Below are 105675 nucleotides of genomic sequence, written 5' to 3'. Positions count from 1 at the left end.
TCTGTCGGCCCCTGGGCCAGGACATCACCTGGGTGAGCTTAACGGGCAACTGCTGCACAATGACAGCATGGGAGAGGAGCACGGAGAAGTTTCTGAAAGGCACGGGATGGTGCACAAGCACAGCACGGCACGCAGCCGGTCCCCGCACAGCCAAGCAGCGGCGCTCTGGAAGGTGCTGCAAGGTGCCGCTGCGGCAGCACTGAGCGCTGACGGGCACAGCACAGCGCTGCCACGGCTGCAGGCACCCAAACTATCCAACATTCTGATGACAAGAAAGCATTGCTGGAGCAGCGTGAGCCCCCCGTGGAAGCGTCGGTGCGCAGTGAGCCATGCGGAGCGAAGCGGTGAAAATACGACGTCAAGTTGAGAACGGACAGAGTGAAGAAGTTCATCACAGCACAAACTTACGGCTCCCAGGAACTCACCCAGCCGGGCCACGGCTTCCTGGCTATTGGAGCACATCAGAGCACAGCCAGGCTCGGAGCAGCTCCTGCCCTGAGGAAGGCTCTGCTGGGCAGACCCACACAGGACGGCAGCCATCAGAAACATCTCTTGCTGCTCCTGAAGCACGGTGCTCGCCTTGCCCTCGGCGAGGGACTCCAAAGTGTTTCATTTCCAAGGGCACAGCCATGCTCAGTGGGACGTAGCCCAGCTGAAGTTCTTCGGGCCATAACTGCCACACTGCCATGCAGCCGCTCTGCTGCCAGCTGCACTCCTGTCCTGCCAGCACTGCACTGCCTGCCCTCACAGCTCTGACACCTCCAGAACTCCTCCAGCAGCTGCTAGGTCAGAAAACAGAGCCCTCCTTAGAGAAGCCGGAGCTTCAGCTTAACAGCTGAGGGGAATCCTACGCCCTAGCTGCTGCGAGGCTCCCATCTCCAGCCCGCTCTCCCTGCTGTCTCTAAGCAGCACACGGCAGCCCCGCGAGGGGAACTGGGATGGCCCCGGCCCCGTAGGAGAGCGGGACGCTGCCGATCCCGCTAGGAGAGCAGCGACGGCCCCGGGGCAGCCGCCTCGTGCCCCCTGCTCGCTCCTCACGGGGCCGCAGGAGCATCAGCCCCAGGTAAGGCCAGGCTCAGGAAAGGGACGAGACGACAGCCGACGCCCCGTGCCGGCAGGCTCTTAGGGCGCTGCGCCGCAGCCGCGGGCACCAGCCGCTTTCCGGGCGGAGCGGAGGCCCCGCGGCTCAGCGCTTCGCCCGGGCGCGGCTCACAGCCGCCCGCCGCCGCTGCCATCGCTCCCCTCGCCCGCAGCTCCGGCCGCCCTTCGGCGGCTCTCGGCGCAGCAGGAGGCGCGCACGAAGCTCGGCGCCGCCCGCGGGGCTCCGAGGCGCACGGCTCGCGGCGCCGGCTGCGGGAGCGCGCACGAGGACACCGAGAGACGAGACGAGCAGCAGAGGCTTAGACCAAAGGCAGTGGACATTTATTCCTCGTTTGTGCGAGAGTGTAAAGATGCGCTCGAGAACGGCTGGGACGCGCTCCTGTGGCGGCAGAGCTGGAGGCCGCAGCCTCTCCTGGATAGTCGATGGCTTCGTTTACAATTATACTAAGAGGAGAAACTTGCAGACTCACCTATTCACACGAATGATGCTGGCAAATACACTTGTATACAAAGAAAAGTTCCAAACTACATTTTTCACTAGATTCAAGTGAAGACTTTGTTCAAAAAAGACACATACAAGTACAATTTAAAAGTGTATGAACATTTGCAAATGTTTAGTGCAAAGTAATTATGTAAAAGCTACATTTTATGAAAGTTTGTGCTGATGTGTTTGGTAGTTTGTTGTTTTTCTTTTTTAATACCCTTTTACATCCATTATTTTAATTACATAAGGTTCTGTTTACCTACAGTACATATGCGTCGTGTTAGGTCCCATGCAAGTGGGAGTAAAACGGCCAGGCTCTGCAGTGTCACCGATCCTTTCAGTAAGCTGCTTTTTGGCTGTAACAGTCGGGCTCCTGGCACAGCTCACGTCCTGCCCTGCTGCCAGGGCTGCAGCTCCCGGCGGGGCACAGCCTGCTGTGCTGCACACCAAACTGCTGCACCACCTCCAAACGCCGCCCCGGGTGAACGCGGGGCTTCTAGAGATCCGTCGTTAGCTTCAGCCTGTAACAAACTGCTCTTAATAATTAAAAGCCTATTCACACAGAGTTATACGTAATGACTGTAGTAATCAGTTTATTACACAGATTAATCATTCTCGAACGTACAAGCTCCAGGGGAGCAGCTGGGATTTTAAATATACACAAGTTTTCCGTCGAATGGATTTTTACCCTTACATCCAGAAAGACCTAAGCGGTTAAAAAACTTAAGAAAAATAAGAGCTATTAGCTATGTATTAACTGAGAAACCACGTACAAACCAAAGAGAGCATGGAGGAGGGGAGAGAGTTGAAACGAATCAACATCACTTGATGCACTAATAGCTCCGGTCCGTCGTGCAGCGAGGCTCAGCCCCTCAGCAGGGCTGCGGGCACTGCATCGCTCGGCACATTCACTAAGGAGGAGGTCCTTCAGAGCGAAACGGCTTCGAGTTCTTCGCCTCGCCTTTCATAACTGTTATGAGTGTAAAAGGATTCCGCTTCCCATCCTTCACGGGCCGACAGCTCTGCCCCCACAAACGCCACCTCCACCCCAACTCTCCCATCCACCTTTTCTTACCCAATTTAAACGGACAAGGAATGCTTTTAGGCTCACAAAGTTATGACTGAAGAACCAGCTTTTCACACACACACTTCTCTGCTAGGAGTCAATGTTGGTACGGGGAAATACAGTATTTCTATTTTGTTGTTCCAAGTATGTACAACACGCAGCACTGCTGTATCAGGTAAACATGTGCACAGGGGAAGATGAGGCGTGGGCTCATAGAAAGCAGTCAAATGGAAATCAAAAGGACTTTCTCTTTCAGAGTTCCCCTATCTTTATTTGTAGAGGTTATCCAATAATTTCTTTAATTACATCGCATACTTCTGAGTCCATTCCCGAGCTATTCTGTTGTACCTGCATGTACAAAAAGAGCATTCACTTAGCACAGCATCCCAGCTCAGTAACGCCACACGAACTCGAGACCCTGCAGCAGCACGGCCGTTTTGCACGAGCAAAAGAGCAAAGGGCAGCACGGTGCCAGCAGGGGAGCAGGCCGAGCCCCCTGCACTCCGTGAGCAGAGCAGACGCGCCCTGCTGGAGCGGAGAGCCGCAAACAGAGCAGCAGCAAGGAGCGTTTCCAGCAAGGTTTCGCCTGCTCCTCTCCCAGCTGCAGGGCTTTAATCTGGCCATTCTGGAGAGCCGCAGATCAGTGCCTCCCTCCCAGCCCTCTGCACCCCCCCAGGTTCAGCCCAGTGGTGCCAAGCCCTCCCAGGCTCCCGCTGCATCCAGCCTCGTGTCCGCGGCTACCGGCACACACAGCCTTGCCCACGACAAGCTCTTACTCTGAAGGCACGCTCTGCTCCTTTCTCCCAGCCACCTGGAGCTTCTGCTCCCCTTAACAGCCAGAATCACATCCAGAGGGAGCTCAGGATGAGCACGGGAAACAAAGCGGCGGCTGTGACTGACAGCACTGATAAAGGTGGTGTTTCTGACTACAGAATTCGAGTTGTTCTACAGAGTTTGCAGAAAAAGCATCACAAGGCAGGAAGTTTCCTAGTTATTTACACCAACCAAGTTTCTGTGTTGCAATTTAGTCTGTAGACAAAGTTCTTCAGCTTAAGAAAATCAAGAAACCACAGCAAAGCAACTGTCACTTGCTTTGAGGCTACTGAAAACCAAGTCCAGATACGTGTGAGCACAGAAGTTGCTGACTCTGGAGGAAGGGGAAAAAACTCCTACATAAAGTGAATAGGAAAGAGCAATTGTATGCTTAGCTGAGACTCGACACACACCCTGCAAACCTCGCAGCTCTGACTAAAAGCAAGACGCACAGAGTTCCCTATTTCTCAAACACCGAAGTTTGAGAATCACCTTCCTTCCTTGCTCTCATGACACAACTCTGTAACTTCAGGAATTAATACCAGCGATCAGAGCTGGATGAGAACAAGGGGGTAAAAAAGCCTCATGATCACAACTGCAACTGCAGACGAGGCAGCACCACTCAGCGAGTTCCCCTGCCTTGCCCTCTGCTGCAGTCAGGCTTCCCACATCCCTGAGCTCCAGGCAGGGGTTGGCGGAGCAGAACCCTTCCCACTGCTGGGAGCACAGCAAGCCTGAGAGCACCTCACGAAGCTGAATGCCTGTGGGAGCACACCATGTGCATCCCAGGGTCCTGAGAGAAGCAGCTGATGTGGCTGCCCAGCTGCTCTCCATCGCATTTGAGCGGTCCTGGCTGTCAGGTGAGGATCCCAGAGACTGCAGAAAGGGAAGCATTGCTCCTAACCTTCAAGAAAGGAAGACCCAGGAAACCACCTGTGATCCTCAGCATCCGTGCCTGGAAAGATGGAAGAGATCTTCTTGGAAAGCACGAGAGATGAGGAGATGAACAGAGACAGCCAGCATGGCTTCACCCAGGGCAGAGTGCCTGACCCAGCTGGTGGCCTCCATGATAGAGCCATGGCACTGGTGAAGAAAGGAAGGTAAACTGCTGTCATGCACCTGGGCTGCTGCAAGGCCTTCGCCGTGGCCTCACACCACATCTAAACTGAAAAGAAATTCATTTGAAGGGTGGGCTGATCAGCGGGTCAGGAAATGGTTGGTCAGCCAGAGGGTTGCAGTCAATAGCTCCATACAAGGGGGAGGCTGCTCACAAGCCCAGGGGTCCATCTTGGTGCTCTTCAATGTCTTTATGAATGACAGATAGCAGAATCAAGTGCACCCTCAGCAAGTTTGACCAAGATGGGCAGTGCAGCTGACACAACAGAAGGAAGAGGTGCCTTCCAGAGGGACCTGGACAGGCTGAGAAGCGGGCACACGTGAATCAAACAAGGCTCAACAAGGCCAAGAGCAAGGTGCTTCACCTGGGTCAGGGCAATCCCTGATATGCACACAGACTGGTAGAAGGCCTCACTGAGAGCAGCCCTGAAGACAAAGACTCTGCGGTTCTGGTGCTCAAAGCCTAGAAGGACAACAGGACCCTGAGCTGCACCAACAGAGGGACGCGGGCAGGGTGGTGAGGAAGGGGACTGCCCCCCTCTGCTCTGCCCTCGTGAGGCCCCACCTGGGGTACTGCATCCGGGCCTCCAGCACAGGACAGCTGAGGCTGGTGGAGCAGAGGAGGCCAAGACAACATTCAGAATGCAGCAGTACCTTCCTGACAAGGAAAGCCCGAGGCTTCTCCAGTGTAGAGAAGAAAAGGCTCTGGGGAGACCTTCCAAGTACCTGAAGAGAGATTATTTATAAGGAGGAGACAGACTTCTTACGTCATCTGACAGAAGGATAAGGGGGAACAGTTTGCAACTAAGAAGGGGAGACTTTGGTTACACAGCGAGAAGAAAATCTTTATTCGGATGGCGGTTGTGGCATCGGCTGCCTGGAAAAGCTGTGGTGCCCTATGCTGGAGAGGCCCAAGGCCACAGATGGGGGGGACAATCAGCCCAAAGCAAGGGGGTTGGAACTGGATGGGCTTCAAGGTCCCTTCCAACCCAAACCATTCTATGCTTTATGTTTAAACTGGTGCTTTTAAACAAAACAATCGAAACCTTCTCAGTAGCAGACTTCTCTTCAGTTTGCAGTTCACCTCAGAGGCAGCTTGTGTCCTCTCCCCCTCTCTCTACACCACTTGTTCTTTCCTTGGCTTGTCAAATTAAGATGAAAATAGTATTTTGTTGTTTCTTTGCTTGCCTGACTCCATCACCAACAGCTAGCATGGAAACATCCTCCCACCAAAGCAACTTGTTCTCCCTCTGCTGGCTATGTAGGATTAAAGCACACAGTGAAACTGGTGAGATTTTAGAAGCCTGAACTTAGCATCATATGCAACAGATTTGCACTGATCACTTTACATTAAGCAAACCTGCAATTAACAGCTACCACACTACTGAAAAACTATTGTGTAGAATGAAAATGCAGTAAGAAACTCAAAGAAGAAGAACATCTCTGCTTGCTTTACTTCTACCAGAAAAGGTGTCTTTTTCCTACAGCAGTGAAAAGTGTCAAAATAGCTGTATTACACCACCCATGAAAACCCAAACCCACCACATCCACAGTGTTAGGAAGGAACAAATCAAAGTTCACACTTCTCCCCACGAAGTGTGGTTGTTTTTTTTCCAGTTCCCTTTTACTATTAAAGCATCAACTCTGTTTACGTTCCACCTTTGGCTTCCATACTCACTTTTCTCTATCTGTTTTGTAGATCCGTGCAATCTCAGGCACTAAAGGATCATCTGGATTGGGATCACACAACAGAGAACAGATGGACAAAAGTACTAGGGAGAGAGAAAAAACACTGCATTAGTTTAAACACAGCTGAAGGCACCTGCAGAAGTCAGGCAGCCTGCCTGCTTCCCCCAGGCAGAAGTATTAGCAGCAGCTCTTAAAACCACGTGCAGCAATCCCACCTCCTTCAGCCAAGCCATTTTGAACACAAGCTCTTAACTGATCAACTGTGTGTGACTACAAGTTTCTCCCATCTCAGCTCCACCACTGGGAATCCTCTGGACAGGAATATCCCACTAGAACCTTCAAATCCTAAGGGAGAAGTGTGCTGCTTGAAAACCTTCTTAGAAGCATACCTGCTATTAGACCTGAAATTCAGCTTCTTCATTCACAGCTGACACAAAGCAGCAGTACAAACAGGTACTGTATATATCCCATGTCCCACCTGCGTGATGCTGCCTAGCACAGCATCAACCTTCGTCCCTATAAGGAGCCAGAAGACTACAGACAGATGTGTGCATTCCTACGCTCACAGCAAAGCAGGAGAGATGAAGAGGTGTAAGTTATAAGCAAGGCACTTTGGGGCACTGCATGAAGCATGTCCAGGGCCTCGTGCCCTCTAAGGGCTGCCAAACGCTCCTGTGATCAGAACTGGCTGAATGCAGTACAAACAGTGCCACTCCTTGTGTCCCCTCCATCAACAGCACTGACAGAGGCGTCACGAGGCCTCTCCCAAGCACGTTGGAGATGGCAGCAACCATGAGTTTGAAGGCACTGATCTGCCACAGCTTCCATCAGTTGCTACTCTGACCTGGAGCACAGGAGGCAGAGCTGGTACACTGAAACACATCAGCTACAAATAGGAAGAGAGCAGCATGCATTCCACAATTCACTTTAAAAAAGAAGTGAGCTTATAAGAAAGATCACAAAATAAAGGCTGCCGAGGTACAGCTGAAGAGGAGGAGAACAGGCCAGAAGATTTTAAATAGGACAGAAGTGAAAGCTTCAGGAGATGCTCAGTGATGAACACAAGAACCCAGGTCAGTTTTCCTGCACGTTTCTGTAGACTCATCCATGCATGGTAGGCATTTCAAGTCAAAAGCTTCCAGAACACGTTCACTAGTAAGCTCTGTTCCTGATCTAAGTGAACATACTTCCTGCTCTCAAATGAAGACCAATCTCCTCCCCCAGCATCCTCTTCCTCTTTGGATCAGAACAGCACCACTGCCTCAGAAGAGCTGCCCATCTCCAACCACAGAGCTCATTCTTCAGCACACGTGGTTCTCAGAACTGAGACTGCAAGAGCAGCTCTGCCCCACTGCTGTCAGCCTCATCCGTAGGAGCTCAGCAACGTGGAAATCACCCCACCCACCCCTGTGACATCTGCGCTACGCATCCCAGTGAAGTGTCTACAGAAAGCAACCTTTGGAAAGGAGAACATCTTTTACACTTCGTAAATGTTAAACAGCACAAAGGCTTACCATCAGAAGTGCACCTACAAACAGCTTTTAATTTTACGTTCTTTCTGGTCTCAAGGACTTCACTGCCAGCCACCTCGTGCACCAGTTCAGTTCCGCAAACCTACAGTTTAAGGAACAACTGGGATTTAAGTTTTAAATCCACTATTGCCAATTTCACTCTGTACTCCTGGCTTTCTACTGCTCACTCGTAATTAGAGAGCATTCTGCACAATCAATCACCCCTTGAACCATTCAGACCTGTCTGAACACGGCTTCAGAGCTTAATGATTTTACCTGTGTGCTAGAGGCACATCGGAACCACTGGACCTGAACTGCTGTCCCTTACCAAGGCTGAAAGACAGGGCTGGCAAGGCTCTAACAGACACAGCAGCTCATCACCTTTAGCTCTTTCCACCAGTTCCAGCTTTGGTTTCTCTGCCACCTCAGACACACCTGCAGCCAGCAGCACAGCCTGAACACGGCAGGTTTCTGCAGCTCCCTTCCTGTGGCCTTTGTCTTCGTATTTCCAGCCTCCACAGACAGACACCGAGGTCTCCTCAGGCGACAGGATGAGTAAGAAAAGCTAACATCCATTCCTTCCTTTACACAGAAGGAAGAAATCGAGCCAAGGAGCACTGATCAGGCACTGAAGGGCCATGGCCCCAAACTGCTGGAGGTCAAGGAGCACTGGGGCACAGCTCTCAGTCAGAGGGTTTGAAATCTGGATGGTACTGCACAGTGCAGGGGTCGGATCAGCGATCCTCGTGAGCCTTTTCCAGACGGGAACGTTCCATTTCTGTGATCCCAGCCGGATTTATTTTACCACAGTCCTTAGTGACCATGGCTGACTTCGCACAGGACGGCTCGCCCCAAAGCACCAGCACCCACCTGCAAGGCTCTGTTCAGCCCCACCTGCTCCCTTTCCCCAGCCACTGACAGCACCCTGCACACCTGCCAGCAGCCCCTTCCAGCACAGGCAGCAGGGCAGAGTGCTGCTCCATCCCTGGTGATGCTGCCCTGCCCATGGCAGAGCACTGCCACGTTCTCCAGGCTGGAAGAGGCTGTGCTTCACTGGAACCCCACCACCAGCTGCGCTTTCAGCAATGACTTCTGGCATGCTAATAACTTCAAAAACAATCTCCAGATCTTGTTTTGCAGCAGATCACTTCTATTGTAGTATCTCTCCAGCGTTCTAGAAACTGGACTCAACGCAATTTCAAGCTGCACTGACATTCAGTTGTGGTTTTTTTTTAAATCATTAATCAGAACTATTCTCCACTACTTGCTCTGACTTATAACTTCAGATCTTTCAGTTTTATCTGTACAGCTTCAGCAAGCAAAGCAGTTTTAACTGAAATTTATTTCAAGTGGTTTAATTTTGATAGGCTGCTGAAAGCAGCCAGCTGTCCAAAATAAATTCAGCAGCTCTGTGTTGAGCACACAGGTTTGAGACCAACCAAAACGGCAGCCTACAGACCACCATTACAGCCTCTGGAAAGAAAGAAATACACCCTGGCATAAAGTGTAAAAACCCAAATGGAAGAGGAGAGAGCAAATAATTGGCAGATTTTTAGGAGTCAGTTATCTCTATGAGCTCTTTCACACAGTAATTAAATAAGCCAGCGCTGCAGAAAGGAGCAGACCAGCTTTGCAGGGCAATGAGTATTACTGGAGTGAATCTCACAGCAGAGCCCTGATGTTCACTGTCAAGTGCCAGTACCAGCAGAACAGGTACAGAGTACAGCAGTAAAGAAGTTCAGAACAGCAAGTCTTGTGAGCACAGTACTGGGCGGAATGTGGCAGCACAGCTTGAAGCAAGAGGCTGAGAGCACTTCTCAGCATTTTGGAGTGGTGCTTCCTACAGCAGATGAACTACTGCAGATTAGGCTGAACCACACAAGCATGCAGTGGCACTGCTCTATGCCACGTCTGTTCGTCCTGCTTGGTAACAGGCAGGGCTGCTGCAGTGCTGGTGGAGCACCAGTTTGACTGCATTTCTCAAGTCTCTCACTGAGAGAGACATTAATGGTGTGGGGGTGTGTGTGCTCCAGAATCTAGGTTTGGATTTGTCAGCAATAGTAGAACAGATCAAATTTAACTTCCCACTGACTCAGATGGTTCAAGCACTGAGTTATTTCTCATCTATTCACTCTTAACAGTCCAGCCTGTAGCAAAACATCAAGCAAATCAAAGCAGACTGTTAAAGCCTCCTTTCATTCAAAAATTGGTTTTCCTCCAGCTTTGTTTTACTTCCCTGAGTGCACAGCCTGCTTAACTCCAACACTTCAACTGTGAACTCCATCCATCTCCCACAGACAACGACAACAGCTTGTCCTTCAGAGGACTCCTCCCTTCTATGAACTAGCAGAGCCTTTAAGTAAGGAATCAGGAGAACAGAACTAATCAAGGAGGAGACTGTTAACAAAGTGCCTCTAAAGAAGCAGTGGGCTCAGCTCCCCCCAGCTGCTGATAAGGCACTCTCAAGCAGTCTGATCACTTAACACTTGCTATCAGCTAAGGATGCTCAGCAGTGTGCTGACACCAGCTGAGGCCTAACAGTGCACATCCCTGGTCTAAGCCTACTTGCAAGACTTCCCTTCACACCATAGAATGCTCCAAAATTCAAGGGCAGCCTGCCTCGAGGCAGCTCCAATGTGCAGAGAATCATGCAGCTTATCGACAAACTTCACAGGTCGCTGCTGTAGGATTCACCTCATCTTCCCAGCAGGCTTTTCTATCCTCCTCACTCTGCCAAACCTCGGATCAAACTGCAGGTAGATGCAAGTTCAATATGTAAGCTCCATGGCTGCACTTCTGCCACAACCAGCTCAGTCACTGCTCAGGACAGGATTCACAGAGCAGGCTGTGTGCAGATCCCTCCAGTGCAACATGGAGAACAACTAAACCCAATAAAACTGCCTACTGGAACTTGCTATTGGCCCACAGAACTCCAAGAGATGCATCAAGATCCCAGAATACAGCAGTAAACAGACACCTTTACAAACCACAGGCCCCCACAGAGCCCACTGGGGAGAGTAAGCTCCACATCCAGAAGCTTTCCCGAGCGTTCCAGCAGGACAAGGAAGTCAAGAGGAGCCGTGGCAACCAAGTTCTGTTGGTGGCAGGGATGATTATCAAGTGCATCACACAGCTCTGACACCTCTGCATTCCTGGAGCATGCAGTTGCAGCTGACAGCAGATTTAAGAGCAGCAGAAGCTGTGTACCAGCCTCATGCATGACTCCTCCACACAAATGTGCAGGCAATTAGACCAAGCCTAGTCCTGGTCTGCTGTAGGAAAGGTTACCACTGAAAGCCTCTATTTAAGCCTCATTAGGAGCACTAAAGCTACACCTCTAGTTTCTCTAGATACCAGCACTACAAAAGGCCAATACCAGCCCTGCACTACCACAGCATATGAGACTGTGGTCCCAGCTGATTAAGAAACAAAGATGCTATCGATGTAGAAGCCTGATTTGTGACCCTAAGGCACAGATTCCACAAGATTATTAGGAAGAACTGATGAGCATTGCTGGTTTCTCAGAGCAGAAATCATCTTCCAAGTACAGAAGTCAAATGCTGTATTTGTTAAGAAAGCCAGAGTGGGTCTCATGTCAGTGACTTCCAGCTAGAATCTAACTGGAATTCCAAACAAAACTTGGCTCAGCAGCCATTCATCCATAGATCAATTCAGGATGAGAAGCAACTGAGGAGCAATGGAATTTCTGGATGAACCAAAGAAGAAATTAAACAGCAAGCACCAATTCCAAGCTAGTGAGGTACCTGAAAGCAGCTCCTTAGCTGGTGCTCTGGCTCAACTGCTGCTCAGCACTATTACTACTCTCTAATTACAACCAATCCAGGAGTAAAACGTTTCCCTGGGTTCCAAGGAGCTCAGGTCAGAACAGCTAAGGCACCCACCAACATTCTGCCTCCACAAAGACCCTGCTGATCTAAACTTCTACGTTAAGGGCAACGAGCACTCGAGTACATCAGTGGAATGAGGAGAATAGAGCAGCTGTGTCTTAAAGTTACCCCTCTAGAGTCAATTCCTATAAGGGGCAAAAGGCCTCACCACATCAGGCCAGTCGTCTCTGAAGATCCATCCAACAGAAGTTCCATTTCTAAGGAGAGGGCAAACAAAGACTGCACCAAGGAAGTTCCTTTTACACTACTGACAAAGCCATGAGAGTTCCTTTCAGTGCCAGGTTGTCAGGACAGCAGGATATGTACTCAGCTACCAGCCCTGGCTCAAGTCACAGTCAGCTCAAGATCACTATGTAATCAAAATGCTTGTGTGCTGACACAGGGCAGGAATTCAAAGCGGGGCAGTGCCAGCTGTTGTGCTCCACGCCAATATCAGAGCCCACCCTCCCCTGCTCTGCTCCGCTCCAGGCAAATTACAAACACTGTGCACTAAGTTCTTCCTTTAGGAAGGGATTAGTTTTCCTTTTGGAAAACAGGCTACCAGCTCTGACAGCAATTTGCTTTTTGATCTTGCTTGTACACAGATGCATGCTTTTCAACATCAAAGTAACGAAGCTCAGGTTTAGCTTAGCCTGATACTCTGGGGACTACAAAACCTCAGCGTGCATTTGAGCTTTGCACACATCACTGCTCAGGAACTCAGCTCCATTCCAAGGGCCTTACCCAGCTCTCCCACTCCCCAGGACAGCTAAGGCTCCTCCGTTCCTAACCCTCAGCCTGGCAGCTAAGACCCTCCACATCCAGGTCCAGTGCTACTGGGGCCACTTGCTGCTGTTAAGGTGCACACCTGAAGGACTTCCACAGTGAGGGCTCAGAGGCTTTCTGCTGAGGACTGACTCACACAGCACGCCCAGATGGTTTCACACAGCTTCACTTAGCAGCTTTTCGCTCTGCACGTGGAGCTGACAGTGCATCAGGACCCCTGTGAACACCAAGGAGCTGAACCACCATCCCTGCGAGCAGCACAGGCACAGTCCCTCAGCACGCAGTGCAGCAATGCTCAGCAGTGTATTTTGGGAGATGCTGAACGCAAAGTTCTTGACTGCTGAAGGCGTTTCTAACGTCCTAAAGCCTCTGACAACCAGCACTGTAAACCATACCGTGCAGATTTAGCTTTATGTTGATTTTCTTTTTTTAAACTTCAGTATCATTACAGCTGATATATTTTGCAATTTGATAAACTGACTTTGAATAAGTTCTCATATACAGAAAGTGAAGTGAACATGAAATCTGCTAAGGTTCTACCCTCTCAGTAATACAGAATAAAAAAGAAATCTCACAATTGACTGCTGGAAAAAGTATTTGCCTGTACAATCACTACCTTTGAGCATCAGACAGCCATCTGTCATCACCCTCAGAAGCATCTGGGGTCTGAAAGTTCCAGAGTTTCCCCCAGAGGCAGCTAACTGCCCACGACCACGTTCAGATGACTTACAGCCATCTCCAAGGACAGAGAGTCCACAGCTTCCTGCCAACCCGCACTGGTGCTCATGCATTCCATGTAGGGGAGCTTCCCAAAGCTCAAAGGGAACCTCTGGTCAGATGTGGGCCTCCTCCATGAGCAAACTGGAAAGCTGGTCATGAGGGATATGGAGAAGGTTGAGGCGAGGCTAAAAATGACTTCTTTGCTTCAGTCTTCACTGGCAACAGCTCCAACCACACTGTCCAAATGGCAGAAAGTAAAGGTAAGAACTGGGAGAAGGAAGATCTGCCCACTGGAAGTGAAGATCAGGTTTGAGACCACCTAACAAAGGTGCACAAATCGGGTGAGATCTATCCCTGGGTTCTGGGAACTGGCAGATGAAGGTGTCAAGCTGCTATCCAGCATATCTGAAAGGTAACCACAGTCTGGTGAAGTTCCCACTGGCTGAAAAAGGGGACACAAAGCCCCCGCTGTCAAGAAGGGGAAAAAGATCCAGGGAACTACAGACCGTTCAGTCTCATCTCTGTGCCTGGCAAGATCACAGGGCAGATCCCCTTAAGGTCCTACTGAGGGGCATGGAAAACAAAGAGGAGGTGATCGGTGGTAAACAGCACAGCTTTATCAAGGGCAAGTCACACCTGACAAACTTGGTGGCCTTTTATGATGCAGTTACAGCATCAGGGGATAAATGAAGAGAAACTGATGTCATCTGCTGGACCTGTGCAATGGGTTTGACACCATCCTCCATGACACCAAATTGGAAGAAAGTGGATCTGATAGATGGACCACTCACTGCATAAGAAATGGGCTCAGTGGTCACACTCAGAATTGTGTCAACAGCCTGATGTCCAAGCAGGGACCAGTCATGAGTGGTGCTCCTCAGGGACCGCTGCTGGGACCAGCGCTATTTAACACGTAAGCAACACGAATAGCAAGTTTGGAGATGACTCCAAGCTGAGCAGTGCAGTTGACATGCTAGAGGGAAGGGATGCTGCAAGAGGAACCTGCACAGGCTGCAGAGGTGGACTCATAACAGCCTCATGAAGTTCAACGAGGATAAGTGCAAGGTTCTGCACGTGGGTCAGGGCAATGCCAAGCGCAGATACAGGATGGGCAGAGAATGGCTTGAGAGCAGCCCTGGGGAGAAGGATTTGGGAGTACCAACTGATGCAAGATTAAACATGAGCTGGCAACATGCTTGCAGCCAGAAGGCTGCATCAAGAGAGATGTGACCTGCAGGTCCAGGGAATGATTCTGCACCTCTAGTCTGTCCTTCTGAGACCCCACCTGGAGTGCTGCTGCCAGGTCTGGGGCCCCCAGCACAAGGACAGGGAGCTGCTGAGCAAGTCCAGAGGATGGCCACAAAACAGAGGGCTGGAGCACCTCCCCTACAAGGACAGGGGGAGAGAGAGCTGGGACTCTTCAATTTGGATAAGGCTCCATGGGACCCTTATAGTGGCCTTCCAGTACCTGAAGGGGGCCTACAAGAAAGCTGGGAAGGGACTTTTATAAGGGCAGGTAGAGACAGGATGAGGGGAAATGGCTTTAAACTGGAACAGGTTAGATTTAGACTAGATATTAGGGAGAAATTCTTTACTGTGAGGGTGGTGAGACACTGAAACAGGTTGTCCAGTGAGGCTGTGGATGCCCCCACCATGGAAGCATTCAAGGCCAGGCTGGATGGGGCTGTGAGCAACCTGGGCTAGAGGGAGGTGACCCTGCCTACGGCAGCAGGGTGAAACTAGGTGATCTGAAAGGTCCGTTTCAGCCCAGAAGGTTCTATGATTTAAGCTGAATTCTTTAAGTTAGTGAGGCTGAAGTTACTCACTAGGTTGGGTCTTCAATGCACCAAATGTGAACTCCATGGCTCCTCTGCTGAACACACAGAAACACAAAGAGAGCAAGTTGCCCAATTTTTACTGAAGAAATACTTCAGTTTACCACTCAACTCGCACACTAGAAGCTCAAGATAAAGTAGGGTTCTCCCAAATATGCCTACAAACAATTAAAAGCGGGTGAAGACACTTTATTCTCCTGCTACAGATTACAGATTCTTGTTTATCGAGGTAGTGATAGCACTTCTAGGTTTATGCATTCTGCTTAAGCTTTGGAATCAAGGTAACCACCAAGGTGTGTTTACAATTAGATCTAGAGACTATTCATTTGACCATATGTACTCTTCAACCAATACCTACTTCGGAATTACTAACAGAGTTATTCGTACTCCTATCTCAGAAGGTCAGTGCTGTTCTCCCCTGCTCTCCAAAATCCATTCTGAAGAAGTGATAAACATTAGGAAAGAAAGCAAACATGGATGCTAGTCACCTCCACCGCCATAGTCACAATCACTCCAAGTTACTTACAGGGGCAGAGAAACTTCCTTGGTCATTTAGCAGCCTGAAATCAAGGTTCTGGCAGCCCCGAGCTCAGTCACTAGCTATCTCACCCTGCAAGGAGGGCAGAGGCAGGTTCCCAATTCAGATACACTGGACTGCCCTTTGGAGCAGCCTGCATCTCCTGAGCAAGTGAAGCCCCAGTCCCCACCTTTATCACTTAATTAATTAGCACTGTCATGATTTCCCTCAGTATTCCCACCACAAACATGCTATAAGCAGTAAGTCACTGCACACCACTTCAACTTCCCCCTCGCAGGGAAGAGCAAAAAGCAGCACCACCAAGAAATCCAGACATGGCAACATAGCACCTCCTCTGTGCGAGCTGCTGGAACATCATCTTCCAGGTGCCTCAGAAAGAAGCTGCAAATGAAGCTGTTAAATGGAAGAACTGTTTCTAGTCTTTCTCAATTTCTGGATCAGTAGAGAAAGCACGCCTTCCCCCAGACCCACGGTGCTGCTTCTGACGGGACGCAAGGCATTCATTACTCAGCATAAAGCTGAGGCCCTGTTATTCACAGGAGTTACCTAACCCAGCAGCTTCTCCTATTAGCAACACATTTGCTCCTCAGTAAGGCTAACCAGGAAGTCAGGGAGCTGACAGCCCTGAAGTCTGTAACAATACAGCTGCAGCCTCACTGAAAACAAGATTTCCACCCTAGCAGGTTGACACTGCCTTCGTAGAATTCATCTGTACTTGATGGAGACAGGAATGCCTCTTCCAACTCCTGCCCATGGGTAATTTGGTCTACCTTCTTACAGAAAGCATCTCTTATTCCTGACACCCACCAGCATTTCTTTTGCTGCCTTCATGAATTATCACCAAGTGACCCTGCCAAGACTTCCCCCTGGTTAGATCTGCATGCATTCTGTGCTACACACACGAGAGTTTGCAGAGAGTTCATATGAAAGCACAACAGAGACAACTGGTCAGTAATACATATGCACCTGATCTCAGGAAGCATGCTTTAGAATGGCCTCGCTGGTCCCACAGCTTAGTCTAACTACACCAGGAGGATGCAGTTTGAAGAGGATCAGAAACAGGAGTTGCAGGCAGAGGAAGAAAGGAGCTGGAAAAGCATACTGCAACTGGATTTGGTCCCTAAATTAAGTCAAGGTATATTTTGTGATTAAAGCTCTCTGACAGCCATTAATAGTAAGTCTGCTGATGCTCTCAGCTAGCCTCTTAACTTCTCAGCCTACTTCTGTCACGATCCCAGCACACATTCCAGTGTTTACATGCTATTTATCATCCCACAGGATGTATGCTAACTTCAGAATCCCCAAGACAAGTGAAAATAACGCATCATGCCACACTACGTGCTCTGCAGCTGTAGAATTCTAGCCATTACATAGTGATTGAATGCTGTATGTTTAGTACTACCTTAGCACCTCTAACAGCAGCTAGTGCTCTACTGAAAGCATTCATAAAGAAAGCTACAACGAGCACACAGTCATTTGGCTTTTACTGGCACTATTCCTTCAGCTTTCCAGTTACAGTGAGGACCTTCAGCTCTGCACAGCAGCAGACTCACTGCCGTCACAGACAAGATGTGCTGCTGTCTTTCCACCTCTTCTTCTCAAATGCTACATCTCAGCTAACAGAGGGTATGGAATTGTGAGCTCAGTAGAAGGGAAACAGTTAAGATAAGCAAGGAGTCATCAGCTAGAACTAAAGGGTGTGTGAGGGCATGACAAGTGGTGGAGAAGAACTGCATGTTTTTGTCAGCCTTTTTTAAAAGGCTGCTGCTGTTTCCTTACGTTTTACTTCGTGTACAGTATCAACACTGGAGCCTTCTTTTGTCATATACACGTTTTCAAGCTCAAATGTCTGTCCTAAAGCAGAGCTTCCTGCACAGAACTGCCACGACTCAGTACTCGATTCAGTCAGACTTAATGGATCCTTGAGCAAAACTACGCTAAAATCCCTTCTCCCTATGGCTGAAGGAATTGGATGATCCAGGGCTTGTGAAGAACAGGTTACAAACTACACGCTGCGCCACAAGACTGAAGCTGTGATCACAGAAGCAGTTAACACTGAGAATGCAGTATTATTTGTTTTACATTCTAAACCTAGATGAGTAATTACAGCAGAGTAAAATTAAGTGAGCGTTGGAGGTACCTTTTGAAATAGTTAGTGCTGGGGACCACTGTGATCGTAGAATATCAAGACAAATGCTGCCATTACTGTTAATATTTGGATGATAGATTCTTGTTGTAAATGCAACCTGCAGAAGAAGGAAAATTTCAGTGTAGGCTCACAAATGTACATTATAGCACACGGTAAGCTACTGCACAGGACACTCACCTTAGGTGGTTTGAAGGGATAATCTGTTGGGAAGTGAATTGTCAAGAAAAATACTCCACCTTGATAGGGACTGTCGTTCTGTTAAGGAAAAGGAAATGTTGCAGTTCAGTTTTTACAAGAAGACTGGTCATAGAAACTATGAACATCCATTCTCTCATACTTACTGGTCCCATTATTGTAGCTTGCCAATGGAACACTGAAAAAGAAAGAGATTTACTTCGGTTTGGAGAAGCTCAAGTAATGAATACTTAACGCCACAAGAAAGCAGTACAGAAGAGTCCATTTTAAAAACAAAACCTTCTGAGAAACTGCGAGGACAGCAGCCAAAAAGCTGAACAGAGACAGGGAGATGCACTCTGTGTTTCCTGCACATTCGGTCCACGCTTTCAGAAACTGCTGTGGTAGATACCTGTGCTGCACCCTGAAAGAAACCCCAGCACAACAAAAACACAGAGTTCACTCACTGCTTTGGACCCAACAAGTTTGAGCATTCAATCAGGTAGTTCCCAATGAAAGTCTACCATTACCTGAATCAAGCCCACTTTCCAACAGCTGCACTGCCCTTTCAGAGCGAGTTACAGCAGAGGCACAGAGGAAGTTCATCCCTTTCCTCAACAGGATCTCCTCTGCGTGGCTCCTTCACTGAACAAAGGGTAAACCTGAGCCGTGTGCAGCCCACAGGTAAGGAGCTCACCTACAGCCAGCAGCGTCCTGACCCAGCATCTACCTTCAGCCTCCACAGAAGCACGAGAATTCCATTAAAGCACAGAAAGTAACACAAGTCACAAAAGAACCTCAGAGTGAGTCTGCTAAACACTTGAGACCAGTGTGCCAGAATGCTTTAGGTTAAATGGGAAAAAAAGTCGTCTCACTCATGTGCATCTGTCCAAGAGAACATCTTAATCTGGTAATACAGAAGGCTTGTGAAGAACGTCTTTATGCTGCAGGACAGAAGGAAAATAATCAGTGCTGTTAGTCTGCAGTAATGTTCCCCCATATGTACTTAAGGGCTCTTGCTTTCTCCTAACACCCCGAGTTCACAGCACACTAGTTTAACGAGTTATTTCTCAGGTATTTTGGGAATTTTCCTCTGCCAGGATGTTGGCTGCACCTCACCTTTAGAAGTGGGGAGCAGAACACAAGCTGACCCAGCTGTAGGAGCCAAGTCTTTAAGGCACAGAAGTTGAAGCCATCTGCAGCTGCGCACTTCAGGTGCAACCAGTGCCCTCAGCTTCCACCCCGGCCCAAAGGTGGCTGTGACACAGTAACACTGTGTGCCTACTCTGAGTTGCTTTCAGTCACAGCTGTACAGGCACTACAAGCGAGTGTGAGCTCAGAAAGAATGGAAAAACGAGAGTAGAGACAGCCCTGCCAAGACTGAGTAGAAAAGCAGCTGGTTCAAGCAGCAGCTTTGTAACAAAGGGTGCTACAGCTGCTGACTGCAGCCAGCAAGGGAAAAGGACATTCAGCCAGGCTCAGGAAATGAAGACAATGCCTCGCTTCCAAACGCGACGTGCGCCCGTTTTAAAAGGTTCAGGCAGCTCCAGAGCAAGTCCACTGCTGGCAGCTGGAGGGGGGAAGGCTGGAACAAGAGGACAAAGAGGCGGCAAAAAGACAGTGAGGAGTGCAGCACTACAGAACACTGAGATTCTCACATGCATCAGTGGATGCTGGTTAAGGCTGACCCCAGCTGTGCTGAATATATAAAAATACTGGATGTTAACTTGAACACCTCTGCATGCTAGGAAGATCAACTGTGACACCTCATCACAGCCTTAAACCAGGAGAAATCAGAGTTACGCTACAATCTGGTAATGTAACCCCAACCCTGTTTCCCAAACAGAGAATGGAGCCAAGTGGAGGATGACAAAACCACCTTATCCAGAGAGAAAACGTATCCAGTCCCTGCAGCTGACTAAGCAGAAGCAGCTTTTCCCATTCCAGAGTTAATGTAACACTGGGATGAGCTGCTGACACCAGGAGACAGTTTGCATCAGCTGGACGAGGAAGATATCACTCTGAAAGCACAGCATGTTCTGAACCCTGAGAAACATTGTGACAAGGCAAGCAGGCAGGCCTCGAGCACAGCCAGCACTGTGAGAACAGCACCTTCCACTGCTGCCCCTGCTGTTCAGTTACACACCAGAGGGTGAGCTCTCAACAGAGCAAGATTTTCAAGGACCCACCAGCAAGGTGACAAAGACCTGGGTATTACTGCCAAATCGAGAAAGCTTTGAAGCCGCCCTCAACCACTGCTCAGCTCACGTTACCACCTCTTCCAGCATCCTGACTGGCCGCGACACGCTTCTGAAACAATAAAGCAGATCATTATGGCACCAGAAAATCCTCACTGGCTCTGCACCTTACTGAGTGCCTTCCCACACACCTGCAAGCTCCTTAGAAATACCATTCCTAAAGCAGGAAAGTGGCAGGATGCATACAAGTACTGCTAAAAGCCCTCAAACCAGGTACAGCTTCCACTTGCCTGAAGGCACTGCTAAACACTAATGCCTCCACAAAAAGAGAAATAATCAGTCTCTTCATTCTTCAAAGTGCTCTTTTTAACCTAGTCTAAGACTCACGAATTTATGTTTCTATGCACTGCAGAACTTGCCAATAGTTCTAAAGAGATTAACTGCCACAACTGATCAGAATCACTCTCGTAAGAAGAACCCCCAAGCCTATGAGCTCTCAGCACAGATGGAAGCCTCCCTTCTCAACACTCCTTGCTCCTACAAGCTTGGATGCCAGGCTGAGCAGCTGCCTTGTCAGGGATGCTGCTGCACAGCTGGATGCACCCCTGCAACAGCTGAACTGCTCTTATGCAGCCTCTCTGACATGGCACAGAGCCTCTACAGAAGCATCAACACATTGCCTTATCTCAGGCATTTTATGCTTTAAATACTCATGCATTTCATACACACTCATCTGGATTTTCCCCAGGGCAGGCTGTAAAGCTACAAAGCAAGAGGTGACCGTACAAGTGGTCCTGCCATTGCAGGCACCTTACTGACCTGGACCATCTAAACTGGGACCAAATGCTTAATGCTGATACAAAAAAGAAATTGCACTTTACCAAGAAGTGAGAAATTTTGATGTTAGAAGGCCTGAGCAACTTGTGAAATGACTTTGGTTCAGTTTAAAAGCCAAGGCCTCTCACAATAAAAAAAACCCACAACCCAACACCAATGGCTGCAGTAGGGGCCAACAATTAAGCTCTGTTACTCACAGGTGGTCCAGCAGCCTGGGGACCACAATCCAGAACTACAATAAGAAAGATCTATGTGAAGCCCATTAAATCATGCAGTGCATCTTGCCCCGTTCTAGGAGAAAACACACGAGCAAGGTAACAGGAGACCTTAGCACAAAGGAAAGAAATGCAGAGGAAGGCTCTGAGCAATAACAGCCTCCTTCCACACGGCTCTCTGAGCTTCAGAAGGAGCAGAGAAAGATGCCCAGGTCTCCCTACCAGGAGAACTCGGAGCAGCTGGTGCCTGGGCCAACAAGGCAGCCCAGCTGTTCCTTCCCAGCACGCTGCTCCCTTCAGGGACCTGGCAGAGCCAACTGCTTAGAGAGGATTTAAGCACACCAGTACCTTGCAATTGAAGGATCCTCTGCCTGCACTTCATCTCGTAGCTAAGCACCCACATACAAATCCAGTGACAAAGCTGTCACCACAGCAAGACCTGCACATTCAGATTTTGCATACTCAGAAGTCCTGAAGGAGCAGCAGATTGAGTTAAACCCTGCCTGAAGGTCTCAACTCGTTCTTCAGTCCTTACGCTGGCATACCCTATAGAGCAACAGCACAAACCAACTGAAAGCAAACAGCTTTTTCAAGTGTTCCTGTAACTTAAAAACCAAAAAATACTTGATAATTCAAGCTTCAATTCACTAATTAGTTTTCCTTCCATTCACATTTTACCTTGCTACCCTCAAAGACTGTGCATTACCTCTTTAGGAAATGCAGTGGTTGCTTTAAGTCCTGTGTAAAATATAGTTAACTGTGACCTTGATGTACCACCACCCAGCATTGGAGCAGACTGCTTTACTTCCACAGGACCACGTGAGCACACTATACATAATTTAGGTACCAAACAAGTTTTGTCAGCTGTAGGAGACTGCACACTGGTTGGGCCAGGGTTGGACTGCAGTTCAGCGCGCGCTGACTGCACGTGTTGATACCAGAATGCCAGAGCACTGGGGGAGGAAACAGAGCTCCCCATGAAATGGGCACAGATCTCAGGTGATCCACAGGGATGGCATCACAGGTACAAGTGTCAGGCTGGTGTGGGGAACAGTCTCCAGTACAAGTTCTCCTCATGGAGGAACCAGGTGCCCTGGTTTAGAAGGAAAACAGTCCACACGTGCACACTGACAGTGCCATACTTACTGTCATCACCAACAGGCCCTGCTGAACACTGTGCTGGAGGATCACGTGCCAGATCATTCAACTCCTAGGAAAACAAAAAAACAGGAACAGCTGTTTCATTTAATTTCAACACCACTCACATTATTACTGTTACAAAAGCTGCTGGTGGCACTCGGGCCATTATTAGTCCTGCTCTCTGTGGGAGCGCTGCTCATCAGCTGCACGCATCAGTGAGGTGAGAGCACAGGGATGGACCACCACCAAGCCAACACCCCAGGACACAAAGTCACTCCCAAAATCAATGCCACATATTTGGTGCACACTCAGTTACCCCTCCTGGGTTTCCTGACACTCCGCTCACACAACCCTCACGAGGTCACAGGGTCTATCAGCTCAACTTCACCTTCGCTGAGAATAAAGCTCAGAACCTGGACTGCACCCCAGATTTCTCATGCATGGAACCACAGAGCCAGAGCAGCTCCAAGCCAACGACCCACTGCCAGCCCTCCCCCTCCCTGCCCCACAGCAGCTCCCAGGCACTTTCACTCACTGCAGAACTTTGCTCACCCTGTTGTTTCATCAGGCTACAGGTGGCTGGACAACAAAACACAAGGCTCTGGTAACCAGCTCAAGTGCACAGGTACAACACCAAGCTTCTGAAGCAGCTGTAACAGCCAAGCAATCCTCTGACAAGTTCCAAAGCACAGCTGTGTGACGTGAACCAAACCACCCCAACCTCCAGCTCGGAGCTGGCCTTCGGCTGGGCTCAGGGCCCACAGCCACCCACTGCTCACACCTGCAGGCCGCTCAGGAAGCGGGCACTGAACGACACACAAATGGAATAAGACCCCAAAACCCAACCATTCGTGTCGTGCCAGGCTCAGACACTGAGCCCAGTCCCTTGTGGACTTGGGCTGAAACAGACACTGAGCGTGCAGCGCCTGCCGAGCAGCTATGGCACACCTGAAGGTGGGCAGCACCTCCACACGTCTCCATTAAACAAGAGGGAAGCCCTTCACAGTTGCAAGTAGGTTCAGAGCAGCCAATTTTAGCCCTGTGAGGATTCCCTTCTTCCTCCCTGACTGAAACATGAGCCAGCAAAGAGCTCCTTAAAGCACTCGCTCCCCATCATCACACTTTACACCACCCACTGCACACCTGTTTCAGCCCAGAACATTACATACACCAAGCTCCAACCCGAGCTGCAGAACTCTGCTTCATCTCGCAGCAGTGTGTACTGCGACAGCATTCACAGAGAGGCGGCCTCAGAAACACAGCACCCCTCAGAGCAGTGCCCTGAGCTCTGCTCCAGCCCCAGCAAGCCCAGCAGAGGCTGTGCAGCCAGCTCTGTGCCTTCCTGCTCAGCTGACAGGCACGTGTCCCTCACACAGAGGGCAGCAGCTCTCTATCTATACACACACACACAGTAAGTACCGACATAAGAACTTAAAAGTACAAATAAAAATTCAGGAGCTTACCTCACTTTTCTAAGAGCCTGTAATAACTGCGTGAAGCACAGTAACTTCCGAATGCTATTGACCCTGATCTCCTGGAGAAGGCAATTTAATGCTACAGTACTCAGAATTCTAAACACATCCATTAGCAAAAAACACCTAAGCCTCTCCTCTGTATCAGCTGCTAACCTCTTCTCCCCCTCTGTGCACACCTACAACGCAGCAAGGCCCCCCTGGGGAGGAATACCACTGCAAGAGCACACCTGTGTCATGTTAGACCACAAGCTACCACTGCCTAGGTTTCAGAGCCCAGCACACATCCCCTCCACCACAGCCGGGAAACCAAAGGTGCAGCTGGCAGAGCTGCCCCGCAGCAGCACCTCCCCAGCACCCCATGTGGCCCCGCTGCAGGCAGGGCTCACAGCAGCGACGCAGCAGAGCTCAGTCAGCAGCAGCACCCCTTCTCATCAGGGCACTATGTCCTTCTCTTCAATGTGGGGCCCCAGGCAGAAGGGATACTTCAGCTTTTGTATGTGTGCACAGTACCTCACTGCAGAGGTGACTGGGTCACACCACGGGGGTCACTGTGCAGCACTCCCTGCAGGGAGCATTTCAGGCTCTGCTTTACAAACTCACAAGTTGCAGCACCACTGACTGAAAGGCCTGTGTAAGTGATGCACAGACTCCTTACACTTAACAGAAGTTTTGAAACAACTTCTAAATTAAGCTCCTGCAACGCAAAGCCCTGCAGCTGCTGTAGGGCAGCCAAAATAACAGCAGAAAAGCTGGACCTCCACAGGACACCTCTGGAGCACGAGCTGCACATGGCACTACCCCTGCAGCCTCAACACTGCAAGGGCCAACTGCAGAACGGTGGGGTTGGGAGGGCCCTAACAGCACCCTATCCTCACCCCTGCCACGGGCTCAGTGCCCCCAACAGCTCAGGCTGCCCGGGGCCCATCCACAGCCTGGGGCACCTCAGCCCTGGGCAGCAGTGCCAGGGTTTGAAACTTCCTCCTCACACCTGAGCTAAGCTCCCCTCTCTCCTAACTGAGAGCCATCACCACACTTCCTGATACAGATGAGAGGCGCTCTGGCTCCCCAAGCACCCTGGTGGCATCTCCCAAACTCACTCTCTCCCGTGCTGAGGAATGATGGTCCTCACAAAAGGGGACGGCCCCCTCCTTCACCCCGCTGCAGCCCAGGACACAGCTGCCTTCTGGGCTGCCAGCACACAGCCAGCTCACTGCTCTCCACCCACCAGCCCTCTCCACAGGCTGCTCAGGCCATCGGCACTCAGTCTGGGATGGGGAGCAGCCCCCATCCAGGAGCAGCACCCTGCACTTGGCCCAGATCATCTTCAAGATGGTCACATGAGGCCACCTCCCCAGCCTGCCTGGTTCCCTGGGTGTCACCCACCCCCTCCCTCCAGCACGTCAGCTGCACCACACAGCTTGCTGAGCCTGCACTCGCTCTGCCATCCACACCACTGCTGCATTAACACAGCACAGGGCCTCCTAGCAGGGCACGGATACCACACTTAACATAGCTTTCTCTTCAAGCTGCCCATGTACTACCCAGACCTCTACCAGTCACTCATCAGACTTGTAGGGCCAAGTTTAAAAACAGGAATGATAGTTACATGCAGCTACACCAGACCACGCACAAACAAAGCATGGCGTCCAGAAGGTTACCTTGCCTTTTAGAAGCTGTTGGTGCAGTTCACAAGGCAGAGCACCCCAGCCTACCCAACACTTGGTTTCCAGATGTTACTGAGGGACAGAAGAAACACCATCTTAAATCTGAGCTAATTACCCAGGTGCTCATACGAAACTAACTTCTCATACACAGAAGCTTCCACTGCAGTTTGGTGTCACCTACAAAGCTGACGTTGCCACCTACCAGGCCCCAACCTGCCCTATTCTCCCTCTGTGCTCACTGACCAGGTCTTGACAGCACTGCCATCAAACCAGCACCTGGAGGAAGTTGCAGCTGGCTATCAGTTGAGTTTCTGGTGCAGAAGGCTTTGCTGGAAGAATGTAAAAGCCAACGATCAGGCAGCCTTCAGGCAAGTTCCAGCTGAGGTTTTTGGCTCCTAGGAGCCTGCCCCCAAGCGCAGCGGGACAGCAAGCTGCAGGGCTGCTCTCTCCTCCACGGCGCCAGGCCCACTGCTGAGGATCGTACCATCACTCAGGCCTACCTTAAAAGTTTTAATTACCCCTCAGCAAAAGTAAGGAACCGAAGACCCGATGCAAAGCACAGTTCAAGTACCTTGCCCAAAGAGCAAGTCGTACGAAACTACATCTGGGAAGTGGGCATTCCAGTAAAGCTACAAGTCTTGCACAAGAAACAGCCCTGCTGGTGCTCGAGTTCCCCACAGAAAGCACAGCCCCACGCGGCGCTCCAGGAAAGCGTTTCAGAAGAGATGCAGCGTGTGACACAGAGCGCCTCACTGCGCCAAGGCCAAGCCGAGCAGCGAGGAGGGGCGCAGGGTGAGCCTGCAGCCCTGCTCAGAGCCACCACCTGCCGCCCTGCCCCCACCGTGCCACAACCCAACGGCATTAGGAGCTGAACCGGGATCTCCATGACAGCGCAAGAAGTTCTCACAAACAGGAGCGCTCCAAGTTCCAGCTTCAAGCTTCACCCTGCGCACGTTCCAAGCTTTAACTCGTTTATTTGTAAACTCCAGAGGCATTCGTCACAGATGTGCGAGTTCACTTCCGCACACAACGAGCCCCACGCTGCCCATCTGCTGCGTGGCAGGGCGGCCCTGGCCAGCAGACAAGGCTGCTTTAAGGATTCTGTCCTGACTGCGGCACAACAAGCAGCACCAAGCGGCCAGCAGGGCGAGAGGACGGCAGCTGTCCTGGGGCAGCTCCTCAAACACACTCCAACGCCTCACACAGGACTCCAGTCAAAGATTACGCAAAGCCGTGGTCCCTCCTCCTCACTCCAGTTTGAGCTGCTTTCAGAAGCTCTAATTGACTCAGAGACCACATCATTAGCTTGATTGTAAGCCTTATTTTCACTTACAGCAGCAGCAACCTGACAGCAAAATAAGCTTTTAATCTGTCTTCGGCAAGAATCTTTGCCTGAAGCCCCCAAATCCCTCAGTGACAGGCAGCCTAGGACCGTGTCATAAAACTGTGATTTAACTCACCAAAAAGGAACTTGGAGCCATTCAACCACCATTTCCTGGCAGCTTTAAATAGATTATTGCCAAGCAATACATAACAGAGCCAATGACCAATAGCACTGCCTGCCAGCAACCTGCACAGGTCCACACGTGTGGAAGGGGCAGCAAGGCCCCCCAGCCTGCCCCACAGCACAGCTCCTGCACCTACCTGACACAGAAGCCAGCACACAGGGCAGGCTGTGAAGCAACACAGCTCTGGTTCCGTTTGTCAAGGCAGCGCTCACAGAAGCTCCAGCATCCAACTGTGGGTTCCAAAGGCACTTTTGGTCTACAAGACTCTGCAACTCCAAAACAGCTCCCATTCTAAGGCTGCTTCTTCCGAACAACAGAAACATTTTGATCTTCAGAAGGATTTGAATCCTTCTCCTTTCACAGAATCTGCCTTTCTGGGGCATGGAATGGCTTAGATCCACTGGCCTTCTTGACAACACTTGCACATGAAAAGGCAGCAAAAGAAAAGCCAAGCTTAATGAAACACAGAGCCTGCCAGGGTACGCGCTACAACGAGCTCTGATGTAAGCATCAGTCACCTTTCATCTTCTTTCAAAGCCTGAACAGCAAGAACACCAAGGCAGCACCTAACTTCCTCTGGGTGCAGGGACCGAGCGCTGCACAGCCCAGGCACCAGGTGGGAGCCGAGCTCAGCAGGAAGCACTGAGCTGCTCCCACGAGCTGCTGTGAGGCCAAACTACAGCACAGACAGAACAGTCCAGAGGCAGGGAGCACACGGATCGCTTGGCGCTGCTCAGTTGCCCAGTAACCTCAACACAAGGCAGCCAGCAGCCCAACAGCAGCATCACTACAGAGCTGTGCGCTTTACAGCAGAGGCCCGCAGACGAGCGCTAAGGCAGCATCCCCAGCACAACTCCTCATTCCCTTGCTCCCTCACTGCAGGGCCCACCACAGGAGAGCACAGAGGACCAAGTTCACCTTCCCCTTGCTCTCCCACTCCAAGCAGGGCCCTGCTTGCTCTGTTACAAGGGTAGGGATAAGGCTGAAGTCCTGAAACAAGCACCATCTGTTACGGTCCTTCAGCCTTGCCCCTTCCCTAGCCCTGTATGTCGTCACATGGCATTTCTTCTAAGATATTGGTGATGATCAAATCTATGAGTTATAGTAAAATGCTACTCCCACACTTCACGGCTACTTCGGCCACCATGACGGCACGCATCCCAGTTTGCCCAGAACTGAACACTTCTAAAACCTGGAGCTCCTTCCTCATGAAATCCGAGTGCCAGTGGAGAACCTTGGGAGAATTAAGAGCACTGCAGGAACACCACAAGCAGCAACTTGAGAGCAGCTCCTCCGTGTGTGATCCCCCCGGCAGCATCTGCTCTGAGAACAGCTGCAGAGCTGGCACAGCAGCTCCAGGCCTGGACAGCCCCTCAGCCCCACAGCTGGCAGCACCTCCACGCTGACAGCAAGACTTCTGGTCAGATGGCAGGCAGCTTTGGGCTCTGCCCCACTTCCAGCCCAGAGGGGCTCGGTGTGCCAGACACCGCTTCGTGCAACAGCAGCTCCAGGGCATCAGAGGTTTGTTCACTCCTGGGGTTTGCTGCTCGTTCCTGAAGTTCTCATCCCTGCGTTGTCCAAGAACTCTGCAGAAAGCCTCATGCATGGTCTGTGGTAGGGAATAAAATCCAAGCACCAGGCATAAACACCAGTGGCAAGATGCAGACACGTACACTGGTGCCATCGAGACTGATGCATCCTCCAAAAAAATGCCTGAACACCAGCTTTCCTCTCCATTGCTTCTTTGTACACAAGCCTGCTGGGGTTACTTCCACTTAATCCACACTCCACAGCCTTTTGTTCCTGTCACCAGGTGCAACAGCAGAGGCTGGAGCCACTGATCAGGACAGGGCCAACACTGCTGCAGCTCCTGCAGACAGGGCAACACAGGCAAGATGGGCATCCCACAGAGCTCAGCACAGCCCAGGTGAGAGCAGACACTGGTAGGCAGCTGAGCGAGGCACCACAGCACTCCTCCACCTGCAGCCCGACTCCAGCTAACTCTCAGAGCACCCAGACTAGCAGCTGAGCATCACATCACAGCCCTGACCAAAGCTTTTTGCTTGCAGCACCATTTCCACTGCACTGCTCAGCACTTTGCCAAGCTCTGTGCACCACTTACGCAGCCCATCCTGCCTCAGGTTCTTCACCTCCGAGGAGCAACACAAACAGCCCACCCATGAGCAACCCATGCTCACCAAGGGACGGCACGCTCCATTTCTCCTCCTGAAGCATGAATAGCAAGCAAAGCAAGCGCTGTTTCAAGGAAGGAACTCTGCTGATCTGCCGGTGGCCCCGAGGCAGGCACATCACCTCGCACTGCCAGCTGCCCTGTGCTCACAGCTCTGTCCAGGCAATCCCGACGCTGTCCCAGACCAACGCTCCCCTTCCAGCTCCGGCATCAGAGGCTTCCAGAACGACCAGGGAGCCGCAGGGGAAGCAGCCTCGATCATCTACCATGTCGCGTTGAGTATCGCCACGTTAGGTGACCGAAAGCCTCGGATCGGACCGATACTGAACTGGAACGCCGCTCCCTTACGTAACCGGTTACCGCGCGAGTTCCAGTAACTAAAATTACAGCGGAACGGCCGGCCCGCCGCTGGGTGCACACAGCGCGCCGCTCTCCTCAGCTCCGAGCGGCTCGAACCGCAGCCCAGCTCCGGCCGCGGTAAACACGCCCAAACGCGGCCCTCGTCCGGCGCCGCAGAGCGTGGCGCGCCCGGGGCGCGGCGAGGAGCCCAGCGGGCCCGCGGACGCCGTGCCCGGCCGGGCCGCCACCGGCCACAAGCCGGCCCCGGTGCGGGCCGCGGCTTCCCGGCTGAGAACCGCCCGCGCCGCGTCGGCCTCCGCAGCGCCGGGCCTCCTCCGCCCCGCTCCGCTCCCCGCCGGCGGCCCCGCGCCCCCTGGCGGCCCCCGGAGTTCCCCGGGGCCACGTCGCGGCAGCGGCGGGGAGGGGGGGGTAACGCGGGGCAGCGCCTCCCGGTGCGGCGGAAGGCCGCGAGGCCGGGCCGTCCTCCCGCGCCCTGCCCCCGGGCCTCGCCCCGCCGCCCGGCCGGCGCCCCGCGGTCCGGCTCGGTTACGGCGGCGAGCCCGGCGTCGGTGCGGGCCGCGGGGCTCGGCCTTACCTTGTGGATTCTCTTCAGCGCCATTGTGTGCGCGGTGCGAGGAGGGGCGCGGGGAGGGGGCGGCCGCGGGGAACTACTTTCCGCGGGGGAGGGGAGGAGGAGGAGTGCGGAGGTGGCGGCGCGGGGGGAGGAGAAGGGGGGGGAGGAGACGAGGGGGAGGGGAGGGGGCCCGGAAGGCGGCGGTACGGCGAGGGGCCCGGCGCGGCCTCGCGCTGCTCCGTGGGCCGGCCGCGCTGCGCTCGCTAATGCCGCGCCGCGCCGCTCGCTCCGCCGCCGCTTTATGCGCTGCGCCGCGCCGCTCTGGGATGACCCCTTCCGCGTATCGCTCCGCCGTGCCCTGCCCGCCGCCGCACCGCCGCCGCCCGGAGCGAAGCGGGAGGAGCCCGGGAGAGAACGCCGCGGGGGGAGGGCCGGAGCCGGGCCGGGGGCGCGGAGCCGGGCGGGGCGGGGGCGGGCGGGAGGCGCGGGGACTATTTGCCGTGCGGCGCGCGCACAGAACTCTCCAGAAGGGGGAGGGGGAGAGCGCGGAGGGATACGACGGTGCCGCCGCGCGTGACGCAACGATCTCGCGTGAAGCAAACGCCTCGCGTGACGCAAAACACCTCGCGAGACGTAAAGGTCTCGCGAGTAGTTGGGGCGGGAAGAAGTCTCGGCCGCGCCGCCGATGTGAGGGGCGGCGCCGCGGGAGCGCGCGGGAGTTTCGGGCAGCCTGCGCCGTGCCGAGCGCGTGGCGCGAAGACGGGCGGGGGCCCGGGCTGTGGCGCTGTGGGAGCTGGGCGGCCGTGCTGGCGGCAGGTCTCCAGCTCCTGCTCCTTTTCAGCCATCGGAGGACAGCCTGGTTCCCGGTGTGTTCGTTTACAGTGAATTACAGCGGGGTTTTTAACCTCACCCGTCCGCTTGCCTTCAGATGCTGCAGCAGGGCCGCTCCCTGCCCTTCGCATTCTCACGTGAAGGGCTCGAAGGAGAGGCGGGGCGCTGAAACCCTCAGCTCCGCGCCGCAGCTGCGTGCATCCACCCGCTGTGCTGCGCTCGTCCTGCAGCTCCGCGAGGCCCTGGGGAGGCACAGGCTGTCTCTGCTCCCGCTGGCTTTGCTGCTGCTGCCCTTTGTACGACAACTTCAGGTGTTTCCTCCAGCAGCTTTAGCTCACAGGGCGTCTCCCAGCACACAGAGCTCTTTCGCCGTGGCTGGGCAGAGACGTGCTTCAGGCAGCGGCTTCACATCCCCCTCTCATGCTGAAAACAGCCCGTGGCTCTCAGAGCGATCGCAGGAAGGGCAGCCTCCTGCTTGGCTCTTCTGCTTTACTTTGCACTGCGGCTTGGGCAGTTCTTGGGACGCCTTCAGGTCACAAATCCTGAGGACTGGGCCCTCCTTTTTCAGAGCTCTGTGGATTTTGTCACCAAATTGGAAAACTCAGTTGAGCTCACAGTGGCAACAGAAGCAGCCTGGGTTGCTGTTTGTTCCTTGTTGAGCTCTGAAAAGCCCCCTTTGAACAACAGTTCAGGTTGGATATTAGGAGGAAGTTTTTTCCCCCAGAGGGTGGTGAGGCACTGGCACAGGTTGCCCAAGGAGGCTGTGGATGCCCCATCCCTGCAGGCATTCAAGGCCAGGCTGGATGTGGCTCTGGGCAGCCTGGGCTGCTGGTTGGCGACCTGCACACAGCAGGGGGTTGGGACTGGATGAGCACTGTGCTCCTTTGCAACCCAGGGCATTCTGTGATTCTGTGATTGTAGAACTCAATCCGGATAATCAACATCTGTGAAAGTAACAGTTTAAAAACACTTTCGTTTTCATTTTTCTGCCAGGGACGTTTTTCTATTTCCTACCACATGGATGTGAGCTTCTCTAAGGAATGTAGAAAATTCATTTTCATAGTTGTTATTGCAGAATCACAAAATGGTTTGAGTTGATGGACCTCTAAAGGCCATCCGGTCCAACTCCCCTGCAATGAACAGGGCTGGGGTGCAGCTGGATGGCAGCTGGACATGGGGCAGCACTGACCCCCACCGCACCCCCCATGTCACTGATTCGTGCACAGGAGACGTGGCTGCACAGGGCCAGGTGAGCTGAGAGGCTCTCAAACAGCCCCACGCTGCCACGTGCCCCACCTCGATTTCCCTTTGCCACACCACAGCTCAAACCCAGAACTGACACAGCTTTGAAGCCTGATGGAAGTGAGTTCTGCAGTGATTTGCTCTCGGTCTCAGTTAAATGTGCTTAAAAACACAGAGTTGAGAACCCCAATGGATGTGTGAGGAAATTCCAAGGAGGCTGTGAGCAGCATGCGGCCAGCAAGGCGTTAGGGCAACAGGAGCACAAAAAAAAACTGTCCAGGAGATGGAGGTTTTTCTTCATGCATCAAAGCAATGCTGGGGGCTTCGTTTGCTCTTCTATTGGTTTTGCTTTTAAGCCATGGGTTTTTCTACAAGAAGAAAAAGGCTTTGGGGGAATTGCAGCGCACGACGATCCAAACAAACGCACTGTCCACTAGGCAGACACAGAAATTGTTGCTGTTTTGTTGATGTGGTTTCCATTTCTGGCAATTGCTACCCCATCCTCCCATGGTTGCTTTGTTTGTTCTTTCACAAGCTTGTTCTGGTTTTGGTGCAAACCAAACTAAAGCTCATTTTCATGGCACGGCGGATGTGTGCCCCAGGACCGACTCCTGCCCAGTGTCTCCTCCACGAACCTCCCTCAGATGCAAGTCCTGGCCAAGAAGGCAGCAGTTGTTTCCTGTAAGTGGGTGGGAGAGGAGGAACAAGGAAAGAACACGGCCACACCCCCATGTAATTACAGCTGCGCAATGGGAGAAGGAAGCCAGGCGTGCACAAGGTGGCACCTGGAGGACGGTGGCCAGCGGTCAATGGCTGCATGTGTGGATGGAGATCAGGGACAAGCGGTAGCCCTCCGGGGTCCGTGCTGGGACTGACGCTCTTTAACATCTTCATCAGTGACACTGAGAGTGGGATTGAGTGCCCTGTCCGTGCAGGCAGCCAAGGTCTGGCTGGATGGGCTGTGAGCACTGCTGGGCTGCGAGTGTCCCTGTGCTCTGCAGGGGATGGACTGCACGGCCTTCGGGGGTCCCTTCCAACACGGTTCTGTGATTCTATGATTCTCTGACCTGTTACAAATGAGAAGTGGCTGGAAGGCGTGTGCACCTGCAGCATCACGCTGCTGTGATCTCACTGCACTCGGGCCCATGCTGTGCCCACTGCCCACACGGCGGGACGTGAGGAAATATGCGGATACCTGCTTCCCTGTGCCAGGAGCTGGGTGAGAGGCAGCTCACGGCAGGAGGGCAAAGGCTCCTGGGACCTGGGGGCATTGCAGGTGTCCCGACACAAGAGCGGGAACACCTCAAAGAGCAGCAGACTGGAACAGCCCCAAAAGCAGAAGGGCTCCTCCACTTGACACGTGCACAAGAACCCACTGCCATGGGCACTGCAGGTGCTGGCAGCTTAAAGGACATCAAAAGAAGGCTGATAAATCACAGATTTATCTATTATCAAAGGGAGAAAATCTCTCAGGGAAGAAGCTCTGGTGTCACAAAAGAGTTGAGAACCCCAATGGATGTGTGAGGAAATTCCAAGGAGAGGGCAGGAGCTCCAGAGCATCCAATGTGTGCAGAGAGGAGGCAGGCACAGGGCAGAGCCTGGAAGCAAAAGCGAGATGGGCATAGAATCATAGAATCATAGAATCACAAGGTTGGAAACGACCTATAAGATCATCCAGTCCGACCGTGTCCTCATCACCATTGCCACCACCAGCACTAAACCACATCACACAGCACGTCATCCAGGCGCCTCTTGAACACTACCAGGGACGGCAACTCCACCACCTCCCTGGGCAGCCATTGCAGTGCCTGACCACTCTGAGAGAAGAAGTTCTTCCTTATGTCCAACCTAAACCTCCTCTGATACAACTTGCAGCCATTGCCCCGTGTCCTGCTCGTTGCCTGGGAGAAGAGGCCAAATCCCTCTTCACCACAACCTCCCTTCAGGAAGTTGTACAATGCAATGAGGTCTCCCCCGAGCCTCCTCCAGAAGAAACAGGGCAGAATAGAGTGGGGGGATTGAAAAAGCAGGAGAGTGGCACAGCCATGGGCAGGAGCTGGGAGTGGGGAACGGGCCCGTGGTACAGGGGTAAAAGCAGGCACCTGCCTGTTTTGGCCAGCCTTGGCACTAGGGAGGCGCACGGCCCTCTGCCTGCATCAGGAGCCCGGGCTGTGGCAGCGCCCAGGTGGGTAAGCAAGGTGGGCAGGAGCTCCAGCCGTACCCTTGGTGCCCATGAGCAGAGCCCCAGGCTGCCCTGGGGCTGTGCTGGGAATGCTGTGTCAGCCTCACTGGAGGAATCCATTGCTGCTGAAGTTCTGCTTACTTTGGAAACCCACTCGAAGCGAAAACAAGCTTGCTTTCATTTCCTTCCTCATTCTATCCTTTGCGAGTTGGCAGGGATGCTGGGGTTTTCCAGAGCCATAAACTCCTGCATGTTGTAACCTGCAGCATTCCCCCTAGCTGCCCAGGGCCCAAAGCCACAGACACCCCCCAGGTGCCCAGCATGGGAGGCTCCACGCCTTCCCTTGCCACTTACAGCTGCCAGAGCAGCTTTCATTTTCGTTTTGTTTTCCATTAGGTTTGCAGCAGCCGTGCAGCTCTGCCCTCTCCGTGCGGCAGGAGCGGGTGCCGGCCCTGCATAGCGGTCGCATCCAGAGGAAGCGGAGGCTGTGGCTGTGCGTGCTTGAGCGCTGCTACGCCCGCTGCCCTCGGCGCAGACATCGCGGTGCCGAACATCACGGCCGCACCTCGGTGAGTGCCCACGGGTGCGGAGCAGGGTGGCGTTAGCAGCAGGGGCGGCAGAGCGGTCGGCGAGGCGCCGGTTTGGGCTGTGCTTGCGAGCTTTGGAGTGCTGACTGAGCTCTGGGCGTGCACGTCCCCGCTCCGCCGCGCTGATGTGGATCTCGGGGGTCCCGGCGGCTGCCCCCCACCCCCCCTTCCTGCTCGCAGATGCCCCAGGATCCGTCGACAAGGAGCAGCCCTGCTGCCCTGCTCGTCCCCGAGCCCCGCGCGGGGCGGGCACAGCATGCGGCATGCGTGCTGCTGGCTGTGTGCTTCGTGGTGCTGCTCCTGACTGGGGAGCCCCTGATGTCCATCACCCACCGTGCCTGCACCCAGCTGGCGGCCATGCAGCTCGGGGTGCTGCTCAAGGGCTGCTGCTGCCTGGCAGAGGAGATTTTCCACCTGCACTCCAGGTGAGCACCACTGGGGGATCCGCTCCCTGTCTCTGGCTCCCACCTGGCCCCTCCAGCCCAGGCGTCAGCCCCTCTTGTCCCTCGCCCATCCAGGCACCACGGCAGCCTCTGGCAGATGCTGTGTGCCTGCTTTCCTCCACGCTGGCACCTGGCCCTGCTCCTTGTCAGCGGCTCAGCCTACCTGGACCCTCAAGAGGACGACGGGCACAGCCCCCGCCTCACCCTCGCCTGCCTGTGCCAGCTGCTGGTCCTCACCCTCGGGCTGCAGGTAAGGGGATGCTCAGCAGTGGTGTTCAGCCACCTGGCTCCGTATGTGCAGAGTGCTGCTGGGAAGGGGCTGGGCACACCCTGCCCTGCCCTCCCATCTGCACGGCCACCACCGCTCTGGGTGCTGGCACAGCCATCGCCCTTTGTCCCCTCTGAGCCCCGCCGCTGGTTTTTTCCTCCTTTTCCCTCTGCAGAAGCTCTCAGCGGTGGAGGTGTCAGAGCTGACTGAGAGCTCCAAGAAGAACGTTGCTCACGGCCTCGCCTGGTCCTACTACGTCGGCTACCTGAAAATAGTTCTGCCACGTATGGAGCTGTTCCCCTGCACTGTCACGGCTATGGATGGAAATGGCTCCCACAGCCCTGCCACTTCCACAGTGAGGAGCAGACCCCAGTGCCGCTCTCCCCTCAAACCTCGCTCTTCCTCCAGGCCTGAAGGAGTGCATGGAAGAGATCAGCAGGGCCAACCCCATGCTGCAGGCACACCGCGACGCCTGGAAGCTCCACATCCTGGTCCCACTGAACTGTGACATCTGGGATGACCTGGAGAAAGCTGACAGCAACATCCAATACCTGGCAGACCTTCCTGAGACCACCCTGACCCGGGCAGGCATCAAAAGAAGAGTCTACAGACAGAGCCTGTATGTGATCAGGGATAAGGACGACAAGGTATGCTGGGGCAGCCCTGCATCCCCAGGTGGGTGAGGCGTCCCCAGGTGCAGGCTGGGGATGGAGGCAAGGCAGAGCTGCCCCGCTCAACCCATAGAACCACAGAACGGTTGGGTTGGAAGGGCCCTACGGCCCCCCAGCCCGCCCCTGCCGGCTGCCCCTCGCCAACTCAGGCTGCCCGGGGCTCCTCGCGGCACGGGGCACCTCCAGGGATGGGCGCTGGGCGCAGCACCAAGCCCTCAGCGGCGCTGCCCTCCCCACGCCGTCTCCCCGCAGCCCAGGCCCTGCGTGCTGGAGTTTGCGTCCCCGCTGCAGACGCTGTTCGCCATGGCGCAGGATGAGTGCGCAGCCTTCGGGAGGGAGCAGCGGCTGGAGCAGGCGCGGCTGTTCTACAGGACGCTGCGGGACATCCTGAGCAGCTCCAGGGAGTGCGCGGGGACGTACCGCCTCATCGCCTATGAAGGTGAGCACGGCCGCTCTGCCGAGATCCCCGCCCAGAGCCCCGCCTCTGCACGGACACGAGCGCGGCTTTGCCTTTCCTCTTTCCAGAACCGGCAGAGGCCGAGAGCCACTTCTTGTCCGGGCTGATCCTCCGGCACCTGCAGCAGCAGCAGCGCGAGGAGTACGTGGTGCACGAGGAGCAACCCCTGGGCACCGGCTCGGTGGAGCTCAGCCTGCAGGTCAGCTCCTCTGACCTGCCCCAGCCTCTGCGCAGTGACCGCCCCTGAGCCCGGCGCTCCCTGGCACCCGGGAGCCTGCAGCCCCGTGGCCGTTCGCGTTGTGCATTTCTCGTGTACGCACAAGAATGTGTGGTGTGTGCTAATCGGGTTTTGCCTTGTGTCATATTGAGAGAGTTGAGGATGTTCAGCGTGGAGAAGGCGCAGGGGAGACCTCACTGCAGCCTTCCAGGAGCGGTGGGAGCATGTGAACAGGAGTGATGACTTTTTACATGGGCAGACAGTGACAGGAATATGGGGAACACTTTTAAACTAAAAGAGGGGATTTAGGTTAGAAATCCTTCAGATTCAGAAATCCTCTGCTGCTCAGAGCTGTGGTGCCCCATCTCTGGAGGCGTCCCGTGCTGTGGATGGGCCCTGGGCAGCCTGAGCTGGGGGGCAGGCGACCCATGGCAGAGTGGGGCTGGGGGGCTGTGAGGTCTCTTTCAACCCAATTGTTCTGTGATTCTATGGTTCCATGACCTAATGATCACAGTCCTCAAAGGACCCTTCCAACCCAAACCCAACCCACTTTACGGTTCTATGATCTTGAAAGACCCTCCTGACCCTACATCCTGTGATCATGGAAGTGTTTTCCTTTTGGGGGTAAGTTCATGATCCCAAATCTTGGGCTCATTGGCAGTGCCCCAGTCCCGGCCACACGTGTGTGTGTGCCAGGTCCCTGAGCTGACCCATCCCAGCAGTAATTACGCACACAGATATCCTCATCAGGCCTGGGCACCTCTACCCTCGGGCATCCTACAGCATGAGGAACCTCCCTGCATCTGCTCCATGCAGTCACTTTATGCTGGCAGCCTTCTGCAGCACCCAGTGTTTCTCCAGCCTCAGGTGATGTGCCAGGCCCCTGGCTGTGCGCTCTGCCTCACTCCAGCTGCAGCCCTGGCTGATTTAGGGCAAATGCTTAGACTGAAGAGAGGGCTGCGCCTGGACTCAGCCCACGGGGACATGCCTGGACCTCTCTGCAGTGAGAACACCCCCCTGAGCGTTCCCTGAGCTGCCCAGCACCCAGCAGCACCCACACCGTTTGCCCACACGACGCATGTCCCCCGCCGCCTGATGCCAAAACCCCTTTGTCAGCAGCGTGGGGAGGCCACAGAGCTGTATGCTGCTGCTCTGTGCCTCGGTTTCCCCTTTTGCTAAAAGCAGACAGGCAGTTCAGTTGGATTGTTACCTTCTGGTGCTGCAGCACCCCTGTATGGATTCCATCCCTTTGGTCCCTCCCAGCTTTCAAGACTTTAGCAAAAGGATGAGGCCACCTGAGAGCTCCCAGGTGCTCAGCCTGCACTTCCAGCCTCAGGGAGGAGCTCAGCCGCTGCAGGGCTGAGCACAGCTGCCCGCAGGCCATGGCTGGCTCCATCCTCTGGGCAGCCCCAGCTCCTGCCTCTCTCCAGCCTTCCTTCCCAGGACAAAGCCTGGCAGCTGCCACAGTCTATGCAATTACTGGGGCTGCATCTCCCATGCACAGAGCAGCACAGGGTGGGAAATGTCTCTCCAGGCCCCAGCGAGCTTACAGGGAGATGTGGCTGCACGTTGGTCCTGCTGGGATTGGAGCTGGAACCTACGGCAGGATTCAGTAAAGCCTTAATCTGCAGCCTAATCCCTGGGCACCGCATCTGCGCAAGAGACGAAAGCGACAGATGAAAGGGTGGGGACCTCCTGCAGGGGGGAACGCGCTGGTGCTGCCCTGAGGGCTCTGCCCACCCTGCGCGGGTGGGGGCAGCGGCGCTGGCCCGAATCCACCGTCCGCCCCTTGTTGTGGAGAGCGGGAGCATCTGCTGGGCTGGAAGCGTGCGGTGCCAGGGCTGAGCTCAGCAGTGGGGCGCAGCCAGCGGCAGCTGCAGGGCAGCGAAGCCAGCAGCACCACGGCCCCCAGCTGCGCGCTTCTCTCTGCAGGGATGGTGGTGCAGCAGCAGCGCGCAGCTCCCTCCTGGTCTGGGCACTGCTCCCCACCGCCGCCCTCAGCAAGGCCAGGTTGGGCTCAGCACTGGGGACAGGCGTGGGCGCAGAGGGACGGCGCGGCTTGTTCCAGCGGGTCGTGCTGACGTCTGACAGCACAGCTCACGCTGCTGCTCAAGGACAAAGGCAGGGCCAAGCAATGGCAACGGGACAGCCGTGGCTGGCCGAGCGCGGTGGGCAGGGCTGGCGCAGAGGCAGCAACAGCGAGGCTGAGCAGCGGAAGCTCCACCAGACCTGAGCTGTTAGGGCAGCCGATGGTGCCCGCTGCTGGCTGGCGCTCGCAGGGCGGTGCTGTCTGCAGCAGCCATTGTCACCACCTCGGGCAGGGGGTACAAAACACCCCGACAACCCTGCACACCACCTGGATCTGGGTACGCTTGGGTACCGGGCTGCCAACAGGAGCAGAGCTGTGTGTGAGGCGCTGTCTTAAACCTGAGCACCTGAGTGTGAGTGCTGCAGGACAGGAGCACGGCCCCAAGCCAAACATCCACAGCCAAACACTTCAAGAGGTGCCCAGCACGCGCTGCAGCCCGGCTTGGTGCTCTTTGCTGCAGCAGCACACTGCTGCTGGGGGGCTTCTGCTGCTGCTCCCTGCAGTGAGCACACTGAGCTTCCCAGCCAGCCCTGCGGTGTGACTGTAGGGTCCTGCGCACCAGGGCTCAAAGAGCTGATGACCAAATTGGCACAGGGGACACACGTGGTGTTAGAGGCCTTGAATTGCTCTGCATACAACCTCTCCTTGCTGCAGCCTGTGTTTCATGCCGGAGATGTGTGGAGCACAGCCTCATCTGCAGGACCTCATCTGCAGGTCACCCATGCAGCTCTGCCAGGCTCAGACTGGAGCATGGACACCGCTGCCCTGTGCCCCTGGCCTCGTTCCGTGGGGACCATGCTGGCCCAGAGATGCCTGGCACAGCCACCCACAGCCCAGGTCACCTTCAGTAGCAGGGCTGAGCTGGCAGCACCTCACAGGGTGGCACGATCCCGGCATGCTGCATCAGAGAGCAGCAGATCTGCTACCCTGCAAGGGCAGGCAACCCAGAAACCACCTCTGTGGCGTCTACCATCAGCCGGCGATGATGGGAGAGGCCCAGCATGGAGCAGGGAATTGATTTCATGGTCAGGATTGAGTGAGCAAGGCAGAGCCAGATGTACCCTGGCTGCACAAGGACTGGGGCCAGGGCCGACTTTGGACACAGCTGCCAAGCAAGGCCGAGGCTTCCCGCAGCTCCTCCTACCCCAGCAGGTTCTGTTGTGTCTTTAAGCCCTGCTCTTGCACGTCCTCTTTGCCATGGATGAAAAGCCGGCACTGCAGCCTGCCCTGCAACCTGCACTAATGCAGCAACTGTCGGGGACAGAGGGCTGGGAAGGGGGAGGCAAAGTGCTCCCTAATTCTTGCCTTTCTGTTTGGATACAGTGAATTTCAGATCTCTTTTCATGGAGGAATTCATATATTAAAGATCACTACACTGGAAGCCCCAGGAATGTTAAGGCTGACTCCAGCTATACGAGCCAATATTTAAAGGAGGGGATGGAGCTAAGAGTTGCTTTAGGATTAGGATGAGAAGTGTTTTTGGCTGAGAAGCCAGTTCCAGCCCACATGGCCCCACTGGGTGAGCAGCCTGCCAGCACTCTTGGAGCTGCCCTCTCCAGGTGTGCCTGGGGATTTTTTAACTCCTACCTGTTCTGCTCAGAACTCCCAGCTGATGCTGACATCTGTGACTGTGGGTTTGAGGAGAGAGAATTCCTCTCCTGTTTTACTGCTGGGTTTAGGGGTTGAGAGGCCAGCATCAGTATGACCGTCTGAAGCATGTTCCTGTAAAGGACACTTGGAGAGCTGAAAACATCATCCAGCACTCTGAGAAGCCTTGTTTCTCTGCTTGCTGCCCTGTGATGGATGGGGCATCTCGGACAGGTTGGGCTGCGCCTGCTGCATTGCTGAGCAGCAAGAAAGCTTTAAAAAAAGGCAACTGGTGTTGCTCACCAACAGAATCTGTCCTTTACTGCAAGATGGTTCCTTCAACCTGGTTGACATCTTCAAAGACTGACATTTCAAGTCCTCTCAAACATGTCTGGGTGTCAATCCCAAGCATCGTTTAAAGGCTTTGGGATCGTTGCTGCTTGCCATGGGGAAATGACCTTTTTTTCTCTTTAAGCCTCTGCACGGTTTCTCTGGCCCACAGACCGTGCAAAAATCAGTTTTGCTCAAAGTCAGAAGAAGCTGAGCTATTTAAATTCATCCAGTTTGCAGTGACAAAGATGATAAAGAACGCTTGTGTGTTCACATGCCAACATGAGCAGCATAAGGACAGACGTGGCTTAAAGGAAGAACTAACTTACTTGTGAAGCTGAGCAGCTGATGCGGATGTTGGCTTTCTCCCTCCTGCTCTTGCTGGTGGTTAGTGACTGGATCATGGAAAATGTGTTGAGGTTTCCTGTTTTTGCTTACATTCCCAGGAACAACTGTCTGCTGCATCCTGAGAGCTCGTGCCAAGCATATACCTTGGCTGTCGCGTTTCTGTCGAGTGAAAAAGACAGAATGAAGTTTGAAGCTTTAGTAGTTTCGTAGCTTCGTCCTTGGATGTAAATGGTGGCATGGATGAAACATCTAGAGAACCCCCAAGCCTGACTTCTGGTGGCAAGAGGTAGCAAGGGTTCTCAGCTTTGCTGGTGCTCTCACACACCCAACAAACTCGTTCTGACACTTTTGGAGCAGTTGGTAAGAAATCGTAGAACAGCTGAGGCCTTAAAGATCACCCACTTCTAAGCCCTGCCACGGCAGGGTTGCCACCCACCACATCAGCCTGGCCTTGAACGCCTCCAGACATGGAGCAACCTGTTCCTCTGAATAAAAAAATCCTTCCCGTTACCTAATGTAAATCTGCTGTCTTTTAGCTTAAAGCCATTCCGCCCCGTCCTATCGCTACACACCGAGCAAAAAGTCAGTCTAAGGATAGCTAAAAAGATTCATCAGGACTTGTTCTTGTTTGTATCCTTAGATCTCACAGCAATTAACCTCCCAAGAGCAAATCGGTCTGGCTGATAACTGTGCAGGCCCTGGGTTTTTACAGTCAGCTTCGCAGTGGTGCTCATGAGGCTGAAACACAGTGAGCAAATACGAGTGCAGCCACAGAGGGCTGTGCTGCAGCGGAGCAAAGCGTGCTGGTGTTCCTGCACGGAAAAGCGCCTGCAAGGCTGCTAAGTGAGGAGGTCCCACGAGGAGACCCAAGCCGGAGGTGGGCAGCAGGGACTGCGATGATGCTGTGCTGCCCTCCAGTGTTGCACGTTAGTCGCTCTCAAGTTCTCAAAGCCAACATGAAGTTCGCCCTTTCAAAGCTTGGTTCCCCAGGAAAAGCCCTTGTGCTCACACTACTTTGCTTTTTTTTTTACATCTGAAAAAGCCTGTTTGAGAAGCGGGCTTATTTGAGGTGGTAGAGAAAAGCTGCAGGTTGCCCAAGGTCACTTCTCTCAGTGCTCAGAGCTTGGCATCCCCGCCATAAGGTGAGCGTGTATAAATCAAATTTGAGAGCCGCCAGCACAACTGACCTGATGCTCCTGCATGCTGCAACTGCAACTCGCACTTGGGCTTTTAAACTGTGGCAGAGCACACACGGAGTTAACACACACATCGATCCCAACATCCCCGTTTTGCACCAAACTGCTAGCCAAGAGTCTGAAACGCATCCTTCTCTCAATTGCTCAGACTTGCACCTGCAGTGCCTATTTCCCCAGCTGTAAGTGCTGTGGTTTAAGTTCAGCTGGCACCATCAGTGCCTGTGTTGGTCTGACAGCAGCTCTCAGCAAGACTGAGATCTCAAAGAAAGGCGCATTTCTTTTCTTACAGGAGGACAGCTTCCACCTCTGTCCCAAATGCCAGCTCTCCAGCTTAGGGCTCCCAGAGAGCACAAATGGAAGGTTGAAGTGATCTCTCCATTACTTTCCAATGCCAAAACCACCATTTGGTTAGGAGCAAAGCATGGCTCTCTGAGGTGCTGCTCCATGCTGTGGATAAGAACATTTGTATTTTCTAAAGGCAGGTTGAAAAAACAGTTCTATGGCATAGGCATTTAGTGGGCTTGCTTCCTCCCCCAGGAGCATGGTGTGGTGTAGCTGCTGAACATTGGTGCTGGCACAGCGGGTCCTGCAAGAGCCTTTCTTGGGGCAGCTCTGTAAGAAAAGCTGTGCCAGGGGCTACAGCAGGGCCAGCCACACACAGAGCCAGCCTGGCCTGCAGAGCAAGCTGCTGATTGATGGCAAGGAGTTTTTTGGTGCTAAAAGAAGCAGCAAAACGTAAGAGGTGCAGCCCCCCCAGAGTGACCAGCAATGCTACAAGCCGAGCTGGCTGCCAGGCTGCCCAGCCCCAGGGGCATCACAGAAGCCAGGTGGCACCTGAGGGGCTCGCAGTGATACCACAGGGACTTGCTATAGGTCCACCTATGGGCACTGCCATCTTAAAGGGGTCAGGTCCCACTCCATCCATTCTCCCCCCTCGGTGCACCCCTATGACACCAGTCCCTTCTCATCTCCAGACCATACCCACACAGAAAACAAGCAGGTGCCAGGTTTGAAGCCTCCTCACAGCCAGCACAGCACAGGTTGAAAGACAATGTCACCTTCATGGTGCCCTAGCCTGAGTGCCAAGGGACAGCAGGATGCTGAGCCACGCACGGCCAAGTCAGGCACTGACAAATCAGCGTTTGAGTGCGTAGGGGATGAGGCACCTTGACTGCCCTTCACTGGAAAGGAAGCCTTTCTCTCCAGACCACGGCTACCTTTTAACCATGGCAAAACAGGCAGCCCTCAGGGTGATCTTGTGTCCTGCAGCGTCCCGGGCGCAGACTCGGATGTGACTGATCCGTATTGTTTATTACAGGTTCTAACATGCCTTATATGCATTCACCACTTTTCCCTTTTAACTTTCCCACCGGCTTTTACACGTTAACAAACCATTCCACAAAGACTCCTGGACATGCAGGCAGGCACTCATGCATCCACAGCCGTGGGTCGTCCCTGGACACACTCTCCCTCCAACCAGGGCCATCATTGCACAGCCATCACACAGCTCACTTCACTTCGTTTTCCCTCTTATAGAGGTGTCCCTGTTCTCAGCCTTGCTTTCTCATTTATCTTGCTCCACAGCTTCTGCTCTGAATTCCCACAATCATCCCCATACATCAAAACTGCCCTCACATCAAAACTGCTCTTGTCTGGCCATGCCCAGATCAACCAAAAGCAGCACTGAGAACTCTGCTGTGGGGGCTCATCCGAGGCTTCTTCAGGTCCCTCGCACTAAGCAACGTGAACTCACTGCACCAGGCCTCTCCCTGCATAAAGAAAACCACTTTGTAGATACTGTGAACGGACTGAAAGTTCCTCTAACTGTAAACCCTCCTGTTTTTCTGTGCAAAACTGGGCAAACCAGTACGAGGCCTGCCAGGCAGGGCAGAGCAACCACGCACTTCCCTTCTGTCTGTTCTCAGAGTCTGCAGTGCTCAGGGAACACTTCGTCCTGCCGGGCATTTGTTGTTGTTGGACAGCTGATACCTCGCCCAGCCCGCCAGCAGCTGTTTGAGGCCATCCATCACACCTCGGGCACAAAGGGGAACTGCACTTGTTTTTCCAGACAGCCCCGCAGAAGGAGCCGTAACTGGTTTTCACCGTCATTAATCCACGGACCAAACGCTGCGGGGGGAAAGCACGGCAATCGCAGGCAAGTGCATTTGTGCCCACCGGCTCGCTCTGCTCCCAGCGCCCAGCACAGGAAAAGCTGAGCAAGCGGCCCACGTGCGGCTACTGCGGCCTCAAGGACTCCACGTCCAGCAGCCCGAACCACAGCCCTGCTGACCGTCCCTACAGTCACACACTGAGCAGCACCGCTCACAGCCCCACGACCTCCGGGAAGGAGAACGTCGGCCCCGCCCCCAACGCGGCGCCCCGCCCCCAACGCGGCGCCCCGCCCCCAACGCGGCGCCCCGCCCCCAACGCGGCGCCCCGCCCCCAACGCGGCGCCCCGCCCCCAACGCGGCGCCCCGCCCCCAACGCGGCGCCCCGCCCCCAACGCGGCGCCCCGCCCCCAACGCGGCGGCGCTCAGAGCCGGGCCGCCCCGCCTCAAAATGGCGGCGCGCAGGGCGGAGCTCCCGCCGGGAGGGCGGGGCGGCGGCAGAATGGCGGACGATAAGGTGAGTAGGGCGGCGAGGCGCGCTCCGCGGGCTTGGCTTGCGGCTTCGCCTGCAGCTGTGCGTCCCCGCAGGACTCGCTGCCCAAGCTGAAGGACCTGGCTCTGCTGAAGGGGCAGCTGGAGAGCCTGCAGCGGCGCGTGGAGGACGAGGTGCACGCCGGCGTGGGGCAGGTGAGGACGGCCGGGCCCGGCTTCGCCCCGCTCGGCTCCGCCGGCCCCGCGCCCTGACGCGCTGTGCCCCGCAGGGCGGCTCGCTGCTGGCCTCCCCGTTCCTGAAGGGCTTCCTGGCCGGGTACCTGGTGGCCAAGCTGCGTTTCTCGGCGGTGCTGGGCTTCGCCGTGGGGACGTGCACCGGCATCTACGCCGCGCAGAACTACGCCGTGCCCGACGTGGAGAAGACGTTGCGGGACTACCTCAGCTCGCTGCGGAAAGGAGGGGAGTAGCGGGGCCGCCCGGCTCCCGGGGCGCTCGCAGACTGACCCTGCCCGGTGTTCGGTTCTCCCCCCGTGCGGTGCGTCCCGGGGAGGCAGATCTGCCGCTCTGTCGGCAGGAGCGAAGCTGCTCCTTTCCGCCGCACGGGGAGCGTGGCAGGTAGCGTCCTCTTGTAGTCGGGCTCATTAAACTCGTGGCGTTTGGTCTCTTCTGAGTATCCCGAGGTGGGAGTCTGTACGGCCTCCCCCCTCCGTGCCGGCCCTCGCCCTTCGTGCTGCAGCCCGGGGATGGCTGTGTTTGGGAAAGCCGCCGGCGCCCCGCTCAGCCCTTCTCAGCGCGGGCTGTGGGGGCTGATGCTGCTCTCCTCTGTGGCCATATACGGCTCCCACGCTCCGCTCCTCGCCCTGTGCAAGGTGGACGGCGCGATCCCCTTCAGCTCCTCGGCCGTGGTGGTTCTCATCGAGCTGACAAAGCTGCTGCTCTCCCTGCTCTTCCTGCTCACCTGGGACCGGCGGCTGCTCGGGGCTGCGGTGTCCTGGCACCACGTCGCTCCCTTCGCCCTTTCAGCCCTGCTCTACGCTGCGAACAACAACCTCGTGGTTCACATGCAGCTCTTCATGGATCCCAGCACCTACCAGATCCTGAGCAACTTGAAGATCGTCAGCACCGCGCTCCTCTACAGCCTCTTCCTGCGCCAGAGGCTCCGTGTGCGCCAGTGGCTGGCGCTCTGCCTGCTGATGGCTGCCGGGGTGAGCTACAGCTGTGGGGGTTTGCGGGACCCACGGGGCTCTGGCAGCCCCTCTGCCATGCAGCTGCACATCACGCTGGTGGGCTTGTTGCTGATCTCGGTGTACTGCCTGATATCAGGCTTGTCTGCTGTCTACACAGAAGCTATCCTGAAAACCCAAGCTCTGCCCCTCAACCTTCAGAACCTCTTCCTTTATTTCTTTGGGGTCCTGGTCAATTTGGTCGGCCACTTCTGGAGCAGCACAGAGAAAGGTTTCCTGGAGGGTTTTTCATCCTGGGTGCTGGTGATTGTGGTCAGCCAGGCCTTGAACGGCTTGATTATGTCCGTGGTCATGAAGCACAGCAGTAACATCACCAGGCTCTTTGTGATCTCTTGCTCCATCCTGGTCAATGCTTTGCTGTCTGTTGCCCTCTTCAACCTGCAGCTCACCCTTCTCTTCTTCACTGCAGTCTCGTGCATTGGCCTCGCTGTTCATTTGTACTATGGGGTGACGTAGCTGCGGCCTCCCTGCCCTGCGTGCACCAGGGCAGCCCTTAGCTGTCACTCAGGGGTGTTCCTTGTCTGTGCTGGGCCTGGTGTGGGGCACAGTGATGCCTCCCTGCCTTTTTGTTCACAGGAGGAGGCAGGGTGGCCCAGCATGAGTTTCTGCTGCCCTAAAGCAAATGCCCTTTGGGAGGGCTTTGCTCAGCATACCCCTGCTCAGGAAGAGGAGAGATTGCCCTGCCGGCCCCATGCTTCTTTATCCCACACCTTTATCCGGTAGGCCCAGGCTTTAGAGTGAATCCTGAGCCCCTTCTCGTATGGTACGCCACACTTCTGCTGTTTTCCACATCTTCTGCACACTGAAGCACACATCTGTCCCCTGTGCCAGTAAAAGCTGCTGCAGGGTTAGCCCTGGTTTGCTGCTCGTGAGCATGCGGCCAGCCCTGCTGCCAGAGCAGTGTGCTGCTGCCAGGAGAGCCCTGCACCGCACCTGGGGGTTTCTCCCACCCTTCCTCTGCAGTATTCCACCCCAATCCTCAGCGCAGCCCCTGCCTGGAGGTCTGGTATCCTTGGGCCCTATTTGCCTGTCCTGGGCACTGCATTGCTGTCTACCTTTGTGGACAGGGATTATAAAGGGAGTCTTATGTGCTCTCCGAAGAGGAAACAGCACCTGAATTTGTACAAGTGTGAGTGGCTAGTGAATTCCTGGTGGGCAGAAGTCACTGCTGGCTCCGGTACGGTTATTAAAGCTGTGGTTTAATGATGTGCATGTGTTTGTTCTCCCTGCAGGAAGATGACAGTTTCACTTGGCAGAGCCCTGTACTGCCCTGTTCAGTAACACATCTGAGCCTGACACTCTTGGTGTGGGGGCACTTGCTTTATTGCACTCGGCAGCATCCCTGGGGCCACGAGCCCTTCCATGGCACCAGCTGTAGCCTCGTGCCTGTGTCAGCCTGGTGCCACAGAGAGCCATACCTGTGCTGCTCAGAAGGCAATGTAGATTGGACTGGAGATGTTGTGCTGGCAGCAGCAGGAGGAACCAGCACCCGCTCTGTCCTTGCTGTCAGGGTGGCTGTTCCCACTGCTCAGGGACCCTGTCTCAGGGTGTCTGCGTGGTGGCATCAGCTGAGCTGTGTCTTCTGGCCTCCCGCAGCTGCTGGTTGTGCATGGAGAGCTCCACAGCGTCCCGCAGCACCTCCTGCAGCAGTGCCTGGTACCGCTGCTTCAGTGCTTCTGCTCGCTCCTCTCCCCGGTGCTGCTGGTCCTGGAGCACCTGCAGTGACACGCAGGGGCCCTGGCACCAACCTGGCCTCTGTGTGCAGAGCCGTGCCAGCAGCTGTGGTTTGGTCCTCACCTGCTGCAGGTGCTGCCTCCAGGCCTGCATCTCCTGCCCACGGCCCTGCAGAAGGGCATCCAGGTGCTGCTTGGCTGCCTCTCGCTCCCTGTGTGCTGCCTCCAGGCTCAGATGCAGAATAGCCACCTCCTGTTGCAAGCGAGCTGCATCCTGCTGCAGGGACAGGGATAAGGACAGGGCGGCACTGAGATATCTGTGGGAACCTGGGGCCCCTCAGGTCTGCCTCTTCTACCCTGTCCTGTCAGGCTCTCCTCCCATGCTCACCTCCTGGTCTCGTACTGCCCTGTCCTGCAGCTCCTGCTGGAGGAGCTGAGTCTGCAGCTGCTGCCTCTGGGCCTCTGCCAGGGAGTCTTCAACTTCCTCAGACTGGCGTGGCTCTTGCTGGTTTCCTGCCTGACAGAGGCAGGTCCATGGGTGCCCGGCAAGGGGCTGGGTGCAGGGGGACCTGGGCTGCTTCTGGACACAGACCTGGTGGGATCTCACTCACTGTGTGTCCCCTGGTCAGTGCCTGTGGCCCCTCCGTCAAACCCTGCCCTGAGCTCCTTGGGGCTTGGCTGGTCCCTGCCCTGCAGCTCTCGCTGGGCTCTGATGTTTGTGGATGTGAAGGATGCGATGTAAGCAATGCCTCCTACCCACCTCAGCCCCCCAAGCGTGGGGCATGCCCATCCCCTGCTCCTGACCTCTCACTGGCTCCAAACTGACACCGTATGGGGGCATCTGGGTCCCAGGCTGTTGTGTTGGTGCTGCATTCCCTGCAGAGATCGGGTCCTGTGGGAGACGGGGACACAACGGGAGGCAGCAGGCCTTGGTGCCGCTGCTGTGCCCAGGTGGTCCCTAGGGGAGGTGGGCGCGTCTGATCTGCACCCACCTCGGCACTGGGCTGCTGCACCTGGTTTGTCCCAAACACCCTGGTCAGCGCCTGTTTTTTCTCCCACTTTTGGCTTTTCAGCACCTGGAAAAAGCGACTGGGCGTGCCAGGGAGCTCCAGGTGTGAACATATCCCACCCAAACCGCCTCGGTGCAGACATGGGCCTGGGACACCTCATCCAGCCAGGGGTTGGCGTTGCCCCGCTAGCGACCAGGCCATGGAGCGTCCATAAGTGTCCCCCACCTGCAGCTCCCGCAGAGCTCTCTGCAGCTGCGCCAGCACTCTGCGCTGCTCGGGGCGGCCCGCTGCCTCCTGCAGCTCTGTGTGCAGCAGCTCTGTCCGCAGCCCTCGGATCTTCTCCCTCCGCGCTGCCACCTCCCGCGCAGGGTCCCAGTGTGTGGGTGACACCGATTTGTTCGCCCCCTTCACCTGCTCAGCCAGCGCCAGGGCTGCCCGGATCTGCTCTCTGGGGGTGTCTGCGGGAGCAGTGAGCCCTGGGTGCCTGGGCAGCGGCCGCGCCGTGTCCCTGGGCTGCCGGCGGGGACCTCGTGCTCCCAGCACTACCTGGCAGCGTCACACACAGCAGCAGGAAGGTGAGGCTGTTCCCCTCCAGCAGCCGCTCCACGATCCAGGGCAGGGCGCCCGTGCCTGGTGCTTGGAGCATGGGATGGGGAACCCTGCTGAGAGACACCCACAGGAGGGATGGGTGCGCGGAGCTGGGCGTGCGATGGCAGGAGCGGGCTGAGCTGCAGCTCCCACACGTACAGCTCGGGACAGGCTCCTGGGGATGCCAGAATGCGCAGAGCTGAGCGCCGATGCCTGCCGCCCTCCAGCTGCTGCTCCACAGTGAGGGTGAAGAGGCTGCAGGCCCTGGGGAGAAGCTGGGATGAGCAGCAGTGCATGGTGCCAGGACCTGGGACGCCTGCCTGGGGCCTCAGCCGAGCCCACCCACCCCTGTGTGGCTGAGGGTCCAGCAGCTGGAGCAGCCCCTAGCCCCCACGTGTAGATGCTGATGGCAGTTTGGGCATTGGACACAGCGACCTCCATCGCCTCCTCCACCATTCTAGAAGCAGAGAGATGAGAATGAACACTGAGAACCATGTCATTCCACCTCTGCTTGCCCTGGCTCCTCGACCAGGCCCATCCCCACGATAGGTGTTGGGGTGCCGGCCCCTGGGGTCCAGCTACCTACAGGCCCAGGGGTGTGATGTCCATCACGTGCAGGGTTCTGCCATCGGGACGGAGCAGGTCCCAGGCTTCACCCTCAGCGCAGACCTGGAATGGGACAGTGCTATATGGAGGCCAGAAGGAGAGGGCTGCTGGTAACCTGCACCCACTGGGGCCCCAGGCTGCTTGTGTCCATGCATGGGCTGGGAAGGGAGTGCATCAGGGTTGCTTCCAGCACCAGGCCAGGCAAAACCAAAGCCCTGAGAACTGCAAGGGCCGTGCAGGGCTCGTGCACAGGCTTCCCACTTCTGGAGAGCCCAGGGGTGAGAAAACTGAGTTGCAAAGGCCGCATCATTTGGAACTGGCAGCAGAATGGGGAACCTTGCCCAGAGCATCCTGTCCTGACCAGCCCTGCTGCCATCGTACCTGGACCAGGCTGACTGTGTGCAGGCGTTGTGCGTTGCTCCCTGACACTTCCAGCTCTTGAAAGACGATGTTGATCACCTGAGGACAAGCTGGGTTCTCAGCAGGCGTGGCTGTGTCCCACACCTGTACCAGCAGGCTGGGACCCTGGAGCCCAGCAAGGTGACTTCTCTGCAGCCATTCCCCATGCCCTCACCTGCCAGATGATGTCCTGCAGTGGCAGCTGGCTCCCAGGGCCATTTGGGTCCCACAGCATCAGGGACACACTGTAGCCAAGGGGCAGCAGAGCCAGCTGGGGTCTTGCCAATTCCAAGACCTTCTCCTGGTAGAAGAGATGTATGTAGCTGAGGAGGAAAGGTATGGAACAACCAGAACAGTGCAGATGGCCCAACATGGGGGTCACTGGCATGGAGCAGATGGCACAGCAAAGGTGAGATGGCATGGGACAGGATGGATGGCAGAGACAGCATGGCACAGCACACGGCCACAACCCAACACCAAGAGGAAACAGGGAGGGATGAGAAACAGCAGCAGAGACATTTGAAGGACAAGCTCCAGGACCTGAGCACAGCCAAGGAGCCGGCAGTGGTCACCAGCACTGCTCAGACAGGAGCCTGATGGCAGCCATGTGTCCCTGGCTCATCTGGCTGGGCACAGGGCTGCAGAAGGACGTGGGGCCCGTGGTACCTGTCCTGCATCCAAGTGAAAGATGTCATCGACAGTCAGGCAGCTCTCCTGGCATGATGGAGCGAAGGTAAAGATATTCAGCTTCCCCCAGTATGACCAGTGCAGGACAAAGGAAGGACTGGGCACACTGGGCTGCAAAGTTAGTGTGGCACAGAGGAAGGGTGAGACTCCCATCCTTCCCTGCTCTCATATGAGGCCCAGGAACTTTTGTCCCCTCAGTGTCCCCACCCCTGCCGCTCTCACCTGGATCTCCTTCTCTGCAAGAAGCAGCTGCAGGGGGTCTCCACTGCCAGCTGCCCAGCTCTGCCCTGAAAACATCGAGCATGGAGAGGGGCCACCCCACCTGCCCCAGTTTTACCCCCAGCAGCCAGGGGCCCAGGTTCGAGGGGCCATTTTCCCCGAGCCCTCTCACAGTGACCACAGTGCCCAAAGCCACCATGTGGGTGAAGGGGAGGAAGCGCTGGCCCCACCGCCGCAACAACCCCCAGCCCACCTGCTGCCTGCTGCAGTCCCACGGCTGCTCGTACGCACACCTCCTGCTCAGCTGGCGGGGACACACGCATGGCAGCAGGGACACGATCCGGCTCCTGCCCCGAGCACCACCGGCAGCCAGGTCAGCCACCCCAAAACCAGGGGACAGTCCCCCCAAGGCGTCTGCAATGTGCCCCGCTCACCTCCTCACCGTCCATGGCTCAGCACCCAGTGCAGGGCAGGGATGGGGATCATGTTCCTGTGCATTATTGATGGTGATCGGGTACAGCCGTGTGCACACAGCCGGGCATGGGATGAGGCACCTCGGATGTTATCTGGAGACGAGAAGCAGCCACAGCCCACAGGTTCATGTCTCCTGGAGACCAACTGTACCCAGAGCACCCAGACAGAGCTGGGGAGCTCTGTTCAGTGCCAATACAGGCTGAGGGGGCAGGAGAGGGGTCCCACACTCTGCCCTTGGCACTAAGGTGGGAGCAGGCACACATGCCTCTATCTGCCACCACTCCCTGTAGGACCAGGTGACACAGCTGCTCCTGTCCCTGAGCCAACCCCAAAGTCCGGAGTGATGGGATGTGAGCCATTGGGTGTAGATGGGGAAACAGCCCTGTGAGTTTACTAAGAGTAGAGAGGTGCTGATAAGGGTCAGTGAATTCCAGTACATGGGGACTTCCCTTCCTGCTCTGCTGGGCGGAGGTGCTGCTCCCAGTTCCCAGAACAAACCCCAAGGTGCAAACACAGACCCAGTACACACCCAGTGTACTGGACCAGTTAAAGGTCAGACAGGGGATCAGGCCCAGTCAGCATGGGCTTATGAATGGTAGAACCTGTTTGACAAACCTGACTTTGTTCTGTGACAAGGTGCCCCGCTTAGTGGATGAAGATGAGGCTGTCGATGCGGTCTACCTGGAGTTCAGTAAAGCCTTTGACACTGTCCCCCACAGCATCCTCGTGGGGAAGCTGGCTGCCCATGGTCTGGATGGGCGCACGCTGTGCTGGGTAAAACACTGGCTGGATGGCCAGGCCCAAGGAGTTGTGGTCAGTGGAGTTAAATCCAATTGGCAACCAGTCATGAGCGGTGTGCCCCAGGGCTCGGTACTGGGGCTGCTTCTGTTTAACATCTTTATTAACCATCTTGATTAGGGGATTGCGTGCACCCTCACTAAGTTCATGGACGACACCAAGTTTGGAGGGAGTGTGATCTGCCTGAGGGGATAAAGGCACTACAGAGTGGCCTGGATAGACTGGGTCGAGGTAAACAGTATCAGTTTCAATAGGGCCAAGTGTCGGGTCCTGCATTTTGGTCACAACAACCCCAGGCAACCTTACAGGCTTGGGGAGGAGTGGCTGAAAAGCTGCCTGATGGAAAAGGACCTTGGTGTGCAGATGGACAGTGAGCCAGCAGTGTGCCCAGGTGGCCAAGAAGGCCAGTGGCATCCTGGGCTTGGATCAGGAATGGAGTGGCGAGCAGGACCAGGGCAGTCATCCTGCCCTGCACTCGGCACTGGTGAGGCCTCACCTCCAGTGCTGCGTTCAGCTTTGGGCACCTCAGTACAGAAAGGACATGGAGGTGCTGGAGCAGGTCCAAAGTAGGGCAACAAGGCTGGGGAAGGGATTGGAGAATATGGCCTGTGAGAGAGACTGAAAGAACTGGGGCCGTTTGGTCTGGGGAAGAGGAGGATGAGAGGAGACCTTATTGCTCCCTTGCAATATCTGAAAGGTGATTGCAGCAGAGCGGGGTTGGTCTCTTCTCGCTGGTGGCAGGTGACAGGACGAGGGGAAATGGCCTCAAGTTGTGCCAGGGGAGGTTTAGCTTGGATATCAGGACAAACTTATTTATGGAAAGGCTTGTTAAGCACTGGAATAGGCTCCCTGGGGAGGTGATTGAGTCACCATCTCTGAATGCGTTCAACAATCATCTGTGTGTGGTGCTCAGGGACATGACCTAACGGAGTGCTGTAAGCGTTCGGGCAGCACGGTGAGGTTGCGGTTGGACTTGATCTCAAGGGGTCTTTTCCAACCTTAATGCTTCTAAGAGGATTTTCAAAGCTGGTGTTGGAAAGCCACCACCGCTGCAGGACGGCGCTGGGTGCAGTCCCGCTCCACAGCATCCTCCTGTCTCCCCCGGCCACACAACCACCTGGGCCGTGCCCTCCGCGCCCACAGCAGCCCGCCAGCCACGGCCACGCAGAGCAGCGCCAGGCCCGTGCAGACAGGAGCCAGCACGACGGCGGGGCTGCAGCGCAGCAGGGAGGCGGGCACGTCCCGCAGCAGCACGCCCCGGTAGCGGGCAGGCGCGTGGCACACGTAGCCCTGCGGCCAGCCCTGCCCCAGGCACCCCGCGGCCGCCAGCGCCTGCACGGCCCCGGCCCCACGGCAGGTGCAGTTGAAGGGGTTCCCGGCCGCGGCCACATCTCGCAGGCGCTCCAGCAGCTGCACCTCGTCCCGCGGCAGCTCCGCGATCAGGTTGTCGTCCAGGTGCAGGGTGTGCAGCGCGGGGCAGCCCCGGATGGACGGCACGGCCGGCAGAGCGTTGCGGCTGAGGAGGAGCGCCTGCAGGGAGCGCAGGGAGATGTCCGCAGCGTGGAGGCGGTTGGAGCTCAGGTCCAGCACCTCCAGAGCGGGGGGCAGCGGTGTGAGCACTTCGTCCAAGCCGGCGTTGGACAGGTTAAGGACGCGGAGGGTCGCCGGCCACTGGCAGGAGGACGAAGGCGCGCCGGCGCTGAGCGCGTTGTGGCTGAGATCCAGGTGCCGCAGCTCGCCCAGCAGCCGCACGCCGCCACACACAGCGTGGTACGACGTCAGGCGGTTGTGCCGCAGGCTCAGCACCTGCAGCTGCGTGAAGGCCCCCCGGCAGAAGGCGGGCGCCAGGCCGTCGTCCCCCAGGCTGTTATGCGCCAGGTCCAGCGAGCGCAGGGCCCGCAGCGCCCGGCCCACGGCGCAGGGCAGCACGGCCAGGTGTGAGGCGGTGACCGACAGCTCCTGCAGGGCTCCCAGCCAGCGGCTGAGCGGGGACAGGTCCTGCTCGCGGCCCTCCAGCCCGGCGGCCGTCACGTTGTGGAAGCGCAGTGACAGGATAGGCAAGGCCCGGCCCGCCATGTCCGCCCAGCTGCTCCTCCCCACGAAGCTGCAGCTCTCGAACGCCATCTCCTGCACCCGAGTGTAGGAGAAGAACCGCAGGACGCGGGCCAGGAGGATCTCGGGAACCAGAAGGTCCGAAAAAACGATCTTCCTGATTTCCAGGCTGCCAAGCATGTCAATGGTGGAGTCGTCCAGGTCCTTGATGGGGAAGTCAGCGTATTTCTCCAGGTCTCCCCCCTGGAACTCCACGGTGGAGGCGGCGAGGCACTGGATGACGCTCCCGGCGCTCTGCTCGGTCAGCCTGTAGCACAGGCAGTACTCCTGCGTGCGGTTGAAGACGCACCGGCCCTCGGCCTGCTGCAGCCCCAGCACCAGGAGCAGCAGAGCAGCCTCACGCATGGCGAGCAGCCTGGGAAGGAGATGGCGGTGAGCGGGCGGCCATGGTACCGCGGCCAGTGGGTCCTGCAGAGCAGCCCTGACGGAGCCCACGCTGCCCTCACCTCCCCTCCTGCAGCCGGTGGGTGCAATCAGCGGCATAACGCCCTGCCTGCTCCACCTGTGCCACCGCTGCTGCGTGGCACTGCTCTGAGCCCAAAAGGAGATCTCAGCAGGAGCACGGCTGGAGATGGGGCACGCTGCCGCTGGCTGCTGCCCACAACCAGCAGGGAAACATCACGGATTTGGAGAAGTGAGAGGTGCTGAGCGATGCACAGCAGAGCCAGAGCTGCTGGTTTGAGCAAAGGACGGGGCAGCCACAGCTCTGTTTGTTTCCGTGCAATCTGGGGCAGGAAATTGCAAAAGAGGGCCTCATATTTTCCTTCTGATCCAGGGATCTTATTCATTACCAGCCCCAAGGGGAGAGCAGAAAATCATTTCTGAGGATGTCCGTACACCCCCGCCGGCACCACGTACCGTTCTGCTGCCCGAATAACTGCAGGCTCTTAGCGGGGGCAGAAATCAAAAGTACTCCGGAGCTCCCAAGTACGCCCTGACTCAGCTCCGCCGAAGGGTGGTGTGAAGGAGCCGGGGGGGCTCCGCTCCAGCTCTCCGCCCGCCCCAGCGCAGCCCCAGCCCTTACCGCGAGCCTCACAAATCCCAGGGGTCGGAGCTCACCCCGCGCCCACCGTGCGGGGGTCTTCGCGTCCGGCCGCGCCCACCTCTGCCCCCCGACCGCAGGTGAGCCGCGCTGTGTCTCACCGGGCAGCTCCGGCACGGCTTTCCGCGCCCCGCCGTGCTTCCTCCAGCTGCTGCCAAGATCCGACAGCGGTGCCAAAAGCTCCACGCCCGCTGCTCCCCTGCCTCCAGCTCAGCGCAGCGGCACCACAGGTGCCTCCCAACCCCGCCGGCACTTTTTAGCCTCCGTCCTGCCCCGCTTTGTTTTAGCGGCACCTCCCGCCCGCTCGACGCAGCAGGCTGACAGCACCGCCCGTGCTGCGAGGCTCTCCGTCCCGACCGCTTCCTGACTGGGACGGGGCCGCTGTGCCATGGGAAGCAGCGGGCGAGCACTTCTGCTTCGCGTGCCTCCGCCGAGGGCTGCCCCGACGTGCGCACCTCGGGGCCCCCCGTGTGCGTGCCGCACCCCACGCGGGACGGGAACGGCGGCCGCACCGAGAGAAAGCTCGCCGAGCTTCATCTCCCCGCAGCTCCACCGGAGCCCCTCGCTGCTTTCACTTCTATCCCGCGATGCCCCTTCCCCGCTCACAGCAAAGCGCTGAGGGCGGTGAGGCGCAGAGAGGCGGCGGCGCCGCGTCCGTGCAGGCAGCCAAGGTCTGGCTGGACGGGCTGCGAGCACGGATGGGTGCGGGTGTCGCTGTGCTCTGCAGGGGCTGGGACTGCACGGCCTTCGGGGGTCCCTTCCAACACAAACAGTTCTGTGACTCCATGACAACTCCTCCCAGACGCCGCCAGCAGCGCCCGGCGGTGCGGGGTGGGAAGCGCCGGATCCGGTCACGCGGCGCCGCGCCCCGCCCCGCTCCTCCCGCGGCCATGTGGGGGCGGCGGCGCGGGGCCGGGCCCGGGGGCGGCGCGGAGGAGCTGCGGGCGCGGCGGCGGGAGCGGGAAGCAGGTGGGGAACGGGGCCGCGGGGGTGGGGGGGGTGCGGCGGTCGCCCCGGCTCGGAGCTGCGGGGTCAGACCGCGCCGCTCTGCACGCAGCGCTCCGCAAGGCCCGGCGGGAGCAGCAGCTGGTCAGCAAGCGGCTCCTGCGGGAGGACGAGGCGGAGCGCGGGCGGGATGGCGCGGAGCGGGCCGTGCTGGACCCGGTCCTGCAGGGCGAGGTGAGTGCGGGGTGGTCGTAAGGGCGGTAGGACGAGGGGCGGTGGCCTCGCGTTGTGGCAGGGTCGGGTCGGGTGTTAGGAACCGTCAGTTCTGTGCACGGGCGGTGATGCGGCGGCTCAGCCGCACGGGGCGGTGCGCCGGGTACGGGACGCGGGCGGTGCGCGCGGTGCGGCTGGATTCGCTGATTTCGGTGGCCTTGTCCAACCTTCGTGCTTCTGGCAGCCGGTGGGGTTCTTTGCGGGCACCCGGGCTGCCCCACGGCCGTCGTTGCCTCCGGGGGTGAATCTTAACCCTGGTGCCGCACCGATGTGGGCAGGTCTCCGAGCTGCTCAGAGGCGTGCAGAGGGGCTCTGAGGATCGGAGAGGGTGGCTGAGACGCCTCCGCCGGGCCCTGCAGAGCAAAGAGACGCAGCAGGAGTTTGTCAGGTGAGCGCAGCCCGGCCCTGCGGGGCCGCCCGTCCCCTCGCACGCAGGCGGCAGCAGCTGGGGATGTGCCCGCAGGCTGGACGGAGCGGTGCGGACGCTGGTCGGGCTGTTCACCTGCAGCCTGCCCGATGTGCAGCTGGAGGCTGCCCGCTGCCTGCACGAGCTGTCCCACTCCAGCGATGCTGCCGTGGCTGAGGCGTGCGTCCCCGTCACCTCCTACCTCCTCACCTACCTCTCGGGACACAGCGTCGAGCTCATGGTAAGGTCCAGGCTCGCATTGCCCTCTCTGGCTCCCAGTAAGCCTCTGGGAGGACTTGTTTTGGCCAGCTGGAGCCTGCTGTGGCTCATATGGAGATGTTGGTTAAAAGGGACTCTCTGGAAGTCTCTGTTCCAACCTTCTCCGTGGAGCAGGACTGTCCGCAGTGCTGGCCCAGCTGTGGCTTTGCCTGGCCCAGTCTTGGAACACCTGAGTGTGGAGACCCAAAAACTTTGTTTCCATCATGTTTATGCCTTCCAGGTAGCTGCAGGCTGATGGTAAATGCTCCCAAGCTGCCCCTAGGCCAGACAAATCCAGCCCAGCACTCCTGGCCTGCCCTGTAACCCTTTGTCCTGCCTCAGCCTCGCTGGCATCACCACTGGTGATCACCTGGGCTGGTGTGGGGCAGTGCTTAGGTATAACCCTGTCAGCACCAAGCTCAGGGGAACAAAAGCACTCAGCAGCTTTGCCTCATTTGCAGTCAGTTCCTTTGTGTAGCCCTGTGAGCCCCCTGCAGCTGCAGGCTGTTTGTGGAAGTGGGGGGCTGTGGGTCTCTGACTACCAACAGCAGGCATGTGGCCAGGCCCCTGATGCTCTCTGGGCCTGGCAGTGCCCACAGAAGCTGTGGCTGGAGGTGGACAGTGAAGCAGCACTGGGAGATCCCTGCAGAGACCACGGCACTGGAGGGGAAGGCTGAGCTCTGCTGGGAATGGGGGTAGCTGGGAGAGGCCAGCAAAACCCCTCCATGTTTGCCCCCCTGGAGCCAGTCCTGCTCAGGTGGAGGGTGGCCAGGCTTGCATGGACGGGATGACCTGCTCTCGGGTGTTTCAGGAGCTGTGCTTGTACACACTGGGCAACCTGGTCGTGGAGAGCGAAGTTGTGAGGAAGAAGCTTCTGCCTCAGGGCATTATTCCAGTGCTGGCATCCTGCATCCAGGTGCGTGAAGTAGCTCTTCCCATGCCCTTCCCCATAGAGACTTTTTCTTAGGCCTTTCAGACACTGTCTGAATTACCAGCCCTCCTTGCAGATAAGTAGAGACCCTTCTGCACAGGGCTGTGCTCTTGTGTGTGGAGGTCTCTCCTGGGCTCCCTGCACTGCTCTTTGGGGGCTCAGGTTACCACCTGGTGCCCCTTTCCAGATGAACATCTTGTGTCCATCATCGCCACGGCCTTCAGTTATTCTCTAATGCTGTAGGCTTCTTCCCTCGGTGTAGTTTGGGCCCGGCAGGTTTAGGCCAGTGCAGTGAGCAGGGCTGCCACCTGCAGATCTCAGCGTGCAGAGCAGCGCTGCTGCCGTGTTTGGCTCCTGAATCCCTACAACTGCAGCCCCTGTGAATGTGGGGGGGACACAACAGCTCAGCTTAGGTGCAGCCTGTTCACGTGAGGCCTGAGCTGGTGTTACGACTCCCGGTCTGCTCCTGTGGAAGGCTGTGTCACGAGAAAGCGTTGCCCTTTCGGTGGCATGAAGCTGGTGCCTTGGGCTTCCTGGCTCTGCTGTGGGTGTCACCTGTGTTCTGTTTGGTCGCAGTCCCCGCACGAGGCTGTGCTGGAAGGTCTGGGTTACGTCTTGTCACAACTCCTCCAAGCCAAGGAAGCCCCCGCAGAGATCATTCCGTGAGTCTGAGCTTCGTACCCTGCACCAGCATTTGCCCCGGGGCCCTGTGTGGTATTTGCGTGCCAGGGACGATGATGCATTTCCCATCCCAGTGATGTTAATAATTCAGAGCAGTCTCTGAGCTATGAAGGCTGTTTTGCAGATCAGGGTGCCAGGCGTGACTCTTTTCCCCCAGCTTAATCTGAGTGGATAGCTCTGGTATTTCACTAAAGGACACTGTTGAACGGGGTAGGCCAGCAGGGAAATTCTGGCTGTATTTCTCTGGAAAAGATCAGCTCTGACAGCCCCCAGTGCCAAAAATGTGACTGCAGCCAAGGTGTTTGAGTGCCCCCAGGCCCTGCCACTGACAGAGGAGCCTTGCATCGTGCCTTGGTGATGCTGAGATTGCAGCCCTTGTTCAAGAGCCTCTTCCAGGAGTGTTTTTGGAGCTGCCCAGATGTTATGGCTGATCTGTCCCCATCAGTTATCTGTCCTGCTGGTGCTCCGGCCGGTGCCTCCATTAACTCTGCTGTTCTCATTCCAGGTTGGTTCTGGACTCTGTTCTCCCCCAGCACATGCTTCGACTGATTTGCTCTGGCCTCAAGTTTGGGACAGGAGCCGCAGTAGAGTTTGCATGGTGCCTCCACTACATTGTTTGTAGGTAAATGCTTTTTTATCTTCATGTTGAGTTCCCTGGGGACAGCTAAGCACAGAAGAACAAAGGCTGTGCTGGCTGAAGCACAAGCCTGCGTGGAGCTCATGGTTGTGGATTGGGATCCTGGATTGCCTCCCCTCACTCCTTTCCCTTTGGAAAGCATTTTCTCTCCCGTCCTGGGCATTCCCAACATCCTATCTCTTAGCACACATGCTGTTTGCAGGATTTATGATTTCATGTACAGGGTGGTAACAGATTATAAACTCAGGGCTGTTCCTAGCGCTCTGAAAACCCCTTGATTGTCTCCCCACATGTGGGTTTGTGTCCTTCTCTCCCCAAGAAAAGCTCCTCGAGCTGCCATGGTTGGCTCAGCACCATCCATCCAGCCTGACTACTGCCAGCCGTCTCTGCCCCAGTGAAGGGAAAGGACAGCGTGGGTAGTTGGAGAAGGAGCAGGGCTGTTGTTTCTCACCTATGTAGATGATGTTTTCCTTCGCAGCCATACAGCCAACGTGGAGCTGATGTCGCTGGGGGCCGTGCCTGCTCTTACCTCGCTCTTGTGTGACATCGCTTCTGAAATCTCCCCGAGCGATTCTGAGGGCCTGGAGCTGGTAAGACACAGGCGGGATGCTGGCCTTTCTTCTCGTTGCTTCGGGGATGTGGGCTGACTGACAGGCAGTGTCTGTCACGCCGCCAAAGCTCATCTGCCCGGTCCTGCGGTGCCTCGGCAATCTGCTCGCGGAGGAGACGGGTCGTGAAGCCCAGCCCCAGGACGAGCGCCTGCTTGTGGCCCTGTTCATCATCATGCATTGCTACCTGCAGCAGCACCCGTTCCTCATACCGGAGAGTCTCTGGCTTCTGAACAACCTCACAGGTGAGTGTTTCAGTGAGGCTGTAAGCAGAGCTTGAGCTGCTGCTGCCAGGATCTGCCCTGACTGACTGCAGGCATGGAGGTCGTTGCATGGTGACACCGCCAGGCCGAGGGACCGCCAGGTGCTGTCTCACATCACACGGACGGAGTGCTTTGGGGATGGAAAAGTGCTCCTTTCTAAGGTGTAACAGCCCGTAAGGTGTAATACTACCGAATTAGCCAGGCTCTTCCCCTCATGCACATTTCCCCCTTGTGTGAGTTCCTAGGATAGGTTTTGAGTTCGGTAAGATGCAGTGAGAATCTGTCTGCTGGCGCTTGGTGTGTCTCAGCTGGTCTGTCCTGTGCTGTGAGCGTGCCTTGCACTTGCCAAGAGCAGTCAGCACATGCCGAGTCTGTCCCTCCCGCATCGAGGCCTTGATTTTATTAATGCATCTATTCTGTGCCCATTGTAGCGGATGAGCCCTTCTTCTGCTCTGCTCTGCTCTCTATGGACTTGCTCCCAGCCCTGCTGCAGCTCCTGCCGCATTCCCAGACAGTGAGCATGTTGGTAAGGCCTTGCTTTGTGCCCCACATCTATGGGAAGCTCTGAACTTTCACAAATGAGTCGTGTGTGCATAGTGCTCAGGTTGAAGTTGGCTTGGGACAGTGTTAACAACTTGGCACAAAGTCTGATGTGCTGGTAATGCCACGTCTGTGTCCTCCAAAGTCAATTCTGCCTCGTCAGTTTTGTCCTGGCAGAGGGATCCCCTGCCTGGTCCTAATCCTGAGGATCCAGGACAGATGCTGACTTGGGGCCCCGCCTGCCAGCACCTGGGGAGGGCCACCGTCTTTTGGAAGACTGTAAAGCTGAAGGGAAGGGTCTGAAGGGAAGCTCTCCTAAGGGGTGGAGTGGTAGTGACTGTTCCAGAGGGATCGTGCTGAGAGAAAGCAGGACATGCAGATAAGCAGTGCCTCAGGGGGTGGGAAAAGATTTTGAAGAGCATTTAAAAGCCACCTGGGAGAACTTGTGGGGAAGAGACAAGGAGTTCTTTGCAGAGCACTCCTTGTTCACTCTCATGGCTTCTCCATGCAGGTCCTGACCGTTCTGTGCAACATAGCAGAGAAGGGCCCAGCCTACTGCCAGCAGCTGCACCAGCAGGCTGCCCTTCCCCTGCTGCTGCACGTTCTCGTGGTACCCGACCCCGAGGTGGTGGGGCAGTGCTTGGAGCTGCTGCACCTCCTCTTCCTGCACTGGCCGCAGGTAGGCCTGGGGCTCATGCCCCACAACGCAGCACAGGATCTTAGGGCAGTGGGTGGGCATTAAGATTTAAACAGAAGAATTTTCAGTTGTTCCTTCTCTCTCCCCACACTCCTGAGACCCAAATACGCATCTGAAGTGGGACCCGCTTTTGTCAGCTGGAAGCCCTTCTCTTGTCTCTGGAGGGGCTCCTTTTTGTTGATGATTTTTCTGTGGAGGTTACCTGCCCCCTTTATAAGTCAGTGCTATTAAGTGGGAGGGCACTGTTTTCCTTCAGTTGCCCTTACTTCAAGCTTTGTGCACTCAGACCAGTGATCAGAATGGATGGATTTACCTGGCTCTGGACCCATGTGTCTGGCAAATCCCTTCAATTGTGACCCCTGTGAACAAGGGGAATCCAGGCCCAGCACTGACTGGGTGGGTTGCAGGCATCTCAGCCTGGAGCAGCAGCCAGCCTGCTCTTACTTCTCCCTCCTCACATAGGTTGCTGCTGACTTTGTCAAACAAGGAGGGCACCAGACCCTCGAGCAGCACCAGAGCACCCCAGAACTCCAGGAGCGGGTGCGAGTGCTGCTGGAAATGGCCCTGCAGCCCCTGGGTGCCCCTGCATTTAGTTCTTCATCCGCTGCATTGTCCACCTTCTCCCAGATGACATAACCTGCTCTCCTGCTCTGAGGAAGAATAGACTGTTCACTCTGTGCCCTGCTCTCCCACACCACTGCCTGAGGGCTGTCAGACTATCTGTGAACAGCAGTGCTGGCTGTATAGAAATGCTGGTCCTGATGTCCTTGTCATGGTGTAAGCACTGCCAGGATGCCCTGTGCCTCCCTGCTACGTGGGGCAGAGGCAGAGCTGAGCTGCAACCAGTACAGAAAGGCTCCTGTTGTTGCAGAGGGGATGAACAAATGCTGCTGGATTTACTGCTGCAGTTTTAAACCCAACACGTGATGCTCAGGAGAAGCACATACATTTATGTGATTAAGTTAAGGATACACATTTTACATTAAAAATCACAAGTAAAGCATTCAGTACGTTTGCTGGCTGTCTTCACACCTTGCCTTTCACAATGTTCTCCAAGGCCTTGGCTACTTCATCCACACTGAGGTTATGCAGCGACACGCTTTTCTCCTTGCCAAACTCTGCAGAAAAGAGGGAGGGTTAGGCCTTTTTTCTGCTGGAAGAGTGAACCAAGGCCCTGCCTGGGGTTTCCCAGGGCCAACATCACATCTCAGGTCAGCATCACCACCCCCCAACACTCCCCAGATGCCCTCCTGTGCCCTAGTTAGTTTTTCCACCTTCCTCGATCCCACTGCTCAGCCATTCCTTTGGAGAAACCAAAGTACCCTACCACATTTGCTCACCTCTTTAAACTTGTGGCACTGCAGCTGAGCAGAGGCCACTATGATGTCCCAAAAGTAATCAGCCTGGTTGCTTTTGGCTCACGTAAAGATCCTCACAAACCCCTCAGTAAAACTGCTGAAAAACTCACTGCTCCTATGGTAGCCCCTATTGAGGGCTGTATCTTCCTGCAAATCACAAAGAAGAGACCTGCAGGTGCTCGTATGAGGGGTCTCCTGTTTAAAAGGTTAATACACCTGGGGGGAACCTCATCACAGCCTTCCAGTACTTAAAGGGAACTTATAAACAAGATGGAGACCGACTTTTTCACACTTTCTGAGAGCAACAGGACAAGGGGGAACGGCTTTAAAAGAGGGGAGATCGAGGTCACATGCGTGAAAGAAATCCCTTTCCCAGAGGGCTGTGAGTGCCCCGTTCCCGGAGCTGCCCCGTGCCAAGCTGGGCCGGGCAGCCTGAGCTGGGGGTCGGGGCCGGGAAGTTCATTTATCTGATGCCGGTGGCTTCGGGACAAAAGCAAAGCCCTTACAGAACAGCCTTCCCACTCCCTTCGTGGCGCTGGCTGAGCACGCAGAGCACAAACGCAGCTCGCAGCAGCACGGCGCTTCTCGCCGCCCAAGCCCCGAGCTCTCGCCGCAGAGCGCTCTACTCACCGTACCGCGCCCACAGCCGGGGCTGCACGCCGGAACACTCGCGGATGAGGATGGGGAAGTCGGGGTTCGCCTGCTTCAGCGTCACGTAGTGCTGCTCGATGAACTCCCTGACAAGGTCGGGCGGGCCGTCAGAGCCGCGTACCGCAGCCCCCTGCCCTCCCCCGCAGCCGGCCCCGGGCTCACCTGGCGCCGCGGCTGCCGGCCGAGCGCTGGCACAGATGGACGCGAAGCTCCCGCAGGCTGCGGCCCAAACCGCCCCCGATGCCCCTCACGACCGCCGCCGCCATCTTGCGCGCCGCTCTCTCGCTGCCGGGGCCGGGGGGCGTGGCACCGGCTCTCGGCCAATCGGCGCGCCCGCTCAGCCCACTGGCCAATGGGAGGTGGGGAGGGCGACGGGCACTTCCGGCACTTCCGGTGCGACGGCTGAGGAGAGCGGAGCGGGCAGCGATGCCGGAGAGGGACGGTGAGGGGAACCGGGGGGACTGCGGGGAGCGGGGAGCGCTGCTGGGGGCTGGGGAGAGGATCGTGGAACGGGGGGTACTGGGGCAGAGCGGGGGGCGGCGGCGGGTGGCGCGGCCCTGTGGCGCGGCCCTGTGGCGCGGCCCTGTGGCGCAGCAGCGAAGGGATGGGGCGCTCGGGGGTGGCTGGAACGGCCTAGGAAGGTGGCATCGGGCCTGTGGGACTCGGCGAAGCCGCCGCAGGGTGCGACAGCCTGGTGACGGCTGGCCGTGCCGTAGGGTGCGACAGCCGGGTGATGGCTGGGCCTGCCCCCAGCGGGGCCCGTGCCGGAGGGGTTGGCTGCAGAGGCCGGCTCTGAGAGCTGTTCCCTCCCGTCCCCAGGTGAGCCGTTCTCCAACCCCCTGGCCCCCGATGGCCACGATGTGGACGACGCTCACTCCTTCCACCAGTGAGTACTGCGCGGGGATCGGAGCAGGGCGCAGCGCCGCGTTCTGCACACACAGCCTGGCAGTGCCCCGCAGGGCACCTGGGCACCTCCTACAGGCAGACCCTCGGAACCTGCCGGGCTGGTGCAGCTTGCCGGGAGGTGATGGTTGCTCTTCTCACTTCCTTGCAGGTCCAAACTCACCAATGAAGACTTTCGAAAGCTTCTCATGACCCCGCGGGCGACGCCAACATCAGCGCCGCCGTCAAAATCTCGCCACCATGAGTGAGTAGGGTGTATTTCGTGGGGCTGTGGTGCACAGCAGAGCCTTCATCCCTCAGGAGCATTGTATCTGTGTGACTCCATAACCTTGTAGTGGAGTATTCAAATGCCTGTGCTATTAAGTAAGTGTGGAGACAGAGCCTGGGGAGCAGATCTGCACCTTGGTTTATGCTGGGGTGTGCATGTTGCAGGTGTGTGTTACTAGAGTTAATGTGAGAAACTGGTGGGTCAGAGCTGTTAGAACATTTTATGTGGGTTTTAAAGAGGCAGATTAGGTTCTTGCTGAGTGCAGATGTGAACTTTGTCTTCCTCTCCCTGTTGACTTATTGGAGATAATTGGTGCTATTCCTGTCTTTGAGCTTTGTGATGTTCTGCTGTGACTGTTCTGTTGTGCTGCCTGTGTTTGGCTGTGCAGGTTGTACCTGTTGTTTTTTACCCTTTTCCAGGATGCCCCGGGAGTACAATGAAGATGAAGATCCAGCTGCTCGTAGAAGGAAGAAGAAAAGGTAAACACTGAAAGTGATGCATCAGGGCTTTCCCTTTATTTGTTATGTACTTCCCATGGATGTGACACCTGAGCTTTTGGGCTTCCAAGAACGATGCTTAGTGGCCTGGGTTGTTCTGGAGCTTTGGAGCTAAGTTGTATAAGAAGAGCTCAAGATGACTGACTGTCACAGCCCATGGGAACAGATGTGCAATAGCAGCAGTAGGTGGAAGTGCAGCTTTGCCACCAGAAGAAATGGGACAGGCTCTGTATGTGTCTAGCAGTGTAGAACAGTGCTAGGACACCTGCAGTAGTGACAGTGTCCTTTGGGACACATCTGTGCAGCAGCACTGCCCTCAGATCTTTTCCTTTTGAAAGGGAAAACTGAGCTCCTCGTTACAGCAGCTTCGTCTCATCTGAGATGCTGTGTTCCGCAGTGCTTTAGTTTGTGTTTGGGGAAGAGATGGAGAGTGAAACGGGCACATGTTGGGCATTAGAGGCTGTTGCAGGAACAGTGCCTCAAACGTTGAATGTGCCACTAATGTTGGGCTGTTTCTCCAACCTCAGCTATTATGCAAAGCTGCGCCAGCAGGAGATAGAGCGCGAAAGAGAGTTGGCTGAGAAGTACAGGGATCGAGCCAAGGAGAGAAGAGATGGTGTGAACAAGGACTACGAGGAAACAGAGCTGATCAGCACAACTGCAAACTACAGGGCTGTGGGGCCCACTGCAGAGGCGTACGTGAGCTTGTGACGTGGCCTTCTCCTAACAGCCTGCTCCAGAGAGGCTGTCTCATAACAGCCTCCACTTCTGTTGTACAGGGATAAATCTGCTGCAGAGAAGAGGAGACAGTTGATCCAAGAGTCCAAGTTCTTGGGTGGTGACATGGAGCACACTCACTTGGTGAAGGGTCTGGACTTTGCCCTGCTGCAGAAGGTGAGTGCAGATATCCCCGTGCTGCTCTTCTGTGCTCGTGGCCCATCCAGCTGGCAGAGGTGGTGAGGAGGGGGTGGTCGTTGCTGCTGCCAGATGCTGGGATGTTGCCATGCACTGCTGGAACGCGTCATCCTTTCATGGAAAGCTTTCTGAATGGCTGGGGAACTAGTGGCCGTGGCCTTCCTTGTGATGAACAGCAGTGGTGTGATGTGGTCTGTAATGCACAGGTTTACTCTGTGGCTAGGTACGGGCTGAGATTGCCAGCAAGGAGAAGGAAGAAGAGGAAATGATGGAGAAGCCTCAGAAAGAAACCAAGTGAGTGGTGGAGGATTTTGTGCTCCCGAGTGCAGCTGCCTCTCAGAGAGGATGATGCGGAGGGGGCGTTGCTTAGCGTGCTGAAGTTCTCTGTCTTTTCAGGAAAGATGAAGATCCTGAGAACAAGATTGAATTTAAGACTCGGTTGGGTAAGGCTGTGTGCATGTGGCTGCGTTGTGTTTTGAATGTGGGAGAAATGCTGAAGCTGACAGGAGGCATGTAGTATAGGAATTATGAACTCGAGGGTCCAAGCACGGCTCTTAGGAGCTGATTCTGGTGTTTCTGATCAGCTAAACTTGGTTTTCTTTTCCGTTCAGGTCGAAATATCTACCGCATCCTGTTCAAGAACAAAGCCTACGAGCGGAATGAGCTGTTCCTGCCAGGGAGGATGGCCTACGTGGTAGATCTGGATGATGAGTACGCTGACACCGATATTCCCACCACGCTGATCCGGAGCAAGGCCGACTGCCCCACCATGGAGGTACCCGGCCAGCTGCCAGCTTCCTGACTGTGCTGGTTTGACTCGCCTGGAGCAGGGCTCGCCCTCTGCACAGAGGCAACCACTTCCTTGGGCATTTCTCTTTCAGGCACAGACTACGCTGACCACAAATGACATCGTCATCAGCAAGCTGACACAGATCCTCTCTTATCTCAGGCAAGGAACCCGCAACAAGAAGCTCAAGAAGAAAGATAAAGGTAGGTGCTGAAGGGAGCCAAGTGGAAGGACTCGTGCCCGAAGCCTCTCCTGAGAGAATGAGATCCGTTTTTATTTCCTGCATTCTCTGCACTGTGGGGCAGTGGACTTGGAGGGCGGTGACTTCATGTTGCAAACGCTGCATCCTGAAGGCGGGATGTTCACAACTGAGTAAATGCTGAGAAAGTACAGCCACAAGAGTGGCTTGTGCTGCTCTGTTTTCTGGTCTTAAGCAGTTTGTTAGGGAAATGCCTTCTGTGGGGGAGGAACTTGATGGACTGCTGAGGTGCTGTGGTGTGGTAACATAAAGGGAAGCTGGGAGGACGTCCTCCAGGCATGGCACCGTTTGGGCTGGGAAGCAGCGCAGGTGGGGTGCGGAACAACGTGCGTCTTACTGCTGTTGTGTCCTTGCAGGGAAACTGGATGAGAAGAAACCCCCTGAAGCTGATATGAAGTAAGTGCCCTTCTTCCACCGCAGGCTGTGGGATCAGAGCTATATGCCTTAATGCCTTTTTGATCAGCTGAGTTTGGAGAGTACTGGGCTTCGTGCATGTGGAGCAAGCTGCCTCTTTGGACGTGCTGTTTGGGCTGCTTTTAAGGCAAGGTGGCTAAGGCTGGAGACGAGCTTTGTTTTATTTCCTGATTGAGGCAGGCGAGGGCTGTCTCTTGGCCTGGTCCACAAGAGGCAAATTCAACAGATGACAGAAGAGAGCAGAAATGCAGCAATACTTCTGAGAGATGGAGAAGCCAGTTCTAGAGGGCATGCTCAGCTCTCTGTTTTGATGCCACACCTTCCTTTGTCAGGTTCCAGATCAAAGGGAGGCGGTTGTGGCTTCTCTTTCACCACCTGTAAGTGTGGGCTCTTTTCCACTTTAGCATCTTTGAAGACATTGGGGATTATGTCCCGTCCACTGCAAAGATGCCACGGGATAAGGAGCGGGAGAGATACCGCGAGAGAGAGCGGGACAGGGAGCGGGACCGGGAGCGCGAGAGGGAGCGCGAGGAGGAGAAGAAGAGGCACAGCTACTTTGAGAAGCCCAAGGCTGATGACGAGGTGAGTGCTTCTGCAGCGTGTGAGTGTAGCTGTAGGGCTGGTGTGGTTGCACTCCCAGCTGTGCTGTGTTCAGCTCGTGTTGAGCTCTGTCTCTGCAGCTGGGGGCTGCTGGGTGCTTGTCCTCTCCTTCAGCAAGCAAGGCAAAACTGGCACAGGCCGGTGGCTTTTATGATTTGGTTCTGTGTGCGTGTGATTCCCACGAGCAAACTTAGAAGTGGAGCTGCAAGTCATGCAGCACCATCCGTTGCGTGCTTTCAGCCCTCCCAAGTGACACAGTATCTCTCCCTCTTCTTTGCAGCCTGCAGACATTGACAAAGGTGAGTAAAGCTGTGTGTTTGCTTGAATGGGACTGGACGTTGCAGTGAGGTCACATGACGTTGCACGCTGTTGAACAGCTGCTTGCCTCGCTGTCTTGCTTGAACTCCATTCTCCCAGAAACTGCTGTGACAGAGGGAGTCGTCTGCTGTGGGAGGTGGGTAATGGAGTTAAGAGTCTCTTGTCTATGAACTGCTGCAGGTCAGCCCTGGTTGAAGGTATACAAATGCTTTTCTAGTAGCAAATCCACTCATATGACGTTATGCCAGCTATAAGCTGAGGAGGATTCAAGTTCTTCCTAGGATCAGCCTTGCATGAATTACCTCTATATGTGCTCAAACTGAAGTTTGCTGCTCACTGGTGTTCTCCAGCTTTCCCTCTCCTACCTCAAGTGCAGCCTGTGCTCCTGTCTGCTACCCCATCCCACTGCTGTCCGTCCTGCAGCAGGCTGCCCTAAAGCTGCCCTAAAGCTGCATGAACTGATCATACAAAAAGAGGCTCTTTCCAGGTGTAATACGGTGAGCCATTTCCCCCACCATAACTCAGCCTGCTGCTCTCTTTGTTCCAGGACCTGGCTCTGCCAAGGAGCTCATCAAGTCTATCAACGAGAAGTTTGCTGGAGCTGCTGGCTGGGAAGGAACAGAGACATATCCTTTATTGTCTGAGCAGCCTGGCTGACTGCAGGGCCAGGCTTCCTCCGTAGGCAAGCTGTGCCTGAGTGGCTATGTGGCTGTCCTTCCTTCCTGTGGGAGGGCTCTTCCTTCTGTAGTAGAGAAATGCCACTTGCACCTTGTTATTTGTTGTAAACCAAACATAAGCTCGGCAGTGTCTGGTTCAGTTGTGTTGGGGCTGGTGTCTGCTGTGTGTAGGGGAATCTGCTGTTCGCCTCGCTGTGCTCAGCCCTTAGCTGTACATAAGTCTATCTGCTGCTGTTTTCCTTTACTGTTGTCACATTGAAGAAGCCAGAAGACAAGAAGCAGCTGGGAGACTTCTTCGGCATGTCCAACAGCTATGCAGAGTGCTACCCTGCTACGTAAGGGAGCAGCAAGAAGCTGTGGGTTGGGAACAGGGTGCACCAAGGGACCACTGTTCTCTAGCAGCTGGAGCTTGCTCAGCAGCCCCACTGCTCCTTGCTGAAAGGAGAAGGCCTTCAATTGGCTGTGGTGCCTTGCCAGTCTATGCAACTTTTTGGTAAAATGCTCCTTGTGTCTCTTCTTTGGAACCTTCTGCTCCTCAGTGCTAGGGGAAAGCAGAGATGGCTGAGCATCTGGGTTGGAGGGCCTTCTCTCTGGTTAGCTTAGTTTTCAACCTGGGGACATGAGAGATACCTGTCTCACTGCCTCGTTACTATTGACACCTGACTCCAAGATCCTGATCTCTGACTCAGAGACCTACTCTGAGCATTTGCTGTGCCTTTTTGTTTTCCCCATACAGAATGGATGATATGGCTGTGGACAGTGATGAAGAGGTAGACTACAGCAAGATGGATCAGGTAGGCTGCCATAAGCCGAGGCCAGACAGTGAACTAGGTATCACTGCAGGCCTAGAGGGTCCCACTGGAGAGAAAGCAGGCTTGTGTAAAGCACTGAATACCAGGAGCTGGGTGCTGGTTGTGGTTTGGGGCTTGCCAAGCTACTGTGTGCTTGGGTCCAGGTGAGATCTGTCATCCCAAAGAGCAAACGTGCTGCTTTATGGCACTTGGGAAGAGGTTTGGTAATGTATGCTCATCTGTTTCAGTTCCCATTTCCATGGGATTTCCTGGCTTGGTCTGCCAGGGGAGGAGATCTTAGGGCCAGGTCCATACTGGGTCTGAGGTCTTGTGGGCATACAAAAGGCATGAAAAGTCCTGGCTGGTGTCAGCTGAGGAGCTGAATCATCTCTGTTTGCTGCAGGGTAACAAGAAGGGGCCTTTGGGCCGCTGGGACTTCGATACCCAGGAGGAATACAGTGAATACATGAACAACAAAGAGGCTCTGCCCAAGTGAGTGCAGCACTTGTGAAGTGCTAGATCAGCTGAGGAATTGGTTGTGGGTGGGAATGGCAGTAGCTCCCAAACCCAGGTGTTGGGGGAGCACCAGCACTGAATGAAAAAGCTTGTGAGGGGCAGGAACCATGGATCCTGGGCTTGGTGACTTGTCTTTGCTCTTAAGAACGCCTGCCCAGCCCGTTTCCAAGGTGCTAAGCTGGCTCGGTGCAGTACAGGCTTGTGGCTGGGTCAGATGTATCTGTTCCAGCACCTCAGAACTGCACAAGTGCTGAGCTGTCTCATTCCTTCCCAGGGCAGCCTTCCAGTATGGGATCAAAATGTCTGAGGGACGCAAAACCCGTCGCTTCAAGGAGACGAATGACAAGGCGGAGCTGGACCGGCAGTGGAAGAAGATCAGTGCGGTGAGCGCCTGCTGCTGGGGGTGGTTTTTTCATGCTGTGAATTACCAGCATATCCCCGGGTCAGGAGAGCTCCCATCTAGCTTGCTGTGCTAGGCACTTCTCCTTGGTCTGGCTCGTGCCTTTGTGGCCAGGCTTGCTGGGGGGTTTTCTGCTTAGTACTGTGTAGCAAATGGATGTGTCCAAAGGCAGCAGCTCTAAGCTGTTCAGGTGGGCTTGGAGGGGACAGGGCGAGTTCTGTGGCTTCCTGTTTTCTAAGAAGCAGAGCTGGGATGATATCCAAGAGGAGGAGGTCTTGTCAGAGTGAGCAGGCCATGAGCACCCCCAGTACTGTGGGGTGGGTTAGGAAAAAGTGAGAACAGATGCTAAACAAAAATGGGACTTGCCCTTGATGGACAAAATGGAGCAAAGGGAGAACAGGCCGAGTTTATGGACAGCTTGTTGACAACTTTGCTCCAGCTGTAGCCCTCACTGTGTCTTGCACCCTACAGTGCTTCTGCTGCTTGCTTTGTCCTTATGGAGGAAAGGAGCAGTTGGGTAGCTGGCTGTGCACGAAGTATAACAGGCATTTGTGTTTTTTTTTTTCACAGATCATTGAGAAGAGGAAGAAACTGGAGGCTGATGGGTTAGTAAAGTGATCCCTGCTTTTGGCTCAGCAGCGGGGAGTGGGGCTGTCTCCTACAACTCCTCTTGGGGCTGCAGGGGCCAAAGACCTCTCTGCCACCTCTAGGCAATGGGACTGGAAGGATGGGGAGAACATTCAGCCCCTCATGTGCTATGCAGGGTACCTCTCTCCTGTGCCTTGGCTGGGGGCAGAGCAGATGTGGGAGGTGATGACTTTTTGGGCTCTTCATCACAGTCACCTGCTGCGTGCCCTTAGGATGGTGCTTTGCTACTGAGCCCCAGAATGGAGGGGGATTGCTCTCCTTTCCTGCAACCTCACCAGCCTTGTGCCCATCTCTCTTTCCAGGGTGGAAGTGAAAAGGCCCAAGTACTGAGGCTGTAGCTGCCTGCCTACATCTGATCCTTCTGCTCCTGGAGCCTCGTCCTGCTGGATGCAGTGTTCCCAGAGCGCAGGCGTGCCTCGGTGTGGGCTGCCCCTCCTTCAGCCCCTCCTGCTCTGGGCAGTACGCAGAGCCCCAGCCTCGTGCTGTGGGGCTGTGCTGGGGCTCTCTCCTTGAGTTTGTTGTACAGCTTGTGATTTGCAACCCTCGTAGACGTAATAAAATTACATTCAAGGCTTCTGCGTGCGTGTACATGTGTAGCAGAGCGGTGTTTAGCTCGGCTCAGCGTTGAGGCCTAGGCCGGGGGGTAGGGGAGGGGGAGGGCAAACGAGTCCGACCCGGGTTTCGAACCGGCGGCCTCCGCATCAGTCAGCTCGGCCGCCAGGGGGCGCTCTAGAGCCGGCAGAGCCCGGGCATGCGCAGCAGGCTGTCCGCGGCGGCATGGCGGAGTCCGAGGAGGTGCGCGGCGGCGTGGGGTGCGGGGTGGGGGCTGCGGAGCCGCGCCTCACCTCACCGCGCTCCATCCCGCCCGCAGGAGCCGCCCGCGGAGCCGCAGCTCCGGGACACCCCCGACGACATCTGCTTGGAGGCAGCGGCCAACGCCATCGCGCTGCACCCGGAGCGGGAGCTGCTGGCGGCGGGGGACGTGGACGGCGACGTGTATCTGTGAGTACCTGTGGGGACCTATGGGTGCCGGTAAGTACCTATGGGTACCTGTGGGTGCCGGTAAGTACCTATGGGTGCCCGTGGGCGCCCCGCACGGCCCCGCCTCACGGCCGCCCACAGGTACTCGTACTGCTGCGTACAAGGGAACAACCGCCAGCTCTGGTCTTCGGGACACCACCTGAAGTCGTGCCGCGATGTCGCCTTCTCCCAGGACGGGCACAGTGAGTGCGGGGCCGCCGGCGGGGCCGCGGTCGGGTCGGGGCCGCGCTGACGGCTCTCCGTCCCCAGAGCTGCTCACCGTGGCCAAAGACAAAGCCGTCCACGTGCTGGCGGTGGAGAACGGCCGCCTGGAGACGCGCATCGCCAAAGCGCACGGGTGCGTGCCGGGCCGGGCTGCGGGAACCCCGACTGCGGCTCAGCCCTCGGCTGACCCACGTGGTCCCGCAGCGCGGCCCTCAACTGCGTGCTGCCCGTCGATCAGCACCTGCTGGCCACGGGCGACGACAACGGGGAGCTCAAAGTGTGGGACCTGCGCAAGGGCGGCGCCGTGCTGGAGGCCCGGCAGCACGAGGAGTACATCAGCGCCATGGCCGTGGATGGGGCCGGGAAGATCCTGCTGACCGCCAGGTACTGCGGGGCTGGCGCGGCCCGCGGCGGGCTTAGTGCTGCCCCCTGCCCCCGCCCCACGGGGCCGCTCCATTTCCCGCAGTGGCGACGGCACCATGGGAGTCTTCAACATCAAAAGGCGCCGCTTCGAGCTGCTCTCGGAGCCGCAGAGCGGGGATCTGACATCGGTTGTGCTGCTGAAGGTAGGCTGGGGGCCCTGCAGCCCAGCACGCACACAGCCCTGTTGTTTCCTTGCCATGCTCTGGTTCGTGTGTTCTCCCTGTGCTTTGGTCTCCCCCTTCTTGCTTAGCGAGGGAAGAAAGTGGCTTGTGGCTCCAGCGAAGGAACCATCTACCTCTTCAACTGGAATGGTTTCGGGGCCACCAGTGACCGCTTCTCTCTGAGGGCCGAGTCAGTGGACTGCATGGTCCCTGTCACAGAGAGCATCGTGTGCACAGGATCCCTCGACGGGGTCATCAGGTCAGCACTGTGGGTGTGGGATCATAGAATGGCCTGGGTTGAAAAGGACCACAGTGAGCATCTGGTTCCAATCCCCCTGCTACGTGCAGGTCACCAACCAGCAGCCCAGGCTGCCCAGAGCCACATCCAGCCTGGCCTTGAATGCCTGCAGGGATGGGGCATCCACAGCCTCCTTGGGCAGCCTGTTCCAGTGCCTCACCACCCTGTGTGAAAATGATGCAATGGGAAGGGCCCTGGGGAGGGTGCAGAGTGAGATGAGCCTCGGAGGGCAGGGCAAAGAAAGCTTCTGCTCATTTTGGAAGGAATGCATTGAGCTGGAGGGGTGGGCTTACATTCCCCAAGGCTCTGCCCCTCACTGTGCTGCATCCGTTCACTTTTCCCCAGGGCGGTGAACATTTTGCCCAACCGGGTGCTGGGGTGCGTTGGGCAGCACCTGGGGGAGCCCATTGAGCAGCTGGCTGTGGCCCCAGGCGGGCAGCTCCTGGCCAGCTGTGCCCACGACCAGAAGGTGAAGTTCTGGGACATCTCCTCACTGGGCTCCATGGTGGTGGATGAGTACCGCAAGAAGAAGAAGCGGGGGGGGCCACTGAAAGCCCTGAGCAGTAAGGCTGCAGGCAGCGGGGAGGACTTCTTTGCAGACCTAAGAGAGGAGCAGGAAACCACAGCGGAGGCGGCAACAGGGAGCGACAGTGACGACAGTGACTGAGGAGCTGCGGTCTGCTGGTGGCTGTGGACGTCCTGAGGCTGGGAACAGAGCAGGGTGCTGGTGGAGATGGTGGGGTTGGTGAGATAAAATGGGTCAGCTCCCTTCTGCTGTGAGGTTCCACAGGGTCGGTGAGGACTGTGCCGTGTTTCCTCCAGGCTGCAGCAGAGCCTGCACCGCATCCTGAGCAGATACATCAAGCATCGGTCAACTGTTAAGCTTAGGCATCAGGGGTATTAAAAACGTAGTGCCTTTTGGTTCCTAGCAGCTTGTGCTGATGGCTTGGCTTGCCCAAACTTCCCTGAGACTTTCCAGAACACTGGGGATGTGTCTGCTGGGCGCTGGGGTGATGAGAGCCCTGCCGATGGATGGCCCAGCATCCCCAACTGTAGCTGTCTTTGGCAGGAAACCTGCTTTTTTTCCCCCGTGCTCCATGACAGAGCAGCACACCTGGGCTGACCTTGGGCTCCCAGGCTGCTCTGCTGTGTCCCCTGCAGTAGGGTGGCTGTTGGCCCCCAGGTGCTGGAGGCACAGAGGTATTGGCAGCTCATGCAGGGCAGGGCAAGGACCTGATTTTCCAGTGCATGGTGTGCATCCCAGCACTGGGCTGAGTTACATCTCTGCTCTGAATCCTGTGCATTGGCTGGGGAAGGGGAGTGTGTTCTGCTTCAACCCCTGGCACAGCTTGCAGGCTGCTCCCCTCAGGTTATCCTGAGTTCTGGGCTCTGGCCAGCAGAGCCCTCAGATGGGTGGAATTTTATGCCTGGTATCTGATGTGTAGTGAGGACACCTGCAGCACTTGCCAAGATGTGCCCAGAAATGGCAGCCACAGTGGTGGACATTGGTGAGGGGAAGATGCTGATGAGGAACGTATGCAGGGCTGGAGCTCAAGAGCATGACCGTGTGCTGAGTGTGAGTGCAGCTGAGGTGTGAGTGCTGTCCTCCAGCTCACCTGTGCCTGCACGAGGGATCTGCGCCATCCCTGGGAGCATTTTTGGGCCCTCCTCTGCACACACCCCAACCGCTCCACGTCTCTCCTGTGCTGAGCACGCCCTGTCCGGATGCAGCACTCCAGGTGAGGTCTCATGGCACAGCGCAGAGGAGCAGATCCCCTTCACCACCCTGCTGGCAGTGCTGCTTTGAGTGCACCCAGGGTACGGTTTGCTCTCTGGGCTACGAGGGCACAGTGCTGGCTCACGTCCAGCTGCCACCCAGCAGCACCCCAAGTCCTTTTTGGCAGGGCTGTGCTCCATCTCATCACCCCTCAGCTTGCACTGACAGCGGTGGTGGCCACGGTCCAGGTGCCAGACTGTGTGCTTGGCTTTGTTGAACCTCACGACATTCTCCTGGGCCCACTGCTCAGTCTGGGTCTCTCTGAATGGCATCCTGTCCCTCGGTGTGTCCCTTCACAGCTTGGTGTCACCTGCAGACGGCTCAGGGAGCATTTGACCCCAATCGGTGTCACTGATGAAGACACTGGAGAGCACTGATCCCTGAAGTGGTTAAAAAGTAACGATGGGAACACACAAAATGGGCCAGGGGTGCCCGCGGGATCGAACCCCAGTCGGAGCTCGGAAAACACAGAATGTCTGAACCGAAGGAACCGCTGGGCTAAAGCCGGCCCAGGACGGGTGGCAGCTGCTGTGCCTCAGGAACTGCATGCAGGGGTGACGTTGGGGTGATGTCAGCAGGAGCTGCCCAATGTGCGCCTGGCTGCAGGATGGGATCCACCCCGGGAAACCACAGCAACAGAACACAACAGAACACCGTCACAGCTTCCCAGGCTCCTTTAATCGCCAGCAGGTGGCCGCTGGCCTCCAGGCTGCAGGCAGTGCCTGCAGACAGCCCAGGGTCCCCCAACTGCCTCATGGCAATGGGGCTGCAACCAATGGGGCCCAGTGCCAGCCTCCCCCTGCCAGCCCCCCCAGCTCGCATCCTTCCAGGCAGCTGCTGCTCCTCCTGAGAGCCCTGCAGCACCACAGCAACACAAAACAACTTCATCAACAGGAAAACATGGCAGCAGGCAGGACGTGCCCGCTGCTCACAACGGACCCAGCGCCGGTGGGAACGCGGCAGTGCCCACGCCCTCCACATGGCCCTTAAACAAACCCCCAACGAACTCAAAACAAGGCTGAACAGGAACACGGCCCCACTGGGCTCAGCTCTGCTCCACGATGTGACATCGGGTGTCTCGGGTTCATTTCATAGCTGGGGCACAACGCGTGCCCGCATACATCCTCAGTACCCTGCAGGAGAGAGAGAGCAGAGCGCTGGATGCTGTTCCTCTCCCCCCAGCCCGCCCCCAGCAGCCCCCAGCCCCAGGAGAGCCCCCAGGCAGTGAGGGGAGGTGGGGACCGACTCACCCAGCATCATCAGGGCCAGCTGCGCTACCGCCTCTTTGATCTTCTCGTGCCCCGCAGTGCCCGCCGCGTCCTCCCGCACCCACAGGAAGGTGCTGCAGGGCACGGGGTAGGATGGGATCACCACCTGGCCCCAGTACCGCTGCCAGCCGTCGGGCTCTGCCTGCACGCACCTGGTGAGGAAGTGGGGGCTCCCCAGATGCAGCCACCGGCACAAGGCCTGCAGTCGGCCCAGAGCGCCACGCAGCTCCGAGGATGGCAGCCCCCGCTTGGGGCTCCCCAGGCGCCGCACGTTGCTGGGGGGCGGCTTCTCCCCACGCGCCTGCAGCTCCTCCTTCAGCTCAGGCTTCAGCCACTCCACCTTCGCCTTCTTGAAGACGCCGACGTTCCCTAGGAGAGACCCACGGCAGCTGCACGCTCAGTTCGTCCCACCCCACCTCTAACCCCAGCGACCCCACTGCCTCCCAGTACCTTCCACCAGGGCTTTCTTGGCCATGGCGGCAGCCCGGTGCGAGCTATAGGTCAGCAAGGCGACCTTGCCCTGCTTGCGGTCGGGGCTGTTGTGCAGCGTTAAGCCCAGCAGCCCCTCGGTGATCTCCAGCAGCAGGGCGCCCAGCTCCCCGCGGCGCAGCGTGGCGGGCAGCCCGTTCACGCTCAGCTCGCACTTCTCGAAGCTCCGGCACACCAGGATGGCGCGGCCCTCCTGCACCTCCCAGTTGTTGAGGGCGGCGATGGCCTTCCCGGCGCTGTGCTGGTCGCTGTACTTGGCGTAGGCGAAGCCGCGGTTCAGCCCGCTGAAGGTCAGCATGAGGCGGAACTCGTAGAGCTGCCCCACGCTCTGGAAGAGCGGGATGAGCTTGTCCTCATACAGGTCCCGCGGCAGCTTGGCGATGTACACCTCGGAGCCTGGGGGCGGCGGGCTGCCCACCCACCCTGCGGGCACACAGACGTCAGAGCACCGCCCAGCCCTGGGCAGCGCCGCGCCGAGCCGCTGGCACCCACCTGGCGGAGGGCCGCCGTACCGCCGCTGCCCGTTCACCTGCACCAGGTCGATGCCGGTTTCTCTCATCCAGGTGAGCAGAGCCATCTTATTGGCCCGGTTGATGCTGCTGGTCCACTGCTGAGGGAGGGAGGGAGCGAGGAGGTCGGTGCTGCCCTGGGCAGAGCATCCGGCTGCCCAACTGCAGGCATCCCAACCCCGAAGCGCCGCCCCCAGGCTGAGCACTGCACTGCAACGTGGGGGAATGCGGGGCTGCTCTGCCCTCAGGGCGCATCCGAAGAGCTCTCCTGTTCCACCGCCTAAGAGCAGCAACTCTGGCAGAGCACACGGGCACCAACAGCTCCTCCAGAGATGTCTGCAAAGGCTTTGAGAGCAAAGATTTGGGTGCATCACAAGGCAGGGCGAGAGCAAAGTGCCGCTCTGAGCCACGGCCATCGCACCGCGGTGAGCACAGCCCCAGGCAGGATATGGGTGGGACACGGAGAGCCAGCCCCCACCTCCAGCCCACCCCCCGGGACAATGCAGCCGCAGGGAGGCACCGAGGACACGCAGCACCATCATCACCGAGTACTCATTAAAGTACCGCCCGGTCTCATCAGCGCCTTTGAGGCGCCGGAGGTGTCCCAGAGCCGTGGCGATGCGGCACGGAGGGACGTGATTTGAGCGCACGGTGGGGATGGGTCCATGACGGCAGAGCTCTCCTCCAGCCTTCACGGCTCAACCGCTCCGGTCCCAGCTCACGCAAACACCCCGTCCGCTTGCACTTTATTCCCGCGCGCCGCTGCGTTTCTGTCCCCGCGGGGTTCCGCCTTTCCCGAAGCCCAGAAGGACGCAGCCGCGGACCCTGCGGGGTCAGCTCCGAGCGGGTCCCGGCAGCAGCGGTCCCACGAGGGGCTCCCAACCCCGGCAGCGCCGCGCAGTGCGGCTCCGAGCCCCGACGGGCGCGCACCGAGCCCCCCGGCAGCCGCTCCGAGTTCCTGCCGGCCCCACGCGGTGCCGTCGAGCCGCGCAGCGCCAAGCCCGACGGCCGTTCCATAACAAGCGGGAATCCCGCGAGCGCGGCCTCGCCCCGCAGCCCCGTCCCGCACAGCACCCACCTGCTCCGCCATCGCCGCTCCTCGTGGTCCCAACCCGGCTCTGGAACTTTCCGTAGCCGCCGCCCACCTTTGGGCCTCGACCGCCCCGCCCCGAGGAGGGAGGAGAGAGCGGAGGGCCGGGGATGCGGCGCAGCCCCCCTATCCTACAGCGCTGCGCTCGTGGCCGGAGCAGAGAGGAAGGAAGAAAAGGCGAGGCGTGGGATGGACGAGATTTATTGGTTGTCAGAACATTTGGCATGGGATGAGGTCAACCCCGCCGCAGCCAGAGCAGAAACGCTGGGCCGGACACATTGAACGTGAAGGGCACAAGGAGCTGCAGCCAAGAGCCTGGGTGCCGCTGGCAGTGTGGGGCTCCGGTCACGGCACAGCTGCAGCCAGGAGGGAGGGCAGCGTGTGCCAGAGGTGCTCACAAAACATCTCTGCAGTGACACAGCCCAGGGCCGGGCATCTCACAGGAGTGCGGCCTCCCTGCTCCTGCTGAGAAGGGAGGACGCGAGCCAAAGAATAAATACAGCCTCCAAAGGCTTCCCTGACCCTGCACCTGCTGCCAGCTGGCTGGGCGGTGGAGCCGAGCAGCCCAGGGTTACAGGAGCACATCTGTTCACCAGAACCCAGCGAGGGAGAGCTGTCCAGGTGGGGGCTAAAGCTGACTTGTCCGCCTCCTGATCTCCTCCACGAGGCTCTCCCTGCGGATGTTGACCTACACAGAAAGCAGAAGGCTCCATAATTACAAGGCAAGCAGCTGGCTGCGTGGTCCCTGCTGGCCCATGCCGTAATTCACGGCCTTTGGCAGATGAAATTGTGCCACCGTGGCACCAGTCCCTCTGTGGGGATCAAGCAGGCAGCAGCATAGACAGAGCTGGGCTCTGCTCCATGACAGTAAGCAATGTAAGTAACACTCCCACCCGATGACCAAGCACAACGCCCTTCCACTCCTTCCAAAACGGAGGCCAGCACACAGATGACCACCAGGCCCCCTCCTTGTTCCAGCAGGGAACCCTCCCATACCCTGGAAGGAACGCGGAAGCAGCCATAGAGCAATGCTGACCTTCCCTCACTGCAGGCCCTTGAGCTCTGGGCACCAAACTCCAAGTATGGGCCCTGCACCGGTTCCCAGAGCTCTACAGAACCTGATCCTATGGCTGAACAGGGCATGGAAGGCAGGTCTGAGCTGGGATGGAAGGTGGGGCAGCCCTCACCCCCTCTGAGTCACCAGAGCCTCACCTCCTCCCTGGTTGCCACCACCCGCAGCTTGACAACTCCATCCTTGAGCTCCTGCTCTCCCACAATGGCCACAAGGGGGATGCCCGTGTCCTCACAGTACTGCAGCTGATTCAGGAGCTTGGGGTTCTTCTTGTACAGTACTTCTGCCTGGAAGGGAACCAGAGCACAAGGCTGCTCTCAGCACTGGCCTGCTGCTCTGTGCCCCATCGTCCCACCAGCATTCCCAGGCCAGTCCAATTGCTAGCCCGTGAATGGGAGGTATGTACAGACTAGCTGACATCAAAAGGCAGGGCAATGCAGCTAAAAAGTAATGCAGAACAGCTCAGAGGAACTTGGAAGACACTGCTGCTCCTGGGAAAGCACCAGGTGGTCAGCTCTAGTGTGTGTCAGACCAGGACTGACACCCGTGGTGTTCCTGAGGCTCAGAAGCCCTATGGAGCATCCCTTCTCTGCTGGGTCTCATGGCAGACTGCCTGCAGCAGGAGCAGTGCACAGACAGGTGGCTTTTTAGACAATGCAAAACACAGCCCAGGCTCCTCCCCTCCTTGCAAGTCTCTTCACCATCTTGTTTTCTGGTGGAAGTGGCATATGACATCACAGCTGCCATTCAGCAGAGGCTGAAGTGCTGCCCTGCTCTGACAATCCATCCTAAGCAAAGCCACAACAGCTTCTGCAGCAGTATAGGGCCAAGCAAGTCGTATCGCCCAGCACCCCCTGGAAAACATCTCATCTAGGACACGAAGAGGCAAGCTCCATTCAGAAAGGTGTCTGCTGCCCACCCTCTCCCTGTGAGTCCTTCCTCCCAGAGCAAAGCCAGATGTGGTCCATTTCTGGGCATAAGAGAGCGGATCAGGCAGCTCCTGACTTGACCTTGATTACATTATATTGATTATACCTTGATTCCAGCATCCCACAGCTCAGAGATGAGCTTCAGCCGCTCTTCCAGGAGCTTCTTTTGGGCAGAGGCCACGAGCACTTGCGTCTCTGTTGTCCTGATCTTCTCCTCTGAGGCCTAGAAAGTGGACAAGACTCAAAAGATTCTACAGACACACAGACATATCCAAGGCTCAAAGAACAGCACGCACTTTGGGCAGTGCCCAGAGACCCATCCTAGAATCTCAGTATCTGTGACTGTTCCACATTCTGGTGTTTATCCTCGCCTCCTTTCTGTGCTTGCAGGTGTGCACAGGCTGGAGAACACGCTGAGAATGACTGATTTCACTGCCAAATTCTGCCTAGATTGTCCCTCCAGACCCAAGGGCCTCTGGGAGATCTGCTCAGAGTGGCTGAGAGCAGCAGGCCCTGTGGGAGCTGCACAGAGCAGCTGCATGTTCTACAGCTGGGCTAGTAACTGTGGGTTAGGCTAACAACAGCAAGCTGAGATGTCCCAGCTCTGCTGGTCTCAGTTGGGTCAGGATGCCAAGAGCTCTCCCCACAACAGGACTCTGGGGGAGGGAAATGCATGGCAGTGTTTGGGAATCCTAACCAAGACCTCTTTAGCATCCACTGAATGGGACTGAGAATAAATTGGTAGAACTGCTCTGAGGAGCAGGGAAGAGGAAAATCGTACCTCAAATCCTGACAAAGGCACTGTACTCCCTGCTATGGGACACCCAGCCCCTATCAGGTCTTTGTAGTGCTCCCAGCAGGATGGGCACATGTGCAAGACTGCCCATGAACCTTGCAGAGCAGCACTGGCTGGCCATGAAAGCAGTGTTGTCACAGGGATGCCCAGTGCAGGGGGAACACTGGGGCACCTGACTAAGGCACCTCATACAGCTGGAAATCACAGTGCTCCCTCCAGCTGGAGCTGTAGTGGGGACTGCAGAAAAGGGATCACATCTGAAGCCAGAGAAAACAGGAGACTGAACTTGTTTTGACCTCTTGGTGCAGAACACAGCAAGGCCTGGATAGGTTCTCTATCAAAGACCCACTTCAGCATTTGCTGGACTGGAATAAATGCATGGGGAGAATGCAAACCCTGTGCCTTAGCTGAGTACCAATGCACTCACCTCCAGTCTCTGCTCAAGGATGGAGAAGATCCGCTCAATCCCAATGCTGACCCCCACACACGGCACCTTCCGTCCCTTGGGATCAAACATTCCCACCAGGCCATCATAGCGACCGCCTCCAGCCACGCTCCCAACGCTGACCGACTCCTCTCCATGGTCATTCTCCTGCTGCAGCAGAACTGCCTCATATATCACCCCCGTGTAGTAATCCAGGCCTCGGGCAAGGCTCAGGTCAAAGGACACCTGCAGGACACAACAGAAGCCCCTTCAGCAACTGCGGACGCGGACCCACGGCTGCCCAGCCAGCAGGGCAGCACCCCTCCTGCTCTGCTCCTCCTCACCTTCCCCGTGATGCCAAACAGCGTCAGGTACTCAAACAGCAGCTTCATGTCCCCCAGCCCCTCCTTGGCCAGCTTGTTCTGCGACAGCTTTGGGTCCTGGAGAAGCTGCTCAATCAGGTCCAGGCCACCTGCAGGGACAAGCTGTGTCTCAGCTCAGCCGGCGCGGCAGCACCTGCAACGACCCAGGCTGCTGCGTGTGCTGCTTTGTGCCCCTCCATCCCTGCCCAGGACACTGGCCTTGGCCTGCCTGGCATGGAGGAGAGCAGCTGCACTCGTGGGCAGCGCAGCAGAGCAGGGGGGAGGGCAAGGGCTGGATCCCACCGTGCTCACCGTGAAGCTGGACGTACTCCCCGATGCGATCTGCAGCCTCAGGTGAGAGTCCCTTCTCTCCCACCATCTCGCTCCTCACTTCCTCCCACGGCATCTGTGAAGGGGGAGAACAATATCAACCACTGCCTCAGGGATGTGGTCTCTCCTGAGGAAGGTCTCTCATTGCACTGCCCCATGCAGGTGATCAAACACCTGCCCTCAGCACATCTCTGCAGTGCTGAGCTCCATCCGCACCGGGGTGGTTAAAAGGTTCATGAGGGAAGCAGCAGATTAAATGCCCTCAGGCCATGGTTGTAACTCCATCTCTTGCACTTCTACATGGTGCTTTTGTATCCCAATCCTGCAGTCACCAAAGCTGCCCAAGAACTTGAAAGCCCCATGACTTGCACTGGGCAGTATGTTCTTCCTGTGACTGCACGTGCCCTGCTAGGATGCTGCACCAGCACCAAACTGTGCTCCTAGGAAAACAACCTTGCACTGACGACAGCAGCAGATGAAAGTGAAGACATGCTATGAGGCTGCACACAGTGCAGCATACATCAAACTGACCATCCTTCCCCTGCCCAGAAGGCAGGAAAGTGCTGCCGATCATTTTTTCCAGGCTTGTATTTCTGGTCTCTCACACCTTCTCACTCCAAATGCACTCCTCTGCCTCCCGCTGAACACTGTAACCTTGCCCCTACGTGTTCTCCTCACTTCCCTTTGCTGCATCTCTGACGTCCCTGTCTCTCCCAGGTCCCAAACGAGCCACGACTGTGTGCTGTACACTGAAGTCCTGATTATGCTCAAAAGCTGCTGCAGGCTCTGCACTCTCAGCCAGAATGCCAGACATCACACTGCCCATCGAGAACAGCACTAGCTTGCCTGCAGTATTTATGAATAGGTCACAGCTGTGACCTCATAAGAGCCCACAGGACAGAGACACAGAGAGCCCTGCAGCCCATACCTTATCGAGTTTGTCGACGCTGGAGCAGATCGTTCGGAACTTGCTGTCTGGGACACCACAAACTGCAAACATCCCATCAAGGATGCGCCGATCGTTGACCTGGGAGACAAGGAGAAAGCCATGTAGCAGAGCTCAAGCAAGCGCTTCAGATGAGCCCAGTTTTTCTTCTCTCTAGTTCTAAGCACAGAAGAGAGAAACTAGCAGCCACCCTAACTCCATGGGAAACCTGTGCCCCAGAAACTCTGGGGTTCTGATGTTCAGGTTATCTCCCAGTGCAAATCCATGGTGAAACAAAGACAGCTCTAAGCATTTTCTAAACCTTCTGCCCACATACCTCTCTAAATGCTCAAGAAACCACAGTTGGAAGGGGATAAAGTTTCACTGTGAATTAGGAGCTGGCAAAGTAAGAAAATAAAATTTGCAAGAATGTGGTGAGACAGAGTCAGCTAGAACAGCAAAGAGAAGCAAGGATGGCAGAAGAATCAAACTAACAGTTACTTGAAATCAGCCTACAGGGAGGCTGCCAACATTTTTTGCTGTTTACAGCTTCTGGGTAATTCCTCTCTCCCCATTCCTGGGGAGCTAAGCTGCCTCTCCCCCAAGAGCAGCCAGCTAGGTCAAGCTGTCAGGCCTGGGGAGAGCCATCTCATCCTCCTCCTGGAGCTGCTAACACTCAGCAAGAAGGAAAAGCAGTAGCACTGCAATGGGTTGAACTCAGCTGACTGCCAGGCACCCACCAAGCTGCTCTCTACAGGAGGGGAGAGGAAAAAGCTTGTGGGTCTCGCCAAAGACAGGCAGATCATTCACAAGGTACCATCAAGATCAGGGCAGCCCCTGATCTCTTCCTGCAGTGCTCATGCTACCAAACCTAGCGTTTAAATCCAATACAGGATCCAATACAGGGGCCTACGAATCACCTCATACGTGGATTTGTAAAAACAGCTCAGGAACAGACCACAGACTTAGGGGATTAATTCACTATGTTCCCTGCACTGCCAGTACAAGAACAAAGGGACATTGGATACTTTAAAACCTTGCTGTGAGATTTTCCTTTTTCTTTTTTGACACTGCAAGTCAATTCCATGGTTTAATTATGTTCTGTAAGAGAAAGTAATTGAGACCAAGAGCTTAGCTGAATTCAACATTCCAGGGGTAGCGAGAGCACGCACAGTTACATTAGATAGAAACAAAGACTGCTTGGAGGATGTAACCCTCCAGCATCAGTATATCCCAACAGCCCCCCACAGAAGACACAGAGTCCTTCCTACTGCAGACAAGTTATTCTGCTGTTCCCCATTGCTGGGATGCCTGCTCATCCTCAAAGACATTTTCTGTTGCCACTGGCCAAACACAACCCAGCTGCACTGGATCTGGATCCTAAGCACAGCTCATCTCTGACAGGTCCCTGGGCAAGTAACTGAGCACGGGGCAGGGCTGGCAGCTCAGGGTGCAGCACCCAGCCCACACTGTTCTTTCCCTGCATAGCACAGCAACCCTGCTGACCTCCTGCACACCAGGCCCTCCTACAGCCTTCCCATCCCAGCTGAGCACCACGTGCTGCCACACCAGGGTAAGAGAGGTGTTTTGAAGCACAGGGCAATCAGCCTAATCCCCATTAGAGCACTGCTCTTCCTCTGGAAGGGGCCTCAGTACTGGGAAGGAGTTGAAGGGAGGCAGGAGTTTGCTCATGGCACACAGGAGAAATCCCTCCTAAAGGGACCGAGACAGCTGTGACAAGGGCAGCAACCCTGGGCTGGAGATTGTATTTAACTGCAGGCAGTGAATGTAAGAGTCAGCTTTTTTCTTGACTGCTGGATGTTTTGCAGGCGACCATGGCAGATGCCACAGAGAACTCTGCTAATTATGGCCTCAGGAGACCTCCTCGCATTCCCACCTTAGAGGTCCTGAGATGAAGCACAGCCTTTCAGCACACACCGCAGGAGGGCAGAGAGGCAAGATGACAAGTGCTCTGGATCTGGCCTCAGCGGGCAGGTGCTACAACCACCCAGTACAACCATGGCTGCTTCCCACTGAGGCCCAAAGGCACCTGCCTGAGGATCCCAGTGCCTCACCTTAATGAGGAAGTCCCCGAGCTGCAGGTCACTCAGGATCTCGTGCACTATCTTCAGGCACTCAGCATCTGGAATCATCGGGTCAAACTGCCCCGCGATGTCAAAATCCTGAGGCACAAGAACAGGCAGAGAGGACTTCAGCACTGCTGGTATGGCTGCAGCCACAGCTTCCACCCTGCTGTTAAAAGCACTTTGTTTACAAAAAGCAGCAAAAACAGGGAGGAAAACAACAACAAAGACAGAGAGAGCATCAGGAACAAATAAACCGAACAAAGGAATCAGAAAGGAAAGGAGATCTTGGTCCTCAAAATGTTCTTTTTTATTTTCCCCTTCAAGCAAATCAAGATACTGGTAAGGCACACAGGGGGAATAAGACAGCAGGAGTGATCTCAACTGACACAAAACCAAAGTTTCAGCTGCAAAGACAGAAAATGAAATCAAAACCTCTGAGTGGCCTCCACCATGGATCGCCAGAAAAAGCACCAGTATGTACAGCTACAGCTTAACAGCAAGACGTTTCAATGCCCCGTGGTAGGAAAACAGCAAAGACATTCTGTTCACCTCCCATTTACAAATCCACAAACGCAGTTTTCTATCAGATTTTGAGTAAAAGAACAATTAGGGACATGGGACTGAATGGTGAGTAAATTTCAGTGCAGTTTCACCAAGCTTCCAAAATAAAATGGGACAATGGAGGAGGAAAGAATTGTGATTGCATCAGTCAGTCCTCTGATAGCTGAACATGAGGAAGGATGATGCAATCCCCATGGAAGCTGGGCAGGACATTGGGGAAAAAAGAAACCACACACAAACATCCAAGGGCTGCTCAATCACACTTAATAAAGATGCAGAAAAGAGCTACAAGGCACACTGGTACCAGGGAGCAGCAAAGCACCTCCAGGGAGAGCAGGTAACAGCTTCACCCACCTAGGCTAGGAGAAGAAGACTGCTCTAAACATTTCCAAAATGTTCATTTGGGAAAGGGAAGAGAGCAGTACGTAGGGACACCCATTTAAACAGGATACCACCTCTTGAAGAACTGCACTGGCACGAGGAAAAGTGAACTGTCAAACACAAGTTTTGCCTGGATGCAAGAAGACTCCCCAGTTAGCCTACAAATGAGACCTTGGAAATACCCCAAGTTGTCTGAAAAAGGAAATCCACCAAGATCAGAAGCTGGAAGGTATCATCAGGAATTGCATGAGGAAAGAGAAATATTCTCACTTAAGTTTACTTGTGGCACAGAGCCCTTGGAGTGGTGTTAGCACTGTGGAACAAATCCATTCCTCAGGGCTACACTTGTCTGGGAAAGTCACAAAGGAAGTTGCTTTCTTTGTTCTGTAATTTGGCCTCTGGGTTTCCCCTTACTTTGAAATAGAACGGACTAAGCATGGGATGGAAGCAATGGGTGCTGTGGCTAAGTCGCTCATCTGGCAAGAGCTGAACAGCCGAGCGTGTGAGCAAGATGCGAACAAGATTTGGGATCCCAAGGGAATTCTTCCCCTCAACCAGACTGGCAAGCACTGTGAGATGAAGCAAGGAGCTGCTGCCCTCCATAGTGCAAAACACCACCTGTACCCAGAGGTTACAATGGCTCAGAGCCCTGGCAAGGCACTGCTCTGTGCTACAGCCAACGATCTCAGCCTCTCCCACTCTTGAGCTGCTTTACAAACACAGAGGGGAACGCGATGGAGAAGAAGAGCTTCCCAGAGCCGCAGGGAAGGTGGCTGCGGGATAACAGCCACAGTCCTACATCCCCACCACCACTGCCCAGCCTCCAGCACTGCAGCTGGCCACACTCACACACTGGTAGAACTCCCTGTAGCGGCCCCTGGTCATGGCCGGGTTGTCCCGCCTGTACACCTTCGCGATGTGGTAGCGCTTGATGTTGGTGATTTTGTTCATTGCCAAGTAGCGAGCGAAGGGCACCTGTGACCACAGGGTTAAGGATGGGAAGGAGGAGGGATCATCCAGCTATCAGTCACGGGCAGCGTTGCAGCCTCGCTATCTCCCCAGCACAGGCACACGGCACCACACGTGGCACACACCTTTGGTCAAAGCAACAGCTAAGAGATGCTGGACCGGCCGCAGCTCCTCAAGATCTCCACAAACACCCCAGATACAGCCCGCACATCCTGCCACACTGACCTTATGGGCACCTTTCAGTGCTGCCTTAGGTTAGACCTCTCCTGGTCTGGATACCCTGCTGTAGAAAGAAATCCGCTCAGCAGAGATCTTCCTTCTCTCTACCTATCAGCATTATTTTGACTAATTTAAGCAACAGGCAGCGTAAATAACCAAACAGCAGTTCTGCACCCACTGTACCACGTTACCTTTTCACATTCTCCCTGCCTGGAGGGGGTCAATACCAAAGGCTTGCCCTCCCACCCTCCTCCTCCCTGCCTCTCTGGGCAGTGCTGCCGCAGAAGGAGGGCAGCAAAGATAACAAAACCCCTCAGCACTGGCTGCTGCAGGATACAGTTAGGTCATAGCGCAGGGACAGCAGCTCTCCTCCTTGATCTTTCAAATCATAGATAAGCTTTGAGTCCTCTCCATATTTCCCCGTCAGCGTCTCCTACAAAAACAAAAAAAAAGACACACAAACAAACAGCATCTTCAGTGTCAAGTGATGAACCCTAGAGCACAGAGAATAAAGAGAGAACGGGAGAGCACCCGGAAGATGGAAGGAGAACACTCAGCCATAAAGAGGGGCTCCCAAGTGCAAGGTCCCCATCAGCTCAGCTGATGTGTTGCACTCTCACTGACCTTCAGCTCAAACACTGGTGTGTCGATGACTTCTGCTCCATGGCGCTTGAAGCAGGTGATGATAGCACTGAAGACTCTCTCACGAATGGCCATTTGCTTGGGGCCATAATCCCGTGTGCCCTGGGACGAGGTGAGGGAAAGAAAAGCAAAGAGCACGTTGGGTTAGAAGTATGTAGTGGCAGACAGATGTGCAAAGTGATGCAAAGAATCCATTGCTTAAAAAGCCAGAAGGATCAGGCCCATATTTTGACAATTTGATATCATTAAATTCACCAGTATGGGTCCCTTTTTACTACTCCCCACTGTTAGGAGTCGCTGAATTATGGCAGTGACAGCCTTTAGGTTCCCAGGCACACATAACTCACTGTCAATTAACTGCTCCTTTCATTTTCAAGGGCCTAACAATCAGCAGAGGCAGGCAGCAGGAGCTCCCCACCCAGGGGTGGTGCAGCAATGCGGGAGCTTGCAGCAGTGCACTGGCGCAGCTGGGACAAGCTGGGAACACAAACCACTTCTCCTGACACTCAGAGAGCCACAAAATCCTCATTCTGCATATTTGAATAGTGAGACCTTTCTCTTCCCAGGCCCCGCACCACAGTTAGTGTTTACTAAAACAAGGGAATGGACAAGGGAGGCTGTCCTGAAGCACATCCTTTAAGTCACGGGCATTAAGTAATGGTTTTTACACAGGAGCAACCTGTACTCATGGTATCCACAACCATCTCCACGCCTCAGCACCAAAGCAGTGGCTTTCAAGTCAGCTGCTAGCACTGAAATACGAAGAAACAAAGAAGCTCCAGCACAAATCGTATTCATAGAATAGAATCATAGAATCACCAAGGTTGGAAAAGACCTAAAAGATCACCCAGTCCAACCGTTCACCTATTCCCAATAGCTCCTACTAAACCATGTCCCTCAACACATCATCCAGCCTTTAAATTCCCAGCAGCCGGAGGCATCCTGACAGGCTGCCGCGCAGGGAAGGCTCCTGGAACGGCACAAAGCAACGCCTGCAGCCGGGCAAAGCTGCACTGAGCGTTATGACCGCTGCCCGCATCTCCACGTGCTCCGAGCAGCTCGGGGCAGCGAGGAGGCGCGGCACGGCGCCCGGCGCAGCTCACCTTGGGGGTCTTGAGCACGAACTTGTGCTTCCCCTCATCTCCGCCCAGCTGCGCCTTCATCTCCAGCAGCTTCGCCACCTCCTTGGCGATCTGCGAGGGAAAGAAAGGCTCGGTGAGCTCGATGAACCCGGCGAGCCCCGCACACGCCGAGCTCCTCCCCTCAGAACGCAGCCGCACCTCGTCGGGCTCGGCCTTGTTCTGCTTCAGCCGCCGCACCACCTCCGCCTGCTCCCGCACCGCCGCCTCGTCCGCCATCGCCGCCTCTGTGCCCCGCCGCGCATGCGCACTGCCGCTCCGGACAGCTCCCGGGACCGCGCCTGCGCATTGCCTTGTCCCCGAAACTGCGTATGCGCACTGCATCTCCGGGACTGCGCATGGGCATTGCGGCCGCCCCGCCCCAACCCCCCCGACTGCGCATGCGCACTGCCGTTCCGGACAGCTCCCGGTCCCGCGTCTTCGCAGCGCCGAGCTGCCCCGCGCCCACCCAGCAGGCCGAGCGATGGCTGCGGAGCCTTTTCTTTCTGTTTTATTTCCTAACAACATACAACGAGGTTCCAGCCGCCCAACCCCTATAGGAGCACAGCAGCCCCGTGCTCCCGGCGCTGAGGGTCAGGTCTCACCCGACCCCACGCCGGCGGTCACCATCAGCGGCCCTCGGCTGCCCGCAGCCCCGCCTGGCTGCACAGCGCGGCCGGCTCCTCACAGCGCTCACAGGCCGCGTTGCAGCTTCCCAGCAGCAGCACAGCCCCGTCCGTAAGGCAAGAGGTGCTGCCATGCGCAGCCGGCCCTGCCCCGAGGCAAGCAGGGGCTCGGCCTTCACTGGCTGTTTGTGCTGTGCCAGTCTGCCTGCCCTCACTGTGCCACCTTGTCCGCCAGCACTGACCCCCTGCTCAGCCTCACATCATGCTGGTTCAGGGCACAGAAGCTCAGCCTGGCCAGCAGCAGTTAACCAAGGTATGGCACTACACGTGATTTTTAAAACCTGCTTGCTCCTTCTGCCAGCTGCCATGGCCTGAGACTGCCACGCAATCCTAATCACAGGGTTTTGAGGAGCAGGAAGGTAATGGCTATGGGCAGTGGGGCTTCCAGTTGTGCAGTTCAGGACAGGAAAGCGCTAGGGCACCAGCCTTCTTCTGATCTCAGCAGCAAGCTGTTCTCTTGGGATATCAACCTACAAAGCAAGCAGAAAGGAGCAGTTATCTGCCAGATCCACAATACAGCCCTCCAGTGTAATTCCAAGAAAACCCAGAGCCTTTTGGGAGCAGCTGGATTTTGGAAACACCTCTGAAACTTGCTGTAGCGACATTCTCACCTCCTCTCTTGTTGCAACATCTCGCAACTTGACAACTCCATCCTTCAGCTCCTGCTCTCCTATAATGGCAACAAGGGGGATGCCCATGTCTTCACAATACTGCAGCTGTTTTAGCAGTTTAGGGTCCTTTCTGTACATCATTTCTGCCTAGAAGGAAGCAGTGGCGAATTATCAGTGCAAACTGGCTCTTGGAACAAAACAGCAGGCACTGCAACTGCACAGAAATCTCACTGCTCCTGCAGCCAGCAGTTGCCTTTAGTGCTCTCAGGCCTCTGGATCGCATGCAGACCCCGATGCTGCACAGCCAGCCAGCAGAGTCAGGCTCTGCTAAAACTTCACTGAGGCTCTCCCTCCCTGACTCGTTCCAGCACCAAGCCCACACCCTGATTTTACCTTGATTCCTACATCCCAGAGCTCAGAGATGAGCTTCAGTCTTGCACTGAGTAAATGTTTCTGAGGTGTCGCCACCATCACTTGTGTCTCAGTCATTCGGACTTTCTCCCCTGAAGCCTGTGGAGACAGACATGTTCATGGAAGCGCCTGTGTCAGCAGGCTAGCAGCTCATCTAGTAGCAGCAGCTCACTTATTTCATCACACTAGACCTAAAAGTAACTAAGGGGCTTTCCCTGAAACCTCTTTAGTGATTGCTACAAAATGCTGCTCACAACTGTAACCTGATGGGCTCTATGTTCTGCATGGATGAGATGACTCATCCTCGCCTCCGAAATACTTCCCTCCTCAACACTGTGGAGCTCAAGTTACAAATAACTACTTCTGAGAGCCCTCCCCCATACCCCAGCAGCCAGCAGCACCTACCTTCATTCTGTGCTCAAGGATGGAGAAGATCCGCTCAATCCCAATGCTGACCCCCACACACGGCACCTTCCGTCCCTTGGGATCAAACATTCCCACCAGGCCATCATAGCGACCGCCTCCAGCCACGCTCCCAACGCTGACCGACTCCTCTCCATGGTCATTCTCCTGCTGCAGCAGAACTGCCTCATATATCACCCCCGTGTAGTAATCCAGGCCTCGGGCAAGGCTCAGGTCAAAGGACACCTGCAGGACACAACAGAAGCCCCTTCAGCAACTGCGGACGCGGACCCACGGCTGCCCAGCCAGCAGGGCAGCACCCCTCCTGCTCTGCTCCTCCTCACCTTCCCCGTGATGCCAAACAGCGTCAGGTACTCAAACAGCAGCTTCATGTCCCCCAGCCCCTCCTTGGCCAGCTTGTTCTGCGACAGCTTTGGGTCCTGGAGAAGCTGCTCAATCAGGTCCAGGCCACCTGCAGGGACAAGCTGTGTCTCAGCTCAGCCGGCGCGGCAGCACCTGCAACGACCCAGGCTGCTGCGTGTGCTGCTTTGTGCCCCTCCATCCCTGCCCAGGACACTGGCCTTGGCCTGCCTGGCACGGAGGAGAGCAGCTGCACTCGTGGGCAGCGCAGCAGAGCAGGGGGGAGGGCAAGGGCTGGATCCCACCGTGCTCACCGTGAAGCTGGACGTACTCCCCGATGCGATCTGCAGCCTCAGGTGAGAGTCCCTTCTCTCCCACCATCTCGCTCCTCACTTCCTCCCACGGCATCTAAGGTGAATAAAGAGCATCTGTCACTGCAGAACATTCACATCAGAACAGTCTCCAGAGGCCCCTGTATCCAGCACATATGCTATAATGTAACATAATTGTCCGTGAGCAGTCCTTACTAATGATTTCTGTGTGTCTCACACAGATTGTTAACTAAGATCAGAAAATGCCAGGTCTTACTTTTTGCCATTGCTATCAGCCCAGAATCTCTTTGTGTCCTTTACAATTAGTAATGGCTTAATTATTATGATAGTGCCCTGCACCTGACATCCAACCCGAGACTGGAAGTGACCTGCTGTAAGAACACAGTGCTTACCTTGTCCAGCTTGTCCAGAGTAGAGCACATAGTTGAAAGTTTGCTCTCCGGGATGCCACAAATGGCAAACACACCATTCAAAATTCGTCTGTCGTTAACCTGGGGGTTGGAGAAGCATGCTTAGCTCAGAAAAGATGTTCTACTGCAATTTCCTCCTGCCCTTCTGCAAGGAGTGCTAGAAGCACAGCTGTTGGGAGTCTGCTTGCATCCTTTGACTGGTGTCTCAATCCCACAGCACACTAGAGCCAGGAAGTGAAGGCACAAACGTGTATAAGATACCTGGCTCTGGTCTCACCTTGATGAGAAAATCCCCAATCTGCAGCTCGCTCAGGATCTCATGCACTATCTTCAGGCACTCAGCATCAGGAATCATAGGGTCATACTGGCCGGCAATGTCAAAATCCTGAGGCACAAGAAAAGGCAGAGACTCTGGCACAGCTGGGCAGCTGCTGAAGCCTGGCTCTCAGCTGTTCACCCATGCACTCTCCCCCCTCCCCTGGCCCAGGACCACAACACTCACGCACTGGTAGAACTCCCTGTAGCGGCCCCTGGTCATGGCCGGGTTGTCCCGCCTGTACACCTTCGCGATGTGGTAGCGCTTGATGTTGGTGATTTTGTTCATTGCCAAGTAGCGAGCGAAGGGCACCTGGGGGAGTGAAGAGTTAAGGATGGGAACGAGGAAGATCCTCTGAGGTGCAGAAAGATAAACCTCAATCTCCCTGTCGTTTCACCTCCAGAGCTGGTACAAACACTGGAAGCACAGCCTGGCTGAAGATGAGTACCACTGTCGTGAGAACGCTGCGCTCCTGTAGCACAGCTGCACTTCCTCCACAATCACAGCACATCAACACCTTGCCAACATAGAGTTCTACCAGGTCGTTTTGCTTTCCTAAGGTGTGACGCAAAGAAAACACCACATATAGTGTTTTTATAGGTTTTTAGGCATGTTGTGGAGATGGAGAAGGCCCAGGATGGATGCCTGCTTTCTACGTGCAGCAAACACTGTTGCTTTCTCAGAACTATCGGAAAGGTGGCATGGCCTGGACAGGAGGGCACAGAGCTGGGCATGGTAACAAGGAAGCAGTATGACCAGCAGTGTGGAGCACACTGGATGAGCACAGACTAGGGATGAGAGAGTAGCTTTGCTGCAGATACCAGACTGACTGGAAGGATGTTCACTAGTTCTAGTGGGAAGGAGCTTTTGGCCATCTTGATGGGAAAAAGTTAGGATCTGCAGACAGGTCAGGACATGGATGATCTACCTAATGTCTTTAAACTAGGCAGAGGAGGCTGTAATCTCAGTTTGTCTCTGCTCCTGCCACCAAAGCTGCATATTCTGTGTGCAGTAAAGGCAGGATACGGTCAGGTCGTAGCGCAGGGCCAGCAGCTCTCCTCCCTGATCCTGCAGCTCATAGATGAGCCTCGAGTTGTCTCCATACTTCTCCATCAGCATTTCCTAGAGAGAAACGAGGTGACTGTCAGAGGAGGCAAGGCACTGTCAGACACAAAGCTTGCAGTCCCCAGCACAGAGGACAAGCAGGGGAGTCAGCAACATTCAGTCAGTGATCTCTGAGCAGTTGACCCCAACCCAAAGCTCAGCTGTGAGCCGTCACTGAGGCAGGATGTTTGTTTTTTGGTCTGCGAGGCCGAGGTGAGAGCAGCATGGCCTCCCCATCCCCCTGGAGACTCCCAACCCCTTGTATAAAGGACAGGATACAGGGTGAGGTGCCCCGGAACAAGCACATAGGACAGAAGGGCACCCCATTCCCACTGGGGAAACCCGGGGGACACCCCTCACCTCCCAGCGCACCCCGAACCGCGGCCCCAAGTCCTCACCCGCAGCTCCAGCACGGGAGTGTCGATGGCGGCCGCCCCGTGCCGTTTGAAGCACGACACCACGGTGCGGAAGAGCCGCTCTCGGAGCGCCATCTGCACGGGGTGGTGGTAGCGGGTGCCCTGGGCGGGACGAAGAGCGGCCGCTGAGCGCCAGTACAGCCCCGAGCGCACCGCACGGCGCCGTGCCGTACCGCCCTTACCTTGGGCGTCTTCAGAACAGAACCATGCTCAGCACCGGTTGAACCCGCCGCCGCCCGCACCTGCCGGCAGAGGAGCCCGAGCAGCAGAGGGCCAGGGGGCGCGCAGGGCCGGGGGAGCCGAAGCGGGCGCCGGGCGGCCGCGGCGACGGAGAGCGCCCGCAGCATGACCAAACTGGGACCATCGAGTTCCCACCACGGGGCGAGACCAGAGCACCGCTGGAGGCGGGGCGCTCCGGCCGGACAGCCAATGGCAGGCGGCTGAGACCGGAAATGGCGGCCCGTCGCGCCGCTCTAGGTTGAAGCGCGGCGTACTCGTTGGTGTTTGGGTGACCCTGCTTTGCTTTACGACACGAATTCGCACAGCGCGACAGTTCCCGTTTCCTCGTCGCCTGCAGCTCAACATGGCGTCGGGCAGCGGGGTGAGTGCCGCCGGCCGGGCCGCGCTCCCTCCTTCCAAGAGGCCGCGGGCAGGGCCGCAGCGGGACCGGCCGCCCTGGAAGCGCGGGAGGCTCAGAGCCCCGGCGCAGCAGGGCCGGGCTCGGGGCCTGAGGGCGGGCCGCGTGTCAGAGCCGTTCGGAGGGGCCGAGGCGGGGCCCTTCGCCTCCGCCGCTCCGCGTGCGGCCGCGAGACGTTCGGGAACCCCGAGAGGTTGAAGGGGGGGGTGAGACCGACCCCCGTCTTCTCTTCTCGTGGCCCGGCCTGCCTCGCGAGCGCCCGTTCTGCTGAAGGATCGGACCTGCCCGGCGGTGTGCTGGCAGCCCCTCCCCGCTGTCGCCTCCCGTCCCGCCTTGCTGCTTTCCAGCCCCTCCGGGCGGTGGATGAGGGCCTGTCCTGCCGTGTGCTGAAGCGTCTGCCTGCTGCCTCTCTGCTTTGTTCCTGTGTGATGCGATTGCTGTGTGGGACTGTTGGTGGTGTGGCGGGGCAGCGAGGTCTTGCTGCCTTTGTGGACCTGCGGGATTTGATGTTGGAAATAGGCTGATTGAGGCAAACAGTGCTGGTGTGACCTGACTGGAGAGCCAGGCTGGTTCAAACAGGTCCTCTAATACCCAGAATGGGTCAGCACTGCAGGGCTGTGCGCTTCTGCTTCCTTGGTAAATCTTTTGTTTGCTTGAAGCCACTTGCTGAAAGGAAGCGATGTTGGCAGAGCAGATGGAGCAGAATGCTTGCAGAGGAATGAGGAGCTGATGTTTTGTTTTTAGCTGCTTGAGGTTATGACCCTGTTATATGGAGCTGGGGCAGAGACTCCCGTGCCCTTGCGTGGGCTTTGTCACCAATACTGGGTCAGTCATTTGCTGCCAGCATCCACAGCGAACATGAGGCTGTGGGACAGTTTTGTTTTTGCGTCATTACTTACTTGGGAAATACTCTTAAGAAAAGAGGTTGGTATTGCAGCAATCCTTGCCTCCATCAGAACAACAATTAAGAAAAAAAAGTTCTTTGGATAACTTCTATCCAAGATCTTGTCAGAGATCCCCAGCTCACAGCTGGGTTTGCTTTCTTTCGTTGCGCCGGCACTGGGGAGATGGTAAAAGACCCATGAACAGCAATTTCCCTTTTATTACAACAGGAGAGTAGAGCAGCCAGTTGTCTCCTCTCGGGGCTCTGGGAGGCTATGATTTGTGATAATGTGCTGCTATGCAGGAGAATCTAGGTTCTGGAAAATACCCCAAAACATTAATTTGCACTCTGTGATATTTTCTTGTCTTTTGCTCAGGGTGGTTAATAAAACCTGTTATGACATGCTTAAAGTGCTTTAGAAGCTCTGGGAATAAATGAGAATTTTTCTACGCTTCCCTAAGGTACTTTCGTTCTTATCAGTAGTTGTTCACTCCATTTGAAGGATTGCCAGAGGAGAAACCATTAAATGACTGCTGCTGCTGCTGCTATAGCTTCAAATGGGATTTATTTTCTTTGGATTGTGATTGGGTTCTTGATTTGGCTGAGCAGAGAGGTGGTGGGTGGGTGTGGGTCCTCTTTTCCCGGAGGTGTTTTAAAATACATCCATACTTTTTTCTTTTTAATGTGAAACCGAGAGCCTCTCGCTGCCGTTCCGAGTGAGATGCAGCTTTCCAGCTGTATGGGAGAGATCTTCTCAGGAGGGCAGAGAAGTGTGTGAGCTGTAAGCTCTGACCGTTGCCAGGTGTGGTGGCTGTGGCCCTCGCTGCCTGCTGGGCAGTCGCTGGGGAGGTGCTGTGCTGTGCCAGGTTGGTGTGTAAATAGAAGGAAGCATTCTTGGCCAGTCGCTGCTGCCCTCAGCAGTGGTGTCTGTTCTTTTGGGTGTGGGGGATTTTTACCCTGGTTCTCTTATTAATCTGGTGCCAGCTTTACCTGAATTCTGCCTCTCTTCACACAGTTTACTCTGTCATTCCCAGTTTAAAGTGCTTCCAGGGGCTGATGGAGGGCCGGGCTGCCTTCAGGATGTTACTTCCCTTCCCTGATTGACTTAAATGGGGAGTTAAAGGAGTGGGGCAGCTTGCTGTGTGTTTCACAGTAACCTTTCCTAATATTTCCATGTCCCACTTTGACTTTTGGAGCGTTCAGAGATTTTTCTGTTCTGCTCCCATGCATGTCTCAGTTTAAAAAAACTCAAACTGGTTCCTGTGCTTCAGTAGAAAATTCAGTGCTTTGGTTCCTGTGACAGGTAAATGTATTGCTGATATCTTTGAGAGCAGGGAGCATCCTCTGCTGTGCTGCTGCGTCTTCCTCGCCTGGTGTTTGTAACTGAGATGCAATCTTTGGAGGCAGTGTGTGCAATCTGCTCATGACTGCCTCGTGTTCATCAGGTGGTGCCTGTGCAGTTTTGGGTCTGACAGTTTTGGTGCCCTTTGTGCCTGTTTTTCAGGAGGAGGGGCTGGGTGATCATCTTGGGAACTACTGAAATAAATTCAGTACTTTGTTCAGTTCTAAGAAATCCTTCTACAAGTAGATACAGCATGCTCAGTGCCATCCTGTTACTCCCTGGATATGAAAACAAAGGGCATGGCAATGCAGTGCAGTGCCCCTGAGTCACTGCAGTGGGCTTACAGGGCAAACAGTTCCGTGCCTTTCCTTCTCCTTGGAGCTAATCAGACTGCAGGGTAATGCTAATGCACTTGGCTTCTTTCTCAGACTAAGAACTTGGACTTCCGCCGAAAGTGGGACAAGGATGAATATGAGAAACTTGCAGAGAAGCGGCTCACGGAGGAGAGAGAAAAGAAAGATGGTGAGTAGTGCAGTGTGCTGGCTGCAGGCGAGCTGTGCTCTTGGGCAGTGAGTCACCCAAACCCTCTTGGGAGGGATGGAGCAGCTAGGAATGAAATCCCAAAGGGAAACAGAAGCAATTCAAGGCTGGTTTGCTCCAATCCTTTTTTTCCTTTGCTAGCCACTGATTTTTTAAAAATTTTTTTATTTTTCCCTGACAAAAATAATTACTGAAAATCTCTGTCTCTGTTGGCCTATTCTTTGTGGAGGGAGAGGAATAATCAGCCCCTGGAAACAGGGAGACCTCAAGAGCGACCCAAGTCAGAGCTGGAGATGCTTCCCAGATCTGCCTGTTTCTTCTAACAGTCTTAATTTTCACTTACCTAATGAGGTGGTGTCCTTTACTGACCTCAGAAGCAAGAACCAAGCAAACAACAAAGCGAACAAAAACTCAAGTGCAATTTCTGCACAAATCACATGGTTCCTGGGTTTCTGGCAGACTCCTTTGTCAAGGGCAGCATGAAATCCAGCAGGGCAAGCTTGACCTTTTCTCATAGATGCCTGAGACTTTTGCTTATGTTTTAGGCAAACCAGCCCAGCCTGTCAAAAGGGAACTTCTGCGGCACCGGGACTACAAGGTGGACCTGGAATCGAAGCTGGGGAAAACCATTGTCATTACCAAAACTACCCCTCAGTCAGAGATGGGAGGGTAAGTGCTGCCCTTTTTGTTGGAACCTGAGTTGTGTTGATAACGCTGGGGCCTGTGATAAAGCTGTGAGCCCTTACAGAGTGCTGGTGAGTATTTTCCCCCTGTGTTTGAGCCTGGTGAGATAGTACTGCACTGCCCTGCACCTAAACTGTGTCTTCAGGATAACGTGTGGAAAAGGCACAGCAAACTGAGCCACTTCCAGTCTTATGGCTTGAGATCAGTGTTGCTTTGCCCTCTTGTAGAAACAGCTGAGGTAGATCTCTGCTTCCCACCTGGGTTTTGTTAGTCAGGAGAGCTGCCTGCAATGAAGCATGAGGCACGGGGAGTGGGAGAATGAGAGATCCTGACAGCAGTTCTGAGGAGTGGCACCTGGTTGCTGTGTGTGAGGATCATAGAATATTGGAATCATTTCAGTTGCAGGGGACCTTTAAAGGTTATTTTGTCCTACTCCCTTGTGAAAAATAGAGACATGTTTGGCCAAAGGCTGAAAGGGTTCTTAGCTTACCTTAAGCCATCCAGATGCTGAAGAGCATGCATTAAATTGGTGCCTTTTGAAGAGTATGCCTGTTGGTGCCTCACTGTTGTAGCTTAGTAGTCAGTAGTGCCAGGGACAGCACCAGACAGCCCTGAACAGTAGCCAGGGATAGAAATGCCAGCTGTGCCAAAGCTGTTAAGATGGGTGGAAAGCAGGAAGCTGCTCCTGCGAGGTGACAGGTGTGAGAAGACTTGCCTTGCAGGTGTGAGAGCCCACAGCAGGCTGCAGTGAGAATCCAAGGGGAATCTTGGGCTGTGTGGCCTGTCCTGCTGTGGAGGAAGGCAGCTGAGCACTGGGATGTTACAGAGACCATTCCACCTTGTTCTTTGCAACTGGAAGGGCAAGCAGCCATGGCCATCACTGTTATGATTCAGCCCTTTTTGATTTATATCATCTCTTGGAGTGGCATCAACATCAGGGCTGGTAACTGCAGCGTTGCCTTCGGTTGCTCTGTCAGTCTGGGCTATGGCCTTGCATGTCTTTTCCCTGAGGTAACTCCCCTCTCAGCCTGGATAGAGTCGTGTCCTAAACAAAGGCCTGATCTTTCAGGGTATCTGAGATCAGATGATGCAGTTGCTGGGATTGTGCTTGTTTCAGTTGCTCCAATGAGGACTTTGGGTGTTGTGGCATTGGATTGGTTTGAATTCAGTGGTCTGAGTTAGACCTAGGAGGTCCAAATAACATGGAGATTTTGCATTTTAGGTCATTTCAAATAGTGAGGTCTGTCTCATACTTTGAAGTTAATGTTGGTTTTTTTTCTCCCCCTCTCCTGCTAGGTATTACTGTAATGTCTGTGACTGCGTGGTGAAAGACTCCATTAACTTCTTGGATCACATCAATGGCAAAAAACGTAAGGACAATTATTCTGCATTGTAGGACAACTCTAGGCTGTCCCCTTCATGCATCACCAGTTTCTGAGTGCTGAACATTTACACGTAGATCAAAATGTGCTTTGGTGATTGGGGTGTAGGCAGAGTTTACTCTTTAGAGCTGTGGAGATGTGGTCTTCATCTCATGGCAACTTCTCCAGGCTGATGGGCCGTTTGTGTGGAATAAACCCAGAAGAAATAGTGAATCTGGTTAGATAGAATTATTTTTTCCACTCAGTGTCTGCACTGCACCAAGTTCAGGCTCAGCAAATCGTGATGTCTGCTCTGAGAATATGGAGAGAGATTTTTGTTTTTTAATAGCATTGAAACGTAAATCAATTCTTAGAGAAGTGAAAAGTATGGACCTCTCACCAGTCTGATTTCTTTCACTAGCCTATGCTTGGATCATAAGCTTCCTTTTTGTAGAATATGAGTGTGAAGCTCAGGTCCAGCTGGTCTCTGAGCTGCAGGGCACGAATCAGGATGCACAAGGGTGGAAGATGTGGTTTGCTCAAGTGTGGCAGAATCAGAAGGTGGGAAAGGATAACCCCCGAGTTGCTGTGTGATGCAGCTGGTGTCGCTGTCCTGTGCAGCTGTCCAGATGTGATCACACAAAGGTAGGCTTTCCAGAGAGCACATACATATATACATATGGTAAAAGCCACACAGATTCATGCTTCTTCCCTGTTGTTGAGATCATGCAGTTAACTTAGCCAAAGAGAACTGGGAACTCTTTTTCTCTTGCCAGTTTCTCTGCTGTGTTTTACTTGAATAAGAGGACAGTGTGGAATGCAATCAAAACAGGACTTTATTGAACTGACCCACATCGCAGAGGCAGTATTGCTTCTACTTGGCACATTCAGGGAGTGGGGAAAGTAAAGGAGCAACGGGACAAAATTACATGCTCTTGGCATGCTGTTCTGCTCCTAAAGGTGATTTTGAGTCTCTGTGTAAGTCACCAAATGACTGTTTTTCAAAAAGATGGTGATGTATGTGATGCAGACCCATCCAGCCTCTTGTACAAAGGAATACTCAGCTTCCCTTTCTTTAGTAGGAGGCTGCTCCTTGGGGTCAGAATATTTTAGAAATGGGGAGGCTTTAAAGAAGAGCTGAGGGCAAATTTTCTGTAGCTTGTGGCTGGAAATCCATTGCACTGAGGCCAGGTACTTTTATGGGAATGGGAGGATGACAAAGAAGCATTGTGATGATGAGAGGTCTGTAAGTCTGAGAGAATCTGTAAGCCTGTCTTTGTGCAAGGTTCTGAGATGAAGGCTTGAGCTCAGGTGGGAAGGTGGCGTAGCTCTTTGTACAATGCGAGTGAGTTTGGGAGCAATGGGGTCCACTGACTGAAATCTGATTGTTCTACCAGCACTCGTGGTAGTTCATAGTGCACAGCTTGAGCTTTCTAGTGCTGCAATGTTAGGACAGAGCTGTGTGTGGCTGCTAACATCAGCAGGCTGTTTGGATCCACCAGGAAGGTGGGCTGCAGACAAAGCTGGGGATGATTCTTTCCCACTGGGCTCATTCACCAGTGGGAACCTGCGCTAAAAAGACACTGAATTAAAGGCCTGTCTTAATATTTCATTGCTTTGCTTCAGCTGGAAACATCCCATGTACTCAGGGTCTCTTATTGCGAGCTGCTTCCTTAGCTTCTCCCACAGTCAAAGGAAGCCAGCTTGCTGGTTTTATTCTGAACCATTGTTCAGTGCTCTGGTCCTTATTTCCCTGGTCCAAGATAAAAACTTCCAGAAGTACCAGAACACCAGCACAGTCAGGAGCTCCCTAATATGGAACCTTAAAATAAAAGGTTGCATCTTCCTCCTTGGTAGGGGCAGTACAGGGATCGCTGTAGTCACTGACCTGTCTGGGTTCTGGGTGTCTGGTTGCACCCCTAAATCCCACCTCATCTCTGCCGTGAGAAATCCCAGTGCACACAGCGTGAGCCAAAGGAAGGCAGGAAGTGTGTGCCTTTAGGGAGGAGGGGGAGAGGGCACTGCTGTGTCGAGCCTCCAGGCTGGATCTGAGTTACCTGGTGTGTCCTTAGGGGAGCATGGAGCTGGGAGGTGGCTGCCCTGGCGGCTGGGCGCTGCAGTGCCGTGCTGATCTCTGTTGCACGAGAACGTGAGGACAAAGCTGCTCCCTGTGCTCTGAGTGGCAGCGGGGTGCTGTGCTGAGATAGCTGGACTGGGAGCAAGGAGGGGTGCTGTGTGCAGACCTTGAGAGGCTAAGGATATTGCTGAACATGGCTGGCTGTGTTCCTCCAGACCAGAGAAACTTGGGCATGTCCATGCGGGTGGAGCGCTCCACGCTGGACCAGGTGAAGAAGCGCTTTGAGGTGAACAAGAAGAAGATGGAGGAGAAGCAGAAGGACTATGACTTCGAGGAGAGGATGAAGGAACTCCGCGAGGAGGTGAGTGTGGGCAACGGCTGGCAAAGCAGAACCCCTGAGGAGAGCAGCCCTGGCTCCTTTTCCTGTTTAGCAGAGACCTTGTGCTCGATGGTGTTGGGCTTCTTAGCTGCTGCTCTGAGTGGGTCTGTTTCCTTGCTGCTTCTTTTCTTAAAAATAATGGCTGTTGTGGTCCCTGGAAATCCTTTTTTCTTCTTTATGCACGAGGCTCCTTACTTCTGATACTTGAAGTTTCTACTAGGAGTACTGCAGCCCTGACAGTACACCTTCTTTGTGTCCCATTACTTGTATTTGCATTTACGTGCTGTGATAGACAGACCAGAATACTTGTCCCTGGCCTTTGTGAGGCGTGCCGTGGTTCTGGGGATTGCTGATTCCTTCTCCATGTGGCACACTGCTTTTGTGTGGCCTCCCAAAGTGAAGCGGGGCTTTGTGTGCTGTGTGTGGAAGCAATGAAGGGCATCAGATTCCCCTCAAACCTGGGCTTAAGTGCCAGTTCACTGAAATGAAGATCAAGTTTATATCTGAGAAACAACTGACAGAGTTCTGACAGTTAAGGAGCTTCTCTGCATGCTTCCCCTTTATCAGCAGTCATGAAAACCAGACGTGCTGCATGTCTGAGTCTCCCTGCTGAAGCTCCCAGCTTTGCTTTGCAATGTGCAAGTCCTGATGTTTGGCACTTGTGCTCTGTCCTGAAGCAGGCCTTGGTGCTGCTGAGCTTGCTCGGTCTGGGGGAGGCAGGAGACAGTGCCTTAGCATGCAGTGGGTAGAAAAGCTGTTGCCAATCTATGCATGACAACAAAGAAATCAGCAGCAGCAGCTTTTGGTGCTGTTTTCTCCAGGGCCTGGCTGTCTTCAATAGCTGCAGAGCGGTGGATGGTGATGGGAATGGCAGGATGAGTTGCTAAGCTGGGAGCTGGAGCCATACTTGTGTGTCGCCCAGCACCAGCCTGGCCCCATTCCAGGGCTCGTGATCCTTACAGAGCAAAGCACTTTGATTAGTGCCCTGCAAGCTCTTTGATGCCAAAACCCCCAAAGCCACTCAGAGCTCAACTTCTGTTCCAGTGAGCAGCTGTCACTCTGCACACTGACAGCCAGCAGGCAGTGGCATTCAACATCACGGCCCTCGTGTGATGAAAATGCCTTTTGCTTTACGAGCAGCCCCTTCTCACCTTCTCAGTGTTGATGCCAGGTGAAACCTCTGTCATTTGCTTGGAAGTGAGAGCTGATGATTCCATGGTGCTTCGCTTTGGCTGCATCCTCTGTGTGCGACTTCCCTCCTGGGGTGGTCTGTAGGCAGTGGGAAACCTCCTGGGAGGCTGCAGGACAAGATTTCTGCTGGCTGTTTTATTTCTTCTGATGCAATTTGGGTTATGCTGATAGGACTTGGATTTTGTGTTAACTGTGCAGTGCCTGGTGTCTTAAAGCTTACCTAGCTCAGGAAGGTCAGATTATTTTGCTGCGCTCTTCCTTGCTGCAGGAGGAAAAGGCCAAAGCCTACAAGAAGGAGAAGCAGAGAGAAAAGAAAAGGAGGGCAGAGGAAGATCTGACTTTTGAAGAGGATGACGAAATGGCAGCTGTGATGGGCTTCTCCGGTTTCGGCTCAACCAAAAAGAATCACTGAGAAGCTCTGGACTCTGTTCTTTGTTGAAGCAGATTGTTTTTACCCAGGGGACTCTGGATAATTCTTTTAAGACTTGACTGAGGACTCGTATGTAAATCTCCCAGTAGAAGTTGGCCAGAGGAGTTGAAAAGCAATTCCGTGCTCTACCTGTGCTGCAGAACAAACTCCACCTGCCTTTAGCTTCCCGTCTCCTTCTGTGTCCTAGATCTGGCTGCTCATCAGTGCTCTTCAGCCTTGTGTGTGCGGGGAACCGTTCTGCTGGGTGCAGTTTTGTGTCAATAAAGCGCAGCAGTTCTGTACAGATGGCATTGCTCAGAATTCTTTCAGTTGTCAGCTGCCCATCACTTTCTGAGGCCGTGAGGTGCAGAGCAGCGCTCAGTTTCTTTTTGGATCACAAAATTGAAGGAATTGTGCCACGGTGAGCAGTGCTGCTCTGTACAGCCTGAACCTTTTGGCTTGTGCTAAGCAGAGCTGGGGGCTGCATGGAGTCCGGGTTACCGATGTATTTTATCTGTGAGGGGTACCTCCCTGGTTTTCTTTGTGTTTTGTGCCATAACTTTGATATCTTTAATCCAGGGGAGAAGCTCCTCCCCGGGGCTGATCTAGGATAGAGAACGTGAACAGCGTGTGCGATTTGCCCAGAATAAATGGATCGTTTTAATTGGCCCTTTGGTGGGAGTCTGAGTCCTTCTTTGTTTTGGGAGCCGATGCCTCCTGTGCTGCACAGAGCTGCTGCTGGCCTTCAGGGGCAGAGGTGAAGGCAGAGTTGGCCTGTCCTCTCCCTTAGGGGTGCTTGCTCAGCTGCCAGCTTTCCCCTCTGCAGGCAGTTTTGGGGTTTTATGGTTCTTCAGATGCACGTGAGAAATCAGGAGGGGGAGGGAAGGACGGGCAGCAC

General features: G+C 55.5%; 13 protein-coding genes across 21 annotated transcripts; 7 read left to right on the top strand and 6 right to left on the bottom strand.

Annotated features, from left to right (window-relative positions):
- Window positions 1–1400: 1400 nt before the first annotated feature.
- On the bottom strand, window positions 1401–30271 carry UBE2D2 (ubiquitin conjugating enzyme E2 D2). Of its 3 annotated transcripts, none has more exons than XM_052684534.1 (7): window positions 30032–30172; window positions 22266–22329; window positions 18037–18068; window positions 17873–17950; window positions 17687–17792; window positions 6259–6352; window positions 1401–2999 (listed from the first exon to the last, which is right to left on the bottom strand). In XM_052684534.1, the coding sequence occupies exons 1-7, from the start codon at window positions 30053–30055 to the stop codon at window positions 2954–2956; spliced, it is 444 nt and encodes a 147-aa protein (XP_052540494.1). In that variant the 5' UTR covers window positions 30056–30172; the 3' UTR covers window positions 1401–2953. The 3 variants fall into 3 exon arrangements, with proteins under 3 accessions (XP_052540494.1, XP_052540493.1, XP_052540495.1); XM_052684533.1 differs by lacking the exon at window positions 1401–2999 and adding an exon at window positions 3006–5837 and having other exon boundaries at window positions 30032–30271; XM_052684535.1 differs by lacking the exons at window positions 1401–2999; window positions 30032–30172 and adding exons at window positions 3006–5837; window positions 27043–29078.
- Window positions 30272–31297: 1026 nt separating this feature from the next.
- Window positions 31298–37033, top strand: STING1 (stimulator of interferon response cGAMP interactor 1). Of its 2 annotated transcripts, none has more exons than XM_052684516.1 (7): window positions 31298–34834; window positions 35033–35277; window positions 35371–35545; window positions 35739–35847; window positions 35972–36210; window positions 36526–36673; window positions 36760–37033. In XM_052684516.1, exons 2-7 carry the CDS (start codon window positions 35033–35035, stop codon window positions 36936–36938), a joined length of 1095 nt encoding a protein of 364 aa, XP_052540476.1. In that variant the 5' UTR covers window positions 31298–34834; the 3' UTR covers window positions 36939–37033. The 2 variants fall into 2 exon arrangements, with proteins under 2 accessions (XP_052540476.1, XP_052540475.1); XM_052684515.1 differs by having other exon boundaries at window positions 36487–36673.
- A 7942-nt stretch (window positions 37034–44975) lies between these two features.
- SLC35A4 (solute carrier family 35 member A4) lies at window positions 44976–45728 on the top strand. Its single transcript, XM_052684546.1, has 3 exons — window positions 44976–45083; window positions 45155–45253; window positions 45328–45728. Exons 1-3 carry the CDS (start codon window positions 45018–45020, stop codon window positions 45523–45525), a joined length of 363 nt encoding a protein of 120 aa, XP_052540506.1. The 5' UTR covers window positions 44976–45017; the 3' UTR covers window positions 45526–45728.
- A 72-nt stretch (window positions 45729–45800) lies between these two features.
- LOC128081370 (probable UDP-sugar transporter protein SLC35A4) lies at window positions 45801–47508 on the top strand. Its single transcript, XM_052684524.1, has one exon. The coding sequence runs from the start codon at window positions 45802–45804 to the stop codon at window positions 46756–46758; it is 957 nt and encodes a 318-aa protein (XP_052540484.1). The 5' UTR covers window position 45801; the 3' UTR covers window positions 46759–47508.
- Window positions 47509–52807: 5299 nt separating this feature from the next.
- CD14 (CD14 molecule) lies at window positions 52808–56683 on the bottom strand. The gene is made up of 2 exons (XM_052684514.1): window positions 56012–56683; window positions 52808–55223 (listed from the first exon to the last, which is right to left on the bottom strand). The coding sequence occupies exon 2, from the start codon at window positions 55211–55213 to the stop codon at window positions 53777–53779; it is 1437 nt and encodes a 478-aa protein (XP_052540474.1). The 5' UTR covers window positions 55214–55223; window positions 56012–56683; the 3' UTR covers window positions 52808–53776.
- Window positions 56684–56785: 102 nt separating this feature from the next.
- TMCO6 (transmembrane and coiled-coil domains 6) lies at window positions 56786–63156 on the top strand. 3 transcript variants are annotated; one of them, XM_052684508.1, is made up of 12 exons: window positions 56786–56879; window positions 56968–57089; window positions 57407–57516; window positions 57592–57775; window positions 58604–58708; window positions 59300–59385; window positions 59910–60022; window positions 60501–60631; window positions 60720–60894; window positions 61344–61438; window positions 61964–62131; window positions 62612–63156. In XM_052684508.1, the coding sequence occupies exons 1-12, from the start codon at window positions 56801–56803 to the stop codon at window positions 62783–62785; spliced, it is 1542 nt and encodes a 513-aa protein (XP_052540468.1). In that variant the 5' UTR covers window positions 56786–56800; the 3' UTR covers window positions 62786–63156. The 3 variants fall into 3 exon arrangements, with proteins under 3 accessions (XP_052540468.1, XP_052540469.1, XP_052540470.1); XM_052684509.1 differs by having other exon boundaries at window positions 56793–56879; window positions 59910–60026; window positions 60520–60631; XM_052684510.1 differs by lacking the exons at window positions 56786–56879; window positions 56968–57089; window positions 57407–57516 and adding an exon at window positions 57885–58033 and having other exon boundaries at window positions 57694–57775; window positions 60520–60631.
- Window positions 63080–64463, bottom strand: NDUFA2 (NADH:ubiquinone oxidoreductase subunit A2). Its single transcript, XM_052684547.1, has 3 exons — window positions 64321–64463; window positions 64138–64244; window positions 63080–63267 (listed from the first exon to the last, which is right to left on the bottom strand). The coding sequence occupies exons 1-3, from the start codon at window positions 64422–64424 to the stop codon at window positions 63176–63178; spliced, it is 303 nt and encodes a 100-aa protein (XP_052540507.1). The 5' UTR covers window positions 64425–64463; the 3' UTR covers window positions 63080–63175.
- A 43-nt stretch (window positions 64464–64506) lies between these two features.
- IK (IK cytokine) lies at window positions 64507–72727 on the top strand. Its single transcript, XM_052684506.1, has 20 exons — window positions 64507–64600; window positions 64978–65044; window positions 65213–65305; window positions 65749–65808; window positions 66354–66521; window positions 66606–66720; window positions 66965–67035; window positions 67138–67184; window positions 67353–67516; window positions 67623–67731; window positions 68144–68183; window positions 68606–68783; window positions 69082–69100; window positions 69667–69747; window positions 70053–70131; window positions 70533–70590; window positions 70991–71079; window positions 71378–71486; window positions 72074–72108; window positions 72454–72727. The coding sequence occupies exons 1-20, from the start codon at window positions 64585–64587 to the stop codon at window positions 72479–72481; spliced, it is 1626 nt and encodes a 541-aa protein (XP_052540466.1). The 5' UTR covers window positions 64507–64584; the 3' UTR covers window positions 72482–72727.
- Window positions 72728–72879: 152 nt separating this feature from the next.
- Window positions 72880–75206, top strand: WDR55 (WD repeat domain 55). Its single transcript, XM_052684517.1, has 8 exons — window positions 72880–72946; window positions 73023–73153; window positions 73274–73374; window positions 73442–73529; window positions 73601–73780; window positions 73863–73962; window positions 74070–74239; window positions 74624–75206. Exons 1-8 carry the CDS (start codon window positions 72929–72931, stop codon window positions 74943–74945), a joined length of 1110 nt encoding a protein of 369 aa, XP_052540477.1. The 5' UTR covers window positions 72880–72928; the 3' UTR covers window positions 74946–75206.
- A 1508-nt stretch (window positions 75207–76714) lies between these two features.
- DND1 (DND microRNA-mediated repression inhibitor 1) lies at window positions 76715–79507 on the bottom strand. 2 transcript variants are annotated; one of them, XM_052684523.1, is made up of 6 exons: window positions 79400–79507; window positions 78305–78422; window positions 77774–78235; window positions 77476–77692; window positions 77306–77397; window positions 76715–77188 (listed from the first exon to the last, which is right to left on the bottom strand). In XM_052684523.1, exons 1-6 carry the CDS (start codon window positions 79409–79411, stop codon window positions 77181–77183), a joined length of 909 nt encoding a protein of 302 aa, XP_052540483.1. In that variant the 5' UTR covers window positions 79412–79507; the 3' UTR covers window positions 76715–77180. The 2 variants fall into 2 exon arrangements, with proteins under 2 accessions (XP_052540483.1, XP_052540482.1); XM_052684522.1 differs by having other exon boundaries at window positions 77306–77692; window positions 78305–78419; window positions 79400–79488.
- An 89-nt stretch (window positions 79508–79596) lies between these two features.
- On the bottom strand, window positions 79597–90529 carry LOC128081361 (histidine--tRNA ligase, cytoplasmic). The gene is made up of 13 exons (XM_052684507.1): window positions 90389–90529; window positions 90212–90301; window positions 89091–89210; window positions 88804–88899; window positions 88128–88253; window positions 86325–86432; window positions 84253–84351; window positions 83307–83400; window positions 82977–83104; window positions 82636–82878; window positions 81519–81635; window positions 80624–80770; window positions 79597–80099 (listed from the first exon to the last, which is right to left on the bottom strand). Exons 1-13 carry the CDS (start codon window positions 90464–90466, stop codon window positions 80040–80042), a joined length of 1506 nt encoding a protein of 501 aa, XP_052540467.1. The 5' UTR covers window positions 90467–90529; the 3' UTR covers window positions 79597–80039.
- Window positions 90530–90736: 207 nt separating this feature from the next.
- LOC128081363 (histidine--tRNA ligase, cytoplasmic-like) lies at window positions 90737–95636 on the bottom strand. 3 transcript variants are annotated; one of them, XM_052684511.1, is made up of 12 exons: window positions 95457–95636; window positions 95257–95376; window positions 94781–94876; window positions 93941–94066; window positions 93716–93823; window positions 93421–93519; window positions 93011–93104; window positions 92681–92808; window positions 92340–92582; window positions 91917–92033; window positions 91524–91670; window positions 90738–91382 (listed from the first exon to the last, which is right to left on the bottom strand). In XM_052684511.1, the coding sequence occupies exons 1-12, from the start codon at window positions 95619–95621 to the stop codon at window positions 91326–91328; spliced, it is 1500 nt and encodes a 499-aa protein (XP_052540471.1). In that variant the 5' UTR covers window positions 95622–95636; the 3' UTR covers window positions 90738–91325. The 3 variants fall into 3 exon arrangements, with proteins under 3 accessions (XP_052540472.1, XP_052540471.1, XP_052540473.1); XM_052684512.1 differs by lacking the exon at window positions 93716–93823 and having other exon boundaries at window positions 90737–91382; XM_052684513.1 differs by lacking the exons at window positions 94781–94876; window positions 95257–95376; window positions 95457–95636 and adding an exon at window positions 94152–94768 and having other exon boundaries at window positions 90741–91382.
- A 106-nt stretch (window positions 95637–95742) lies between these two features.
- Window positions 95743–105447, top strand: ZMAT2 (zinc finger matrin-type 2). The gene is made up of 6 exons (XM_052684530.1): window positions 95743–95875; window positions 98565–98658; window positions 99222–99345; window positions 100657–100730; window positions 103014–103159; window positions 104637–105447. The coding sequence occupies exons 1-6, from the start codon at window positions 95858–95860 to the stop codon at window positions 104778–104780; spliced, it is 600 nt and encodes a 199-aa protein (XP_052540490.1). The 5' UTR covers window positions 95743–95857; the 3' UTR covers window positions 104781–105447.
- The last annotated feature ends 228 nt before the right edge of the window (window positions 105448–105675 follow it).

Source organism: Tympanuchus pallidicinctus, unplaced genomic scaffold, assembly GCF_026119805.1.
Source record: "Tympanuchus pallidicinctus isolate F22 unplaced genomic scaffold, pur_lepc_1.0 scaffold21, whole genome shotgun sequence".
NCBI classification, from domain to species: Eukaryota; Metazoa; Chordata; class Aves; order Galliformes; family Phasianidae; genus Tympanuchus; species Tympanuchus pallidicinctus.
Note: the sequence above shows the minus strand (reverse complement) of the source record. Positions and strands in the feature narration are given on the sequence as shown.

Bases quoted from the DNA above. Each gene is read 5' to 3' on its own strand.
- WDR55 (XM_052684517.1), top strand. The intron at 73,530-73,600 runs GTGCGTGCCGGG...GTGGTCCCGCAG, and splicing joins CGCATCGCCAAAGCGCACGG to CGCGGCCCTCAACTGCGTGC. The intron at 73,781-73,862 runs GTACTGCGGGGC...CATTTCCCGCAG, and splicing joins AAGATCCTGCTGACCGCCAG to TGGCGACGGCACCATGGGAG.
- LOC128081370 (XM_052684524.1), top strand. From the start codon at position 45,802: ATGGCTGTGTTTGGGAAAGCCGCCGGCGCCCCGCTCAGCCCTTCTCAG.
- UBE2D2 (XM_052684533.1), bottom strand. From the start codon at position 30,055: ATGGCGCTGAAGAGAATCCACAAG. The intron at 17,951-18,036 runs GTAAGTATGAGA...TTTCCTTAACAG, and splicing joins AAGCTACAATAATGGGACCA to AACGACAGTCCCTATCAAGG. The intron at 17,793-17,872 runs GTGAGTGTCCTG...CTTCTTCTGCAG, and splicing joins ATCCCTTCAAACCACCTAAG to GTTGCATTTACAACAAGAAT.
- DND1 (XM_052684522.1), bottom strand. The intron at 78,236-78,304 runs GTGGGTGCCAGC...GTGTGCCCGCAG, and splicing joins GTACGGCGGCCCTCCGCCAG to GGTGGGTGGGCAGCCCGCCG. The intron at 77,693-77,773 runs GTACTGGGAGGC...GGTCTCTCCTAG, and splicing joins CAAGAAAGCCCTGGTGGAAG to GGAACGTCGGCGTCTTCAAG.
- LOC128081361 (XM_052684507.1), bottom strand. From the start codon at position 90,466: ATGGCGGACGAGGCGGCGGTGCGGGAGCAGGCGGAGGTGGTGCGGCGG. The intron at 88,900-89,090 runs GTCAGTGAGAGT...TTGTTTTTGTAG, and splicing joins CACCAGTGTTTGAGCTGAAG to GAGACGCTGACGGGGAAATA. The intron at 83,401-84,252 runs GTATGGGCTGCA...CCCCCTTCACAG, and splicing joins GCGTCGACAAACTCGATAAG to ATGCCGTGGGAGGAAGTGAG.
- STING1 (XM_052684515.1), top strand. From the start codon at position 35,033: ATGCCCCAGGATCCGTCGACAAGGAGCAGCCCTGCTGCCCTGCTCGTC. The intron at 35,546-35,738 runs GTAAGGGGATGC...TTCCCTCTGCAG, and splicing joins TCCTCACCCTCGGGCTGCAG to AAGCTCTCAGCGGTGGAGGT. The intron at 35,848-35,971 runs GTATGGAGCTGT...CTCTTCCTCCAG, and splicing joins CCTGAAAATAGTTCTGCCAC to GCCTGAAGGAGTGCATGGAA.
- TMCO6 (XM_052684508.1), top strand. From the start codon at position 56,801: ATGTGGGGGCGGCGGCGCGGGGCCGGGCCCGGGGGCGGCGCGGAGGAG. The intron at 59,386-59,909 runs GTGAGTCTGAGC...TTCTCATTCCAG, and splicing joins GCCCCCGCAGAGATCATTCC to GTTGGTTCTGGACTCTGTTC. The intron at 60,023-60,500 runs GTAGGTAAATGC...TCACCTATGTAG, and splicing joins GTGCCTCCACTACATTGTTT to ATGATGTTTTCCTTCGCAGC.
- SLC35A4 (XM_052684546.1), top strand. From the start codon at position 45,018: ATGGCGGCGCGCAGGGCGGAGCTCCCGCCGGGAGGGCGGGGCGGCGGC. The intron at 45,084-45,154 runs GTGAGTAGGGCG...GCGTCCCCGCAG, and splicing joins GCAGAATGGCGGACGATAAG to GACTCGCTGCCCAAGCTGAA. The intron at 45,254-45,327 runs GTGAGGACGGCC...TGTGCCCCGCAG, and splicing joins TGCACGCCGGCGTGGGGCAG to GGCGGCTCGCTGCTGGCCTC.
- IK (XM_052684506.1), top strand. The intron at 67,036-67,137 runs GTGAGTGGTGGA...CTGTCTTTTCAG, and splicing joins AAGCCTCAGAAAGAAACCAA to GAAAGATGAAGATCCTGAGA. The intron at 67,185-67,352 runs GTAAGGCTGTGT...TTTTCCGTTCAG, and splicing joins TGAATTTAAGACTCGGTTGG to GTCGAAATATCTACCGCATC.
- CD14 (XM_052684514.1), bottom strand. From the start codon at position 55,213: ATGCGTGAGGCTGCTCTGCTGCTCCTGGTGCTGGGGCTGCAGCAGGCC.
- LOC128081363 (XM_052684511.1), bottom strand. From the start codon at position 95,621: ATGCTGCGGGCGCTCTCCGTCGCCGCGGCCGCCCGGCGCCCGCTTCGG. The intron at 93,105-93,420 runs GTAAGCACTGTG...TATTCACCTTAG, and splicing joins CTCTGGACAAGCTGGACAAG to ATGCCGTGGGAGGAAGTGAG. The intron at 91,671-91,916 runs GTAAAATCAGGG...GCTTCCTTCTAG, and splicing joins TCTGGGATGTAGGAATCAAG to GCAGAAATGATGTACAGAAA.
- NDUFA2 (XM_052684547.1), bottom strand. From the start codon at position 64,424: ATGGCGGCGGCGGTCGTGAGGGGCATCGGGGGCGGTTTGGGCCGCAGC. The intron at 64,245-64,320 runs GTGAGCCCGGGG...CGACCTTGTCAG, and splicing joins GCCGGCAGCCGCGGCGCCAG to GGAGTTCATCGAGCAGCACT. The intron at 63,268-64,137 runs GTGAGTAGAGCG...TCTTTTCTGCAG, and splicing joins CCGGCTGTGGGCGCGGTACG to AGTTTGGCAAGGAGAAAAGC.
- ZMAT2 (XM_052684530.1), top strand. The intron at 98,659-99,221 runs GTGAGTAGTGCA...CTTATGTTTTAG, and splicing joins GGAGAGAGAAAAGAAAGATG to GCAAACCAGCCCAGCCTGTC. The intron at 100,731-103,013 runs GTAAGGACAATT...GTGTTCCTCCAG, and splicing joins TCACATCAATGGCAAAAAAC to ACCAGAGAAACTTGGGCATG.